Source organism: Mastigoproctus giganteus, chromosome 9 (genome assembly GCF_048544385.1).
Source record: "Mastigoproctus giganteus isolate SK-2022 chromosome 9, ASM4854438v1, whole genome shotgun sequence".
Taxonomy (NCBI): Eukaryota; Metazoa; Arthropoda; class Arachnida; order Uropygi; family Thelyphonidae; genus Mastigoproctus; species Mastigoproctus giganteus.
The window spans coordinates 83431503-83575681 of record NC_143583.1 but is presented as its reverse complement, the minus strand read 5'-3'; the positions used below and the strand labels follow the sequence as shown (position 1 = coordinate 83575681).

Sequence of the window (144179 nt, the reverse complement as noted above, 5' to 3'; positions counted from 1 at the left end):
AATATTCCCAGGTCTTTTTTATTTTCTACCACCCTAAGTGTAGTACCACACAGTTGGTACGTTCCACTGGGGTTACTTCTATGCATATGCAGTACATTGCATTTTTCAATGTTAAACTTCAGTTGCTACTTCTCAGCCCATCTGCCCAAATTTTCTAGATCCTGTAGCATAGCACACTGCCATTACTGTCATTAACATCTCTGCCAACCTTAGTATCATCTGAAAACTTCGACACAAAGCCTGATATTCCTTCATCAATATCATTGATAAATATACAAAACAACAGTAGGCCCAACACCGAACTCTGTGGAACTCCACTAATAACATTAGTCCACAAAGAGTAGCTCATGGTGTATTGTCAATGATATATAGGAATTTTTCTAGCAGGGATAAGGAGGTGATTGTTCCCTTGTATAAGGCAATGGTCAGACCGCACCTAGAGTACTGTATACAGGTCTGGAGGCCTCATTTCAAGAAGAATGTAGAGATGCTGGAACGAGTACGGAGAAGGGCAACAAGATTAGTGAATGGAACAAAGGGGTGCTCTTACGAAGAAAGGCTTAAGTTTTGCAAATTACAGTGTCTGGAGACTAGGCACCAGCGAGGTGATCTGATAGAGGTGTATAAAGCATTGAATGGTTTAAGCATGCTCAATGCTGGTGGGATTCTTCCTCTTGCTCAGAATAATCACCTGAGAGGGCATAAATTCAAATTGAAGAAAGACAGATGTACGATAGACTTGCGGAAATTTGCCTTTAGCCAGCGAGTGGTTGGTTGATGGAACAGACTTCCATCCCTTGTCGTGGAAGTTGATAGCCTAAATAAGTTTAAGGCTCAGCTGGACAGGTATTTTGAACGAACAGAGGGGTGAAGTGGAAGTGTTTTTTTTTTTTTTTTTTTTTTCTGGCTGATGCTGCATAAGCTTGCTTTCTTGCATCAAATGCCTCTACTAATGCTAATGCTAATGCTAATTCCAATGCTAAAGAGCAGCGTCCATTGATTACCACCTTCTGTCTTTTCCCCCTAAACCACCCTTTTATCCATTGTAGTAACTTACCCTTAATACCATTCTGCTCCAATTTGTACAGTAGTCTTCCATGCGCAACAGTGTCAAAAGCTTTCCTGAAATCCCAGCATATGATATCAAAATTATTTTTTGTATTCAGTTCCTTTGTAACCACATCATAGTATCCAATCAAATTTGTCAGAAACACTTTCCCTTAACAAACCCATACTGTGTCTGCAGTCTTGTCTAGATGATCCTGCAATGCATTTTGAACCAGTGACTCTCCAGTGACATTATTTTACCCAAACAGAAGTTAAATTAACTGGTCTGTAATTACTCGTGTCCCCCTTCGATCCCCCTTTGTGAATTGGGGATACATTTGCACAGCTCCAGTATGTGGGGACGACCCCTGAGTCCAAGGATGCTCTCATAATTATGGCTAAGGGTTTGCTTAGTTCCTTTTCCGACTCCTTTAATATAACTGGATAGATCCCATCTACCCCAGGTGCCTTTCTTATGTTTAACTTCAACAATTTCTCCTCCACTTTGCTCTCAGTTATTACAAAATCATTAAGTATCCTGCTACAATTTGATTACCTACTGGCATTTTCCTTCTTTAATAACTCCTCATGTTTGAATGTAGTTGCAAAATATTTATTCAGTGTGTTAGCTATCTGAGTAGGATCATTAATTAATATTAGTATTAGTATTAGTAACGGCCGCATTGTGCAAGAAAGCCTATGGCTTATGCTGCACCTGCCAAAAATAAAAAAAATAAAAAATAAATAAAAAAAAAAAAATTAACAGTCAAACCATCGAATGAAGTGGACCACTTTTGCTGAAACGGTGAGGAGTAATCAAAATCAGCGAAAACAAACTCAGCCCGGGCCCCCAATAAGGAAGCAACCTCTCTTGATGACACCCAACTTGGTTGTGCTTAGACCTGTGGCCACAGATGGCCCCCAGGAAAAGAGAACTAGTGAAGAAATAAAGACAACTGTGATGAAGGAACTAAGGGATGATCTCAAAGCTACTAAGATAAAGTCCATTCGGAAAACGAGGAATGTAGGACTCGTTATTGAAACGGAGGGAAACGAAGACATACAGACGATAATGGATAACCCAAAAATTGCCACCTTGGGTTTGACTGCAGAATTGCCAAAAAAGAGAGGACCTGCTATCATTGTCTTTGACATTGACAAAGACCTAACCCCGGAACAGTTAGCCACAGAGATAATAAACAGAAATCTGAGACCGACCCCCCAGCAACTACAGGAACAGCGAACCCTGGTGCAGCCTAGGTACTCCACCAGATCTAGGGCAGGACCAAACAGAAACTGGGTTCTAGAGCTGGCCCCGACTGTCTGGCAGCAATTAAAGAATCAAGAGAGAATCTACATTGAATGGGGATCCCACCGATTCCGGGAGCATGTGGCAGTCCCGAAATGCTTCCGGTGTTGTAAATACGGCCACACAACTCATACATGTACACAAACAGAATCAACCTGCGGTCACTGCTCTGGCAGGGGACATGAATATAAAACATGTCCAAACAAGGAGCAAGATCCAATCTGTACAAACTGCAAGGCAGGGAAAATGGACCATTCGCATTCTATCAGAGACCCGAACTGTCCAGTTTATCTTAAAGTAAAAGGGTTATACCAGTCACGAACCGACTATGGAGAGACGCCCTAAAGAGTACAATAGATCCAAAATTGCAATAATACAGCATAACGCGCAGAGAGCTAGAGCAGTGGCCCAGCAACTTAGGGTCATAGCGGACGAGGAAGCAGCTGACGTCTTACTACTACAGGAACCATATACCCACTCAAAACGAGTGTGCGGATATCCGGCTGCATACAAAATAGTCCATGACGAGAGTGACACCCCTTGGGCTGCAGTTGTGGTGCGCAATCCCAATTATACTGTGACTAAAGTAACACAGCTTTGTGCACCCTGGGCGGCGTGTGCCCACATCTTAACGCCATTGGGCCAAATCTATGCTGTGGCCCTTTACAGCAGGCCGGGCGAGGACATCGCACCCATCACCAGGTACTTGCAGGCCTTGACCGACATGCTCCCTGATCAAAGGATCATAATTGGGGCAGATGTAAACTGCCGCTCACCAGCCTGGCACAGTCTGACCCCAGATAGGAGAGGTACCAGAAATGGACAGATTTTAGAGGACTTTCTCTCGAACTCCCGGTTCACTATCCTGAACAAACCACACCAGATGCCTACATTTTGTAATACCCTGTGGGAGGCGACTATTGATGTCACATTGTCCACGAGAAACCTTGCAGGTTACATAGATGATTGGATCGTCAGAGACTCGTGGACGACTTCCGACCACAGGGTGATTACCTGCCAAATCAGAAGATCATTAAACAGGCTACTGATACCTAAACAAACACTAAATCGCTTCGCCATCCGCTGGGCGAACTGGGAAAGGTTCAAAGAGGTTTTAATGCCCGCTGCAGCCCTACACCTGGAAACAACAAACCAGAATGGGGATCCAGACGAGAATCAAAAGAGGGTAACGGAAATAATACTTGCGGCGAGTGAAGCATCAATGAAGAGGAGAAATCCCAAACCGGGAGCAGTCCCGTGGTGGACTCACGAGATCCAGCAACTCAGAAGGGAGACCATGAGAAGAAGAAAACTCTTTCAACGGGCAAGACGCACATGGCCTGCTGCTGAGGTCCAGATACTAAAGGAGCACTATAGAGAAGCAAGAAACAGATATACGGATGCGATAAACAAGAGCAAACAAAGAGCCTGGGAAAACTTGGCAGGCATAACAGGAAATAATGAGCCATGGGAGATAGTCTATACGATAATCACAAACAAACTCCCCAGGGGGGAAGTTATTTCTACCACATTGACACCACAGGGGAGCCAAACCACCACATGGCAACAGTCAATCACAAATATTCTGGGCACTATTTTCCCGGAGACTGCCATGCCTACTTCACCTGAACAGCATAGAATATGCCAAGAAAATGACATATACACCACTGACTCCCGTGAACCACCGTTCACGCTAGATGACATCAAATCCGCGGCAAATCACGTAAGAAATAATAAGTGCCCTGGCCTCGATTATCTCGAACCGGAAATTGTCAAAAAAGTAACGGATCTGACCCCCGAACTCCTTCTAAATCTGTTTAACAACTGTTTGCATCAAGGCATCTTCCCAAGAAACTGGAAGACTGCGGGACTGAAGCTGATCCCAAAAACACCCACGAAGCCTCCACAACAGCCAACCACTTACAGACCGATAGCTTTGCTACCAGTGATCAGCAAACTATTTGAGAGAATGCTATATGCCCGAATTGACACACATTACAAGAGTGCTGAACTGCACATGTCTACCCAGTTCGGCTTTAAGCCTGAGTCTTCGACAGTAGAGGCACTTAGACATCTGCTGCACGGTGTGGCCAGTTGCAACAGTAAATACTACCTAATCATCTCCATAGATTTTGCCGGGGCTTTCGACACCATTTGGTGGCCAAGGGTCCTGGCAAGGCTAAGGCGGGCCAACCTTCCCTGCAATTTGTATCTCACTATCAAGTCTTACCTTACCGACAGGAGTATTAGTGTCGTGGCACCCTATGGTAGGGTAAACCGCCGTGTCTGCAGGGGTTGCCCCCAGGGTTCTGTCCTGGGGCCGCTGTTGTGGAACATTGTCTTGGATGAGTTCCTGGCCATGGACCTTGGTGACGTCCAAACCCAAGCTTTTGCCGACGACTTAATCTTGAAAATTGCTGCCGACAATAGAACCCAGTTGGAGGTAAAAGCAAACCATGCCATCAGGATACTACAGGACTGGACCATCTTACACTGCCTAAAAATCTCACCAACTAAGACATCCTCAATCTTACTGAAAGGCTCCCTTGACCTGCACAGGCCACCTCAAATAAAGGTGAACAACACCACAGTGAAACTCCAAAGCCAGCTTAAGTACCTGGGGGTGATATTAGATTGTAATCTTTCCTTCAAGCAGCATCTCACACATTTAAGAACAAAGATAAGGAAGTACTCTGCACTGTTAGCAGTGTGGTTCGTCGTGACTGGGGACTTAAACGTCGCGTGCTCTCCTTATATTATAAAACGACATTCCTACCAGCTATAACATACGCCTCTGCGGTTTGGTATCACAAGGCATCAACCGCCGTAAATAGACGCATAATCGACTCAATCCATAGAACTATCCTGTTAACCATTACCAGAGCCTGTAGCACCACTAGCACTGTTGCCCTACAGGTCTTGGCCGGAGCCCTTCCCCTTGACCTGGACATCATACGTACTGGAATAGCCTATTATATAACCAAAGGAATGCCTTGCACCCACCAAGACTACACAGTGGATAACAATGCAACCCACAAGGCTGAAAAGAACAGGCTGCAGAAATACCTAAAAGAAACCTGGCAATACCGCTGGACAAACACAACAAAAGGGAACATCACCAAAAAGTTCATCCCGGACGTAGACAGAGTATACCCCATTCTTCCAACCTGGCTGCAACCCGGACTTTACACGACCTACCTCCTTACGGGTCATGGGGCTTTCAATGCAAAGCTTACAGCATTGGGAATAGTGGAGGATCCGCGTTGTACTTGCGGGGAACAAGAAAGCTAGGTGCACATTATGTTTGAGTGTGTCCAATACGAAGACCTTAGATGCAGACTAATAACTAGAGTTCACTATTTACCGAGGGATCTCGAGTCACATCTACTAGATACACAAGAAGAATATTTAGCCTTAACTGATTTTGCCCAGGGATTATTTAGCAGGCGCCAAACACTAGCCGCCATATACAGAAGACCTTAACGGAATGAGACAAAACAAAACTGCAAATAGCAGCGAGACGACACAGAGGAACGGACTATACAGACCTTGGACTGACTACAAAATGCACTAGGAAAAGACAAGTGACAATAGATTGTCGAACTACAAGAGTCATGATTACCGCCAATAGAAGCGAAAAAACACCTTTAAATAGTCGTGACATCAGAACAAAGGGACACTGCCCCAAGACCTTGCAGCATAGACCCACTACATAATGACAAAAGGTAGTGTAAGGACTAGCAAACATCACGGAAGGGATAAAACCCCATAATGACAGCCAGTAGACTTGATTATGACCCCAAGATAATGACCAGAAAATAAGCCCCAGACCACATGCAGTCTGGAAGGATGACATCCAGATTTAACCCCCTATTAGTGTCCCACCTAGATGAGACTCAACGGCCAATTTTTTAGGGCCTGCAAACTGATGGAGACGACATACGTGGCACTCTCCCGCCGGAACAGCCTATTGGCGACCCAAATCCGCACTCTCTTGAGCGGATCTTTCTTTCCAAACTCCTGGGGAGGAGAGGCTTGCCTCTCCTTGCCTCCCCGATTTTTTCACTCTGGTGGGGCACGGGCATGCCTCACTACCTGCAGGGGCCATCTACTCTGTCGGCCCCTTATTTCCAATTTCTTCCCCCCAGTCTTCATCCTTCCCCCAAACTTTTGTCTTGCACAGCGTTTAGCCCTACATGTCAAAATCAAAAGAGAACATCAAAATTCTTGCCCGAACCTATTTGGTTTTTAAAACTCACTTTCACCGCAAAGCCCCACGTCGCGCACTATTAATACTAACTTGTAAAGTATCACTAATATCAACCTCGATTTTTTTTTTTTTTTCTTGGTCCTAGCCACTAAAATCCCAGGAAAGTAAGTGGCAAGACCAGCCAGAGTACAAATATTGGTAACACCCGGCCGGCCTCCCTGTGGCAGGTATTGGTAACGTCGGGTCTCACTAGTGGCCCGGCGGCTAACAGGCCGGACGAACAATGGGCACAATAAACTACACAGTACATATCCCACACACTTTTAAATCTCTGGCTTGTCCGATACAGAGAACATACGCGGAGATGGGAGAAATCCCAGGTGCCGTCAGACCCCGAACATACCTAATACCTAATACCTAATGTCAGGGGGCATAAATTGAAGGAAGATAGTTACAAAAATCGAAGATGGTTACTACATGCTTACAAATTGAATAAGGATGGTTACAAGACAGATGTGCGAAAGTTTGCCTTCAGCCAGCGGGTGGTTGATTGTTGGACAAGCTTCCATCTGTTGCTATGGGAGTGAATAGTTCGAAAAAATTCAAGGAAGAACTAGACAAATTTTTGGAGGGGATAGACGGAGGTGGGTAGGTTTTTTTTTTTACTGATGCTTTGCTTTTTGCAAACTTGCTTTAACTTGCTTTTTGCATCATTAGCCACTCCTAATACCAATGAAATAGATTTCAACTGTTCTCCATTATTCTGTCCAAAATTGATCTCACTCGGACCATCAAACAGTCTCTTAGACAAGGCTACTGTAGGTCCAGATGTCTTCCCTTTATTTATTTTCAAGATATGTTGCCCTACATAATTGATCTATTCTTCCTAGCGTATAACAGCATCCCCCAAACCTCGAACATTCCGCCGATGTGAAAACTTTCCTCCACAAGACCCCAGACCTGTACCTAAAGATGCCTGTCTCAAGACTCCGAAGGATTACAGACCCATCTCAATCAGTTGTCACACCTTGAAAGTATATCAGCGTCCACTGCTTTGGTCATCTACCAACACCAATCTTCTTAAGACCTTTGGCCCAAGACAATGCTCATTGAACAGTGATCGTCAAATGGATGTAATTTTTGGAATAATGCATCCGCCTTTGACTGAGCTCTGTGAAAGCTCTACTAAAGATATTGTATGATTATCATTTGATCAGGCTAATAATCATGCAATATCTTTAGGACAAGACATTTCTATTCTACACACTGAACAGACGGGTCCCTCGGGGTAGAGTTCTCTCTGCTTTTCTTTTCGCTGCTGCCACCGCCCCTCTCTATCGTTCCACGCGAATTTCCTTTCATATGCTGAAGACCCTGAGATATTCATAATTTAAATGTTCGATTGATTTGTAAGGATGCCTTTGGCCAATTCGAAGACAGCCTCCTATCTCGAGAACTTTGTTCTCGCTCTTATCCCAAACAACATTGCTCAAATGTTTTTAAGTATGAAAAAGACTGAAGACAGACATTGCTGTCACCCTAAATGGGCATCCCATCCAAAGAGTTCAACAACAAAAGGAACCAGGCATGGTATGGGAGACCAAACGCAGTTTTATCCATCACCTTGCAGATGCAAAACAAGAAACGTTTGTGGCATTGTGGTATGTTAGACAAGAGCTAACTGGGACAAAAAAAAAAAAAAAAAAAAAATATTTATTAGGGTCACCCGGAAAGTTATTTTATTTACCCATGTGTATTGAGCCTGCAAATACTACTGTGCTACCGCACAGACAGCTAACTCTGACAGACTGTTCCAGCCTCTTAACGCACTATTTAGTGAGATGGGTATGCCCAGTCGCCCTATATGAGCCTCTGCTTCCACCATTAACTTCAAGAGATTGCTATCTGTGGAATACTGAATCATAAGGTGGTTGAACCACTTCTTGGGGAATCGTTTACCATCTTTAGACGTATTATTCACGCCACTTTGTATTGGATCCCTTGGAAACTAACTAACTATAATCCAAAGAACCTGTCCAGCCTGTCAAAGTTATTCACTGAAAGGATAGAAATTCCAATCCTCGCTACGACGATTGTCCCCTGCCACCCAACCATCAGCAGACCCCTTCGTCATAGTCGAACTGCTTTTTAACACCAGGAACAGGATAAAGAACTGTAATCGAATGTTCTCTTCCAAAACTATTGGAATATTCCTTACCCGCGACATCGATTTGACCAGGTTTACAAAGAAAAGTCTGAGACAGAGCATCGAGTGTTTGTACTGTTTCCTTTCCGGGCACTGATCATATTGACATTGGGCACAAGAAATATACTTGTAAGTAAACATCTATATTCTTCTTTTTAATTATAATTAATGTTATCATCTGTTTATGCATGTTTAATATTTATATTTACTGTTTTATATTATGACTAACGTACCATAATATGATACGTTTGCACTAACTTGTACGTTGCTTTATATTATGTATTTTTATTTAAACCTGTTGTACAACTGAGTTATTTAAGGAATGTAAAGCTTTTTGTGTCTTCTATTAAAAAAAATAAACACACTGGCAATGTAGACGGTTTCATGGGTGAAGTGATTTAAACGAGCTTATTTAAATAAAATAAACAAACTAATTTAAATGAAATAAACAAACTGCTTTAAATAAAATAAACGAAATGAATTAGACAAAATAAGGATACTGTGCTTTTGGCATTAGCCATCTTGGTGTTCAGCAACGGGCTCCAACTTGCAGGTTTAGAAAAATAAACAACAACAAAGTGAAACATTGTTGAATAATCATCACAATGCGTGACAATATTACGACTCTCAATTGTCTAAATTTAATAACGAGACAGAACAGAATTGCCCATAACAGTTTTAACATTTAGGCTAGGGTTTTAGATATAAGTTAGGACTATGGAAAGCCACTCGCAAGAGGACACTGCAGACCCCCAAGGAAAATGGGGTTCGCTGCCTTCAACAGCCTTGGTCTCAATATATTCTTATCTAAATTATCGAGACCGTTTAAACTGTTCATTTGTCTGCCAGCATTGGTCCCGTTCTTTCAATGCTGCCATGCTATGGAGATCTATGAGCTTCAGTTGTAATGGATATCCACTAACACATAGCATAAGAAAAGCTCTCACATTCGCCAATCGGTGAGTAATTTATAAATTTGTATGTAATTTTTTAGTTACTTTATATTAATTAAATCAATATTCAAATTAATGCTACTTAATAAAAACCATTAGTGGTTTTCATAGATGTATGCAATTCATAATTCAATTTTATTAAACCTTACAGGTCGTAGTAGTAGTAGTAGTGGCATGTGATGCAAGAAAGCAAATGTATGAGCTTATGCAGCATCAGCCAAAAAAAAAAAAAAAAAAAAAAATCACACCATTTCCTCCAAATGCCTGTCCAGTTCCTCCTTAAATTTATTCAATCTATCAACTTCCACAACGACAGATGGAAGTTTGTTCCAGCAATTAACCACCCGCTGGCTAAAGGCAAATTTCCGCACATCTATTCTACATCTGTCCTTTCTTAATTTGAATTTATGCCCCCTTAGGTTCGTAATCTGAACAAGTGGAAGGATCCCATCAGAATTCAGCGTGCTCAACCCATTCAAGGCCTTTTTTCGTCTTCAGACACTACTGCCCATCTTGCCAGACCTACTCATCCTATTTAGCAATTATCTTCTCGATGTGTATCAAGATCGTTATGGCAACCTTATTACTCTTTTATGTCAACCGTAGAAGTGTTGTAAAAAATATCACTGCTTTTCGTCTCTTCCTTCTGCAACAAACCTTTGCCATAGTCGGCCTCACTGAAGCCTGGTTGCATCCATATATACATGACAGTAAAAGTTCAACTCTCTCCTATTCTGCCTATCGTTTAGACCGAGACTCGACCGGTAGTGGTGTTGATATCTTTACCCATCACCTGGTCAAAGTGCTGCGGTTCAGTACACATTCTTCCATTGAAGGTATCTCGTTATCGGTTAACTGTGCAGGAAAACTTCTTCTGCTTATTGACATGATGGGTGCGTAGCTTTGTGCGGTTTCCGCCAGATACGCACCCTCCCGTCTGCTCTAAATAACTGGAAACGGGACTCATCGGACCAGAAGACCCGTCGCAAATCATCCCAGGTTCGATGTTCTTTCGCCCAATTGGGGCTTAGAGTCCAGTGTTGTGGTGTTAGCAATGCGACTCTGGTGGATCGGCGGCTCCCATAACTTATTGTGGCTAATGATCGCCTGATGGTCTTGGTGGAGACGTTTCTGGCACCTCCCTTGTTGAAGTCGGCGATGATTTGTGCACTGTCACTAATGCGAGACAAACGTCGCCGCTCACATTCATCCACCACCTTTCTCCGCCCACGATGAGATGTTATTCCGGAAATGGCGTATTCCCGATACACTCTTGATACTGTCGAAGGGGAACAGTGAATTTCTGTACCACCTCCGCGATAAAGTGACCCATGCATCGGGCACCCACTATCATCCCTTTTTCAAAGTCTTTTAACTTACGACGTTTATCCATCTGACCACAAATTACCGTCTACATGAATGCAGTGTACCTATATACTTGCCAAACGGTGGGTTCATCCACTAACGAGAGGGATGCCAGCGTTGCGTTGCCTGGGAACCAAGCAAGGTAACTCATGAATTCTGTCCTTTTAGTGTATATGCTGTTGACAGAATTTATCCAGATCGATGGCTAGATTGTTGATCTAAATCTACCGTGTTTCCTGGGAACATGTGTTTGAAGTCTTTGAGGTCGTTGAAACTGATTTGAGTGGGAGCTTTGGGTTCGCTTGATTTTTTCCTGCAATTCGAGGAGTTTTTATCAGTTATTGATATCAGGGGCGTCAAGTCGTCCTGTGATTAGTCTGGCCAGTGCAAGAAGGTCAGCTGCTACAATCTGTCGTTTCCATGGGGCGACTTTTTTTTTTCCTTTTTTTTATTATTATTCTTAGCCATATGGTGCAAGGAAGACTGAGGCTTATGCTGCACCAGGTAAAAAAAAAAAAAAAAAAATTCTGAATTACCCTGAGAGAGAGAGAGAAGTAGAAGTAGAAGCTGGTGGATCGCCCACATAACAGAATACATTTTGGTTTTTGTATTCAGTAGGTGAGCCTGGAATGCCAGCCTCTCATCCCATATTAACCCATCCTTGTGTGCTTTAACTTTTTGAACAGGTGATCCATTGATGGTAGCATTTATATCATTGCGTGACTTCTTCCAGGTGAAAGACATTTGAGCTGTCTTTGCTTGATTAATCTGTAATTGGATTGAGGCCAGATATTGTTCAAGTTCATGGATCTTTTTATTTGCCTGCAAGGTAGTGCTTAGAACCTGATTTTGGTAAGAAGATGTGACGTAAAGTTTCAAGTCATCAGCGTATGGTTGGAAGTTAGTTTGGGATGCCAGGAAAAGCTGTAGCGTTGCAGCAAATAGGGTTGATGACAGGACTCCCCCTTGTGGGACACCGCTATTAGTAATGTATGTTGTTCGAAAGGTGCGATGTGAAATGATGAGATATCTATGCTCCAGGATTAATTTAATGATTCTGAGGGTATTTCCTGTGATGTTGAAGTAATACTGGAGAATGATGATTAGAGCTGCTATGCCTATTTTGTCATAGGCCGCTTTTATATCAAAGCAAATAACATCAAGCTGTGTCCTTTCGTTGAGGGCTTTCTGGATTCTGATAAGGGTGTCCATGGAGTTGCTATCAATAGATCTCCCCTTAATCACGGTATGGAGGTTCGGGGGCCTGTGATTGAAACGGTGGTCTGCAATGGAGTGCTGAATTGCTTTTCCAAATATCTTAAGGAGCCCACAGCTGATGACAATAGGCCTTAAATGTTGTGACCACTTGGGGTCTCTGCATTTAGGGACTAGACGAACAAAGTACGTGTTCCAGATCTTTGGGATCTTTCCACTTTATGGGATTTTATGGAAAATATGGACTAGGCGATCTGTAATATATGTACTACAGATTTTATTTAGAAACAGAGGACACCGGTCCGGGCCCACTACAGCTTTCGGTGGTATTTTTTGACGATCTCCATCAGATGGATTCGGGTTATGGTTAGGAGTGATATTTGAGATCTGAGTTAGAATCCCCTTCAATGGCGCAAGGAATTTTTATTGAATTTTTTCATAATGTGGCGAAGTGAGTGTCTCAGGTGAGGATAGCATAGTTTTTTCTCATGGAAACTTGGGTTTTTCGTCTAGCGAACAGCAAATCAACCACAGAACACACGCATTTTCAAACATTATATACTGTCTGATAGTCAAATATAAAATATCATGAAATATTTTATATTTGTGCCTTTTAAAAAGCTTTATATTTGTCCAGCCATTACAAATTTTATTAAAATGGGACCCAGTAGAAATCTGACATTTATTATTTCTTTGTCCGTCGATGAATTTTCGTGAAATTTTATATTTGGGCCTTTTAGAAAGATTTGTCCAACCATTCCAAATTTCGTAAAAATTAGAACAATAGAAATCTGGTAGTTATTTATTTTTTTTTCATACATATTACACAATGCACGGCAGATGAATTTAATTTTTCGGGTGGCCTAAAAATAATAGTTTGCTTTATTTGCTAAAGCGCCTGAAATGTAACGCACTGCGTACCTTAACTGACTGTTAATTATTATGAGATGTATTTCATAAATTTAATTGAAACTGAAATTTTCAAAATAAATCTACTGTTGATAATATAATGAAGTTGTTAACTAATTAAAAAATATTTTTCTCAGCTTTCCATCAGTAATGCAAAAACTTCACTTCACCTTCAACCACCGAGGCAATTACAGGAATGCTCGAATTCAGAAACACTTAAACTTATTTTTTACACTCGTGAGTTCCTCGCAGTTCCGTAGTCTCACTATTGAGAACTTCCGAGTTGTCCATCAAAGCTGTAAACAGTTACCAGATTATTCCCTTCGGAAGTTGTTTGTGTGCCTCTTAATAAAGCAAACGTTTCTGGAGAGTTTAAGTTTACTCAAGTTTAGTCTCAAAGAGCGCAAGGCTTTGCCTTTACTGGATGCAGTTGCATTTCGAAATAGTCGTTCGCTTCAGACACTGTGGCTCGATAACTTCTTTTGCGACAAGGATAAAGTCTACATGTAAGTTATACTCTCAGGTACATTCTTATATTTTGGAAGCCTTGATTTAAGCTAGCAGTGACATAAGATATAATTTAAGATTATTTCTTTATACACATCAGACGAACCAGTACAGGAATAGCCAGATAAAAATTCGCGAAATGTGTACATCACATATAATGCACATCGTTATGTGAGGGTAGACAGAATAGTGAAAACACCTACCACGGAAGGCAAAAGAGCCCATGATTTCTATTAGATTTCCTTCGTCTCTTAAGGAGCAGGTTGCTCAAGGAAGTTTCGGCCTGCAATGTCCCAAACTTTAAATTGATTTTATAATGTAGGCCACTTCTTATCAGAGATAGTGTAACAATAGATAGATTGTGTTCGTTTGCTACTCATTATGAAAAAACATTTCAAGTCATTTTTAACACAGAAAACGTTATACAATCAAGGAAACACAGTGGAATTTCTGTAGAATACCAGGAAATACAATAAGAAAGGTTGTTCGAAAGAACGAAATGGAAAGGATAAATGAAGAGAGTAAAAGTTAGTTCTGTGAGTTTGTAGTTGAACTGTAAATGGATGCTGAATAGTTGATTCATGTGTTCGAACTGGTCTGGAAGAAAAAATTAGAATTGCAGATGATGGTTCAGAAGAATAGCCCATGGAAATTACTATAGAAAAGACATTCTGCAGAAGCTGAACGCTGTATTCTAGAGAATGCATTTCGATTGTACAGCCAATCATTAATTAACCTGGGTGTCTCCTTTTGCATAACGTATTGGAGTTTAAGGAAAGTTCAAGAAGTCGGCGACTATCGTCGGGATCAGGCCACATGTGGAAACAGTATTCCATCGTAGAGAGGATTTGTTACTTGCACAGAATTAGTAGATGTTTAGAAAAAAATTATAAATAAATAAAATAACACCTGGTGTTTTCGGTGCAGAGAAAGCAATATTTGTTTATGGTTAGAGGTTAGAGGTACAGGTTAGAGGTCAGGTTATTCCCAGTAAAGATATGAGATCTTATCTAGAAATCTAAGTGTTGTTAAAGACGAGCAACCGAGCAGCAGACTCGTTTTTCACGAGAAATAAATCCGGACCGAATTGGACCGGAGATGGCTGTAGCAATCCCGTGAGACAGTTGATGACAGGAGCTCTTGTTGCTGCAGTGACTCAACAAGTACAACGCATGCGCCCAAGAAAACTCAATTGAGCAGTGACGCGTTACGTTATACCGTTATATCAGCATAATGACTAATACACGATTGACTGTGCCAAAATCTACAGCCCAGCGTTCGAAGGAATATCGTGAAAGAAAGGGAAGTTGGACAGAAATGTGGATCCAGATGAAATTCAACAAGAGTGTTTCGTTATGCCTGGGAGTTCTCAAACTGCACCACCCAAAAAAAATCTTCCATCAAATAATGATGGAAGATTGTGAACTGAAGAAAAGAAAATTAGAAATTCAAACTATTCCGAATCATAATGAAATTCAACCACAGAGTTCTACTATGCCTGATACTTGCCAACCACAGAGTTCTACTATGCCTGATACTTACCAGGAATCTGAAACTCCACCAGCTCGAATGAAGGAATATCATGCACGAAAAAAAGCGAAATTAGAAATGGCTAATAATGAGATTCCTCATTACATCCCTATAGTGTCTACACGAGCTGACAGTGAGTTTGAAAAACTAGTGAACAAAATCCCATTTGGATTTAGTTGTAATGTTTGTGATCGTTTATGGTTCAATTAGATTTGAAACCATTTCCAACAACTTCATATGAATTACTTCAAAATGAATTTCATTTACAAGAAGTGAGTACTTTCATGACGTGTAATGCAAGTTATACTTCATCAAAAGAGGGACGGATACCAACTATGGCCACGTCAAATGGATTTATATATCCAACCCAACATATCCTACTCATTTGCCTCCACTGGATGTTGTAACTGAGCGTTTGATATCACCACGATTACCCTTTATGCAAATTCGTCGTTTTCGTTATGAACATGGACAATATGGGATCATTATACAAGTAATAAATGAATTACCTACAGAATTAGATGACGATTATGCCATTGATGTACATATAAAACGAAGACTCGTACATAAATCATCATATCTACAAGGATGTGTGCAGAAGAAAATAATTGAAAACATTATTACGGTATTTGATAAATTCATCTTTGTATAAATTGTATGGTATAAAAGTGAGTGACGATTTCTTGTGGACAAATGATGGTGGTAAACAGGAACATTCAGATTAAATTGTGGAACCTGTCAACAATGATGATGAACTATTAATAATTCATTAACAAACATTATTATGGTCTGAAGATAAATATTTATGTATAGCACGGGGTCAGAAATCATCTCCAACAAGTTTCATAATTAATATACATGCAGAACTTTTTTTTCTATCTATATATTTGGAACATGCACGAAAATTTAAAAATGGATTGAAAATTACTCCCTTTATGATGGCATCGAGCGAAATTCCTAAATCTGATCGTCGTGGAGTAACTCCCCAACATTTGCGATACATGGCAATGAAAATTATGCGAATGCGTACCGCAGAAAATTTGAAAATTGCATTTAAATCAGTAGGAATAACAGCTAACATTACTCGTTCTGTATTGGAATCAAAAGAATTTATAAACAAGTCATAGAGTCTAACTTGGCATTTCTAAAATCAATTCCCAATTCAGCATATTATTGGAGTCAACGTAAACGAGATGTGTTTACCACGATTTGTCAATTAGGAAAACCTACAATGTTCTTGATGTTGAGTGCGTGTGAACCAACATGGCCGCATTACTATGTATGTTATACAAATTCAGATATAAACGAGAAATTACAACTAATGAAGTTAGGGATCTAACTTCATTAGTTATGGGATCTTCATTAATAAATGAAGATCTCATAACGTGTGCCATATACTTTAATAAAATTGTTGAGAGTATACTCAAAATTTTAAAATCGAAAACCTATAGTCCTTTTGGGAAATAGTATGTTGTGAATTTCTTTAAACGCATTGAATTTCAACATCGAGGAAGTCCACATGGGCATATTGTGGATGAAAAGTGCACCCACTGCACCATTAGAAGAAAAAGAAAGTGGGATGGAAGAAGCAATTCAAATGATAGATGCATTATGTTCTATAGAGAAAACTTCAGGTTATTCAAATTTACAGCAACATAAACATGCTTTTACCTGTTATAAAAATAATAAGGCAAACCGACGCGAATGTCGATTTGAAGCACCTTTTTGGCCAATGTCGCAAACTCGTATATTGATACCGATGGCCACAGATGATGACAATCGAAGATTAGCTTATTGCAAAATAATCTAAAATATCGTAAAATGCACAACTCATTAGAATTTGAAAATGATCTTAATTTCGAAGAATTCCTTAAATCAAATCAATGCCAATCTGAAGTAGAACATCTAAATATTTTGAGGGCTGGCATCAAACGACCACGTGCATTTCTTAAACGAAAGATAGAAGAGAAATTTATGAATCATTACAATCTTTGGATTTTAGGAGTGTTCAAATGCAGCATAGTGAGAATATTCATGTGCAGCATATGTTGTTCAATTTGTGAATAAAACTGACAGAGGAATAAACAATCTGCAAAGGAAATTTATAGAGCTACAAGAAGAATATCCTGATATGGATATATCAGGATATGTTAGATCCTGATATATCCTGATATGGATATAACTGATCTAACACACGAGCATTAAGTGTAGATGTATTTAATTCTATACAGGGTGTTTCAGTTAAACGTTTCAGAACTTCTAAGAGGGGTAGGGTACATCCTGACAACTCGAAATCATATAGCAATGTGGGGTCGGAAATGCTTTCCTGAAGCGGTGTTGTACACAGAAGCACCATAAAGAAAAGAGACCGTAAGTGAGAAATCGTTTTAATAATACATGAAAAGAAGCAAAAGGTACATGGATTAAAGTAAGTGTTCGAAGTTTCTTCCACTGGCTACAATGCACGCCTCACATCTCCGACGCATGGACATCCGAACATTCTGGAATACTCCAGGCGAATTTCGAATTTCTTCGGCAGCTACTGCGATTCTTGCAACCAGCTCCTCAGCATTGTCAACAGGGGCGTCATAAACTAGCGATTTCATATGACCCCAGAAATAAAAATCAAGACATGATAGGTCGGGTGACCGAGCAGGCCAACGCACGGGACCACCACGTCCGATCCACTGTTGACCAAATGTGACATCCAGGTAGTTACGAACATCTCCGCTCTAATGGGCAGGGGCTCCATCGTGTTGGAACCACATTGTCTGTTGCGTCGATGCAGAAATCTGTTCATCTCTCAAATGTTGTGGCAATACTTGCTGCAGAAAGATCAAGTAGATAGGTCCGGTTAGACGACACGGTAACAGGTAAGGTCCGATGAGGTGATCTCGCAGGCCAACGCACGGGACGTGGTGGTCCCATGCGTTGGCCTGCTCGGTCACCCGACCTATCATGTCTTGATTTTTATTTCTGGGGTCATATGAAATCGCTAGTTTATGACACCCCTGTTGACAATGCTGAGGAGCTGGTTGCAAGAATCGCAGTAGCTGCCGAAGAAATTCGAAATTCGCCTGGAGTATTCCAGAATGTTCGGATGTCCATGCGTCGGAGATGTGAGGCGTGCATTGTAGCCCGTGGAAGAAACTTCGAACACTTACTTTGATCCTTTTCCCTTTTGCTTCTTTTCATGTATTATTAAAACGATTTCTCACTTACGGTCTCTTTTCTTTATGGTGCTTTTGTGTACAACACCGCTTCAGGAAAGCATTTCCGACCCCACATTGCTATATGATTTCGAGTTGTCAGGATGTACCCTACCCCTCTTAGAAGTTCTGAAACGTTTAACTGAAACACCCTGTAGAGATGAGTTCACAAGAGGCAGCTTGGTATTTATTACGATATCCAATGTCCGTGTCTTCAAGAGCGATTGAATACGTGCCAATGGTATGGCCACATGAGTGTCAGAAATTACGTAAATCAAAAGCTGAATTGGATGAATAAGTTTGATAGTGAGTCTTTGGATATATGGAAAGATAATATTTTTGATAATTTTGAAAACGGGGCGAAACATTAATTGATTGCTCCAGAATTATGGCATTCACTACAATTTCATGAATTAGTAGAAGTTGTTCGACAGTCCGATGGTACGTTTTCTAAAATTCTTACAAAAATCGGCAAGGGAGAAGTGTTATTACCAGATGAACTTAAAATGATAGACTCGAGATTTGTTACCAAAGAAGATGCTACTAATTTATGTCCGCAAGGGATTCGACTATTTTAAAGAAATAGTGTTGTAAATGCCACTAAATCAAATGCTTTAGTTGCAGATAAAACCCATGAAATGGTTCCACAAGATTTATACCACGGATATCATTCGGAAGAACAATTATCAAGTATGCAAAATAAAATTCATAAAATGTCAGTGACTAAAACTGCAGGACTTCCATGCATTCTACCATTATTGAAAGGAAAACCGTATATGATTACTACAAATATAGATGTGGTCGATAGATTGGCAAACTGTGCAATCGGGTACGTTAGTATATCTCGAATATGAGGACGACTAAACAGTTAAACGAGTGTGGATGAACTTTCCTGAGTCAAAAATAGGACATAAGCTTCAATCTTGTTATAAACAATATGTGAAAGATAAACATTTACCTAGTCAATCGGTACCTATTGTAAGATGATCAACTACGATTCCATTCAAGAACAATAGGAAATTAATATGTAGATGTACACAATTTCCTTTAGTATGCGCTTGTGCTTTGACTATATATAAATCTCAAGGAGGGACCTTCGACAAAGTTGTATATAATTATGAGAAAGATCATCAACAGCAACTTGTATACGTGGTGTTATCTCGACTGACCTCATTGCAAGGTTTATATATTACAAATCCCCACGACGATTTCACATTTCACCATGACGAAGCTACTAGTAACATAGAACTTCGTGCTGAACTAGATAGCTTGAAAAATAATAAGCTACCATCCCTACAGTTGAACTGCAAGGTTTCATGCAAAGTGGTATATCTATATCGTCAATGAACGTACAAAGTTTACGGGCCCATGTTCGAGATATCGAAATGAGACAATCTTACAGCAATCCAAAATATTGATATTAAGTGAAACATGGTTGATAATGATGAACATATATTTCTGAAACCATTCCAATGTGTGACTCAATTTAAAAGGTCGGATGTTCGTAGTGTGGTGTTGCGATATATCAACGTGAAGATTCAACTATCATCAGTACACCACATATCTTTGCACAACATAATAGCAGCAATGCGACAGCGGTATCAGATGAAATTGGAGACATTTGTGGATCTTTGTGAAAATTCAACAGTGAATATATTTTTATCGTTGCCATATAGATCACTCCACGGATGTCGTTAGATATAATTCACCACGTATTCATTGAAGGTGCAAAATTATTGGAAGAGCCACTGGATCGTATACCTATAGTTCTCGCTGGTGATTTCAATGTAGAATTAAATTCTGAGGCTGGAAAGAAGTTTTGTAAATTTATGAAAGATATCTTCAATGAAGTCAAATACTATAAAAAATACTACACGTAATGGAACGACAATCGATGGAGTATTCACTCGGGAATTAAAATTAGAGTGCAAAATTATATATCTTATTTCAGTTACCACAGACCAATAATTTTAATTTGCTCTTAGTCGATAGTAAAATTATTTCATGATGAATGTTTTGTTTTGAAGGATTCTTCGCATGTGGAATCGGGCCAACCCAGCTCATCTTCCTCCTCTCGAAGAACTGGACGAAGCAACGAAACATGTTATTATAATATATTTTATACGAATTATTTCATTGTGCACTAGTACAATGAAAAATTCCATTCGTTGTATTTCATTGAACTGAAATTATTTTTTCAATAAAAATAATGCAGCAATACTTTATTTATCTATTTTACTGTACCAGTTTCATAATGAGTTCCTGCAAAGACGTTTTTAACGGTTGCCGCTGTAACATTGTCAGTGACACTATCAGTCTCAGAGTAGAGCGGCAGCAACTCATTATGTACCTAGTACATAATTTTTTACTCTCTCTCTCTCTCTTCTCCCACTCCTCCAGAAACCAGGGTTTTTCACCTAGCAAAACAAAAATATTGACTACAAAGGATCTAAACAGCTTTCTGCAGTTTGTATGATGCCCTATAGAAGAAATGAACCCGTTACTAATGTTGATTACTTTTATAAACAACAATTTTTATTTTAATGATGCGCTCCTATTCTTTCGTTGCATATGCTCATTATATTTCTGACCTTGCAGGAACCACAAATTCAAGAATGTGCTGTTGAAGTTCACCAACTTGCAATCCCTGAGCCTAAGTTACAACTGTCTAAGTGATCAAATAGTAATTCTGTTGTGCAAATTTGCTTCATCTCTGGAAATGTTCACGGTGTCATGCGAAGAACATCAGTATAAAGGAAACATCGTTAGTCATCGAGCGTGGCGGCAACTATCGCAGGAAATTCCTCACATAAATGTTGGATTTCAGATCTGTAAGTATGAACTACAAATTATTAGGCAAAGTATACTTAATATTACCCATCGATATCCGACAGCGAGTTCATCCCAGCCGACCTTAACGTTTTCGGCAGAGACCATGATGGAAGGGACACTGTCATTGGGCATAAAAACTTGAACGTCATTAATTATGGAAGCATCTCCATACTGGAGAGCGTATACATAGAGCTAAAATTAAACAAACTTTCTGTTCTTCTCCAGTAAATAACTTTTTATTTGAAGAACTAGATATAAAAATTGAAAAATTAATACTAACTCAAGTAATCTCAGACATACTAATCATTTTCGAAAATTGGTATGCATAAATTTAGACGACAGTCAAACAATCACGTGCTTAGATTTCAGCAAAGATTTTGATACTATTCCACATGAAAGACTGCTATACAGAGTGGAGCGTGTGGTAATAGAAGCAGATTACTGCCCTGAAAAGATATGATTGAGTGGTGAAAGGCAAGGAGTAGGTATTGGTGGATACTGCTTTTTGTAAACTAATGTTATTATTGGAGTCGGTATTTGTTAATGAAATTTATAAAGACGTATCGAGTTTAATGTCAAAGTTTGCAAATGATGCGAAGGTTGTCAGAGTGGTTAATGATGGAAATCAGGGTATTATGCTGCAACCAGGCCTAGAAAAATTAGCCATGTGGACTGAGAAGTGGCAGTTGGGGTTTGATATTGGGGAATGCAGTGTGCTAAATGTGGGAAGCAGTAATCCCAGAATTGCATACCAATTGGGCGGTACTGTGGATGGAGAGAGGGGGGGAATGGGACCTGGGGATTGTTGTGTAGTCAGACATGAAGTTTTCTGGGAAGGATGTAGATCTGTTGGACCGGGCGCAGAGGCAAGCAGAAAATTATTCGGGGACACAGGGGAGTACTTTACCATGGAAGACTTCACTTCTGAAAATTGCAGCGTTTGAAAACTGGAAGCCTGCGAGCGACGAGACCTGATTGAAGTGTTTAAGGCTCTAAAGGGCATAAAACGATTTGCCTTTTTCTACGAAAAAGGCAAATCGTTTTATGACTCTCAGCACACAGGATTACCTAAAGCGCTGGACCTTGAACTGTGGATGGACCACATTGCACGGTTCTCAAACACTGTGGCCCCGATGCACCTAGGCAACTTACCCATCAACAACGTCCCTACTGATATGCTCGCCACCGTTCTCATCACCAGGAAGCAGCTTATAACTGCTATAAATGGATTGCCACCCACTGCAACTGCAGGTCCCGATCTTGTGCCACAATTCATGATTAAATGTCTTAGCTCGTTTATAATCGGTCCTCTACTATCAATTTTTAACCGTGTCTTAACGCAGCAATACTTTCCCCCTCTCTGGAACAAATATACTGTGAGGCCACACCCTAAATGCCAATCTGCAACCCTAATTAAACAGTTCAGACCAATTTCTCATTCTTCCAGTCTCTTGAAGCTCATGGAGAAGACATTACTTTCCACCATCATCAATCAAATCATGCCTCACAAACCCCCACAGATTCACTATGGCATTCCAGGTAGATCCACAGTCACCAATTTAACATCGATAACCAACACTATTCTCAGTGCACTAGAAACTAAAGCAGAGCTTTCTGTCACCTACAATCGATCTGAAAGCTGCTTTCGACTCTATCAGTATCCCCTCACTTGTTCACCTCCTAGAACACTACTTCTACATAAAAGGTGACATATTGTGGTTTATCACAGCCCTGCTCTCTGACAGAACCATTCTTCTTAAAGCGGATCAACACACAATCCGGAGAAAGATCACTGCGGGAGTTCCTCAAGGCGGAGTTCTCTCCGGAGCATTATTCACCGCAGTTATTATTCCGTTTGTGCAACAGAGAGAAGACATACTCTGCTATGCCGATGATATTAAAATATATACTCAGATTAACCCTGGCGAACATCTCTCAAACATCAATAAAAAGATCTGTGAAAAGTTACACGACTTAGGATCCTATCTCCATCAATTTGGCCTCCTCATTAACCCTGCCAAATCAGCCCAAATTGTCTGAAGCGCCAACCCACTGAAATCCAAGCTTCTCTAGACGGCATTCCCTTCCCGGTGGTCAAGATGCATACAGACTTGGGAGTCGTCTTCGACTGTAAACTGAGCTTCAACCCCCACATTGACAAGCTCACAGCAAAATTCTGTCAAATGCGCTGGACCACAAAACAACAACTGCTCCACGTTAGGGATCTGGATGTGACTCGTCGGTACATATACACCTCAGTATACTCCGTCGTACTGTATGTCTCGGAAATTTGGGGGTCCGCGGCCCCTACCAACATCAAGCGCGTGTACTCAGCCGAATACTGGCTCCTTCGTTGGATCACGCAAAACATCGTCGTACACCCCAGCAAAGGACAACTGCGATGGCGACGTCACTTCACTTTGCCCGACTTCCAGATCTTGTATTTGAAAAACGCCTTGTTCTCACTGTCAAGATGACAACCGGAATGGTCTCGGAGCCAAGCATCTGGGAACTGTGTGGCTGGAGGATCCCTCTACCCGAACGGAGGTCAGCTCCCACGCTCACAGCTCACTATAACAGACTATCAATCAGTGACCGCTTTCTCCCCAGGGAGATGCTCCCCACAATCCTTTCAATTGACGGCGACCTCTGTAGGTTTGTGAAGGATCGGAGGTACCGAAGAGAGAGATCCTTAAGAGCGAGATCCTTTCCTGACCTTGGCCAGGAAAAGTACACATTGATAAGGGCAGCATAATAATGCCCAATATATTGTAAATAATGTTCAAAGCACGATGTCTTTATGAATGTGTTGTAAATAAAGTCAAGAATATCTTTATGAAAATAAATATTAATATAACATAATGTAAATCTGAAGATCTTTATTATTTCATTGTAAATATTGTGAAAAGCATAATATCCTATAAATAATCTGACACTGATTCTATTTTATTGTTGGCTCTGGGGATGAGCACGAACTTCGATGTGGGCCCCGTCTCCCCAAGGCTATTATTGTCCACCATCCAATGTAAAACCCCTGGCATTGCTGCTGTGAAGGGTCTATTGTATATACCACGTTTGTATACAATAAAGATTATATATATATAAAGGGATTGGATTGTGTAAATTTAATGCGGATGACCTCTGAACCCTTGCTCCACCAAAAATATATGGGGACTTAAATTTAAGTTGAAAAAGGATGGTTGCGGTATGGAGGTGGTGCGGAAATTTGCTTTCAGCTAGAGAGCAACTGGTTGTAGGAACAGGCTAACATCTGGTGTTGCGGAATTGGGTGGTTCGAATGGATTGGGGAAGAATTGGACAAGTTATTAGTGTTAGTATTAGTGCATGTAAGGCCGAGTTATACAGGGACGGAAACTTTTATGCAACAGCAATAAATAAATAAATATATAAAATAACAATAACGAAAATTCAAATAAAAGAGAATATGCATAGTACTCCCATTCCCACATGGTAATTATCCAATTTTCCTTTAAACTTTGCCAAACTCACTACCTCCTCCTACTTTGGGGGCAACTTTTATTCTAATGTTTGGCAACCCGCTGCTCATAGGTGAATTTCGTGAGATCCAATATTTTGTTATTCCCTGAGAGTTTATATTTGATACCCTGGTTAATGTCACAACCTCAACGGAGAACAGCCCTCCATCATTAATTTTATTAATCCATTTGTGTCTTATAAAGCTCATTTAGAAATTCCTTCTTATGTCTAATTATGAGACTTTGCAGTCCATACCTTCTTAAGCTGTTCTTCTTATGTGTTTACACTCTTTATCAATCTGGTCGCCCTTCTCTGAACTCTCTCTAAAGGTTTCATAGCTTTTTTAGATGCAGTGTACAGACCTCAGTACAGTACAATATTCCAAATGCGGCCTAATATCGCCTTCTAAAGAGGGATAATGACTTCCTTCTCCCTACTGGCAAAGGCCCTATAACTCATGGCAGGACACCATGTGCCTTTATATCTGCCTGTTTATTCTACATGGAAAATTTCATATCAGACTGAATCATAACGCCTAAGTGTTTTTCGTCTTGAATCACTTTTAACCCTCCCCCCCATTCCAGTTTATACGTGACTCCATGATTTCTGTTCTCCAAATGCTAAGCCTTACATTTAGGAGCATTAAACTTCAGTTGCCATTTTACGTGGCAACTGATCCAAATATTTTTGAAGCATCATGGCTGACTCGGATTGTTAACCACCCTTGTCACCCTTAATCATTAAACTTTGGCAGCTTACCTTGGATATCATCGTCTATATCATCTTTAAAAATTAGAAATAAAAGGAAACCCAAAAGCGATCCCTGAGTGATTCCACTTGTTACATTGGTCCACCCTGAAGACGGAAAATTTATAACAACCTTCTGTGCCCTACCTTTCAACGAGCCTTCAATCCAGTATGGGATCTTACCAATAATTCTAACTTTTTCCTTTATATAACGACCTTCCGTAATGAACCGTTTTAAAAGTCTAGATATATAATGCCAAAAATTCTTAAATATTCTTTTAGCTGCATGCACCATGCATATCCAGAAATGGAAATTGCTGAAATAATGAGCACTTCAACCTGCGTGGGTGTAACCTGCCTTTAATTTCGTAAAGAATTACAGATTATTCTCATACATTTCCTGGTACTTCCTGTACCGCTTCTTCAGTGACTGTAGAGACAGCAGAACTGATGAATTTCAGTGACTTCATTTATATTTGATTTAAATTGTTAATTTGATTACCTGTTAATATTTAGCCTTTACTACTTATACAAGTATTACGCATACCCGTATTAGATCCCGAATTAGGCAACAGATAGCTATTAGTAAACATCTGATAAATATTAACCAATAAACCATCTGATAATTATAAACCAATGTATGAATAGCAATTCATACATTGGTTTATATAAATAATCTCGTGTCAGGTATCGTTAATTTGATATAAAACGGGGGAGGGATAGCATTCGCGAATCACTTTTGTACTTCTTGTGAACACGGAAACAAACCGAATAAGGTGGTCTCTTAAAAGAAGTTAATAACGATTTTAAAGTTTAACTTATGTGTGAATTAATTTATTTATTATTGTCGTCGTTTTTAGAATTTCGCGACAATTGTTTTTCCGATTCCCTTGACGTGATATGAGAGTTGAATACATGATTATTTTAATTAATAGTTATTTTAACTTGATTCATTTATGACAATACAGGGTGGGTAAGTTCATATTATAATCATTCGCGATTGAGTGTTGAGAGATTAACAGTCCTACTCAAAGGTATGAGGTTTTCACCTATAATTTAAGATTATGATAAATATTTTAAAAAATTTAAATCAGTTAAAAATTTAGTTAATAAAATTAAGATTTAATACAATTAAATAAAATTAAACTCAAGAAAATTCTTGCATTTCTGTATTGATGCACATTTCAAGCTGTAGTCAGTAGTCAGTAGTCTTCCATGTGCAACAGTATCAAAAGCTTTCCTGAAATCCAAGTATATGATATCAAAATTATTTTTTTGCATCCAATTTTAGTAACCACATTATAGTATCAAATAAAATTTGTCAGACAAGACTTTCCCTTAACAAACCCATGCTGTGTCTGAATTATAATTGAAGTCTTGTGTAGATGATCCTGCAATGCATCTTTAACCAGCGACTCCATTATTTTACCCGGAACAGAAGTTAAACTAACTGGTCTGTAATTACTCGTGTCACCCTTCGATCCACCTTTGTGAATTGGGGACACATTTGCACATCTCCAGTCCGTGGGAACCTCCCCTGAGTCCAAGAATGCTCTCATAATTATGGCTAAGGGTTGGCTTACTTCCTTTACCGCCTCCTTTAATATAACCGGATAGATCCCATTCACCTCAGGTGTCTTTAGAATCACTGAAGAAGTGGCATAGGAAGTACCACAAAACGTCTGAGAATAATTTCTAAAGGCAAATTACACTCCACGCAGGTTAAAGTGCACATTATTTTACCACATTTCTAATGTAAAAAATTGCTACCTGCATCCAGCTGCTTAATGACTACATCACAATTTCCTCCGAAATTTCCTCCCCTCAACGAACCCATGCTGAGATCTTTTGAAGACACCATTCATGATGAGACGGTCCTGAATGTCATCCTAAACCATTACTGGAGACGGATGGACAGATGAAGTGAGTAATGTTTCCTTCTTTTTTTTTTTTTTTTCGGCTGATGCTACACGACTTGCTTCCCTGCGTTATTTACCCGCACTGTTAATACTGTTACTAAGGTACTGGATACTAATACGAAAATATTGGATAATAATGTAATACTAAGATACTGGAGCAAATGGGATTAAAGATAAGATCCCTCATTGAATCTAAGACCGGAAAAAAGATGGCAGACTGAGAGTAATTATAAATGTAACAAGTGGAGTTCCACACGGATTAGTGTTGGGGCCACATCTCAACTGTACGAGTATGTGATATCGAGGTAACAAAAGAACATGTTGTTAGTGTTAATGTGTTTTAGGCATCCTCCACCACGTTGTTTTGCACAAATGGACTGCAGTCAATAGTCAAACGTATAGTGAGAACCCCATTTCGATACTAAAATGTGAGGGTGGTCGTTGCAACTGGGGACAAAATACACATTTACGCTGGTGCTCAAAAGCTAAGGAACAAACGCAAAAAAGTGTGAATTCATTGTTAAATACAAATAAAAATAAACCCAAATATCTTTCACTTTTAAAACAGTACAATTTGTTCCTCATCCAAAAATATGGATCGGGGTTTCAATTCCACTGACACCTGAGAAAGCGACTCGAAGGTGATATGGTTTAATGGTATGGACTGAATTACTATCAATAGCCGTACATTTCTCCACATGTTCCCGGAACGAGATCTCACTACTGTAAGGTATCGAAAACGAAGATAAAGACTCTTCACCCTTATGTTCGTCCTTTTGGAGAACAGTTGATGCTGACTTTCTTTTAATGTCCCTGCAGAGTCTCCTTCCAAGGTACAGTTATATCCCATATACAGTGTGTCCCAAAAATTCATTGCATATCTTGGCGAAATCCGATGAATTTGACACGAATGACTTAATAGCATGATTACAAGTTTATTTGTATACAATATCCAAGTTTGAAACAAAAAAAAATATTATATACAAAGGGTCAAGAATTTAATTATTGCTCTCCACATGTGCCCCATCAGTATCCCTGCAGATTTCAAATCTCTCAGCTGCGTTGCGGAACACATTTGCAAGCATTTCAGGAGTAATTTCCTGTACTGCCTCCCGAATGCGTTGTCTAAGATCAGGTAAATTTTGAACTTCTTGCAATAAACCTTTCATTTTATGAAACCCCAAGAAAAAATCCAAGGGAGTTAAATTCGGAGAATGCGCCGCCCAAGGTATAGGTCCTCCACGCCCGATCCTCCGATTCGGAAAACGCCTGTTGAGGTATTCCTCGATAGTTAGAGCGTAATGACATGGTGCCCCATCCTGCTGAAACACTACGCTTGAAATAACACCATCATAAAGAAGTTGGGGTTCAAGAAACTGCTGAAGCATATCAAGGTACACAGTTCCTGTGACTCTTGCTTCTGTAAAAAAAGTAAGGTCCATAAATTTTTGACTTCGTCTTCCCAAGCCACACATTTACTTTAGGGGAGTCTCTTTGCCAGTCTGTAAATTCAGATGGTTTTTGGGAAGCCCAGATACGACAATTATGGCGATTGATTTTACTACAAGTGTGAAAAGTCGCCTCATCACCGAACAAGATGTGGTCCATTAAGCTGTTATTTTGGATTTGATCGACAAATTCTGCACACTTTGCTGCTCTACGTGGTAAATCGTTTCATACATGTCATGCAACAGTTGCATGTGGTAGGGGTTTTTCATGAGTGTCAAACGCAAAATTCTGTGAACTGATGTTTTAAATATATTCAGTCTTCGAGATCCCTACCTAACTGATAATTTTGGGTTCTCTTCGAACATTTCTCAAATTGATTCAATGCTTTCACTTGCTGTTCTTAGGCGTCCACATCTTTCCTCGGCACGCACAGACCCAGTTCTTTTAAACTTATTCATCAGTGCACGAATCGCATTGTCTGTAGGACCGAGACTACGAAATCTCCTTGAAATTCTTTCCCTAATTTCACAAAACTTTATTCCTTTGATGCTGGATGATACAACGAAAATTCGCTCTTGAACGTTCATCATGAATTATAGATCCGAAAAGAAAACATTAAAAAATTAATAAAAACTATAATAACATCTCTAACGCATTACAAATACTTATGTTTTTTGTAAAAAAGAATAAATTTATGAACCCTGCCTAGCAGATCCGCAAATTAAATCTATCAGAGCATGCCGAGATACTCTAGACAGAAGGAATGCTAATCCCTGCTCTTATTGAAATTTCACTGTGGGTACTGATATACGCTCAAGTATTCAAGTATTTCTGCTTGCACTGCTAGTTAAGAGAGCGAAGAAATACACTGCTCGACAAAATTAATAGAACAAAATGTTCTTCATTAATATTTTTGTTGAGAACTATTATTTGATATAATAGGCATCCTGGCATGAAAATTCCGAGTATACAATAGAAATAGACCTACCACCTTAGGAGCCGCACATTATGCAAATTATTCATGCCTATAAAAACACGGGTTGCGACCACATTACTTCATTCCCGTTTCTTGGCTTGCTCAGTGGGATAGCCACATCTCCAGTACTCAGGATGGCAAGTCATCGTCATTTAGATCAGTGTTTCTCAATCTTTTTACTCTCGTGGCACATTTTACAAAGAAGAAAAATTTCGCGGCACGCCTACGTAGTCATAGAAGAAGAAATTTCTAAATTTCGCGGCACACTTGGAAAATTTTGCGGCACACTAATGTGACGCGGCACACCCTTTGAGAAACACTGATTTAGATGATTCTTTGAAATGACGAGCGGTCTCGCTACTTGAAGCCGGGCAGTCTAGGGTGGTGGTGACACATTGGATTAAAGTGTCATGCAGTGTCGTCTCAGCACTATGGAAGCAGTTTCAAGAGATAGGAACCCTTACATGACGAGCTGGCCAATGTCGCCTGAGGGCTACGTGAACTAGAACAGACCGCTATCTGGCTCTAACAACAAGACGGAACCCTACGATGTCCTGTCATCAACTGTCTCTTGTGGTTGCTACGGCCACACTTGAAAACATTTCCAACTGGTCGTGTTAAGAAAGTTCAATTCAAGTGAACTCTAAGCAAGGAAGCCAGTGGTTTGTATCCCATTAACCGAAAACCACTACACAGCTCGTCGGAACTGTGCCATGATCATGTGACATGGAACTCTGACAAATGAGGCACACTTCTGTTCTCTGATGAGTCCCGTTTTAGCCTACAAACAGATTCTAGACATTATTTAATCTGGAGACAACGAGGAATTCGGTGCCATCTGCACGAGTACCCCACGTTTTCTACGTGTTCTGTTAATTTTCTCGAGCAGTGAAGTACTTGAAGCACTTCGCTTACCATTAGTAATCATTCCTGGTCTAGGCGACCTAATGAGTAAGTTGTTCTACTCTTTGATAGTTACTGAGCAATAGCAAATAGTGCACTGAACTTGTGTGAACGTGTTTAGTACAAAAGTTAAACAATACGAGACCTATGTATAATTTTATTTTTATTTAATTATTAGGAACTTCTCGCAAAAAAAGTCATACGTTCCCGGAAGTAGCAGTAACTGCTGTTGATAAACACAAAATTATAAATCGATTTTTTTTCGTTTGAAAGGTGAAACCCCTTACCCGTAATTTCTTTCATTTTCAGATACTAATTTCAATAATGTCATTTTAACTCGGATGTTGTCCCCATTCATTCCACTGCGTCGCCTTGATTATCGGGTTGTCTTTGTCAAAGCTATGCAAGCAGGTATTACTCAAATCATATTCATGATTTATCTTACAGAACATTTTCATCGTTTGGGTAAGTACATTTCTAACAGTTTTTATTCACCTCAAGGAACACATATTAAAGTAATATCAATGATGCTTAAATTTATAAATCCTAATTTAATTTCCTAATTTAGAGAGACAGAGAGGGATTCGATACTGAATGTATCGAATCAGGCCGCTTTTGTTTCGAATAACAGCAAGTTATTTTAGTGTGTTTTGGTCTAATTGTAACTATTTTCCAGCAAAATATCGTGTAGCTGTAACAAAGTTGAAGAAAGAGGATTTAGTTGCCAAATAACTCTGTACAGCATCTCCCACACATTCTCAATAGGACTGAGATCAAGTTAATGTGGGGGACAGGGAAGATGGTGAAAATGCGTGTCACGTTCTCAGAACTATTCTTGCACGATTCAAGCAAGATGCGCTGTTGTATTGTCATCCATAAGTGGCCATTACCTTCGGGATAAAATGTAACATTGCAGGATGCAGTAGATCTGATACAAAATTCATATACTCTCTGGATGACAGTCGACCTTCCACTGGTATCAACGGACCCAGTCCGTGCCAACAAAACATTCCCCATACCATGATACCACCTCCAGATGTTTGGGTTGTCTTAACAATGCAAGCAGGGTTCATTGCTCCGTGAAGTTCTCGCCACACTCGCTGCCTATCATCAGTGCAAAACAAAGCGTATCGTAATTCGTCTCTCCACATGACTTTCTAAATGTTCGACCTAGAAAGCATCCAAATCTTTGAGTTGGATGCTTTTGAGAAACCAGTCCCAGTCATGCCTTTCGTTTCTTGAATCGTAGCTCCTGCTTAACGTGCACTCACAATAAGAACTTTTTCGAAGTCTAATAGATCACGCGTTTACCACACTTTGGCTTCAGACGATTGCAGTCGAACAGCCTGTGCAGTCTTTTATACTCAACGGGCAACACTTCATCACCCCGCGTGTGTATTATCATGTATATGATTTTTGTAATAGTAGATTCCGTCAATTTGCTTAAACCTAAGGATGTAAATACCTTCTAGTCAACGATTGTAAGGTAGAAGATCTGGAGTTGTTATTTCCGAATGTAAAACTTTGTATTTTGTAATTGTACACATGTGTGAGCGCACACGTCATAAGGGATTTTAATAGGCATAAACTTTAGTGGCTTGCAATTTGCAGCATTAAAATATTGGGTCTCTTCAGTGACATTGCTCGGACTTAGGCTCTTTTAGAAACTATTACAAATGTCCACTTACTCAACCTAAAGTAACTAATATCGCTTTAAATTTGAAAACATCATCCATTATGAGAATTCATTATCCATAAAATACAGGAGGTAGTATTGTGGCCGGTTTTCGGAGTTTGCGGATTCGCCTAATGGGTGATGTCATCCGATTAAAAGCGATATTAATTACTTTAGGTCTAAAAGAGTAAAGTGCCAGATTTTGAAAGGGATATCATCATTTTACAGGGCTCTGCTATTAAAATGTAGCCCAGTTTGCAATACAAAGTTTATTACGAATTCTGTATTGCAAATGGATTGAATTCCTCCAATACATTTGCAATACGAAAAAAATATATTTACTGCATAAATAATAATAAATGACAAATTATTATAAGAACGAGTTTTTTCTTAAGCCAATTACAAAATATTAAGGTGGTACTAATTATGTTGTGTACTGAAGTGATGTGGATTGTTGAGCATAAATAAAGGAAATTATACTCTCAACTCTGGGGAAAAAATTAATGGTTTTTAATTAGTTTCAACCGTTTCTTTAATCTGCACTTGAAACTAGTCTGTTATATAATCTTCTCATTGGTGAGTCTCATTTTACATAAATTAGGTTTATACGAATTTATTAAATAATATTTTCAGAATTTCGTTAATTTTGACTATGTTATAGGAGGTATGGTTTGGTGTAATGAATTTTCATTTCGACATTTTCTTGTAGAGTCTCTGACAATGATACTCGATGGTTATCCACATTTTTCACGAATAATTCTCCATAGATTACTAAAAGTTTCTCGCCATCTAAAGTATCTTGAACTCGGAGGCTATGTGACACTTAAGATCATAGAAGATTTGTGTAAGTTCAGACTAAATAATAGTACAAGTAAGTATCAGTGAAAATCTTTTAAAGTAGTATAATTTTGCTAATTCCTTCCCTTATTTATGGTCATGCAATAAGAAGCAGCAATTCCAATTAGTGCGTGTAATCACCTTTTTTTTTTCATATTTCCATTAAAATATCGGGTGATTGTAATTAAATTGAACCTCTTTAAAAGCCTATAGAATTGAGACAAGTTAAATTGGCCGTCCCCAAATGTTTTTGACTTTCACAGATTAACAACTTTATATTTATATTGTAATAAATAAACGGTGATACGAGGGGCGTTTGAAAAGTTCGTGGCACCAGTATAAAAGAGTATTGGTGTAGTGTTAAAAATTTCTATACTTAATGAATAACACTTCAAATAATAAATCACCATGTTTTATAGTTTCAATAACGTCTTATTTTTAATTACGGGTACTGAGGTCAACAAAGTTTTGTAAATGAGGAAAGATGGACAAAAGCAGTCATCCAATATTTATGAAAAGAGGAACTACTGCTACACGCAATTAATGAGGATATGGCAAAATCTTTGGGAAGGATGCTCCTTCCTATTCCATGGTTAAGAAGTGAGCAGCGGAATTTAAACGAAGAGGGAAAGCCTGGAAGATGATACATGCTTTGGAAGACTTGTAACGTCCATCACTCCAGGAGTTGTTAACGATGTGCACGATCTGTGAAGAGTGATCGACGAGTGACAGTTTGGTACATTGCCAGCATCTTGGGAATCTCATCTGAACATGCGTACCACATAATAACAGAGGTTCTCGCTATGAAAAAGGTGTCAGCACGATGTGTCCAAAAAGGCGTTGACAGCAGATCAAAAATGCACAGGAGTTCTCAAGTCAAGTGAACATTTGCCTCGCTTTCAAGCAGATCCAACAAATTTCTTCGCAAAGTTTGTAACCATGGATAACCAGTGGATCCATCACTTTCAGTCCGAGACAAAGGAGTAATCCAAAAAGTGGAAATACAGCTCTTCTCCCCCACCCCTCTAAAGAAAGCCAGTTCGATTCCTTCTTCTGGCAAGGTGATGGCATTAGTTTTTGGGACCCTGATGAAGTGTTGCTAGTAAAAAAAAAAAAATAATAATCAAATTACTATATTAGGGTTACCCGTAATTAAATACATTAACCCGTATTCATGTCTGTAAATTGCGTGTGTTCTCTGGTCGATTTGCCTGTTTTGCTGGACGAAAAAACCTTGCTGTCTACGCCTGAGACCGACTAACTCAGCCACGGAGTGAAAAAAGCCTACTAAAGTTCCTCGCGTCATCGACGGGATTCGAACCCGGACCTTTTCCACCCGGTGTGGGGAGGACGGTGACGATACCACTGTGCTACCCACGCAGACAGTGTTGCTAGTAAATTACATTCAGACATGTCAGATAGTCACAGGGGTGTATTACGCAGAACTTGTGAGGCGTTTGCGTGAAAACATCAAAGACAAACGCCGAGGAAAACTCAGCAAAGGAGACTTGTTCCACCAGGACAACGCATCTGCTCACAAGTCAGTCATTGCCATGGCTGCACTTAATGAGTGCGATTTTAAAATCTTGGACTATCCCCCATATTCATCAGATGTACCACCATGGAACTTTCATGTATTTTCTAATTTGAAAAAAATAATAATAGCTGTTTGGCATTCATTTTCCTACAGACAGTGATATAAATTGCTGCAATGAATGCATTCCTGGAGGCTCAAGTGAAAACTTTCTTTGCAGCATCTGTGTTAAAAGTGTATGGATTCCAAAGGGGACTATGTTGAAAAGTAACATGTTACCAGACTCCTCAAATAAGCCCTTAATGCCCAGGTCACGAACTTATCAAACCCTTCTCGTACTTAAAAAGATACACCAATTTAAACAAAGTTTGTGCCTTATAAGAACCATCGTAGATTTTATGGTTACTGATCGAGCAATTTCGCACAAGGGATATAGGTGAAAATATTTAATATATTTTTCTCATTAATCTCAGCGATGTGCTGTGTGCACACTAATGCTGCCCGTAAGACAAAAGCATCACTAGGGTGTTAGTGACACTGTATAAAAGAATAATGCAAATTTTACTCCGATGACGCCTCTATTTAAGTGCTACAAAAACAGATGATAGCAAAACGGACATAGAAGATTCAGCATGAGACTTGTGTAACAGAGCTTATTCTGCTATGGAAGCACTAACAATTCCATGGATGACCTTAGCGAATACCTCCGACTGAAAAGACTGAGAAATGAATCCCTGTCACAAAGTGAGTTGAACAGTACAATATGGAAGTTTGAGGAGATGGATAGTTTGTGAATAGTTTTTTTTTAAGAGGTTGTAAAGGAGATTGTTTTGCTATGACCATTCGCTCTCCAACGAACGAGCAGTTGCTATAGCCTACAATTGTTGCTTCGACAGTCAACTCTCCCCACAATTCGTAAGAAGCGTGCAACACTGATACCCATATAAACCTCATGGTTACGACAGCGGACTCTAAATGATCCCGAGGAAGTATAGAAGGAAGTATGTTCATAGTACAAGTAATTGACCTTGAAACATTTCACAGACTTCAGCGGCACACTTCTAACTGAATGGTTATGTCAATAACCAAAATTTCCAGATATGTGGACTAACACATTCAAGTGCCGTAGAAAAAACTCCGCCACACTCCTCACATGTGGTGGCTGTGTGGTGCGGTTTCACTTCTAGATTCATTACATAAGTTTTCTCCTTTGAGGAGGTTCAACGAAACTCTGATAAAGTATATCGTGACTGCTGCACAATATCATTAACTCCTTACAGCGACGCGCTTAAATCAGTTGAGACCCAGAAGTGCTGTGGGATTTTGGGCCACTTATTGCTGCAAAATGTTGAGTATATGGAAGTATATTTCAATTTTTGAGGCTCTCTTTTATTGGGGCTCTAGTGATCTTCTGATTCCTCACCCTTCGTGTTATTCCAAGTCTTCTTGATTGAAAATCCTTGGACTCTAGTTTTCACATAAAATAGATTTGATTAGATCCATTCGAATTTTTGGATGTAAAGTTATTGAAGGACAAAGTGTACTTGGACGATGACAACAATCTTGACAGAGGTAAGAGACAGCATATAAAGGCATGTTGGCCAAGAGCCAAAGGTACTGTTATGAGAAAATATTGATGACGTCGTTCTTCGATTCCAGGCATGTTATTGTCATCGACAGTTATCACAACCAACAGTTTGAACTGACATGGATACTCTTTCGATCTAAATAAACCTGTCGCTTAGTTATTTGTCCTTACACAACTGTCAGGGCCATTTTCTCCTGGCAGTACGTCCGGAAAATTTTTGTTATTTCTTTTTATTGTTCTATGGGCCTTCAACTTGACGCATTTTTTAATTCGATTTTTAATCATTATAGGAACCAGTCTGCGCAGATTGCACAGTGATATCATCACCATCCGCCCTACACTGGGTGGAAAAGGCCCAGGTTAGAATCCCGTCGATGACGCAAGGAACTTTAATAGGCTTTTTTCACTCCTTGGCTTGAGTTAGTCGGTCTTAGGCGTAGATGGCAAAGTCCCTCCCCTCCCAAAAAAAACCTGGGGTTTTTCGCCCAGCAAAACAGACAAATCGACCATAGAACACGCGCAGCATGGCATATGAATTTAAATATTCGGGTGGCCTAATATAATAGTTTGATTTTCATCGATGATTACACTTCGATGACCGCTCAACAAGTATGAAGTTTTCCTAACACTATTAATACAAAAACAGAAAATCATCTGCAGACCTTTCAAGGCTTTTAATAAATTCGAATTTACTTGAAAATCAAGAAGGAAAATTCTGTACCAAGTACATCATATGTCTTGCTGTTAGCATATTTAACGTGTTTACATTTAAGAGTCATTGGCAGGCGTTAAAAACGTTTTAATTTTCAGATATTAATAAAATTCATGGATAATAATATTTTTATTTTATTAATAATAATTACATATCGGTTACTGAATGTATTAGTCTCTGATGGCTAAAGTAGGATTTACATTGAAGAGTTCACGACTAAATACACCATCTATAGTTGTTCCATTACGTGTAGTATTTATCGAAAGATCTGATGACATGTCCAAGTTGAAGGATGTTTTCATAAATGTGCACAACTCTTTTCCAGCCTCAGAGTTTAATTGTTTAATTTTTTTAAATTCCTTAGGAGACGATATGCTATACGTCCACATTATCCCATTTATTACGTGAGAAAATTTCCTTGATCACACGTTCATATTTTCCACTATTCTGCAAAAACTACTGCAATTTTCAGAGGTTTGAAAGTTTTTCCTCTAGTATAGAGCTAAGATGAAGCTCCGTGCAAATTTGGTCCAGTAGAAGATAAATTATTGTTGCCATCATTACAAGTATGATTGCAACAATACAAAGTTACAATAATTCGCTTCTGGTGGAAGTAGAAGATGACGTTACTTCCGTAACGCTTTTCGCATGACGTTTTTTCGTTACAATTTTTTTGGAACAACGCCTGTAAAAACGTTTTTAACGTCAAAACGCGAATCGCGACTGTTTTTTATTCCTTGTTTTTCCACAATATCACGAAGGAAAACTTGCTGTGATCTCTGTCGATCTCACTGTTATATGAATGGTACCTTTACAGGTGGTCTAATACATTTCACCCATTCACACTTGAGTTCGGTTGAGGGTTGGTTTCATGCAGATTTTAAGAAAATATACTAGATTAATGAAAAGATTCTAAGATAGAATATAATAATCCATAAATTTGACCCCTGCGGTGATTTTTATAAGTCCGGCCAGAAACTACGCTCTGAGAAATGCTCAAAAACTTCCGTATTTCTGAGATTCTCTGTATTTAAATTTAAGTGTAAATATTAAGGTTTTGTTCATTTACATTACCGAGATGAATCTTGAGGTAAATCTTGAACTTGGTGTAATGCTCATCTCTGAAGCTCATATACTTTTAATGAGATGGGTAATTTATTTCCACATTTCATGTATGTTTATGGGTTAGTCGGCATAAATATTGGAAAAAAAATATTTAAAACAGGCAAATAAAGATCTTCGTAATTATTTTTATTTTTTTTTTTTTTTTCTATTTTGCAGCATACAAGGAACTTGTAGTGCATAAGCACTTAGTGAGCCTAAAGAAATATCAAAAAATCTTTAATGCATTGCGTGAAATCCAGAAACGCTTCAAAGAAAATAAGGACGTCACATTTAGATTCGATTTGCCTGTCGTGTGAAAACAAATTTTGTTTAAATTCAAATATTAGTATAATTTCGTTGTTTTTTTTTGTGTTCATAACGTAGTCAAATATGTTGAAACCAAATTAATTTTAATAATGAATTAATTTTGGCAATAAATCAATTAATATTAAACATAAAACTGATTATAACGATGCAATAATATACCTTGCGATAATGTACCAGATATAAGTCATAATAAATTAATATTAAATCCTACAAACGTTTAGGCAGTAGTGGGGTAATTTCCTTGCATTTTCCTGAATCCAGTACATTCATGGACAAAGCAATAATTTGCTTAAATATCCATTTTAAAATCAATAATATATATAAAACGGCTAAATCGTATTACAAAAAGATTCAACTTCTCGCTAAGGTTTGAGTATTAAACAATAATTACTTTTTAAGTGCAATCATCGAAGAAGTATTCGTGTGTTACATGTCACGAAGCCCATCCACATACACGCACTGGCCAAAAATATTCGAACCTTTGTATTAAGACACTCACAGACAGAAGAAATGCAAGTAATTACGAATAAATGCAAACAGATGCAAAGGTAACAGTAACGTGGGATGATGACATGTTCTCTCTTTGAGTAAGGCTGCACAGAATGTTCGACTGCAGTAATCTGAAGCCAGGATGGGGAAAACGCGTGATATATCAGACTTCGAAAATGGTCTTATGGTGGGTGCACGTTTAGTAGGAGCCACAATTCAAGGAACGAAAGACGTAACTGTTTTCTCAAAAGCACCCATCTCAAAGGTTTTTAATGACTGGAAAGAAAGAGATTCTTCGACATCTCAAATGCGTAAATGTGGCAGAAAAAGAATACTTCAAGAGCGAAGCCGTCGTACTGTAAAGAGGACTGCGCGGAAAAGTAGGACATCCAATGTGCAGCAAATGGCACCTGAATTCAACCAAGCCCAGAGCTGCCCTATTTCAACCTGTACCATGCGCAAGGAATGGGAGAAATTCTGTGTTGGCAGTAACCTGCCTCTTCGGAAGACACTTATTTCACAGAAATACAGAAAAATCCGCTAGCAGTGTGCCGAGAACGTCGTGATTGGACAGTGGAACAGGAAGAAAGTCACGTGGTCAGGCGAATCGCGATACGCTTTGTTTTACAGCGATAGTAGGCAGAGAGTGTGGCGAGAACCTCACGAAACAATGGACCCTGTTTCCCTGTTAAGACAACCGAAGCATCTAGAGATGGTATCTGTGGGGAATGTTTTGTTGGCACGGATAGGGTCCGTTGATACCGGAGGAAAGTCGAATGTTATCCTGGAAGTACCTGTATGAGATACTGCACCCTGCGAAGTTACACTTTTATCCCGAAGGCGATGGGCACTTTATAGATGACAGCAACAGCGCATCGTGCTTGAAAGAATCAAAGTGGACGTCGAAAACAACGTTATGCGCGCATAAATCAGTGACGATACAGTGATATATGAGGTTTCTAAGATGTGGTTAATTGTTCAAGTTTTGTGTAGATTGCACAATTAACGAGATCTTATCGATCATATTTTAGGGAAAAAAATCAAATTTCTGTTGGCCCGACTTTATTGAAATTTGAGATGGCTTGATAAATATTTTTAAAAGACTGAAACATAAAATTTCATGAAAATCCGTCTACTCTGAGTTCAGTTGTTACATGCGGACGGATAGAAGGATGGACGGACATAGTGAAGAACGGACGGACATAGCAAATTGCTCCAATTTTGCACAGATTGCACAATTAGCGACCGAAAAAATCTTATCCATCTGTTGGCTCTCTCAAATCAACTGCTTGTTGATTTGAGACAACTGCTTGTTCTCTAACTGCTTGTTCCATGTACAGCTACAGTATCAAAGTATTATGGCTGCGTGGTAAATATCGAGCTAAATGAGCATATTGTAAGTAAGAACAACTTAATGGAGTTGATATTTGTATATCATTTACTTATTAATCTAACTACTAAGCGTTTTGGGGCTCTGTCTTTAGCTAAAATACATTTGCATTAAATACACAGTTGATAGCATTTTAGATCGTTTTTGATATTTTATAAATCATTCGTATACGCACAGTTGCATAAAATACTTATATTTATTTGTCTTTTAAAAATATAAAGTTTGGTCCTCGAATAAGAAGAGAATTATTACTGGTTCAACTGAGTTTCAATTACATTGCTTTGGCCTGAAATCAATTTTGGATTTCTTTTTATTAGTTGAATTATGCACGCATTATTTCAAATGGATAACTTCTAAGTAGTTAAAATATTCATCAAGTTTGAGAGGAACTTTTCAGGATTAGACAATTTAAATGCTGAGAGAAGACAATATCTCAGGCTGGAAACACTTAAAGTATGCACACAATATGCTCAATTTCTTTAATCAGATTAAACAGATCAGTTGACTACAAAATCGAATTCTGATTACGACTGGTGTTTCATCAGTGCTGTGTATTTAGTTTTAACAGCGTAGGCAGAGTTAATTATTCAGTATTTTTAGGAGAGTCTGGGCAAAATTGGCTCTTTGAAGCATTTAATTGATTCGGTTATTGATCTGTGCTGTTGTTATTATTAGATCTTGTTTTATTGTGATTGATATGGGAATGCACTAAGGGACGATACATAAATCTACCAATATTTATCTTTTATTTGTTTAAATGTAGTGTTTCAGTGTAGGTGGATGCGTCTTTCGAAACTTTCATAAATTAGTTTAGGTTAAACGTGCCTCGTTAGAGTCAAACCCATATATCAACTGTCAATGGCGCATGAGCCTGAATGACTCAGGATGCTTTCTAAATAGAGCAGTTATTCTATTGCGTTATGTATGCCAGCCAGCTGAACGCGTGTCATGTGCTAATATTGCAGAGAAAAATACCCTCTACCCTACGGAAGTACATCTGCTTGAACAATAAAATGGACTCAAATGATCAGTTAGTGAAGCAAAAACATGTTTGCCGATGTTTGGATCACTTCCCAAAATGGTCGATAAAATAAAACTTTACTCAAACATTTGGATATAAATTCTGTCTAATAAATATAAAAAATTGATAACAAATATTGACAATTTATGTGCAACTAGTTCTGTGTAGAAGTTCTCAGAAAGTGTGACTTGAATATAAACATACACAATACTACCAACATGCGAAACATTCCACCAACTCGATTTCGGAACTTGTGTGTAACTGAAGTACGCAAATATTTTGACCCATAAAGGTGTTCAGCCTGGAATTCTCTTCAACTGTGTATGTCGAAAATGAAACGAAAATTCCGAAGTTGAGAATTAATAACGTGCAGATGAGGTGGAAGTAGAGAGGCGATCGTGTAAAATACTACAGGCCTGACTGTGGCCACTCGCATCTTCAAATTCAGATTCGCTTAGATCTGATTGCATATACAGAAAGAGGTACAGAGTTTCTTGCCATGAGTTTTCGGAAAAGCTGCAGCTCACAGGCATTTTGATAACTAAAACAAATGCATACCGTTGATTGACAGGGTGTAAGGCACACAGAACTTGGATTGTAGATCAATGGAAATCGGTCTCGTGGAGTGACAAGTGGGAAGACATACTCATCCAGTCTGATGGTCGTGTTAGATATGAGGAATACTTTAAGGACACTTACTACCGCAGAAAGTTGTCCCATCTTTGAAATTGGGAGGCGGCGTCGTCGGCTACTGTTTCTCGTGATATGTACATTGCTCAAAGCGCATGGAACCACAAATGCTACTTCCTACACTGACCCTTATACTTTCCAACGCAACAGCGCTCCATGTCAAATCGAGGAATTGCGAACGGTAGTATGAAGAGAATAACATCGGTAGGTTAAAGTAGACAGCGCAAAGCTGTGACCTCAACCTAACTGAATACCTTTGAATGAACTTGAATGGAGAATTAGGGTAAGGCCAAGGCGAACCGCTTGCCTACGGATGCTTTAATGTGGGAACGGAGCACAGTCCCACCAGATTTCTATGAAATTAATAGAAAGTCTTCCATAACGCATTGAATTTCTTTGAATAAATACGTTTTATTCATAACTATAACTGTCCCATGTGTGCTCAGTTTAGGAAAAGTCCGGTTGGCCTGCCTCCCTAAAATCCACTCATGCACACCTTCTCGATGGTAAGCCCTGTTATGTCACTTAGGTGGCAACGAACGAGTAGAGTGGTTCTCTTCAAGACGCCTGGTCAGCGTGAAGAGGAAAAGACCAAACCCTCCAGCATATGAGACCACAACAATACAAATGGCCCTCAGTCCCCAGCAGCTTTCACTCTCCCTCTTACGGCAGCGAGAGGATCAGAGTGGAAGCAGAGGGTGCTAAGAATCTCTGGGTACGACCAGGCTGCCATGCACGGAAATTGAACCTGGCATGTTATAACGTACGATCACTCATCGGTGAAGACAGGATATTAGAGTTGGAAAAGGAATTAGAAAATGTTAATTGGATTATCATCGGTTTGGCTGAAACAAGAAGAAATGAATCACTTATAAGTTTATCAAGTGGAAATCTGCTGTACACCAATGGAAACAGTGAAAGGAGTGAAGGTGGAGTTGGGTTTCTGGTCCATAAAGATTTTAAAAACAACATTTTGGAATTCAAAAGTACATCACCAAGAGTGTCAAGACTAATACTCAAGATTTCTAAGAGGTACAAGCTAAAGATTATAATGATTTATACACCAACATCGAGCCATGATGATGAAGAGGTTGAAGAAATGTACACCGAAATTGAGAGTCTTCTAGATGAGCAGAAAACCCACTACACTGTTATTATGGAGGACTTCAATGCTAAGGTTGGAAAAAGGCAAAACAGCGCAGAAAGAGGAACTATAGGAAATTTTGGAATTGGTGAAAGAAATGAAAGAGGTGAAAGACTTGTGGAATTTGTAGAATCTCAAGGACTGTCAGTAATGAACACTTTTTTCAAGAAAAGGGTGAACAGAAAGTGGACATGGAAGAGTCCAAATGGATTAACAACCAATGAAATCGACTTCATCCTCACTAACAGAAGATATATTGTGAATGATGTTACCGTCCTGAATAAGGTAAATGTTGGAAGTGATCACAGAATGGTAAGATGTACATTTGATATAGATGTAGGAAAGGAAAGGAAAAACCTGACTCGAGTAAATAATACAAAGGTCTTTGAGATAACAGAGGAGGAGAAAAAGCAGTATGTACTGGAACTTAAGAACAAGTTTGAGCTTCTGCAGCCTGCTCAGGACCAAGATATTGACGAGGAATATTACAACTTTCTGAAAGTGATAAAACCCAAGAAACCTATAGGGAAACAGAAATCCAAAGAAGAAAAAATTAGTCAAGAAACACTTGTCATGATGAACCGAAGACGACAAATGAAGAGCAAGAAAAACACTGACAGGGAGAAAATTGAGTATACTGAGTTATGCAAAGCCATTAGAAAGAGACTGAGAGAGGACATAAGAAGATTTAACACAAGAAAAGTAGAACAAGCATTAAGGGAAAACAAAGGATTTAAATCAGCAGCCATGAGCAGTAATACAGAGAGACAAATGATACTGAAACTGAAGAATAGCGATGGTGTACTTATAAACAGCAGGGAAGGCATAATTCAAATAGCAGAAGACTACTATAGAGAATTATACAAGGAGCGAGGGAACGATACCAGCAGTGGGGATGATGGATTGCAAAGTAGCAACACATACGACATACCCGATATTCTTCCTGATGAGGTAGAACATGCATTGAAGAAATGAAGAATCAGAAAGCCCCGGGGGAAGATGAAGTTACTGTAGAGTTGTTAAAATTGGGAGGAAGAGACAAAACACAAAAACTGGCAAGGCTCTTCACAAAGTGCATTAGAAAAGGTGTGACGCCTAAGCAGTGGAATAATGCAATCATAGTTTTGCTGCATAAGAATGGAGATAAATCAGAAATTGGAAATTATAGACCAATTAGCTTGTTATCCCACATCTACAAGTTGTTCACAAGGGTCATTACTAACAGACTAGAAAGAATACTTGATGAGAATCAACCGAAAGAGCAAGCTGGCTTTAGGACAGGATTCTCAACTATGGACACCTTCACGTAATATCACAGTTAATGGAGAAAGCAAATGAATATAAAACACCATTATGCCTGGCATTTGTGGATTATGAAAAGGCATTTGACTCCATACAGCCTAAGGCAATGTTTCGGGCACTGGAAAGACAAGGCATAGATACCCCATATATTATGATTTTGAAGAAAATATATGAGAGTGCTACCTCCTTTATTAGACTAGACAAAGACAGTAGCAAATTTAAAATCGAGAAAGGAGTTCGACAAGGAGACACAATATCTCCGAAGCTATTTACTGCTGCCCTTGAAGCTTTCAGAAGATTAGACTGGTCGCAGAAAGGAGTCAATGTGAACGGAGAGTACCTAAACCATTTACGATTTGCAGATGACATTGTGGTCATAAGCCACGATCCCAAAGAATTAGAGGAAAATCTTAATCAGTTATGCACAGTTAGTAAGGATTTTGGACTAAAGATGAATATGGCTAAAACAAAAGTAATGATGAACAAGTATGCCGCAAAAAGGGAAATAATGATTGAAGGAGCAGTAATTGAAAAGGTGGAGTCATATACTTATCTGGGACAAGTTATTAGCTGTAATAATGATAAATGGCTGGAAGTCAAGAGAAGAATAACTTTTGGATGGACAGCATTCAGGAAATATAGTCACACACTGAAGAGCAATATCCCAGTTTGTCTGAAACGTAAAATAATGAATCAATGTATACTTCCCACCATGACTTATGGAAGTGAAACTTGGGCACTCACCAAAAGAATGGAAGAGAAGCTGAGAACTACACAGCCAAGAATAGAACGAATTATATTTGGGAATCAGACTATTCGATAAGAAGAGAAACACATGGATTAGGCAGCAAACTCAAGTAAAGGACATTCTTATCAAAACTGAAGAACTAAAATGGTCTTGGGCAGGACACATAGCTCGAAGACATGATGACAGATGGACTAAGAAAATAACAGAATGGTACCCAAAAGGAGCTAGAAGAAAACCTGGAAGACAAAGGCGGAGATGGATAGATGAAATTCATGAGTTTTTGGGTAGTAAATGGATGGCCAGTGCTCAAAACAGAAGGAACTGGAAAGTTGCTGGAGAGGCCTTCATCCTGCAGTAGATTGAAAATGGCTGATGATGATGATGATGTGTGCTCAGTGGCATTGCATCGAATTGGATAAGTGTATTGTATATTATTTATTGTATAATAAGGAACATGATTGGCAAAATGCCACTCATCCAAACGACTGTATTTCGTCTAACATTTAATTTGTCCGGGCGGGTTCTATCATTGAAATCTTTGTGCCGGCCTTTCTCTTTCTGCTTCTGGCTATGCTAACGCATGGTAGCTTAGCTGTTAAGCTAGGAATTTAAAATATTAATTTATGCAATCCTGTACTTAATTCTTCTTTATCCACCTTTTCTTTTATTTCCAGTGCACATTTTTAAATTTCTCCATATTCTTCCACATCCCAGTCTTTTTCTTTTGAAAGTCGAGTACCACTTAATGATGTCACAATACATTGTATTGCTTAATTTTGATAGCATTCGTAAGAATCATCATTTTGTGTAGGTGAAGTATCTGACTTAATCCATGTTCACCCACATACAATTGTTTTAGTGTTTCTAATTTCGCCCTCAAAATTGTTGTTTTCTGTGATCTTTTCACTAATATACACTTTAATGTACTTGCTGGCCGTTTTCTACGCTTATTCGTAGAGTTTGGTTAGATCCTGATGGAATTCCTACGTTGGTATTATCACGACATATAACAAAGCGGCCTACTCTGTCTTCTTGCATTGATAAAAACAATTCTGGCACATCCATCAATATTCATGTCGTTATAGTGGAAATTTGCAACTCATATAGCAAACTGGATGATAGAATATTAATATCGTGGAGAAAACCCATCTCTAACACCCATCTGTTTCGTTGGCTTAATCGATTAGTTTAGCCGATAACTCATCCAAGTTTCTTGTTGTATCTCTGTCAAATGCCAAGGGATGATATGTTGATAAAAAGCATGGCGTTCAATCAGCTGGAAGTGTTTAATATGGAAAGTTTTAAGGCCACACACTTCACTTTGCCTTCTTGAACATAGATCATCTAGACCAGCGGTCGCCAACCTTTCGGACCTCACGGACCACTAAACTCAAAGTTTTGAATCCTGCGGACCACTACCATGATTTTTTCCATAAAAGTAACATTCTAAATATGAAATGGTACTTACACTTGTTTTTGTACTCCAAGTTATTTGCAAAAAATTGGATATCATTAATGTTAATATAATGGCCTTATAATGATAAAAAAAAAGTATAATAAATAAACGCGGATATATTCATTATGAAAAATGCAAAAAAAACATTTTAAATTTCATTTTATTAAAAAAGAATTAACAGAAACAATTAATATTAACAATTATCAAATATCAGTGCATCTTGATATAGAGATGTATAGAGGATTAATGACATTACTGCAACACGGATAGCCGTTTGTATTTCTAGCCGACACAGGTACTTGGTTTTAATTGCCGTAACTGATGAAAATGTCTTTTCACACATATGTAGTTGCGAATGAAATTAAAATTTTGACGGCCTTTTCACTCAGCACTCGGTACTCACTTTTTACGGAAAGCCAAAAATGAGATCTTGTTAGGGACGAGTGGAATTTACCTTTGAGACTGTCGTCGGATGATAGATCGATTAGGCTTTCTTTTTATTTTATGTTCAAATTACTATCCTCGATTTCGCCGAAAATGAATCTATTATCCACGTATTTCCTTGTCTGACAAATTTGATTGGTTATTATGATGTGGTTACAAAGGAACTGGATGCAAAAAAAATAATTTTGATATCATATATTTGGATTTCAGGAAAGCTTTTGACATTGTTGCGCATGAACGACTATTGTACAAATTGGAGCAGAATGGTATTAAGGATAAGTTACTACAATCGATAAAACGATGGTTAAGTGGGAGAAGACAGAGGGTGGTAATCAATGGGTGCTGCTCTTCTTGGACTAATGTTATTAGTGGAGTCCCACAGGGATCGGTGTTAGGTCCACTGTTGTTTTCTATATTTATCAATGATATTCATGAAGGTATATCAGGCTTAATGTCGAAGTTTGTAGATGATACAAAGGTTGGCAGGGTTGTTAATGACAGTAATGGCAGTATGCTACTGCAACAGGATCTAGATAATCTGGGCAGATGAGCTAAGAAGTGGCAACTGAAGTTTAACCTTGACAAATGAAAAGTACTGCATATGGGTAACAGTATCCCAAGAGAAATGTAGCAACCGTGTGGTACTACACTTAAGGTGGTAGAAAATGAAAAAGACTTGGGAGTAATTGTGCAGTCAGATATGAAGTTTTCTGAGCAATGCAGACAGGCTGCCAGGGCAGGTCATGGGGTTTTGTCAATGATATATAGGAATTTTGCTAGCAGGGAGAAGGAGGTGATTGTCCTTCTGTATAAGGCAATAGTCAGGCCACGCCTTGAGTACTGCGTACAGGTCTGGAGGCCTGATTTTAGGAAGGATGTAGATTTACTTGAGCGTGTACAGAGAAGGGCAACAAGATTGGTGAGGGAAATGAAGGGATCCTCTTACCAAGAGAGGCTTAAGTTCTGCAAATTGCAGTGGCTGGAGACTAGGCACTTGCGCGGTGATCTGATTGAGGTGTATAAGGCCTTGAATGGGTTCAGCACGCTGAATTCTGATGGGATCCTTCCACTTGTTCCGATTACGAACCTAAGGGGCATAAATTCAAATTAAGAAAGGATAGATGTAGAATAGATGTGTGGAAATTTGCCTTTAGCCGGAGGGTGGTTAATTGATGGAACAAACTTCCATCTCTCGTTGTAGAAGTTGACATGTTGAATAAATTTAAGGAAGAACTGGACAGGCATTTGGAGGGAATGGTGTAATTTTTTTTTTGGCTGATGCTGCATAAGCTCATACACTTAGCATTAGCATTAGCATTAGTAGAGGCATTTGATGCAAGAAAGCAAGCTTATGCAGCATCAGCCAAGGAAAAAAAAAATAATAAAGTAAAATAAATAAATAAAAAATAACCACTTCCACTTCACCCCTCTGTTCGTTCAAAATACCTGTCCAGCTGAGCCTTAAACTTATTTAGGCTATCAACTTCCACGACAAGGGATGGAAGTCTGTTCCACCTACCAATCACCCGCTGGCTAAAGGCAAATTTCCGCACATCTATCCTACATCTGTCTTTCTTCAATTTGAATTTATGCCCTCTCAGGTGATTATTCTGAGCAAGAGGAAGAATCCCATCAGCATTGAGCATGCTCAAACCATTCAAGGCTTTGTACACCTCTATCAGATCACCTCGCTGGTGCCTAGTCTCCAGACACTGTAATTCGCAAAACTTAAGCCTTTCTTCGTAAGAGCACCACTTTGTTCCATTCACTAATCTTGTTGCCCTTCCTGTACTCGTTCCAGCAGCTCTCCATCCTTCTTGAAATGAGGCCTCCAGGCCTGTATGCAGTACTCTAGGTGTGGCCTGACCATTGCCTTATACAAGGGAATAATCACCTCGTTATCCCTGCTAGAAAAATTCCTATATATCATTGACAATACACCATGAGCTAGCTACTCTTGCAGCCCGTCTGCACTGCTCAGAGAACTTCATATCTGCCTGCAAAACCACCCCCAGGTCCATTTCATTTCCTACCACTGTCAGTGTAGTACCACAGAGTTGATACGTTGCTCTGGGGGTGCTGTTTCCCATATGTAGTATTTTACATTTGTCAATGCTAAACTTCATTTGCCACCTCTCAGCCCATCTGCTCAACCTTTCCAGATCCTGTTGCAGCAGCATGGTGTCAGTAGTGTCCTTGACAACCCTGCCAAACTTCGTATTGCCTGCAAACTTGGACATTAAGCTTGATATACCATCATCAATATCATTTATAAATACAGAAAACAATAATGGACCCAATACTGAACCCTGAGGGACTCCGCTAATAACATTAGTCCATGATGAGAAGTGTCCATTAATTACCACTCTCTGTCTTCTCCCCCTTTATCCATAGCAGCAATTTGCCTCCAATGCCACACTGCTCCAATTTGTGCAGCAGTCTTCCATGTGCAACAGTATCAAAAGCCTTTCTAAGATCCAAGTATATAATATCAAAGTTATTCCCTGCATCCAGTTCTTTTGTGATTGCATCATAGTATCCAATCAAATTGGTCAGGCAAGACTTCCCCTTAACAAAACCATGCTGTGTCCGAGCTATAACTGAAGTCTTGTCTAGATGATCCTGCAGTGCTTCTTTAACCAGTGCCTCCATTAATTTTCCAGGAACAGAAGTTAAACTCCCAGGTCTATAATTACTTGTGTCAGCCTTCGATCCTCCCTTGTAAATTGGGGTCACATTTGCACATCTCTAGTCTGTGGGTACCTCCACTGAGTCCAAGAAAGCTCTCATGATTATGGCTAACGGTTTGCTTACTTCCTTTGCTGCCTCCTTTAATATAACTGGATAGATCCCATCCACCCCAGGTGCCTTTCTTGTGTTTATCTTCAACAATTTCTCCTCCACTTTACTCTCAGTTATTACAAGATTCTTTAGCTTACTGCTAGAGTTGAATACACCTCTGGAATTCCCCTCGCTGAATAACTCCTCATTTGTGAATTTCGATGCAAAATATTCATTCAGTTTGGTAACGAATGGGCCTGGAGTACTGGGGTCCATAACTATAACTATATGTGTATTTCATTCAGTTTGTTAGCTACCTGAGCAGGGTCATCAACAGTTGACCCATCGATATCAAGTGGACCAATCTGATTCCTCCCCTTCCTTCTAGAGTTTACATAAGTAAAGAACTCTTTGCTGTTTTTCTTCGCATCCCTTGCCAAGGATCTCTCGTAATCTGCCTTCGCCTGCCTAACCTCCTTTGTAACTTGGTTACAGATCAACTTGTATCTATCATAGGCTTCTGTGTCACGTGTTAATTTGTATGTATCCCATGCATTTTTCTTCTCTGCCATATGCCTCATTAGTTCATCTGACATCCATTTAGGCCTAAACCTTGAACAATATTTCTTAGTTGGTATGTAAAGCCTAGTAGCTTCCAAGATAAGTTCTTTGAATGCTTCCCATTTTGAATTTGCTGTTGGCAACATCATCAGTTGGTCCCATTGTATAGAATTTAAATACTGTCTCAGTCCATCATAGTCGCCTTTACGGAAGCAATAACCCTTCCCTTTACCCCTAATGGTAGTTACCTCTTTGAGTAAATCCCACTTCAGCACACTGTGATCACTGCCACCTAGTGGTTCATTTATCTGCAGATTCTTAATGCATGAAGAATCACTACTGATAATCAAATCAAGAGTATTACTCCCTCTAGTTGTCTCCTGAACATGCTGATGTAGAAAACAATCATCCAATAAATCCACAAAAGCCTTGCTACTGTGTGAGTAACCAGCCCCCAAATTCCAGTCAATATCTGGGAAATTAAAATCCCCCATTATAAGACTCTGGTTTACTGGCCCACTCTATTTCTCTGTACAGTTTCTTATTATACTCATCAGAGTCATTAGGCCTATAGCACACTCCTACTCTCAATTTTGATCTCCCAATGCTTATGTCACACCAAACTGACTCGACACTGCACTGTCCAGCAATGTGGACTGCCTTCACTTCCTTGGATTTTATGTGTTTCTTAACTAATAGCATAACCCCTCCTCCCTTCCTATCCTCTCTATCCTTTCTGTAGACATCGTACTCCCCAAATTCCAGTTCTGCATTCCTTATATCTGTGTGACAGCACATCTCTGAAATCCCAACAAATCTGCCTTTGATGTTTTGAGCAATACCTCAAATTCATCAAATTTATTTACTAAACTCCTAGCATTGGTGTACATGCAAGTATACATGCACCTGCTCTTCCTCTTAGCCACCTTAACACAACCCTTGTGTTCACTTGTACCCCCATGATTCCCAGCAGTCTCTGAAATATCCCGTATCTTATTTTCCCGGCTTCTGCTCATTCCAATAGAAACAGTGCAAGAATCACTCTCTCCTCTGCCAGTGGCTACTCTTAATCTATTAGTCCTTGTATCCCCCCAATCTAGCAGTTTTCCGACCCACCTAACACTGCCTCGATAGCATCAGCAAACATTCTTGCACCCTTTCTATTTAAGTGTATCCCATCCCTGTAGAAGCAGTCTCTCCTGTTAACTGTCTCCTGTCTCTTGCTTTCTTGCATCACATGCCACTACTACTACAACCCCGGTGGCCTGTAGAATGGTGTGATTTTGGCCATAAACACTTGTATGAGGCCGCTACAAGTTTTCACTGGTAAGAAGTTTTCACTATCTATCGATATTGCTTTTCTTTTTCTCTCTGAATCTGTAGTATCCTCACCAGCACGCTTCCTTTTCACACTTTTCTGTACTCATTTTAGGTTAAAAAAAACACACACAATTACACTATAAAAAGAACACAAATGAGAAGGCACGCTTGATACACAAAAAGCTGCCCACTTGTAGCAACTGAATAAACAAAGCAGTAAACTATTATCACCTCTCGCTAGCTCACATTTTACTAAAATACATTTCTGGATGTCATTATCATAAAACAATAAAAATAATTTCCAGCTGCGTTCCTGCTAGTGGAATCTGCTATAAACGAGTAGTAAACTCGATGTAATTGAATTTGCGATAATACCGATAACGGGAATTGTGGTTGTTTATGTTATTATGGTGAAATGTGTTTCCCCTTCACTGAAATATTCAATCATGTGAAAAGCAAATACATTTTCAGAAACTTCTCTTCTGTTAAAAATACATTCATTTTTAACTGTATTAATACATCCTTAGAGAGCACAAGTGCCCCATATTTTTTTTTAACTGCGCTGTATGTGTCATACGATATTTACTTCACCGGAGAAGGCAGAATTACTTTTGTTTTCACATGGGAGCAGAGCCACACCCACGAAATTCCAAACCACCATCCGACCTGCCGTAGCAGCTGAATGTTATTTATTCGTTTGGAATGGACAAGCGTTGGAGCGTATTGTTGACAAAAACAGGGAAAATCGCGGCGCTAGTCGTAAAAACAGGGGAGTTACATTTGGGAGAACACTACTAGTATTGTATTGGAATCAGGCATCAGCAGATTGTTTATTATTTCATAGATTCCTTGTATCGGAGTGGACGATTTTTATGTCCGTTTTGGCCTTTGTGCAGTTCAGAAAAAGCAACCTCATACAAACATGAAATTCTTTGAACTACCTTCATAAATCGGACTTTTGGTTGAGTCAGGACGCTGTAAAGCAACAGTTCCCCATATGTTTTGCTGCTAGATGAAACTAACTAGAGGGGTGCAGTAGGGGAGGCAGTCGGTCAGCAGATAGGGTGTGGAGTGACGAGGAGTGACTTGGAAGGGTAGTTGGCAGTGTGGGAGTTAGAATTTTAGTAAGTTAGAGAGCCGTCGCGAGGATAATCTTTTGTAGAATGTGAAGAAAATATTCTTAAGAAGAGAAAACGAAAAGTCGGGAGAAGAAGAAGGAGAAAACCCATTAATCAGATATAGGAAGGAATCGAGATGAACTACTGTCCTGTAACTACAGTTCCAGAGGCGATGCTGAATTATTCGGGTAGGGTAGGTTAACCCTTGTTGTTTAATTACAAACGGTACTAAATTGCACTAAGTCGAACATACTTCTTCCTCCCCCTTGCTTATATTTTTATTTGCTTAAAGACATCTATCCTCACAGACACTTACACTTTGATGAGAGTTTTGTTGTTATATTTAGCATTTCATATTTAATAGATATTGTAACTTACCCCCATGAATGCCTGAATATTAATCATAACCTACAAACTTACTTGTTCCACAAATGTGGTGTAATATTCGTCAGCTACGCGATGTACGAACAATAGTTGGCTGTGCGAATATACATGAAGAACACCAACAATTTAGCAAACATATACCATTAATATATTAATCCGTTGGTTACCTAAATAGGTAAAGGTATAAAGCTCAAGGTTATTTTACTAAAGATTTATACACTGTTTTGTCTAACTGTATTTGTAACAATTTAGTATGTTTAATAAACCATGTTATGTTTGTTAATTTTTGCCTACTGATTACTCTCTGATGACATGATTTCTTGAATGGATTACTGATAAAGAACTATGTTAAGGCGGCGCTTTTGGTTCCAATCAAATAGAAAGGAGCTAAAGGTGAAAATCACAACGTGATCCTAGATGTTGCAGATTTGCTCAACGTCCATCTGAGTAAGTTTTCAGAACACAGGATTTGTCCTAATTACTGCTAGACAATCACATGAAAGCCAGGTTTCTCCAGAGGTAAATATTAGTGTAACTCTTGCAAAGAACATTTAATCCCTAACTGATGCATCACACCATAACTGAGGGGTTTTGGAACACTAGCAAGCATATACTATAATGGAGAAAACGCCTCCGCAACACTGTTGCCAATCATGACCAGGATTGAAGTATGTCCTTGCAGCATGAAAAACCCGTTTTATATGAATTCCCCTAAATGAGTCTGATGGTTGTAGACTGAGGAACATACTTATAATAGAAAGGATTGTGACAGCACTGATTTTTGGGTGAACAGAGATTAATCATAGGCATTTTTTAGCAGTACAAATAACACAGATGTCTCCAGGAACACTCATATTGAACAACAGGCAGCAACTTTTAATGTTTTAAACTAGAAAATTTATCAAAATTTAAGAATAAAACGAGTTGCTGAATGTTGTAATACGTTTTGTTTTAGAATTGCTGATTATTAATGATATATTTCTGTTTCAGCTCAACGGAAAGCTAGGTTTTACACCATTTTGGGGGACATTAATTTTACACAGACACTAATTAAGCCAAAATGGAGGGACAGACCCCCAAACCTCGGGTATAAAAAATTCTGTTCCACTTTTTGGAACCCAGGAGAGACAACCCTCTCCCGAAATGGGCAGACCTTATTTGGCAAATATTGCCAGTTATTTGGGTTTAGTGCCAGTATTCTCTGGCAAAGTAGACGAAGGTCCGTCTGTTCAATATTTTTTTGAAATACTAGAAAGTGTAGGACAGTTAGCACTTTAGGGCAATAGTGAGTTAATAGCTGCTTGTAAATCTAAAGTTCGCTCTTTTGCTGCGGAATTCCTCGCAAATTCTTTAGAATTATGTAAGGAAAGAGATTATAGCGTGTTCAAAAATGCATTCTTGGCTCAGTTCGAAAAAACGGAACCTAGTGTGACATGTCTACATAACTTTTCACATGCTGAACAATTGCCCAATGCCGTAGTAAATTTTGCTACCAGGGTTAAAAATCTGGCCCGTTTAGCATTTAAAATGCAAAGTGAGTTGCCAGAGGCATTATCAATATTAGATCAGGCAATGCTGGCTCAATTTCTCAGGGGCGTTTCAAATAAGATCAGGAGACTGGTTTTTTTTACAAAATCCCCTGTCCTTCTCACATGCAATTACGGTAGTGAAACGTGAGGAAACTAACGAACTTATTACAGAAACAAAACACAGGCCAATTAATGCCATGTATAGTCAGATTAACAGTGATGGAGAAATATGGGACCAACAAGAAAACTATTTTAAAGAAATCATTAAGCCATTGCAAGACCAGATAAAAGACCTACAGCAATCGCTACATACACTAGCTGTAAATAATATTACACATAATAATTTAAAAACGCAAGCCGCAGATAATAGCGGGTATAATCCAAGCCAAAATTTTAATACTGAAACTTATGCATTCCCCCCTTTCTGCGATCGCGTAGCGTTCCCCTAAGGCACTCTCAGTTGGGAAGGGCATTGCTAGGAGACGCCACGAATGGGGTTAACGACTGCGAGTACCGACGCTATGGAGAAACGAGTTTGGACCGGAAGTGTGGGTTACCGAATCACGTAGACGCTAGGGAGCAGGGGCAGAATCGTTTTGCTGGCTGCGGCCGTTCAAGCAATTATCGGCCGGTGCCGAATTTTTCTCCTTCTCGGCATGATTGGTGCATGAAACGCGAATACACTGCAGTGCCAAAAAATGGGACAGCCTATGGTAACGGAAAGGGCAGTAATTTTTATGGAAATAGAAATACATTAACAGGTAAAACTCATTATAACAATCGAAATAGGGATAATATGAATTCCTTTACAAGGGAAAGAAGGGGAACACCCAGAAATGAATGTACCTTTGATCAAACTCAGCACAGATCTATTTTGGGTAGATCAGCAAATCATGTAGGTTATAGGCAAAATGGGGAGAGGTATTTCTGACAAAGAAGGAATACTGTATGAAATGGGAGGAACTTCCAACTCAGTAAAACCGCTTCCCCTCGCCAGAATTTTCATAGATTCGATAAATCTTATGCCTATCAGAGAAATGTGCAACATGGGGTTTATATATTAAATAATGACGCCAAACTGCCACTAATTAATGGGTATATTCAAGGCATCCCAGCCAAGTTTCTGGTAGACACGTGAGCAAGTGTATCGCTTTTAAGCACAGACTTATTTAATAAAATTAAGCATGATAGATCATTGAATCCCAGATGCCCCGATTTGACTGTAACTGGTGTCTCAGGTTATGTAGTTCCAATACATATGGAAATCGCAGTAAATTTTAAGTTAGATCAGGGGACTTTTCGGGAAAAGATTTTGGTGGCTTCAGGAAATTTTAGAGGACAATATGATGTAATCTTAGGATTAAATATTTTAAGGTGATTTTCGTTTACATTAGACTTGGGTAAGGGAATTATACACTCTGCCCCATTGAACATTTGCTTAAGGGAAGAGGGTAGCGAGGAGAAAGGCGTAAGAGACCAGTATTTGAATTTAAAACTGTCGGTAGCTAAATTAACGTGTAAACATTTAATCCCTGCCTCATCAGAAAAAGTAGTTATGGCTGTCTGTAACCATCTTTCTGCTTCTGCTGAACAGTTAGTGTTGACAACCTAACTCTAACTTAAGCCGTGATGACCTGGCAGTCAAATGCTCAATAGACAGATTAGATCCAGATGGCAGAGTGTCTGTTCTTGTTGCCAATCTGATGAACGAACCCCTCCACCTTCCCAAAGGGATGAATATTGCTAGTCTTGAGTGTGTTAGGGATAATACAGTTGTTTTTACAGGTGAGGAAGCTAATGAGAAAACTACAGCGCCTGTAACTTTGCAAGATTTTCAGTTAGATCACCTAACAGGCTGTCAAAAACAAAAGCTCTCAGACCTGTTGTATGAGTATAGAGATATCTTCGCTAAGTCACCAGCTCAGCTAGGAAATTCGAAGGTGTTAAAGCATAGGATTAGACTGACTGATAATATACCAGTGAAGCAGACAGCTTATAGAGTTCCATATTTGTTAAAAGACGAAGTTCGAAGGGCAGGTAAATGAACTATTGGAATCCAACATCATACAACCAAGCCATTCCCCATACGCAGCGGCAATAGTTCTAGTCAAAAAGCCCATTTCTAGTTATCAGATGTGTGTGGATTTTATTCTAAAATTCTTTCTGATAATTATTCTCTCCCTAATGTTAGTGAAGTACTTCAACATCTCGCACAAGCACGTTATTTTACTTTACTTGATTTGCAAAGTGGATTCCATCAAATTGAGTTGCACCCAGCTGATCGTCACAAAACTGCCTTCACTACTGGAGAATCCGTTTTTGAATTTTCTCGAATGCCACATGGATTAAAAAATGGATTTTCGTCATTCTTGAAAGCCTTATCATTAGTGCTTCATGGACTCGGGGAAGAATCGATTTTCGCTTACCTTAAAAATATAATTATTGCATCGCCCAACCTTGATTTACATCTCCTGAGGTTGCGAAAGGTTTTCCAGCGTCTGAGAGAATACAATCTAAAGCTAAAGCCTAAGAAATGTGAGTTCCTGAAAGAACAATTAAAATATCTTGGGCATTTAGTCAGTTCTGAAGGTATTTGCCCAGATCCAGAAAACGTGGCTGCCGTTCAAGAGGCTCAATAAGAGAATAGTTTCTAAGTATTTTTATTTTGGATGGGAATCTGGTTATTTTTCCATGCATGACATGTTTTGTTTTGCAAATAAATTGAGTGATTCATTTCTGAAATGGAATGTAAGGAAATTGAGAAAGTGACATTTGAGGTTGTGAGTAAGAACAGGAAGACTGAATGAAATGGGTAAATGAGAAGTGTAAGTGACCTACGATATCGCTCTCCTGTGATTTAAAATAATAGGAGAAGACGTAAATGAAACAAATCATTCGACTGAAAGGGAAGAGTGAGGAGAGAAAGAGTGAATAAATGGAATTATTCTCCTTGCTTGTGTTTTTTTTCTTTCCTCCCACCTGCAGTTACATCGTTATTTGTCAGGAATGTGTTAAATTTTGTGATCAAACTGAGAGCCTTCCTCCTCACACGGATGCTGTGGCTGTGGAGAGCTATGGCATACAAAGATGTGGGCCAAGATGTTGTCCATGCAGAAACTTTGAAGACCTTGGTGCTCAGTCAGCCCAAGAAACCCCTGCAGATCATTACCCATCCCCTTCAACAATAGGTTTGTTGTTATCCTGTTGTTTAGAGATGAAGAAGATGCGCCCTCAGCAGAGGAGATTGCCATAATTGGATGTGACAATCAGTATATGGTTTCAGTTCAAGAGCAAGGAGCTCTCACTTCTTGACCCTCTGGGTCATGGATCAACCTGATTGCTATGCCATGCTAGTCAATTCTCACCGAAGGGGTTGAAAAGGCACAATTCCTACAGGAGATCCTTCCATTTAGAACAGTAATAGACATAAGCGATTTCTCCTGCCCTGATAAGGAACTATTACCATTACCAAGAGACAACCCTTTCTTGTGTCTTTGGAAATGCTTGGCAGAGCACTGTGCAGCGCACTCAACCAACGCCGTCGTTCAGTAGCTTGAGTTTAAAGGACTCATATATATATATATATATATAATGAATAAGGCAAATAAATTAACAATTATTATAGCAAGATAAACCGTTATTATAGCAAATTATACAATAAAAAACTAAAAACTGAAAGGTGGAGAAGAACTGATTAATGCCATCAATGAATTCTAGATAGAACATTACATCAGTCTTATTATGTTTGAGCAGTTATTAAACGTGCAGTATATTTTAGGCAAGTATATATAAGCTGGTGGCAACTAAGCGCTATAATAGTTATAACTAGTCCATGGTTCTAGCTTGGTAGGGATACACATAAATAATGGAAATAACAAATATTGAAAGTACAAAATAATTAATAAAGCATAAAAGTAGAAAATAATAACTAGATACGTATGTAATGCCAATTATAGGAAGAAGGTGACACAATGAAAGAGACTTTATCAAGGGCTAACCCCTTCAATGTGTCCTCCTACAATTAGTGAGCTATCAGTTTCTGATTTAACCACCTCAAATTCATCTAACTACCACAAAATTCGTCTAATTTTAACTTAGTTACTACTATTAAAGCCTTCCTTCTTTTTGATATATTTTATTACCATTCGGCATGGATTAACAGGCAGATGATATCAGAAACTGATAGCTCGCTAATTGTAGGAGGACACATTGAAGGGATAAGCCCTTGATAAAGTCTCTTTCATTGTGTCACCTTCTTCCTATAATTGGCATGACATACGTGTCTAGTTATTATTTTCTACTTTTATGCTTTATTAATTATTTTGTACTTTCAATATTTGTTATTTCCATTATTTATGTGTATCCTTACCAAGCTAGAACCATGGACTAGTTATAACTATTATAGCGATTAGTTGCCACCAGCTTATATATATTTGCCTTATATACAAATTTGTATATATATAAATATATATATATTAGACATATATAACCATTGAATGTCAGACATTATTAATGTATAATTTCTGAACAGGTGCAGAAGTGACTGACAGAAGTGCAACATCTGTCAGAAGTATTTATGCACTGATTATAATACTGCATAAATAATTATATAATCTCATGGATAATTACTTATCAATTAATCTAATATGTTACTCTTTATTTCTTTTATATTTTTGTGGATGTAGCCATTGTAATTGTTTGTTCCTTAAGCATTTTTTTGTTGTACTAAACCCTGATTATCTATTGTTAAGGATGGCTAACCTACATTCAATTTAGCCTAAATATATAACTACACAAAGGTTGAAATAACATTATATATACAATGTACCGTCTTTGGTTGTTAATTGTCATAGATGTGAATTCTGTTTTGTGTTAGATATACATCATATTTTATAAACAATATTAGAAACAATGACAGATATTAATACTTTTGTATTTCTATTTGTTTCATGTCACGTTACTGCATCGAATGGCGATGGATGTCACACATCACCTACATCCTCCATGTTCCAGAAGAGATGAACTCTTACCGATTCTTTGAATAATGACAGACAGTTTCTTCAATACGACAGAACTTTGATGGTCCAGAATCAACGATAATGAACAAATAGAACATTCTACAGCACAATTAATAAACAGAAATGTGTAAAACCAAAAGAAACTGTCATAATACTCTAAGAACATTTACCACTTTTGAATGGGACAATACAACTTATAAACTGTGTTAATGTTTTTTTTCCTGCAAAGGTTGCTGTTGTTGTTGTTTCTCCAACCAGGTAAGGTTGTCGTGTGCAAAAGGGTAAAATGATGAATAGTAATTATCCTCAGACAACAATATTTATGTATTTTACACTATATGCAGAACACATTGTTGTATTTGACACTTTTTGTTTGATCTAGGTTAAGTTGATTATGTAAAAGGAGAGATGTCTGATTTTTTTTCTCCCCCCTAAAGACCCCCATGCTCAATCTTTGAGTTTATGTAATGCTTTAAATTTTTGGCACCTGAAATTTTCTTTTCACTTGCGCAAAATCTACTGGTGGCAGGGAGGGATGTTCAAAATACATTCATTTTTAACCGTATTAATACATCCTTAGAGAGCACAAGTGCCCCATATTTTTTTTTAACTGCGCTGTATCTGTCATACGATATTTACTTCACCGGAGAAGGCAGAATTACTTTTGTTTTCACATGGGAGCAGAGCCACACCCACGAAATTCCAAACCACCATCCGACCTGCCGTAGCAGCTGAATGTTATTTATTCGTTTGGAATGGACAAGCGTTGGAGCGTATTGTTGACAAAAACAGGGAAAATCGCGGCGCTAGTCATAAAAACAGGGGAGTTACATTTGGGAGAACACTACTAGTATTGTATTGGAATCAGGCATCAGCAGATTGTTTATTATTTCATAGATTCCTTGTATCGGAGTGGACGATTTTTATGTCCGTTTTGGCCTTTGTGCAGTTCAGAAAAAGCAACCTCATACAAACATGAAATTCTTTGAACTACCTTCATAAATCGGACTTTTGGTTGAGTCAGGACGCTGTAAAGCAACAGTTCCCCAGATGTTTTGCTGCTAGATGAAACTAACTAGAGGGGTGCAGTAGGGGAGGCAGTCGGTCAGCAGATAGGGTGTGGAAGGGTAGTTGACAGAGTCGGAGTCGAGACTTGGAGAAGGGGAGTTGGTTGGTGAACGAGGAGTGACTTGGAAGGGTAGTTGGCAGTGTGGGAGTTAGAATTTGAGTAAGTTAGAGAGCCGTCGCGAGGATAATCTTTTGTAGAATGTGAAGAAAATATTCTTAAGAAGAGAAAACTAAAAGTCGGGAGAAGAAGAAGGAGAAAACCCGTTAATCAGATATAGGAAGGAATCGAGATGAACTACTGTCCTGTAACTACAGTTCCAGAGGTGATGCTGAATTATTCGGGTAGGGTAGGTTAACCCTTGTTGTTTAATTACAAACGGTACTAAATTGCACTAAGTCGAACATACTTCTTCCTCCCCCTTTTTTATATTTTTATTTGCTTAAAGACATCTATCCTCACGGACACTCACACTTTGATGAGAGTTTTGTTATTATATTTAACATTTCATATTTAATAGATATTGTAACTTACCCCCATGAATGCCTGAATATTAATCATAACCTACAAACTTACTTGTTCCACAAATGTGGTGTAATATTCGTCAGCTACGCAATGTACGAACAATAGTTGGCTGTGCGAATATACATGAAGAACACCAACAATTTTGCAAACATATACCATTAATATATTAATCCGTTGGTTACCTAAATAGGTAACGGTATAAAGCTCAAGGTTATTTTACTAAAGATTTATACACTGTTTTGTCTAACTGTATTTGTAACAATTTAGTATGTTTAATAAACCATGTTATGTTTGTTAATTTTTGCCTACTGATTACTCTCTGATAACATGATTTCTTGAATGGATTACTGATAAAGACTATGTTAAGGCGGCACTTTTGGTTCCAATCAAATAGAAAGGAGCTAAAGGTGAAAATCGCAACGTGATCCTAGATGTTGCAGATTTGCTCAACGTCCATCTGAGTAAGTTTTCAGAACACAGGATTTGTCCTAATTACTGCTAGACAATCACATGAAAGCCAGGTTTCTCCAGAGGTAAATATTAGTGTAACTCTTGCAAAGAACATTTAATCCTTAACTGACGCATCACACCATAACTGAGGGGGTTTTGGAACACTAGCAAGCATATACTATAACGGAGAAAAAGCCTGCGCAACACTTCATTCAGTTTGGGTGATTCTAAAATTCGACTGCCATTTCTTGTCAACACGAAGGCGAATCGTACATAAGCGAATTCAGTTCGTGTTATATTCGACATCATTCCTCTATTTATAAATCATGTATGATCGAATTCGTGTAGTGTAAACACGTGTTACCCAAAAACTGGACTGGCCATACTATTTACTGTATTTTAATTTTTTTTCTCAGGGTAAGTATTTTTTGTGCTACCATGTGCCACTTATTTGTTAGCATAAGCTTATAGCTTCGATTCTTTATACTATTTCAATTTTTTAGCATTGCTTATAAATATCACTCAACTTACCTCCTAATCCATATGGTAAATTAAAATATAATGAAGAAATTAAAATGGGAAATTAAAAAATATAAAAATATATAAAAAAAAGTGCACTCTTTTCCGCTTGGATGGTCATACATAAAAATTAACGATTATGAAATTAAGAATGAGAAGAACAAAGAGTCTTAACGCTGGAGTTTCGCAGTTCCGTCAGCAGTTGGTTCATATAATCGGGAAAGAAATTTTGAGTATTATAAAAGTTCAACTCTAGCTCCCGTGGTGCATGGTTAGCACGCGTGCGCCCAAAATTTTACATGTTATCCTACGAGGTTCAGTGGGAAAATCATTCAATGGCTAAAGCACAGAATAGATCTTCTCTGTGGGCTAAAGCTTCTTGTATTAATAATAGTTTATAACTGTAATTCAGTTTTGCTAATATTATTGCACAATCTGTTTTAGTGTTGTTATTATGTGAATGCGAATGTTGACTGAGTTCTTGACTGAATAATTAGCATGAAAGCTGGTTTGGTGATATTAGCTCTGTTATTTGCAGTTTAGTGGATTCAGATTTGGCACTAATACTGCAATGTCATATGCATTAGGATACCTACAGACGCCCTGGCTTTCCTGCACAGGCCAAGTTTGTGCAGTCAAAACAGAGAGTGTGTGTGTGTATGTAGCGCAGGCCGCCTGAATGGCCGTCTGGCCCGGTCTGTGTAAATTTGGACAGACGACAGATATTGCCATGCACAGACCTGCAGGTCTGTGCATGTAGATGTGATTTTCCCAAATGTGGCACACACACAAAGAACCTTGTGAAGGTGCACTCAAAGCCATAAACAAATTCACTACTTGATAAAATTGTTCTATAATTATTAGCTTCACAAGTTTATTATTATTATTAAGTTTATTAATAAACTTAATAATAATAATAATAATAAACTTCACAAGTTATTATTATTATTATTATTATTATTATTATTGTTGCCCTTCTCTGTACACGCTCAACCAAATCTATATCCTTCCTAAAATGAGGCCTCCAGCCCTGTACGCAGTACTAAAGGCGTGGCCTGACCATTGCCTTATACAGAGGGACAATCACCTCCTTTTGCCTGCTAGCAAAATTCCTGTATATCTTTGACAAAACCCCATGGCCTGCCCTGGCAGCCTGTCTGCATTGCTCAGAAAACTTTATATCTGACTGCACAATTACTCCCAGGTCTTTTTCATTTTCTACCACCTTAAGTGTAGCACCACACAGGCGGTACGTTTCTCTGGGGTTATTTCTACCCATATGCAGTACTTTGCATTTGTCAATGTTAAACTTCAATTGCCACTTCTCAGCCCATCTGCCCAAATTATCTAGATCCTGTTGCAGTAGCACACTGCCATTACTGTCATCAACAACTCTGCCAACCTTTGTATCATCTGCAAATTTTGACACTAAGCCTGATATACCTTCATCAATATCATTAATAAATATACAAAACAACAGTGGACCCAATACTGAACCCTGTGGGACTCCACTAATAACATTAGTTCACGAAGAGCAACACCCTTTGATTACCACCCTCTGTCTTCTCCCACTCAACCATCCTTTTGTCCATTGTAGCAACTTACCCTTAATACCATTCTGCTCCAATTTGTGCAGTAGTTTTCCAAGTGCAACAGTGTCAAAAGCTTTCCTGAAATCCAAGCATATGATATCAAAATTATTTTTTGCATCCATTTCCTTTGTAACCACATCATAATACCCAATAAAATTTGTCAGAGAAGACTTTCCCTTAACAAACCCATGCTGTGTCTGAATTATTGCTGCAGTCTTGTCTAGATGATCCTGCAATGCATCTTTAACCAGTGACTCCATTATTTTACCCGGAACAGAAGTTAAACTAACTGGTCTCTAATTACTCGTGTCACTCTTCGAAACCCCCTTTGTGAATTGGGGATACATTTGCACATCTCCAGTTCGTGGGGACCTCCCCTGAATCCAAGGATGCTACCATAATTATGGCTAACGGTTTGTTTAGTTGCTTTGCCGCCTCCTTTAATATAACTGGATAGATCCCATCTACTCCAGGTGCCTTTCTTATGTTTAACTTCAACAATTCTCCACTTTGTTCTCGGTTATTACAAAATCATTATAATAGACATGTCATTATAAATTTTGTAACAAATGAAGTGAATATTATTCATGGATCATAATGCATGAGTTTCTACACGTTTTAGGTGGCAGCCCAAGGGGTTTGGAGAACGACACCTCCTGAAAACCTGCCCAGGAAACAAATTGCTCACAATTTTTTGAACTATATAGTGAGAATGTTGATTTTTGATTTTAATTTTTTTTTTTTTACAGAATTGTAACAATGAATGAATGCTCAGTATATCACTTTGACCAAGAAACAAAACAGATGAGCAAACAATGGAAACATTAATTTCCATTACCACCACCCAAAATAAATAAATAAAATATCTAAGGCTCAGTTGTTTGCCAATAGGGTCATGTAATCAACCTTCTGGGATTCTAAAGATATTATCTTTACAGATTACCTCCCAAAACAAAGAGAAAAGCATCACTTGGGAACACTGCAGAAACCTCCTGGAGAGTTAAGAGAAGCTATCAAGTTGAAGAAACGTGGAAATGTATCAAAAGGCGTCTAGCGGACCTTGCAATAGAAAGTGGCTTTGAAAATCTGCATCCCCCACCAGCATTGATTTCTCATCTTCACACGTCTTCCTCTTTCCTAAAATGAAGAGACCATTATGGGCCACGGATTTCAAGCTGATGAGGATATCATTAATGACGTTGAAGCCTGGTTTTCTGGTCAAATTGAGGAGGTCTAATCAAGATGAGGAAAATGTATAGCCCTAGAAGGCAGCTGCATAGAGAAGGATGAAATTGCCAGCCAACTTTTTCAAATTTCTAACTAAAATCTATCCAGGTGATGGTAAATTCTCATTTACTGCCCCGCGTATGTGTATGGTATCAATAAAATATCACTTTTGTTGACGTTTTTGCACCCTGCCTCGCTATTTACTAATTGAAAATGGTATGTATAGGAAATATGCCTCAGTGAGTTGGCACATCAATAGGGGTAAACCCTGTCCAAAATTTCTTGGTGCGCCATAGGATATGCACAAGAAGCTTTATTTGTTGAAGATTTTGTACATTATTCTATTTACTACTACACTACTCAATAAATGATGTAATTCGTGCAGCTTGCTATTAAGCAGGACAAAATTTGGTATGTTGATGTACCATAGAATAACAATAAAATGAGTTGACAGCAAGAAACTTCAGATAGGTATGAGACATTTATAAGGGTTGTATAAGAATTACTCAGTCCGGCATATTATCCCCTCCAATGGCTAAACAGGCCTAAGAACAGTGAACCATGCTAGATATAAGGGCATATATGAAAATCTGTAGCAAGAAATCCCATTCTTCCACCAGTGTAGACTTTAACTCACTAAGTGACCGAGGAGTTGGCTGTCGGCGTGCAATGCGACGCCCAAGGGCATCCCACAGATGTTCCATCCAATTTAAGCCTGTGGATCATGCTAACCACTATAGTCATTGGATATTTTTAGTTTCGAGATATTCCTCCACCACTTCAGCTTTATGTGCGGTGCCATTTTCATGCATGAAAAGAATATATAGGCCAACTATACCCTAAAAAGTGGCACATAGGGTTCGAGGATCTGTTCTTGGTACCTCTGACCAGTTACGACACCCCTATCAAAAATATGCTGCCGTTGATCATTATTCTGCCACACACGAAGACGCCGCCTCCACCGTAAGTGTCCCTTTCTCTGATGTTGGAGAGATTGTATGGCAATCTTCGTTATCTCCAGAAGAAATAACATTTAGAAGCTCTCTGTAGGCTAAAAAGGGTCTCATCAAAGAATAGAATTGTACTCCATTTGTCAGGGCTACAAGTACCATGTTCTTGGCACCAATTTCGACGAGTTCTGCGGTTGTTTCGGGGTCAATGGGATACAAATCACTAACTTTCTTGCGTAGAGTCCGCTTGAATTGAACTTCTTTAACACAGTCCTGTTGGAAACATTTTCTCCTGTGCAGCAACTCAAGAGACAGAACACCGTAGGGTTCCATCTTATTATTATTATTATTGCTCTTATATTATTTCTCCCTAATTGGGGGTTCCACCTCGTCACGGGGTATTGCTACCAAGTACCAGGTGGTTGTGGTTATGTCTGGTGTTACTGTTGGTCGAGGAACTCTCTGATTATCCTACAGGAGTTAAGGATTGCGACTTTCTGGAGTTCCTGGTAGGTGTTCTCTGGATGACCTATTGCTACTAGGCTGCTATGTAGGGTCTTTGGCATCATACCTGTGGTTGACACGATGATCGGAATGGCCGTTACTTGTTGCATATGCCACATCTCTTTGATCTCCTGTCTTAGGTTCGTGTACTTCCTGATTTTTTCCCCATGGGATTTCTGCAGGTTGCCAGTGTTGGGTACCGCTATATCAATCAGATAGGTAGCCTTTTCCTTCTTGTCCACAAGGATTATGCCCAGTCAGTTGTGCGGGATTTTCCTATCCGTTATTATGGCGCGGTCCCAATATAGCTTGTGGGTTGGGGTCTTTAGTATTGCCTGGAGTTACTTGTAATACGGTACACTTTCTTTGATCAACTGGTATTTCCTTGCTAGTTTCTGATGTATTATTCTGGCTACCTGGTCGTGTCTATGAGGGTACTCAGTCTGAATGATCACCTTGCATCCCGTGGTGATGTGGATCGTTTCTGAGGATCGTTTCTGAGGCCAGGTGACATCGTCGACATGTGTCATCGAACACTTCGGCTCCTTGGCGATGTATTTTCCAAAATTCCTGGTGTTGATTACCTAGTCTTGGATGGCGAGCATGAATCCTTCAGTCTCGGGGAAGAGGGTCCCGCTCGTAAGCCATGCACTGGAAGCAATTTTATCTGTGTGATCATTGTAGTGTCTTCTCTGCCCATCTTTCTAGCCTCGTTTGTGCCTCCTGGTTGGGGGCTGTTTGTGACTCCTTGCTTCGGTTGAGTGGGGTATACCGCTTGTCTATCTTCCTTATGGCCTGCTGGATTTCAGGTAAACTATTGCTGTCTTCTGTTGCTCAATGAGGTCTATCAGGCCTTTCCGGGCAATTGTCAGTCTCTCCACAGCAGATTTCGGGTGGTGTTGGCGATTCTTGGTCATCATTGTCCTTGTCTTTCTCATGATATCCTCTAACTCGGTGTTAGTCCAATCCATGACCCCGAAGGAGTATGTTAGAAATAGGACTGCATAGGTGTTTATGGCTTTAACTGTATTCGTTCCGTTCAGCTTTGTTTTCAACAGGCTTCTAAGTCTCTGATGGTATCTTTCGGTCAGGCAGGCCTTAATTTCCTTGTGCTGTAACTGATGAGCCTGCACCATCTTGAGTACTAGAGATGTCGCTGTCCCACTGAGCAAGCCAAAAAAACGGTAATGAAATGATGTGGTCGCAACCCGTGTTTTTACAGGCATGAATCATTTGTGCAATGTGTGGCTTTCTAAGGTGGCAGATCGATTTCTATTCGACATACGGAATTTGCATGCGAGGATCCCTATCATATCAAATATTTGTCTTCGGCGACGCTGTTTAACAACTACCTGTTTAACACAATCAAGTTACAAATAGTCTACAATCTACATCATTATACTGTATGTATGTTGTTCAACTAATGTTTTTTTTTTTTTTTTTTATCTTTTTCAGAACTATGTAAAAATTTACTTTGCAATCAACGAAAGCCGAAAACACAAAGGATAAACGCATTTATTATTATTATTATTAAAACTCGGGCTGATGTGGGTGGAATTACAGAAGCCTGCAAATCTTCAGTCATGTCGACTTCCATAAAACAACATACACTTAAAGAAGCTCATAAAGCTTGAATAGATGTTTCTGTTTTCCGAGATTAGTTTATATATTTTTATTTAATTAATCTTAATTATTTAATTTAATTGTAAGGTAAGATTAAATCAAGTTTAATAAACTGAATAATAATAATAATTATTATTATGTTTTTTTTTTTTTTTCATTTTGTCTTCTGCAGCGCTAGCAACCATGAAAGTTACTTGAATATGTTGTTAGTTTATGTTACTAAGTGCACCTTCTGTCATCCGAGGAGATTGCCGATCTGGTCTTGGATCTTGGCATTGATTTCCTTACCTTTTCATTCTCTTCTTATTTCGCCTTTCGACCTGGGGTTCTTTTTTGTGCTGGACGTAAGTATTAATTTCCGTCGTACCGATTAAAGTTAGATCGATATTTATAATTATATAATAATGATAATTATTCATTTCACTCACCGTATGCTATTTTGGAATGAGATTTAGGAGCTGATTTTTTTATTTTTTGTTGTTAACGAAATTTAAACATGGATTTTCATAGTGAACAGAAATACAGTTTAGAAGAACAGGGCCGCCTCGTGCAGGTGTTCAGGGTGTTCCCCGCACACGGGCTGCTCATCAAGGGGGCGGCATTTGGGTTCGATTAGTTGAATATTAAAATTTTCCCACATAAAAAAAAAAAAAAAACAATGAAAATACGCACGAAAAACGCTAATAGTGTGTGCTCCTACTGAATACTCGGATAATTATCCAAATAATCACGATACAATTATTGTAAGTTCTAAATTTTGTTATTCGTGCGGTGGCAGCGTAGGGAATCCCCGATTACATAGTTAGTAGACGGCATATATTTAGGTCTGTGTTTAGGTATAGCATGAGTGGGGAACTGAAGGAATCTCCGAATTATAAGATTACAAGTAAGTACTTAACGTATTTGAAACTCGAAATCGTGTAGTATAGTCTAAAGTGACCAGATTTTGACGTGAATACGTCTTTAAATTCGGTCTGGTATAGGGGGTCTCTACAACTCTAGCGACCAAAAAAATGGCAAGATTTGTCGCGCTTATATCTTGTAAACTATAAATGATAATCTAATGATTTAAATTTTGTTGGATAGAGGGTTTATGTCCATATCTAAAATTGTGGGTACTGGGGGTATGCAGCGGTGAGGGGTAGCGCTTGCGCGTGAACACTGAAAATGGCGACGCCGCGCGGGGTTTGCGCAGTGTAACTTTGGATTGCGAAGAGATCGTACGTTGAAATTGGTGTCGATTTGTAGAGAATAACAGCTACAATATTATTTAGCAATAATAACCGATAAAATAAAATTTGTGAAGTTATAAGCCGATAAGTGTGCTGAGTTGAAAAAAATTTTCATAATGTCGAAAAAATTGCAAAGGAAATATGAACAGAAATGTAAGAAACATATATCATTAGAAAGAAAAATTCAAAAGTTCAACGTGAATTCAACTTTCTAAGTACATTTCTACATCGCCCACGGCTCACATCTGGTGAGTATGGGCTTGGCACACCCAGGGTCCTGAGCTGGATATCATCATTCTTCTTTTTCTTGGTGATTCCCTTTTGACTCTCTCTCTCTCTCTCTCTTTTGGGGTAATTCGGTAATTTTTTTTTTTTTTTTTTGGCTGGTGCTGCATAAGCCTCAGGCTTCCTTGCACCATATAGCTAATAATAATAATAATAATAATAATAATAATAATAATAATAATAACACTTGTACAGCTTTAACCTTTGTAAGAAACATCGATGTAAATACTATGCCATATGTATCTTACTTCTCCCATTCGTGTGGCCTTTGATAAATTAAATTATACTTCACTTATAACCACCAAGACTTTATTCATTTACATCTTACCCTTCCTCTGATAACACAAAGACGAATTCACGCCTTAAACAATTGCGGTTGTGTCCCCGTACAATTTTTTTTTATATTGCAATGCGGGACATCGTGGGGGGAAGGGAATTTTACTATTTACATACAAAACATAAATTTAATACACATATTTCTTCGAACTAAGCATATAAAATATATATAGCCTATGCTCTAGGTGGTAGATGACTTTCATCAACCGGTGAAATACCACCACTTTGCTTATTGGAGGCTTGAAGTGGTGAAACCCATGTTTAGTCTCTAGAGCAAAGTTTCCAGCATCCCCCTCCCCCCCCCATACTTCTCCTTTAACCCATGCACGGTACTAAGTACTATAGGTTTTGATACCTTTCGTGTTTGGGGTTTTCATAAAAAAAAAAAAAAAAAAATATTATTTTTATTTTTTTCACAGAAAGGCACAAATTCTGTAACAGTACCCCTCGTGTTACGCTACGTGACGAACAAAAGGTGCGTGACGGACATGAACTGAGAAAAAAATTTGTAATTAGAAGTTAATAAAAAACAAAAAAAAAAAACTTATTACAGGGGTCATGTTTTTAATCAAATCGAATTTAATCAAATATATAGAATGAAATAATTCATATAATTTCCGAAGGTATAAAACAAAATACTATATAATATAAGATATTAGATTATATAGTATTATGGGTAAAGTATGGTGTAAATACACCATACTTTACCCATAAATTTAACTACATAAGTAGTGTAACGGCATCGTTTGATTATATCTCTTATTATTATTAGCCATGTGGTGCAAGGAAGCCTGAGGCTTATGCTGCACCAGGCAAAAAATTATGAATTACCATGAGAGAGAGAGAGAGAGAGAGAGAGAAGTAGAAGGGAATCACCAAGAAAGTGAAGAATGATGATATCCAAGCTCAGGACCCTGGGTGTGCCACGCCCATACTCGCCAGATGTGGCTATCTTCACAACGAGATACCAGGTATTGCACTACTTCGAATAGACAACGCTTCTCTAATAGAGGAGACCACTTGCTGTTATTTATTTTCAGTGGGCACCACCACCACCCAGATGTCACCGATTCGGAGCTTATTGGCTCACTCATCGGTGGGCGGGCAGACATCAAACGATGTCTGTACGTTACTTATGTAGTTAAACTTATGGGTAAACTATGGTGTATTTACACCAATATTATATAGTTAATTTCAACCAGTCTGCGCGAGTAGCACAGTGGTATCTTCACCGTCCTCCCCACACCGGGTAGAAAAGGCCCGGGTATCGAATCCCGTCGATGACGCGAGGAACTTTAATGGGATTTTTTCATTCCGTGACTGAGTAAGTCGGTCTCAGGCGTAGATAGCAAGATTTTTACCCCAGAAACTGGGGTTTTTCGTCCAGCAAAACAGCCAAATCGACCTAGAACACACGCAATTAACAGACCTAAGATACATAGCACGGCAGATAAATTTCATTATTCGTGTGGCCTAAAAATAATATACTGTATAGTTAATTTCAACCCATAACATATTATGCCTTGCGCATTTACTCTTCTAAAAAACAAAATATTGCATTTTAGAAATGGTTAAAAATGCAAAATATTATTCTTTAATTCTTAATAGGACTTCGGTTATAAGCCTAACAGAACAATCAACTCTTCTTATCAGGTTTATGTATCTTAATAAAAATAAAAACATTGCAGAAATTCAAGAACATTTTTTGGGATTTTGCTCTCTCGACGATACCACTGGCCAGGGATGATATACATTTATTTCAAATCATTTAAATTCATTAAATCTCTAATGCATTAAGGGCTTATGCCTCAAGCTGCGAAAGAGTATGTATATCTTAGTGCACTTGCATTATTGATACGCAGCCAATTATAGATTAGCAAATTTGCAATAGCGGCATCGTTTAAGTTACATTTAAGTTACATCTCATATTGTGAATACCTTCACGACGAGTTGCCACGCATTGCACTATTTCAAATAAGTAACGCTTGACCCGAAGGAGAAGACTGTTGTTACTTATTCTCAGTGGATACCACCACCCAGACGGCACCGTTTCAGGGCGATTTGGCCCTTCTTCCGTGGGTGGGTGGGTACCAAGTGATGTAACGATGACAAAACAGTCTTCTCCTTCAGGTGAAGCGTTACTTACTCGAAGTAGTGCAATGCATAGCAGTGAATACCTCGTCGTGAAGGTATTCACAATATGAGATGTAACTTAAACGATGCCGCTATTGCAAATTTGCTAATCTATAATTGGCTGTGTATCAATTATGCAAGTGCACTAAGATATACATAGTCTTAACCAGTGGGGGATTTAGCACTTGAGAGGCCCCAGGCGCAATTCAATTTTGAGGCCCTCCCCTCTAAATATTATCGGTACCACTACAGTGTGCATTCTACGCGCATGTTTTTACTATGCATGCGCTGTAGATTTGGTGTTGCGGTTTTAATCATTTTGGTTGCGCAATTCTTTCATACATATTTTAACTAATGTTTAAATGAAAAAAGAGGCACAACTAAGCATTAATGATAATATGTATTCTACTTCAGATTCACTTAGTTCGCATAGATATTTCAAATAATATGTAGGGATATTCGCATAAGAGTTTACTAACTCATATTAAATTATAGTTTTATTCAGTAACGGTAATAATGATGAGTATAAAAATTAAAAATGAAACAATTTTATTATTTTTTTTTGAGACCTGAGATTTGAGGCCCCCTCTGTTTAAGAGGCCTCAGGCGCGCGCCTCGTGCGCCTGTGCGGAAATCCGCCACTGGTCTTAACTCTTTCGCAGCTTGAGGAATAAACCTTTAGTGCAGTAGAGTCCTAACTTATATCATACACCATCAGGCATCTCTCATATTGTGGAGATATACTTCACAACTGTTTTGTCATCATTACATCACTCGGGTACCTACCCACACACCGAAGAAGGGCCAAATAGCCCTGAAACGACACCAGGGGGAGCCTGATGATGTCCGGAGTTTCTAAGAATAGGTAACAACAGCCTTCTCCACTGGGGAAGCGTTGCCTATTCGAGGAGTTTATGAGTGGTGTGAGTTGAAGGAGTTACTGTCCCCTTCATTCTTATACACCGTTTCTTTTCCTCTTCCACTCCTACTATTACTTTCCCTCTACCTTTTTGCTTTACTAAGTCTAATAGGGACAACTGGATAGTCGAGTTATTATCCCACACAAATATAAAATAGCCCTGAAACGGTGCCGTCTGGGGGACCTGATGGCCACTTAGTTTCCTCAAATAGGTAACAACAATCTTCTCTACTGGGGAAGCGTTGCCTATTCGAGGAATATATGAGCTTAGAGTATGAGTTGAAGGAGCTGAGTTTCCTCGAATAGGTAACAACAGTCTTCTCTACTGGGGAAGCATTGCCTATTCGAGGAATATATGAGCTTTGAGTGGAGTCGAAGGAGCAACTGTCCCTTTCTTCCTTTTATGGCATTTCCTTCCTCTACCTCTCCTACTATCACCTTCCTACATCTTTATCTCTTTTCTAAGTCTAATAGGGATAGTATGAGGATAACCGAGAACTTTATCCCATACCATATTTCAAAATGGCACCAGGAGGAGCCTGATGATGTCTGGAGTTTCCAAGAATAGGTAACAACAGCCTTCTCCACTGGGGAAGCGTTGCCTATTCGAGGAGTTTATGAGTTTTTGAGTGGTGTGAGTTGAAGGAGTTACTGTCCCTTTCATTCTTCTACATCCTTTCTTTTCCTCTTCCACTCCTACTATTACTTTCCCTTTGCTTTTCTAAGTCTAATAGGGACAAGTGGATAGTCGAGTTATTATCCCACACATATACAAAATAGCCCTGAAACGGCACCAGGGGGAGCCTGAAGATGTCAGGAGTTTCCAAGAGTAGGTAACAATAGCCTTCTCCACTGGGGAAGCGTTGTTGTATATTCGAGGAGTTTTTGAGTGGTGTGAGTTGAAAGAGTTACTGTCCCTTTCATTCTTCTACACCGTTTCTTTTCCTGTTCCACTCCTACTATTACTTTCCCTCTACCTTTTTGCTGTTTTAAGTCTAATAGGGCCAAGTGGATAGTCGAGTTATTATCCCACGCATATACAAAATAGCCCTGAAACGGTGCCCTCTGGGTGGTGGTATCCACTGAGAATAAGTAACAACAGTCTTCTCCTTCGGGTCAAGAGTTACTTATTCGAAATAGTGCAATGCATGCAACTCGTCTTGAAGGTATTCACAATATGAGATGTAACTTAAAATGATGCCGCTATTGCAAATTTGCTAATCTATAATTGGCTGTGTATCAATGATGTAAGTGCATTAAGATATACATATTCATTAAATCTTAACATTTCGGATTTATGCTGTCAAGGATACGATAACAGCGCAAATATGCGAGGTAGACATAACGAGCTCCAAAAAAAAAAAAAAAAAAAAATATTGAAGCAAATTCTAGAGCCTTTGAACACCAGTGTATATTAAAACATTGCAAAAGATTTGCACATGAAATGAAGTGACGAGAAAAATTCGAATGAAAATTTATTTACGACATAACTCTTCTTGAGGAAATCAAATCCTTACAGTGTTAAAAAAGAAAAGAAATGTCTCCTCAGGATTTATTAAATTTTATACACGAGAACAATTTACAGGATGCGTTTCCGAATATTTCAGTAGTCCTATGAATTTTTCTGACACTGCCAGTGTCAGTTGGTTCAGGGTAAAGAAGTTTCTGGAAGCTTAAAATTATAAAAAAATATTTACGATCAAATATGGCACAGGAACATTTAACAGATTTATCTATAATATCTATAGAAAATGATATTATGGATAGTTTGGACATTTGGTGCATTAATCAAGAATTTTGTAGCAGAGCAGCAAAAGCCCGAAGAGTACAAATTATGTAGTTATTTTAATTATGTGTGTGTGATTAAATTCCGTGATTATATAATATAAATTTACATACTACTAAATAGTGCAATATACTGTTATTTGATTATAGTTATTGCATATTATATAAGATTAGAATATTAGACTAATAGTTACTTATATATGTAATCTTTTTGTGCTGCCGAAAAATATTTTGTTACCTACTTATATACAGGGTTGTTAAAAATTAAAGTATCCCTATGAGGGCTCTGGAGCAAGTTCTAAGGCTCGTACTGAAGAGAAATTTGGACAAAAGGTACAATAAAGAATGCGCTCGCCATTTATTGGGGAAAAAAATTAGTTACAAAATTTGTCACTGTATGGCAGTAACTATCTTAGTTACGATTATGCAAATAACTTACGTTATTTGCATAATTAACGTAAGTTATTTAAGTTATTGCCACAGCAACAGGCTCGGTGCTTGACCAAATGCTTGTGTTCAGAGCTGCGTTAGAGACCATAATGCGAGATAACAGCAGCAGAATTTCCTCTGAAATAAGAGAAAAGATAGTCCTGCAGTGGACAAAGCTAGAAACTATTCTACTTCAAACTAATGTAGAACACCAAAAAGCAATCGCAGCACTACAAACATACAAGACTGATGGAGGTATACAAATGCTACAGCGCACCCCATCATACGCCGACGCTGCGCTGAGGAACACACTTCCTGAGGACAGAAACAAGACCAATGACCAAGCTCAGAAAAAAAAAAATATTGCTGCAGACCCCAAATCTAGTAATCCTGAGACCAACAGAAGAAGGGAAAAATACAAGCGACCAAATCATATAAAAGGTTAAACAAAATATGAAGAGTGACTTTGAAAACACAAGAATCAAGTCAATAAGGAAAACTAGAAACCCGGGAGTGGTGATAGAAACGGCAAGCAAAGAGAAAGCTGAGCAGATCTTGACAAATACCAAAATAACGACACTTGGATTAAAGGCGGAAATCCCGCGAAGAAAGGGCCCCTCAATAGTCGTGTTCGGTGTCGACTCTGACATAACACCAGAACAACTAGCCCAGAAAATCTTTAGAAAGAATCTCAAACAGGTCCTCCCACACAAGGAAGCAAAAAATATAGTTATGCCTAAATACAAAACAAAGGCAAGAAACGGAATAGATAGCAACTGGACGATAGAGTTAGCCCCGGTTGCTTGGAAAGTCATCAAGGATCAATCTCAAATCTATGTCGAGTGGAGTAGTCTGCGCTTCAGAGAGCATGTGGTGATACCAAAATGTTTTCGCCGCTGCAAGCATGGCCACACAACGCATACATGCACACAGAAGGAATCTACTTGTGGCCACTGCTCAGGAAAAGGGCACGAATTTAAAAACTGCCCGAATAAAGCTAGCGAACCAAACTGCGCCAACTGCAAAGGCTTAAAATTAGATCATGCACACTCAATGAGAGATCCAAACTGCCCTACATACATCCACACAAAGAGTTTATACCAGGCCAGGATCGATTATGGGGACACTCTCTAAACGATCATACAACACCGGGATCCTAAAGATACAGCAACTAAACGCGCAGCGAGCCCGAGCAGTGGTAGAGCAGATCAGAAAGAAAGCAGACGAGGAAAACACTGATATTGTAATAGTGCAGGAGCCATACACACATCAGAAGCAGGTGAGGGGATACCCTATATCGTACAAAATCGTGCACTGTACAGAAGATACGCCTTGGGCGGCAATTATAGTAAGGAATCCAGACATAACTGTCACTAAAATCCTAAAGCTCAACACACTCTGGGCAGCCTGTGCCCAGCTGATCACATCTGTTGGAACCATTTATATAATCGCTCTATATTGTAAACCCGCCGTAGAAATTGACTTTGCTACAGCATATCTAGAAAACGTCCAGTCAATCCTAGCTGGAAACAAGATAATTATAGGTGCGGACGTAAATTGCCGGTCCCCACAGTGGCATAGCTATACCCCTGATCAACGAGCAACAGCAAATGGACAGAAGTTAGAAGACTCTATCAAATTCCATCTTTACTGTTATGAATCAACCTCACTGCCTTCCCACATTCTCAAACACACCTTGGGAATCGACCATAGATGTTACCCTGGTGACAAGGAATATTGAAAATTACATCTTCAACTGACAGTGCAAAGTGATTGGACGACTTCAGACCACAGGACAATCACATACTCCATAAACAGAAGTTTGGAAAGGATCCCTATTATAAGGCAGATGCAGAACAGATTCAACATCCAGAAAGCTGACTGGGACAAATTCAAAAGGACACTAAGAAGCCAAGAACAGGCCTACATGGAAGCCCACAGAAATATATAATCGGAGATGGAAAACCCGGAAATCCTCCAAGGAGTCATGACCAAAATGATCACCACAGCGGCGGAAGCAAGCATGAAAAGGAGAACGCCGATCTCAAGGCCAATGCCTTGGTGGATCCCTGAGCTGCAAAGGCTAAGGAAACATATGGACATGTGTTTATGTAAGGGGCGGCTCCTAGAACGTCAGTTCAACTCCGTCTCGTATCTCTGTATGACGTCGATTTGTGTGTATTATGTTTATGTGTGTGTTCTGTTGTAATGGCCGACTGGGCTAGCCGGGTGGGTAAAGTGCTTGCCTGGCAACCCAAAGGTCGCGGGTTCGATTCCCGCCTCGGGCTTGGATCAAAGTACTGCAAAAAAACTTGGGAGGTGCATTATGGCCACAGAAGCCTATGCGCCAACGACTACCAAAAAAAAAAAAAAAAAAAAATCTGTTGTTATGTTCTGACCGCTTGGCTACCCAGAAGCATCAGTCACCTGGACAGATGATTCTGGGTACTCGTCCACACCACGGGAAGGTGGGCCAGTTCCAGTAGATGGGACACCTATGGTCTCAGAGTATGAGACAACAAATAAAAAAAAACCCCGAAAGGGAGAGAAAGAAAAGAATAAAAATAATTAACTAAGATAACAAAAAAATAATAATAAAAAAAAAGTAAATAAATAGAAAAAAATAAAAAATAAAAATAAATATATATACTAAGTATATACAAATATATTGGTTTTAGCATATATATACGCAAACATTACATATCAAAAAGTGAACGGGGGGGGGGGGGAGAGAGAGAGATCAAGAAAAGGGTAGATCCAGTTGTGCAACCAGTAAGAACGGCAGCATCAAAACATTTCGGTGCCTCCAGCCAGATGGATTTGATCAACCTCGTAACACTGGAATCATACTTTTTCTTAGTTCAAATACTTCTTTAGCAAATACCTGGAACATCTGAAGCTTACTACAGTCTCTTAAAAATATAGCTTCTGCTCCTGGAGCTATACTCTCAAGAATTTCACGTATCGCTGTCCTGGCATTGTCATATATTCGACAATCATATAGTATGTGCCGCCAGCCTTCCCTGGCCCCGCAAAAACAAACGTCCGTGTTACTTAGTCCTAATGCATATAATTTCTCATTCATTGACCTGTGCCCTGTTAACAAAAATGACGACTGTAAACTAGGTGTAAACCAATTGCAAACCTTTTTATCATTCAGAAAAGTCACGTTCGGGATAAACAAGTTGGTCACTCTTCTAGTAGTTATGGTATCCCATCTTGTCTGCCATAAATTGATTATTATTATTATTATTATTAATAGCCATATGGTGCAAGGAAGCCTGAGGCTTATGCTGCACCAGCCAAAAAAAATTCCCGAGTTACCCCGAGAGAGAGAGAGAGAGAGAGAGAGAGAGAGAAAGGAATCATCAAGAAAGAGAAGAATGATGATATCCAGCTCAGGACCCTGGGTGTGTCAAGCCCATACTCACCAGATGTGAGCCCTTGGAGAAAATTTCATTCATACATCTTTTCTTTTCGCCTCTGCAGCCAGAGCGAATATTTATCTCTATACCAAAAAGTTCTGTAGGGATTTCCCTCTTAATACGGTAGCAAAAACCACGATACAACAAATGTAGATCCAAGGGTAGCGCTCCGGCCAACACTTGCAGCGCGGCAGTGGACACCGTTCTGCACACTCTTAGATTACCAAGAAGCATGATGCGTTGTATGGAATTTAGTTTAGTCCGAAACGTAGCTATTTGAACTCTATGGAACCAGTCTCCTGCAGCGTACGTAGTTATAGGAAGGAATACTGCCTTGTAATACAGAAACAGTATTTTATGTGATAGGCCCCAGTCAGATTTTGAAATTCTAATGATACCACCAGAAAAATCCTGATTTTATTGCTTAAATATAATAAGTGCTGGTGAAATGATAACTTACTGTCCACAATAATTCCCAGGTATTTGGTATCGAGGACCATAGGTAACTGTACACCATTCAACTCAATCTGAGGAGGTCGATTTATATCTAAAGCTGTTTTAAATAACATCATTTTAGTTTTGTAAGGACTAATTGCAAGCTTAAAGCTTTGAGCTCAAGAACTTAAGTCTGTCAGCACACTACTAGCTCTTTGTTCTAAGAGTGAGCGAGATCGTCCTGCAATTATAATTGTCAGATCGTCTGCAAATGCCAGCACCTTACAATTAGGGAATGTGCGAACCAACCAATTCTGTAAAACTAGGTTCCAAATAAGGGGTCCCAAGACGGAGCCTTGAGGACATCCTCTCACAACCTATTTTCGTAGCTCAAAGTGCTTGGACTTCACTAGCACATATCTATTTGAAAAGTAACTCTTGAAAAGCATGTATAATTCCTTGGAACAATCAGCGTTTCTTAACTGAGCCATCGGTGCCTCCCACCAAACAGTATCAAATGCCCCTTCGAAATCTACGTACTTTGCTAATTCATATTTGGATGTAGAATTCTCAATATGCGTTCGAAATGCCACTAGACAATCTTCACAGGATTTCCCAGGAGTGAACCCATATTGCTGAGGCGATATCATATCCTACTGCACTAGCAGGTCGGTTACCCGTAATGCCATTAACCTTTCAAGGATTTTACCAAGGTTTGCCAAAAGAGCGATAGGCCGATATGATTTAGGTTCAGATAGTGGCTTCCCAGGTTTTCTAACTAACTTCAATAATGCAATCTTCCACTGCGTTGGAACCGCCCTTCTGTTAGACATTCGTTAAACATTAATAAAAGGATATTAGGTAACGACTTATAGAACCTCGTTATAAATATATTCTCGACTAAATCAATTCCAGGACATTTTGTGAGATTAAGCTTCTTTAAAACTCTTGTAAGTTCTTCCATCGTAAACTCCGCAGTATTTTCTCTAGCTACATAGAGCCGATTATCTCTACGTATGCCAGTTTGATACTCAGTATCTTCCTGAGGATCGTCAGAAAGGCTAAGGAAAATGGTACAGGGAAAACGAAGAGAATTTCAAAGGGCAAGAAGAATCTGGCCACAGGAAGAAGTCACGGAAATGAGAAACAGGTACTGCCAGCTTAGAAATCACTACACGGAGCAAATCAAAAAGAGCAAAAGAGAAAGCTGGCAGAGATTCGTCCAAACAACAGGAAACACCGATCCCTGGGGAGTGGTGTTTATAATCATAACTAACAAGCTCCCCAGAGGAGAAGTTATGGTGGCAACAAAAACGCCACAAGGCTCATTGACCACAACATGGAGAAACCCAGTTGCAAATATTCTTGCAGCAATATTCGTGGAACCGCCAACAGAACTGACACTGGAGCATATGCCACGCAAATGAAAGTTACATAAACACCCGCAAAGAACCGCCGTTTAATCTTGAGGAGCTCCAAGAAGTGTCGGGCAGAACAAAAAATAAAAATGCCCAGGTTTAGATCTAATTGAACCAGAGATGATTAAAAAGACTGCTGAATGCATCCCACAACTCTTACTACGACTGTACAATAGCTGCCTGGAGCAAGGTCTCTTTCCAACACAATGGAAAAAAGCCATCTTAAAATTGATACCGAAAAGCCCTACAAAACTGCCAGAGCTGCCTACTTCCTACAGACCAATTGCCTTGCTATCGACTGTGAGCAAAATCCTGGAAAGACTACTGCACAAGAGAATTGAACAGCACTATATGGAAGCAAACCTTAGCAACTCAAAACAATATGGGTTCAAATCTGGAACCTCTACTATTGATGCGATCCGAGATCTCCTTAACAGAGCTGCACAATGTACCAGCAAGTACTTCCTGGTGATCGCGGTGGACTTCGCTGGGGTGTTCAACACCCTTTGGTGGCCGAGCGTCCTGGCGAGGCTTCGTGCTGCAGCCCTTCCAAAAAATCTATTTGACTGTAAAGTCCTATCTCACTGACAGGGAAGTGCAGATCCTTGCGCCCTATTCCAGCCTATCGCGTGTAGTTTGCAGGGGCTGCCCCCAGGGTTCTGTTCTGGGGTCACTCCTGTGGAACTTTGTCCTCGATAACTTTCTCTGCAAGGACCTGGGGGAGGTTGAGGCATAGGCCTTTGCCGATGATTTACATTATCAAACGAGATAAAATACTTAGGAATTACCATTGACAGCAATCTCTCATTTAAACCGCACTTAAACTACCTCAGGAAGAAGATACGCATATACGCAGCACTTATAGCAAAAATCACAGCAGCTGATTCAAGAGCCAATCTTGAAAAACAAGCAAATGGAGCGCTGCAAATCCTACAGGATTGGGATAAACTAAATAATCTAAAACTAGCACCGGAAAAGACCAACTCGGTCCTCTTGAAAGGAAAACTAAACTTAAACAGGCCACCACATTACCCCGGGGGCTCACATCTTACCCCGGGGGCTCACATGTGGTGAGTATGGGCTTGGCACACCCAGGGTCCTGAGCTGGATATCATCATTCTTCTCTTTCTTGGTGATTCGCTTCTACTTCTCTCTCTCTCTCAGGGTAACTTGGGATTTTTTATTTTTTTTGGCTGGTGCAGCATAAGCCTCAGGCTTCCTTGTACCATATAGCTAATAATAATAATAATAATAATAATAAATCAAAGTAGAAGGAATAACAGTAAAATTATCAAACGAGATAAAATACTTAGGAATTACCATTGACAGCAATCTCTCATTTAAACCGCACTTAAAATACCTCAGGAAGAAGATACGCATATACGCAGCACTTATAGCAAAAATCACGCATAAGGACTGGGGGCTAAATAAAAAGATCCTCTCCCTATATTACAAAACCCTCTTCATCCCGGTAATTATGTACGGATCGCCAGTATGGATGACGAAAACCAGCACAGTAACAGGAAAATTCTTGAAATAATTCAGAGGAACATACTGCTTACAGTCACTAGAGTGAGTAGCACAGTTAGTACGGCGGCGCTCCAGGTCATTGCAGGTGCACTACCCCTTGACCTGGAAGTTTCTCGCACGGTACTAGTGTAGTGTATTATCACAAAAAAGCGATCCCAATTACAACCTGTGGCATAACCCTTGACGTGACTAGTGGCTGGAAGATGGAACAAAAAGGATAGATGAATTCCTAACAGAAACCTGGCAAAGAATTGAAAGTGTCTGCAATTCGGCCCAGACACGATAGGAGGGAGTATATGATGAGAGCCTTGTCGATCAATTCGGCCCTGGAAAGATTGTGCAAGGCTCAAGGGGTAGAATTTTTTTTCAGCCTGGACTATACTTGTTAACAGGAGAGACTGCTTCTACAGGGATGAGATACATTTAAATAGAAAGGGTGCAAGAATATTTGCTGATGTTATCGAGGCAGTGTTAGGTGGGTCGGAAAACTGCTAGTTTGGGGGGAGACAAAGACTAATAGATTAACAGTAGCCACTGGCAGAGGTGAAAGAGATTCTTGCACTGCTTCTATTGGAATGAACAGAAGCCTGAAAAACAAGATGCAGGATATTTCAGAGACTGCTGGGAGTCATTGGGGTACAAGTAAACACATCGGTTATGTTAGGATAGCTAAGAATAGAAACAGGTGCATGTATACTTGCGTGTACACCAATGCTAGGAGTTTAGTAAATAAATTTGATGGATTTGAGGTATTGCTCAAAACATCAAAGGCAGATATTATTGGGATATCAGAGACGTGGTGTCACACAGATATAAGGAATGCAGAACTGGAATTTGGGGAGTACAACGTCTACAGAAAGGATAGACAGGAGAGGAAGGGAGGAGGGGTTATGCTATTAGTTAAGAAACCCATAAAATCCTAGGAAGTGAAGCCAGTCGACATAGCTGGACAGTGCAGTGTCGAGTCAGTTTGGTGTGACATAAGCATTGGGAGATCAAAATTGAGAGTAGAAGTCTACTATAGACCTAATGACTCTGATTAGTATAATAAGAAAGTGTACAGGGAAATAGAGTGGGCCAGTAAATCAGAGGGTCTAATAATGGGGGATTTTTATTTCCCAGATATTGACTGGAATTTGGGGGCTGGTCACTCACACACTAGCAAGGCTTTTGTGGATTTATTGGATGATTGTTTTCAACACCAGCACGTTCAGGAGGCAACTAGAGGGAGTAATACTCTTGATTTGATTATAAGTAGTGATTCTTCATGCATTACGAATCTGCAGGTAAATGAACCACTGGGTGGCAGTGATTACAGTGTGCTGAAGTGGGATTTACTCAAAGAGGTAACTACCATTAGGGGTAAAGGGAAGGGTTATTGCTTTCGTAAAGGCGACTACGATGGACTGAGACAGTATTTAAATTCTATATAGTAGGACCAACTGATGATATTACCAACAGAAAATTCAAAATGGGAAGCATTCAAAGAACTTATCTTGGAAGCTACTAGGCTTTACATACCAACTAAGAAATATTGTTCAAGGTTTAGGCCTAAATGGATGTCAGATGAACTAATGAGACATATGGCAGAGAAGAAAAATGCATGGGATACATACAAATTAACACGTGACACAGAAGCCTATGATAGATACAAGTTGATCTGTAACCAAGTTACAAAGGAGGTTAGGCAGGCGAAGGCAAATTACGAGAAATCTTTGGCAAGGGATGCAAAGAAAAAGAGCAAAGAGTTCTTTATTTATGTAAACTCTAGAAAGAAGGGGATGAATCAAATTGGTCCACTTGATATCGATGGGTCAACTGTTGATGATCCTGCTCAGGTAGCGAACAAACTAGATGAATATTTTGCATCGACATTCACACATGAGGGGTTATTCAGCGAGGGGAATGCCAGAGGTGTATTCAACTCAGTTAGCTAGAGAATCTCGTAATAACTGAGAGTAAAGTGGAAGAGAAATTGTTGAAGATATACATAGGAAAGTCACCTGGGGTGGATGGAATCTATCCATTTATATTAAAGCAGTCAGCAAAGGAAGTAAGCAAACCCTTAGCCATAATTATGAGAGCTTCCCTGGACTCAGGGAAGGTACCCATGGACTGGAGATGTGCAAATGTGACCCCAATTCACAAAGGAGGATCAAAGGCTGACACAAGTAATTATAGACCTGTGAGTTTAACTTCTGTTCCAGGAAAATTAATGGAGGCACTGGTTAAAGAAGCACTGCAGGATCATCTAGACAAGACTTCAGTTATAGCTCGGACACAGCATGGTTTTGTTAAGGGGAAGTCTTGCTTGACCAATTTGATTGGATACTATGATGCAGTCACAAAAGAATTGGATGCAGGGAATAACTTTGGTATTATATACTTGGATCTTAGAAAGGCTTTTGATACTGTTGCACATGGAAGACTGCTGCACAAATTGGAGCAGTGTGGCATTGGAGGCAAATTGCTGCTATGGATAAAGGGGTGGTTGAGGGGGAGAAGACAGAGAGCGGTAATCAATGGACACTGCTCATCGTGGACTAATGTTATCAGTGGAGTCCCTCAGGGTTCAGTGTTGGGTCCATTATTGTTTTCTGTATTTATAAATGATATTGATGATGGTATATCAAGCTTAATGTCCAAGTTTGCAGATGATTCGAAGGTTGGCAGGGTTGTCAAGGACACTACTGACACTATGCTGCTGCAACAGGATCTGGAAAGGTTGAGCAGATGGGCTGAGAGGTGGCAAATGAAGTTTAACATTGACAAATGTAAAGTACTACATATGGGAAACAGCAACCCCAGAGCAATGTATCAACTCTGTGGTACTACACTGACAGTGGTAGAGAATGAAAGGGACCTGGGGGTGGTTGTGCAGGCAGATATGAAGTTCTCTGAGCAGTGCAGACGGGCTGCAAGAGTAGCTAGCTCATGGTGTATTGTCAATGATATATAGAAATTTTTCTAGCAGGGGTAAGGAGGTGATTATTCCCTTGTATAAGGCAATGGTCAGGCCACACCTAGACTGTATACAGGTCTGGAGGCCTCATTTTAAGGATGTAGAGCTGCTGGAAGAGTATAGAGAAGGGCAACAAGATTAGTGAATGGAACAAAGGGGTGCTCTTATAAAGAAAGGCTTAAGTTTTGCAAATTACAATGTCTGGAGACTAGGCACCAGCGAGGTGATCTGATAGAGGTGTATAAAGCCTTGAATGGTTTGAGCATGCTCAATGCTGATGGGATTCTTCCTCTTGCTCAGAAGAATCACCTGAGAGGGCATAAATTCAAATTGAGGAAAGACAGATGTAGGATAGACATGTGGAAATTTGCCTTTAGCCAGCGAGTGGTTGGTTGGTGGAACAGACTTCCATTCCTTGTCGTGGAAGTTGATAGCCTAAATAAGTTTAAGGCTCAGCTGGACAGGTATTTCGAACAAACAGAGGGGTGAAGTTTAAGTGGTTTTTTTTTTTTTTTTTTTTTTGGCTGATGCTGCATAAGCTTGCTTTCTTGCATCAAATCCCTTTACTAATGCTAATGCTAATGCTGAAAAGGTGGAATGAAACCATCAAAGGAGCAATAACCCATAAATTTCTTCCACTAGTGTCAAAAATGCACCCGAAAGCCCCACCGTGGTTTTTCCCGGACCTTAACACTACGTATCTACTAACGGGTCATGGTCCGTTTAAGGAAAAACTAAACATGCTAGGCATAACAGAAGATGGAAATTGTACTTGCGGAGAACCCGAATCATGTACTCATGTCATGCATGAATGGAAAATTATGACGACATAAGAGCGAGCCTCATTACAAACATCCAGTACAATCCTGACTCCTGAATGCACAAGAAGAGTTTGTAGCTTTTACCAACTTTGCAACTCAACTATTTACAAGAAGGAAAACAATTATTGCAATACAACTTGTCCAGTAGGAAGACAACAACACTCAATAGTAAAGCCTAAACTTAGAAGGAATGGATGAACCGGAACAACGGAGAAACTCAAACAAACCAGAATCAAAGAAGAAAATTCAACAATACAGATTAATGCACCATTAGTGCCTAAAAGACTAATCAAAGTTGCTCACAGGAAAAGGAGAAAACAACTATCTTGAGGAAAACTACCCTAGACAACACAAATTCTCGTCACACTGACAAAATTCCTGAAAGAGACCAACAATGAAGCATCCCAGAGCGCCATCTGGCTCTCAGATCCTGCACCTGCAGGAACCTCTTTAAACCCCATTTCCTCGGAAGGGGAGAACCCTCTTCTCCCCTTGCCACCCTTCTTTCCCTCTGGTGGGGCATGGGCATGCTCCACTGAGAAACGGGGGGCCATCTTCTCTATCAACCCCTTTGCTTCCTATTTACACCCCCAGTCTTCTGCCTCCCCACCCAAAACTGTCATCTTACATAGCGATCAGCCCAACATAAAAATTTAACACACACCAAAATTTATGCCTGACCTTTTAGGCCTTACAGACTTTCAGTGTAAACCCCAAACGATGTTTAAAAGAACTTTAACTAACTAAACTACGCTCGCGACTTCTCCAATGTATTTTATTTTATATATATATATACCATATTTCCCCATGTATAAGACGCACCTTAATTTTGGGGCCTGAAATTTGAAAAAAAATGTATTACATAAAGTTATTGAACTCAAGTTTTATTCATCATAAAATTCATACAACCCCTCATAACTTGAATTCAGCACTGTACGAAAATCTTTTCTGAGCCATTTCTGGGCAGAACATAGCAAAATGTAACCTAATATACTGGTAACAAGTGCAAAACAATAAGCGCAAAGACAACAAGCGCGAAAAAGCGGGAAATGCAAGTAAAAAAAATCTACAACCACTGTATAAGATGCACCCAGTTTTTTGACCCCAAATTTTTCGAAAAAAGGTGCGTCTTATACATGGGGAAATACGGTATATATTTTTTTTTAGGTCCTAGCCACTGAAATCTCAGGAAAGTAAGTGGCAGGACCCGCCAGAGTAAAATAGCCTCATTGGGTACACCCGGCCAGCCTCCCCGTGGCAGAGTGTGGAAACATCAGGCCCCACTAGGGGCCTGGCGGCTAATAGGCCGGATGAACAAAGGGCACAACATGCCACATAGCTCATGAACCATATATATTTTTTAAAAAAAAAATCTCAGGCTTGCCTGAAACATAGAAAATATGCAGAGATGGGGGAAACCCCAGGAGCCATTAGACCTCCAACACACCTTACTACTCAGCTCTACTGTACTGTATAAAAGCAAAGCTGTCTCATAAATCATACAATAGATGTTTGCCTGCAATACAGCAGCAATGCCAACAACGTTGCAGGAAAATGCACTATTAGTGAAGCTGTACTATCAGAACAGTAACAATGCAGCTGCGGCTATCAGAGAATTCCCGCGTCAGAAGGTGTGGACCTATGACTGTTTGTGCTGTCTGCAAAATGATTGCGAAATTTTAAGCGACAGGACATCTTGGTGTTCAACCAGGTAGAGGTCAAAAACGAGTGGACTCCTCTCGTGTTGAAGATGTGGCTATGGCTGTCGTGGATTCATCAAGTCAATCTTCATGTGGTAGTGCAAGTGTGCCAGCTGTTTCTCGTGAAGTGGACATGCCATATTCCACTGTAAGGCTAGTAATGCATCAGGTGTTGCAGTACTATCCTTACAAGGTGCACATGCTACAGCAGCTAAAGCATGGTGATGCAGATATTCGTTTCACATACACACTTCAGTTTCTGGTGTGAATGACAGTGGATATCACTTGGCCATGGAACATCCTTTGGAGTGATGAAGCCCACTTCTGCTTAAATGGACAAGTGAATATGCACAACTGTTTCATTTCGGCAACAGAAAACCCTCGAGTTATACAAGAGGTCCTGTTGCATTCTTCAAAAGTGACAGTGTGGTATGGCTTTACGGCCACATCCTTGATAGGGCTATATTTTTTTGAACAGGTAACGCCGACTGGACCCTGCACCTGTTCTGTCACTGGACAGCGATATTATGAAATGTTGGCAAATTTTGCAATACCAGAGCTGAAACAACGTGGGTGCTTTCAGGATACCATATTCATGCAAAATGGTACACCATCCCATCACTGGACCTCACCCCATGCGACTTCTGGTTGTGGGGTTTTTTGAAGAACCAGGTGTATTGGGAAGGATGTCAAACTCTGGCAGATCTGAAGGACAGCATTAGATGTCATGTGCTGGCTATTGCAGTTGACATGCTATGTTCTGCTATAGAAAATGCTGTTCTTCAAATGGAAACTGTTGTTGACCAAAATGGAGGACACATTGAACAATTGTAGTGCTGTTCAAGTGATTTGTATTGCCACAGTACCATATAGTGACACATTTTGTAACTAATTTTTTTTCCAATAAATGGCGAGCGCATTCTTTATTGTACCTGTTGTCCAAATTTCTCTTCAGTATGAGCCTTAGAACTCGCTGCAGAGTCCTCTACATAGGAATACTTTAATTTTAACAACCCTGTATGTGTATATATATATATATATATATATATATATATATATATATATATATATATATATACTGTATATATATTTTATTATTTTTTTTTTTTGTGCTATATTGAACAATAAGTTGAACTGAATGCACTTTGAATACTATAATAATATGTAGTTTTTGGTAACTTATATATATATATTTTTTTATTTTTTTATTTTTTTTAGTGATACTTATTATTAACAAGTTGAACTGATTATTATCATACTATGTAATCTTTTTTTATGCGAAAAATTTATTTTGTGACCTATTTATATTTTTTCTGTTATGATATGTTTAACAATACTTTGAACTGGTTGTACTGTGATTAGAATAACAGATATATAATAAAATTTTAAATTAATTTTGTAACCCCTTTCTAGTAGAGGGCAGTTTTTTGAAAGTTTGTGCACAGGCAGCTGACACCCACGGCGGTCCTGTAGAAGAATAACACAGTTAAGATATTTCGATTTGGGTGGGCAATTTTAAAACGAATTCTCAATAGAGTTCAGCCAATGTGAACACTTCAAACTGTTCACATTGGCGGCTGAACTCCAGTATAGGGTACACCGATGGAAGACAGCGGTGATTGACAGGTGAAGGCACCTCTCACTCAGTGCTGTGATCAGGGCTGGATTTAAACTTGTTGGAGCCCTTAGCTATAACATGTATGGGGCCCTTCTCTCTTATAGTTCACCTATGACAGTATTAATTTTTTTTTTTTTAAGATGGAGTGAGGCCCATTGTAATGTGCGTAAGTCAGTCCCATTGTAAAATTGTAAGTCAGTCAACATTGCTGGACAGTGCGACACTGCACTGTCCAGCAATGTTGACTGACTGCATGTCTTTAGATTTAATGTGTTTCTTAATAGCATAACCCCTCCTCCCTTCCTATCCTGTCTATCCTTTCTGTACACATTGTACTCTCCAGATTCCAGTTCTGCATTCCTTATATCTGTGTGACACCACATCTCTGATATCCCAACAATATTTGCCTTTGATGTTTTGACCAACACCTCAAATTCATCAAATTTATTTACCAAACTCCTAGCATTGGTGTATATGCAAGTATACATGCACCTGTTCCTATTCTTAGCTACCCTAACACATCCCATGTGTTTCCTTGTACCGCAATGACTCCCAGCAGTCTCTGAAATCCCCTGCATCTTGTTTTCCAGGCTGCTGCTCATTCCAATAGAAGCAGTGCAAGAATCACTTTCACCTCTGCCAGCGACAGAGGTGAAAGTGATTCTTGTATCTCCCCCAAGCTAGCAGTTTTCCGACCCACCTAACTCTGCCTCAATAGTATCAGCAAATATTCTTGCACCCTTTTTATTTAAGTGTATCCCATCCCTGTAGAAGCAGTCTCTTCTGTTAACAAGCACAGACCAGGCTTAGAAAAATTCTACCCCTTGAGCCTTGCACAATCTCTCCAGGGCCGAATTGATCGACAAAGCTCTCATTTAAGCCTCCATCTTATGGGTTGCCAACTGTTTTTTGAAATTGGGTATCCAGTTTTCTCTCTGACTGCTTACTGCACATGATGGTAGATGGCTTTCTGTCTTCTAACTTCTCTGTTGATGCTGCAGTTCCCCAAGGTTCAGTTCTTTCTCCCACTCTTTTCCTCTTGTTTATTAATGACCTTTTATTGACCAGAAATCCTATCCTTAGTTTTGCTGATGATAGTGCATTGAATTCCATCTTCCACTTTGAGAAACCTTGTCCTGCAGAAACAGTTTCACTTTCTAAATATGCATACCAATTCCTTAAATGCTGAACTGTAGTTAATTTTCCAGTGGGGCAAAGATTACTTAATTGATTTTAATCCTTCTAAAAGTCAGTTCTGTTTTTTTATCTCACAAACAGGATTCTTCTGCTCCTATGCTTATTTTCAATGATGGTCTGATTTCTAGGCAAGATCATATATCTCTATTGGGGATTACCCTGACTCTAATCTCTCATGGCATAAGCATATTACAAATATTGCTTCCTCTTCATCTAAAAAACTGGGTTTTCTCTTTCACTTTCAGTGCTACTTTTCTTTTAAATTGCTGTTCATACTGTACAAATTGCATATCCACACTACCATGGAATATTGTTCCCAAATCTCGGGCGGTGCCCCCAAAACCTCCCTCAGGCTTCTAGATTCCATTCAGAAGAGGACAGAGAGGCTAATTTATGACTCATATCTAACTAAATCTCTCCACTCTCTCTCATAGACATTCTGTTTCTGCTGCATGTGTTTTGTATAGACACTTTCGTGGGCTCTCTTTTTCTGAATTAGCTTCTATAATTGCTGCTCTCTTTGTTGTCCAAAGAAGTCCAAACATGTGCCACAACCAGTCAACATCCTTTTACTGTTCAACTTTAAACTTACAGAACCAATTTTTCGTCTTCCACATTTATTCATTCAACTTCTGTTTTCTGGAAAAATCTTCCTTCATACATATTTCCTGAAAATTGTAATCTGCAGAAGTTCAAGTCTGATGTCAACAAGTATCTTCTTTCATCTTCTCAGCTTTCAGCCTATGCATGGTACTAACTACTATAAGTTCTAATACCTCTCATGTTTGGGGTTTTCAAAAAAAAAAAAAATCTCTAAGTTAGAGCACCGTTTCCCAAACTGTGTTCCATGAGATGTGAACAAGTGTTCCACGAAAAATTGTAATTAATAATTTAAAAAAAATAAAATAAATTTTGCATATTTGCATACTGTCTGTTTTTATTATGCGCATATTAGTTTATTTTACACCAAATAAAATATACTGTATTTTTATTTTAACAAAACTGGAAATATAGTAACTTAGGGAAATAGGAGGCTGTGCTTACATTCATTTAGAAATATTGGGTGGCAAAACGGAACTGTAAAGTTGTTATTCACTTTTAACAGCAGTGACCTGTGTTTAGAATACTACACAGTAAGATTTCCCTTTAGTTCAATTCTGTTTTTGTTATGCTTTCTATAATGAGGTCTCGATATGCTGCAGTCTGTTATATATACTTGTAGCCATATGAACTGTGTTGTTGTTATCATAATTACAGGCCGCCATAGCCAAGTGGTCAGGCTCGTGGGTGCATAAGTACACGTGCCTCGAGTGACCAGTGTTCAAGCCCGTGACTGCTGAATACGGTGCTGTTTCTTGTATTCTCTCTACCTTGTGAACTCCTCTGTTAAGAACTGTATCAGGAACCAAAACAGGGACAATGGTCTTTAAGGATCAGTTTTCGAGTAGAAGACCCCCGGTTGTTAGAATGAATGGGTTGAGCATAAAATCGGCAAGGCAGTTAAAATATCTAGGCATTATGTTTGACGAATCTTTGACTTTCAACTCACATGTTACTTATCTATGAGAAAAGGTGAGGAAATTTATTGGGATGATTACTCGAATCACTAGAGTTGGCTGGGGAATAAAAGGTAAGGCACTGAACTTGCTATATGAATGTGTATTTATCCCCATGGTAACGTATGGTGCACCAATTTGGTTTGAACGTGTCAGTGGAAAAGTATTTACTAGAAAGCTCAGTTCCATTCAAAGAGTAATGCTCCTTAGGATGTGCATGGCATGCAGAACTGTGTCGACCCCAGCTTTGCAGATTGTGACTGGAAAATTGCCTATTGATCTGCATTTATTGTATTGTGCATTGGCTTACTTCATCTGCCATGGCATTCCCTGTTCTTTTCTGAATATACAGGTGGACATTTTGGCAGATCCCAGGAAGGAAAGGACAAGAATCTGGGATGCTTTGGTAAAAGTCTGGCAAGAGCGTTGGAGTGTTTCTGATAAAGGACAGATTACACAAAATTTTTTCCCAGATTTAAGAAATGCAGCCTTGATAAAATTCAAATGGTTTGCCCTAAACTTACAAGCTATGTTCTTATTAACTGGTCATGGTTCAATTAATGCAAAGTTGCATGATTTAGGAATTAATGAAAGATCTAGTTGCCATTGTGGCAAAAGAATGAAATTGGGAACATATTATGTACAACTGTGAGGAGTACTGCTATCTACAAATTGAATTAGTATCTCGGATTAGTAATCTCAATCTTATGGCAGAAGGCTGCGAGACAATTTTAGTTGATAAACAGGAGAACTTCTTGGCTTTCCAAGCCTTTGCAACTGCAATATTTCTTAGGCGGAAGACTCTTCTGCATCTGGAAGCCTTGGATTTGTAATGTGGTATGGCGTATGCCGAATTACTTAGAATTCTGTGAAATCATGGAGGCTTGAGTCTGCTATATTCACTGCAACTCCAGCTCCTTGTGCTCAATTACCTAAAGTTCTGTGAAATCGTGGAGGCTTGAGTCTACTATATCCACTGCAACTCCAGCTCCTTGTGCTGGCATTTCTGTTCTCGGCAGCTCCTTGTACTGGCATTTCTGTTCTGGGCAGCTCCTTGTGCTGGCATTTCTGCTCTCGGCAGCTCCTTGTGCTGGAATCTCTGCTCTCGGCAGCTCCTGGCACTAGTATTTCTCTTCTCGGCAGCTCCTAGCACTGCTGGCTTTCCAACAGACTGTGAACAGATGCAGATCTTTCCAAGGAAGTTTGGACTTTGTCTGAAATTTAATTATATGTATATTTTATTTTTTATGTAATCTGATTATTTTTCAATTTATTCATATCAATCTTTTTTGATCATGGCAGGTTTTTCCCTCCCTGTACTTAGGCAAACAGGAGAGGGAGTATATAAGAGTACTGCTAAATTATGTATAACTGACAGTGGGATTGCCAATGGTTGGCTGGGACCGCTTTATGTAATAAATATCAATCAATCTACTTTGTGAACTCCTCTGACCATGTGGTCGTCCTGGAGTATAAACAGAAAATTTATTTATTTATAATTATATGCAGCAGCTTAATAAATTTTTTACTTTTTTTTTTTTAACTGTGTAGACAGTGCAAGCAGTAATTTCTGAATAAGAATGTCCAAGCTTAAGCAACAGGAGCAAATTGATCTCCGCCGTGGCTATCCTAACCTATTAGGCAATCCCGATGATTTTAAAGGGCAGGTGTTAATTTCTACTGCCAAAGAATCTTATCAAACTCCTCCACCTAAAGAAAAAACACCCAGAGGTAATTATAATTTCTTAATTATTGTATAAAAAAAATTATTATGAATGTGATGTCAACATTATAGTTAATGGTTCTGTTTAAAAATTGATTATTGTCACAGTTTGTCTTTATCATTTAAAATTATTATTAATTCTTTTATATACGTGACTGTATCATTACAAGGATTCTTTTCAGTGTTGAAACTACTTTATTGACAGGTCCATCATTGCATTGGGGGGGGGGGCAGATGAATGCTTTGTTATTGTCATCAAAGAGTGTAGGCACCCTTTCATAGATCTCATGGGAGGGGTCCAGAATTTGTAGTTTTGCAACTGATTTTATTGCATTACATTTGGACTTGTTAATGTGATTAAAAGGAATGCAAATTAATATGATTAATCATATTTAATCTTTGTTTAATGCATGACCTTTGTCCCTTCTTCTTATGTCCTGCAATAACCTTTATACTTTCTTTGAATGTGATGATTACAATTATATTACAGCTCACAGAATTTAGTTTTTTGAAAAGGTTGCTAACTGCAGCCTTTTCAAAAACTAAATTCTCTGTGGCTGTTTTTTATTTAGGTGTGTTTTTTTAGAGTTATAGAAATTTTTTTCTTGAAACTTAATTGTTGAAAAGTATTGGGAGTTATAGTTGAGTAAATAGGTCTGAGTTTTCATAAATTCACTAAATTCACACTTTGTTTATCAGGGAATTAGTCAAGATTTTATTGGTTCAGTAGTTATGGGTAAGTAAAAACCAGACAAAATGGACTTCACAAAATAATCCAAAAATTTGAAGAAACACACAAGATCTTTGAATATAGTGCAGCTTGAAGTCAACGTTCATCTGTTACTGCTAGGATGGTATCATGCTGGCTTGATATCCCATGGCCAACTGTCCATAAAGTTCTTTGCCCATCATTCATTGGTATGTGTGCAAGATTCGTGTTTTTTTTTTTTTTTTTTTTTTTATGAAAACCCCAAACACGAAAGGTATCAAAACCTATAGTACTTAGTACCGTGCATGGGTTGAAGGAGAAGTATGGGGGGAGAGGGATGCCGGAAACTTTGCTCTAGGGACTAAACATGGGTTTCGCCACTTCAAGCCTCCAATAAGCAAAGTGGTGGTATTTCACCGGTTGATGAAAGTCATCTACCACCTCAAATGTGGTGCAACAGTTTACACAAACTAATCCATATCGATGTAATGACTTTGCTCTGTGGTTTCTGGCAGGGAGGTAGGTCAGTGGCATGAAGTAGCGCTGTGTTCCTATATTCCGCCAGTAAGCAAAATAAAATTTGCCACCCTAAATGTTCAATACTGATAAGCGTTAACCAATCAGAAAACAATATCAAAAAAAATTTAGCCGCCCTCTTGAACTGCCGCCCATAAGCAACGCTTACCTAGCCTACCTCCTTGCAGCAGCCCTGGTGGCATGAAATGTCTTGTGAACTGATGAGGCTCATTTCCAGTTAAGTGGCTGTGCGAATATCCATAATTGTCAATTGTGGGGATCATCGCCTCCAGGTGTTGCTAACCAAGTGCCTCTCCATCGTACACATGTTACTGTTTGATGTGGATTTACAGCAAATTTCGTAATTGTACCAGTTTTCTTCAAGAAGGTTTCTTCGAGCTCATGTTCCAGAGACCTGCCCTGACAGATGAGTATTACTGTGATCTTCTGTGCCATTGTGTAAAAACATCCATTTTTATGCAAGATAGGCTACTCTACACTAGGGATGCACTGATTAATCATTAGATAATCGGCCGTATCGGCTCTTTTGCCGATTAACCAGTTCTCATTAAATATAATTTTTACTTATATTTCTGCCATTTCATCTCCTCCAAGAGAATCATCAGTTAGTTTTGTCAATGGATTGGATTATAGCAATAGTTTTACTTTCTTCACTGTTACCTTCATTTTTAGTGACTGGCTGCTGATTTGACTATTTATTGATACAACAAGCACAAAAAATGAAATAGTAATCTTGATAAACACAGCTTCTTTAATACAAAAACACAAATTAAATAATTTTGATACACAAATGCCTAGCTTTTGAACTATTGTGCTACAATTAAGAAAAACATCTTGGAACATTTAAAAAAGTAAATAACTTAAAACAGTTTTAATGAATACTAGGGGGCTTCGCCCACTCCCATGTACGATTTTCTAGGTAAAACGTAGAGGTATAAGGAGTAAGTCAAATCTTTTCTATGTAAAAGACACACCTGTCGATATGCACTGATCGATTTCTAATCAGTGACCTATGTAATAATTTACCTATGCATTTGTAGTGCTCGGCATTGTCAAGGCCAAATAAATATCACTATTAATTATTTACCTGTGTTTACATATGTCACTTCGGAAAAGGCCTTTTGCTTCGGGTTCCATAATGCATGAGGAATATTGTTGCATCCCAAAGAGCAGGACTAAAATATTTAACTGAAATATTCACAAACTATACAGATATTTAAAGTATTTACAAAATACTAAACTGTTTACAAATACTGTATACAATATCCATTAATATAAAAAAAACGTTACAATGGAACATCAAATGTTTGACAGGGAAGCACGTGCACGAGATTGGTGAACGTTATGGAGGCAGTTGTTAGTAATTAATTGCATTATAGTGACGTAATTGCCTTGCCCTCTTCTCCCATTGACTCGAATAAATATCACTAGGAGGAAAACTTCTTTAATGTATAGAGAGATAATCAAATTCCATTACTCTTAAATTATAATGTAGGAACATAAGAGTTTCTCTATTTTCAGAGCATAACCTATTTCTTGCAGGCTCATATATATTTTCACCTGTACCGAATATTCTTTCACTTTCGATTGAAGAAGGTGGCGCACTTAAATATTTTAAAGCTAATTTACTCAAAAGTGGAAAGGTTTCTTGTAAATTTTTCCACAACAAGAAAGGGTCATCAGTTTTTGGTAGTAATGGTAAATTCAAATAATGATGCATTTCTCTTGAGCAAATACGATTAATGCTTGTTCTTTTCCTTTTAGATTCCTTTTCTTTTGATATTGCTGGTTCTTCTCCATCTTGGCAGAAGTAGCAGCTAATTCTTGAAACAATTTTGAAAAAGTCAGTGCATTGTCACCTGAGGATCCTTGATCTTCTCCAGAACTGGATGAACATGAAATATTTTCTTTAAATTCTGCTCCATTTTGCCCACAGCTTCTAATACCCATTCCTTTATTTTGGCTTTCATATCACTTTTCTGAAATCTCATCTTGAATTTAGGATCTATGAAAGAAGATAGACACAAAGATTTGTTTTCCAAATAAGTAGTAGTAGTAGTAGTAGCAGTGGCATGTGATGCAAGAAAGCATGTGTATGAGCTTATGCAGCATCAGCCAAAAAAAAAAAAAAAAAAATCACACCATTCCCTCCAAATGCCTGTCCAGATCCTCCTTAAATTTATTCAACCTATCAACTTCCACAACAGATGGAAGTTTGTTCCAGCAATTAACCACCTGCTGGCTAAAGGCAAATTTCCGCACATCTATTCTATATCTGTCTTTTCTTAATTTGAATTTATGCCCCCTTAGGTTCGTAATCTGAACAGGTGGAAGGAACCCATCAGAATTCAGCATGCCAACCCATTCAAGGCCTTATACATCTCAATCAGATCACCGTGCAGGTGCCTAGTCTCCAGCCACCGCAATTTGCAGAACTTAACCCTCTCTTGGTAAGAGGATCCCTTCATTCCCCTCACCAATCTTGTTGCCCTTCTCTGTACATGCCCAAGTAAATCTACATCCTTCCTAAAATGAGGCCTGCAGACCTGTATGCAGTACTCAAGGCGTGCAGACCTGTACGCAGTACTCAAGGCGTGGCCTGACCATTGCCTTATACAGAGGGATAATCACCTCCTTTTCCCTGCTAGCAAAATTCCTATATATCATTGACAAAAACCCATGACATGCCCTGGCAGCCTGTCTACGTTGCTCAGAAAACTTCATATCTGCCTGCACAATTACTCCCAGGTCCTTTTCATTTTCTACCACCTTAAGTGTAGTACCACACAGTTGGTATGTTTCTCTGGGGTTACTTCTACCTATATGAACTACTTTGCATTTGTCAAGGTTAAACTTCAGTTGCCACTTCTTAGCCCATCTGCCCAAATTATCTAGATCCTGTTGCAGTAGCACATTGCCATTACTGTCATTAACAACCCTGCCAACCTTTGTATCATCTGCAAACTTTGACATTAAGCCTGATATACCTTCATCAATATCATTGATAAATATATAAAACAACAGTGGACCCAACACCAAACCCTGTGGGACTCCACTAATAACATTAGTCCACGAAGAGCAGCACCCATTGATTACCACCCTCTGTCTTCTCCCACTTAACCATCCTTTTATCCATTTTAGCAACTTACCCTTAATACCATTCTGCTCCAATTTGTACAATAGTCTTCCATGCGCAACAGTGTCAAAAGCTTTCCTGAAATCCAAATATATGATATCAAAAATTATTTTTTGCATCCAGTTCCTTTGTAACCACATCATAATATCCTCTCAAATTTGTCAGACAAGACTTTCCCTTAACAAACCCATGCTGTGTCTGAATTATTTCTGCAGTCTTGTCTAGATGATCCTGCAATGCATCTTTAACCAGTGACTCCATTATTTTACCCGGAACAGAAGTTAAACTAACTGGTCTGTAATTACTCGTGTCACCCTTCGATCCCCCTTTGTGAATTGGGGATACATTTGCACATCTCCAGTCCGTAGGAACCTCCCCTGAGTCCAAGGATGCTCTCATAATTATGGCTAAGGGTTTGCTTAGTTGCTTTGTCGCCTCCTTTAATATAACTGGATAGATCCCATCCACCCCAGGTGCTTTTCTTATGTTTAACTTCAACAATTTCTCATCCACTTTTCTCTCAGTTATTACAAAATCATTAAGTATCCTGCTACAATTTGATAACCTTCTGCCATTTTCAAACCTTAATAATTCCTCATGTGTGAATGTAGGTGCAAAATACTCATTCAGTTTGTTTGCTATCTGAGCAGGATCATCAACAGTCGAACCATTGATGTCAAGTGGACCAATCAGATTCATCCCCTTCCTTTTAGAGTTTATATAAGTAAAGAAATCCTTGCTGTTTTTCTTAGCATCTTTTGCCAAGCATTTCTCGTAATCTGCCTTTGCCTGCCCAACCCCCTTTGTGACTTGATTACAGACTAGTTTATATCTGCCATAGGCTTCTGAGTCGCTTGATAATTTATATGCATCCCATGCATTTTTCTTCCCTGTTAAGAGTCTCATTAGTTCATTAGATAACCATTTAGGCCTAAATCTTGAACAATATTTCTTAATAGGTAAGAAACGTTTAGTAGCATCCACGATTAATTCTTTGAATACTTCCCACTTAGAATTTACTGTTGGTAACATCGTCAGTTGATCCCACTGTACAGAATTTAAAAACTTTCTGAGACTACTGTACTCACCTTTACGGAAGCAAAAACCCTTTCCTTTACGCCGATGGTAATTAAATCTTTAAATAAATCCCACATCAGTACACTGTGATCACTGCCACCTATTGGTTCCTTTATCTGCAAATTCTTAATACACGAATGATCACTGCTGATAACCAGATCAAAGTATTACTCTCTCTGGTTGCCTCTCGAACATGCTGCTGCAGAAAACAATCATCCAATAAATCCACAAAAGTCTGACAAGTGTGTGAGTGACCAACCCACAAGTTCCAGTCCATATCTGGGAAGTTAAAATCCCCCATTATAAGACATTCTGATTTACTGGACCATTCTATTTCTCTGTACAATTGTTCATTGTACTCATTCGAGTCATTAGGCCTATAACACACTCCTACTCTTATTTTTTCTTTCGCAGTGGTTATGTCACACCAAACTGACTCAACAGTGCACTGTTCATCTATATCAACTGGGTTCACTTCTTTTGATTTTATGTTTTTCTTAATTAACAGCATAACACCTCCTACCTTTCTATCCTGTCTATCCTTTCTGTACACATTTTACTCCACAAATTCCAGTTCTGCATTCCTTATATCTGTGTGGCTCCATGTCTCTGCTATCCCAACAATATCCGCCTTTGATGTCTTGACCAACACTTCAAATTCATCAAATTTATTTACTATACTTCTAGCATTGGTATACATGCAAGCATACATGCTCCTATTCCTATTCCTAGTTACCCTAACACATCCCATATACCCACCTATTTCAGGATGACTGCCATCCGTCCCTGAAACCCCCAACACCCCTCGCTCCAGGTCGCTACTTATTCTAATAGAAGTTGTGCAAGAATCACCTTCACCTCTGCCTATGGCTATTGTTAAACTATTAGTCCTTGTATCCCCCCAAGCTATCAGTTTTCTGACCCACCTAACACTGCCTCGATAGCATCAGCAAATATTCTTGCACCCTTTCTATTTAAGTGTATCCCATCCCTGTAGAAGCAGTCTCTTCTGTTAACAAGTACAGACCAGGCTGAAAAAAGTAGAAAAGGTAGAAGCTGAAGTAGAAAATCTTTTTGCCAATTGAAGATCTAAGTTCTTCAATTGTGGTGCAAATTCCACTGAAGTTATTACTTTGTATAGCCTTTGATAAAAAAAAAAATTAATAGTTTGAATTGTTGGGATGATCATTGAAATGGTACACTGGTGTGCAAAACTTAAGGACCAGTCAGGTTTTCACATGTAGCTTCTTATAGGAATGGCCTGGATATGGAAAAAGCATACCAGAGGAACCTCGTGAGGTACAATGATGAAGGAAACAACACTGACATGATGAAGACACAGAAATGATGAAGGAAACAACACCGACACAACAACGGAAACAAAATGGTACAGAGGGACTTTATTCAAAAATGGCAACATAGCTCTGGCTGCCATGATACAGATACATCACTGCCAAAGATGGAACAAAGGGAAGAGGTGGTCCCCAGTAGGAGATATGGCCACCCCTAATGTCAATGCAGGCTGTCCGTTTGCACCGCCTGTCCATACTTAGAACAATGTTGTTGATTAGTTCTTGCAGTAACATCGTCCATTCCTCTGTCAGTGCGCTCTTCAGCTGGTGAACATTTTCTGGTGGGTGTGGACAGGCCGCTAGGCGACTCCCCAGAGTGTCCCATATGTGTTTGATGGGATTAAGATCAGGGGAAACGGGCAGGCCAATCCATACGAACAATGTCCTCACTTTCCAAAAGCATAACAACAGCTGCAGTGTGATGGGGTGTGGCGTTATCATCCCTAAACACAAACTCGGGGCCGATGGCACCTTGGAACAGACGCACATGTGGAAGGATTGCACCGGTTACAGTACTGCCTTCCAGTATCTGGAGTTGTGTATGTTCATCCAAGATAACGCCTCTCCAGACGAGAACACCTCAACCGCCATATCAATCCCTTTCAGTGATGTTTGCTGGATGATACCGTGTACCAACCTCTCGCCAGATTAGCTGACATCTAGAATCGCCGCTGAGACTGAATCTAATCTCATCCGTAAGGAGTACCTTACCCCACTGCACTGCTGTCCAGTCCTTATGTTCAATGCACCACTGTAAACGGTGTCTCCGATGGGCAGATGTTAAAGGGACACAGCGTACTGGCCGTCAGGCAAACAGTCCACCTTTGTGGAGTCGCCTGGCCACAGTAAACTGCGATATCCTGCATCCTGTGCAGCTGGTTTGCAATGGATCCTGCTGTCTGGTATCGGTCCCTCTTGGCCTGTAGGAGTATATAGCTGCCATCATTGCGCGTTTATTTTTGTGGACAACCACCACTGGTCCTTTGAACAGCTGTACCTGTCGTTCTGAAGGCCGACCACGCACGTCAGATAATGCTCAGGGCGATACCGAACTCTGAAGCCACACTCCTCACACTTTGACCTTCCTCGAGCTTCCCAATTATTCGACCCTGGGTAAAGTCATCCAGATGTTATCTACTGGCCATTTTGTCTGTAGCACTGTATGAAACCAATCGAACATCTGTAACAATCGTGCTCACCATTCAGTAATTTGCATATAACTGCTGAACTGATGCTTTTATGTGCATGTTCATCAGCTTTCTACTGAACGGCCACAGTTATGTAAATTGCCACAGGCTGTTTTGTTTGATTTTGTGGTTGTAACCTTTAGAAATAGTGTTGGTTCTTAAGTTTTGCACACCAGTGTAGATTCTCTCTTACTTGATTCCTTGGTAATTTGTTGAAACGGCTTTAAAAGTTAAAACTGTTTTCTCAACAAGACTCCACTGGTATGAATTAATGTAGAGATGTTGTTATCCATAACATACGTCACAAGAGCTTTTCGTTGCTCTAGATTTCTTTCTAGCATGTTTGATTACTTTGAATTCCATTGCATAGACACATCTTGAATTAATGTGGTTTTCTAAATCTAGTTCTATAATTCTGTCAACTTATTAACTGCTGAAGCAGAATGGTTAAAGTGTTTTACAATATTTATGCTAGTTCTAACGATTACTTAACAAGTACAGGTCACTGTTGAAAAAAAGCCGTGAATTAGGGTTGAATTTGAAACTGTCTGCAATTCTGCCCAGACACGATAGGAGGGAGTATATGATGAGAGCCCTGTCGATCAATTCGGCCCTGGAAAGATTGTGCAAGGGCTAGAATTTTTTTCAGCCTGGTCTGTACTTGTTAACAGGAGAGACTGCTTCTACAGGGATGGGATACACTTAAATAGAAAGGGTGCAAGAATATTTGCTGATGCTATCGAGGCAGTGTTAGGTGGGTCGGAAAACTGATAGCTTGGGGGGATACAAGGACTAATAAATTAACAGTAGCCACTGGCAGAGGTGAAAGTGATTCTTGCACTGCTTCTATTGGAATGAGCCGCAGCTTGGAAAATAAGATACAGGATATTTCAGAGACTGCTGGGAATCATTGGGGTACAAGTAAACACATGGGTTGTGTTAGGGTAGCTAAGAAAAAGAACAGGTGCATGTATACTTGCATGTACACCAATGCTAGGAGTTTAGTAAATATATTTGATGAATTTGAGGTATTGCTCAAAACATCAAAGGCAGATATTGTGGGGATTTCAGAGACGTGGTGTCACACAGATATAAGGAATGCAGAACTGGAATTTGGGGAGTACAATGTTTACAGAAGGGATAGACAGGATAGGAAGGGAGGAGGGGTTATGCTATTAGTTAAGAAATACATAAAATCCAAGGAAGTGAAGCCAGTCCAGTCGACATTGCTGGACAGTGCAGTGTCGAGTCAGTTTGGTGTGACATAAGCATTGGAAGATCAAAATTGAGAGTAGGAGTGTGCTATAGGCCTAATGACTCTGATGAGTATAACAAGAAATTGTACAGGGAAATAGAGTGGGGCAGTAAATCAGAGAGTCTTATAATGGGGAATTTTAATTTCCCTGATATTGACTGGAATTTGGGGGCTGGTCACTCACACACTAGCAAGGCTTTTGTGGATTTATTGGATGATTGTTTTCTACATCAGCATGTTCGGGAGGCAACTAGAGAGAGTAATACTCTTGATTTGATTATCAGTAGTGATTCTTCATGCATTAAGAATCTGCAGGTAAATGAACCACTAGGTGGCAGTGATCACAGTGTGCTGAAGTGGAATTTACTCAAAGAGGTAACTACCATTAGGGGTAAAGGGAAGGGTTATTGCTTTCGTAAAGGCGACTACGATAGACTGAGACAGTATTTAAAATCTATACAGTGGGACCAACTGATGATGTTACCAACAGCAAATTCAAAATGGGAAGCATTCAAAGAACTTATCTTGTAAGCTGCTAGGCTTTACATACCAACTAAGAAATATTGTTCACGGTTTAGGCCTAAGTGGATGTCAGATGAACTAATAAGACATATGGCAGAGAAGAAAAATGCATGGGATACATACAGATTAACACGTGACATAGAAGCCTATGAAAGATACAAGTTGATCTGTAACCAAGTTACAAAGGAGGTTAGGCAGGCGAAGGCAGATTACGAGAAATCTTTGGCAAGGGATGTAAAGAAAAACAGCAAAGAGTTCTTTTTATGTAAACTCTAGAAAGAAGGGGATGAATCAGATTGGTCCACTTGATATCAATGGGTCAACTGTTGATGATCCTGCTCAGGTAGCTGACAAACTAAATGAATATTTTGCATCGACATTCACACATGAGGAGTTATTCAGCAAGGGGAATGCCAGAGGTGTATTCAACTCTGGCAGTAAGCTAGAGAATCTTGTAATAACTGAGAGTAAAGTGGAGGAGAAATTGTTGAAGATAAATACAAGAAAGGCACCTGGGGTGGATGGGATCTATCCAGTTATATTAAAGGAGGCAGCAAAGGAAGTAAGCAAACCCTTAGCCATAATTATGAGAGCTTCCTTGGACTCAGGGGAAGTACCCATGGACTGGAGATGTGCAAATGTGACCCCAATTCACAAAGGAGGATCAAAAGGCGACACAAGTAATTATAGACCTGTTAGTTTAACTTCTGTTCCCGGAAAATTAATGGAGGCACTGGTTAAAGAAGCACTGCAGGATCATCTAGACAAGACTTCAGTTATAGCTCAGACACAGCATGGTTTTGTTAAGGGGAAGTCTTGCTTGACCAATTTGATTGGATACTATAATGCAGTCGCAAAAGAACTGGATGCAGGGAATAACTTTGATATTATATATTTGGATCTTAGAAAGGCTTTTGATACTGTTGCACATGGAAGACTGCTACACAAATTGGAGCAGTGTGGCATTGGAGGCAAATTGCTGCTATGGATAAAGGGGTGGTTGAGGGGGAGAAGACAGAGAGTGGTAATCAATGGACACTGCTCATTGTGGACTAATGTTATTAGTGGAGTCCCTCAGGGTTCAATATTGGGTCCATTATTGTTTTCTGTATTTATAAATGATATTGATGATGGTATATCAAGCTTAATGTTCAAGTTTGCAGACGATACGAAGGTTGGCAGGGTTGTCAAGGACACTACTGACACTATGCTACTGCAACAGGATCTGGAAAGGTTGAGCAGATGGGCTGAGAGGTGGGAAATGAAGTTTAACATTGACAAATGTAAAGTACTACATATGGGAAACAGCAACCCCAGAGCAACGTATCAACTCTGTGGTACTACACTGACAGTGGTAGAGAATGAAAGGGACCTGGGGGTGGTTGTGCAGGCAGATATGTTTTCTGAGCAGTGCAGACGGTCTGCAAGAGTAGCTCATGGTGTATTGTCGATGATATATAGGAAGTTTTCTAGAAGGGATAAGGAGGTGATTATTCCCTTGTATAAGGCAATGGTCAGGCCACACCTAGAGTACTGTATACAGGTCTGGTGGCCTCATTTCAAGAAGGATGTAGGGATGCTGGAACGAGTACAGAGAAGGGCAACAAGATTGGTGAATGGAACAAAGGGGTGCTCTTACGAAGAAAGGCTTAAGTTTTGCAAATTACAGTGTCTGGAGACTAGGCACCAGCGAGGTGATCTGATTGAGGTGTATAACGCCTTGAATGGTTTGAGCATGCTCAATGCTGATGGGATTCTTCCTCTTGCTCAGAAAAATCACCTGAGAGGGCATAAATTCAAATTGAGGAAAAACAGATGTAGGATAGACGTGAGGAAATTTGCCTTTAGCCAGCGGGTGGTTGGTTGGTGGAACAGACTTCCATCCCTTGTCGTGGAAGTTGATAGCCTAAATAAGTCTAAGGCTCAGCTGGACAGGTATTTCGAACGACCAGAGGGGTGAAGTGGAAGTGGTTATTTTTTATTTATTTATTTTTATTTTATTTTATTTATTTTATTATTTTTTTTTGGCTGATGCTGCATAAGCTTGCTTTCTTGCATCAAATGCCTCTACTAATGCTAATGCTAATGCTCTTCCAACCAGTGTATGTTCAAAGTAAATATTTCCACATTGGCATGACATTAAGGAATTAAAAAAAAAAAAACATATAGGTATGTTTCAAGTCTTGCAGAAAGGCCTGGTTTTGAATTTCATCTTGACACGCTAAACTTTTATAAACTTTTTTCACAACATGGCTGAGTTAGTCAGTCTTGGATGAGAGTTGCATGAGTTTCTTAGCAGAAACTTGTTTTTTTGTTTTCGTTTATAAAACAGCAAACTGACCAAAGGATACACATTATTACAGACATACTATACTAATGCTTCATAGCCTTAATTGCCTTGCCACTTAATACATGCTACCATCTTCTGATTGTTACATTATTTTATCACATTTTTTTAAAGATGGCACTCATTCTTCTTGTCAGCAACATTAAGAAAATGAGCAAGAAACCAGTGGCACCTTGGTTTTCTGCATCACCTCTGCATCACTTTAATTCTTTGTTGGAATACTGTTTGATAAACAAAAATAATCTGTTAGTTTGAAGAATAGGAACAGCCATGTTGTTGTTGTTGTTAGATTTGTTGGTGCATCATCAACTTAGTGCTATAACGCACTAGAGCCATGTAACCACAGCCCATATTAACATGGAGGACACTGCATCCTGGTATCAACTGTCAAGGGCTGCAAAATGTTAGTTTTACCCATGCCTTTTTCATGTAATATGTAGCAGCATGCATTTGCTGATTGCATGCAAGCATTTCAATTGCTTGACATGGTCTTACCTGCACAAAAAGATGTGTAGTAAAATTTCTGTAAGTAAACTTAACCATCAGGTCTGTTACCACAGAGGCACCCAAAAATTCAGAGGCCTCAATAATTGATTTGGTATGGTTGTTAAAGAATATAGGGCAGGCATCATTTCAGCATCTGAGCATCTCATGGAAAGGAACCAAAATTTGTGATTTTCCCTCTGCAGTTTTGCTTGTTTTCTTTATTTTAAAAAAGCTTTTATATGGGCATGGCCACCATCTCTGTTACTTAAAAATGGCATACAAATTGTGCATTCGCCTTCGCCATCAAGTTGATCCCTTTTTTTTTTGTTAAATGACCATTTCTTTGAATATTGTTCTTTATAAACACATTTATGCATAGGCATTTTACTGAATGGAGAGAAAATAAAATATCTGGTGTTCTATTGTATTAATAATTATAACAGGCTTGTTTGCTTGATTGTTTATTTTAGGGTGTAAAAAGAGTACAATATGGTACATTTTAATGACGTTCTCACACTTTGACAATGTTAGATGTAAAATATATAAGCATATTATGATAATCATTTATTAAACTATTTAACTAACTATTTATTATGATAATATGAATTGCTATGCTAAATTAACAAAATTACATATTATCAATTTTAACAACATATATTTAGTCCAGAAAAATGGTTTTACATGAAAATTGGGTTGAATCAGCATCTCCCAACGTTTTTTTTGGGGGGGGGGGGATGCCAGGACATTATGCTCAAAATTGTGTTGTCTGGTCAATCATTAATAGTAGAAATATCACATCATCAATAGCAGAAATATCACAGAGGTAGAATGAGTTGTTGCAAGGTACTTATATTATTTCAACAGTTTATGTGAACAGTTTATGTGGCAGTGTATAACAGCCACATTTGAACTTCACAGAAATCACCTTTATCAGATTTAATCATAAAATAGGGACAATATTGGTGTGTAGAAACAGTTACATAGACAAAAAAAAAATGTGAATAGGAATTGCTGATCCGTGAAGAATGTGAACTAAGCAAGATATTCTTGGAAAATGTTGCATTGGATCTTGAGATGTTCATTGAAGTGTTCCTAAGTGCGTTTATGGTTTGTAGGGAGTTGTACGACACAGCATAGATTTTCATGGCAGAGCTGCTGCTCAAAGATCTGCATCACACTAATGAACACCAGATATCATTTGCAGTAGTGCCTAGCCCATTGTTTTTGGATGATGGGACAGTGAAATCAGATCCTACAGATTGGTGAATTACATTACATAGTTTTCAGATCAGATGGTGAAGTGTGGGTGTGGAGTATGCCTGGACAGTGTCATGTACTGCAATGTATTATGTCCACCAAGAAGCTCAGAGGAGTCATGGTGTGGGACAGCTTCTCATGGTTTGAATTCTGACTGTTGGTTGTAGTGATGAAAACCATCAATACTGAGTCACATAATGCTGAGATATTTGACAGTTTCATAGTGCACTGTGGTAATTCTGTGGAAAGGGTCCACCATGTTCCAGCATGATAATGCTCCATATAATACAGAAAGCAGCGTAAAAGCCTGCTCAGGAAAATGAAGTCTAATAACTCACCTTGTTGTTGTTATTATTATTATTATTATTATTATTATTATTATTATTATTATTATAATTATTAACTACAGGATGCAAGGAAGCTTGAAGCTTATGCTGCACCAGCCAAAAAAAAAAAATCCCGAGTTAACCTGAGAGAGAGAGTTGTTTTGTTTGTTTGTTATTTGGTTTTTAGGAGCATTAGCAACTAAGGCCATATTACTCCGGGGATATGCGGTGGTCATTCCCTAACCTTTCCACATCCTCCGTATTTGGTGGTCACGGACTCGAACCCTGGTCTAATCAAGAAGTGTGTGCTACACACTGCTGCTCCTGCTCACCTGGCTACGGAGGAGCCTGAGAGAGAGAGAAGTAGAAGGGAATCACCTAGAAAGAGAAGACTGATGATATCCAGCTCAGGACCTGGGCAGGATATCATCAGTCTTCTCTTTCTAGGTGATTCCCTTCTCTCTCTCTCTCTCTCTCTCTCTCTCTCTCTCAGGATAACTTGAGAATTTATTTTATTTTATTTTTTTTTGGCTGGTGCAGCATAAGCTTCAAGCTTCCTTGCATCCCGTAGCTAATAATAATAATAATAATAAAAGCAAGGTGAGCTATTAGACTTCATTTTCCTGAGCAGGCTTTTACACTGCTTGCTGTATTATATGGAGCATTATCATGCTGGAACATGGTGGACCCTTTCCACAGAATTACCACAGTGCACTATGAAACTGTCAAATATTTCAGCATTATGTGACTCAGTACTGATGTTTTTCATCACTACAACCAACAGTCAGAGTTCACACCATCCCAGCGCTCAGACCTGAATCCGATTAAACATCTTTATGAAGAACTGGAATGCTGGATTAGGGTATGGCCACCGTGATCTGCATCTACAGCAGAACTGGTTATTGCACTGAAGGAAGAATAGGTACAAATTTATTTTAGCTCTCTTCTAAAGGAACTGGTTTAATGTGTTGTACGATGGATTGTTTCTGTCACTGGGGCTAAAGTTCAGTTTACACTTTATTAATTTTTCATTAAAGTCATGCTTTTCCAAATGCATGAGTATACAGGGTGTCTCAAAAATACACGGCATAACTTCAGGAATGAGTTCCTCATATGTAGACAATAAAAATATTTTATATCAACATAGTTCCGGAAATGCTTGGTTCCCGAGTTATTAACCAGAATGTCTTATCTCCCGCAGGTGATTTTCTTCATCATAAGGTACTGACAGAATCTGATGGTTTCCCATTCCGACCATGTACTCAAATCAGGAGCAAGCGGATATGCACTTTATATACGGTTTGGCGGACAGCAATGCCATGGAGGCTTGTCGTTTGTACCACGAAAGGTTCCCAGAATGAAGATGTCCAGACAGGAAAACGTTTGAAGGTATCCATCGCTGCCTTTGTGAACATGGGACCTTTACACCTCGTGCTGCCGACAGAGGATGATCAAGATCTACGACTCCTGAAGTAGAGGAGGAGATTTTGGATGTTGTGCATGCTACTCCTGGAATCCGCACGCACAGAATAGAAATGCAACTGGCTGTTCAACGTTCGACTATTTGGAGAGTGTTGCAAGAACACCAACTGATGTGGAAACTCTATGCAATTGAATTGTGACAGGTTGTGAGACAATACGAAACATGCCAGGAATTTGGCATCATCTTCCCGAGTCCATGAGACGTCAATGTGAGGCCTGTATTCAGGCAGAAGGTGGACATTTTGAACAATTACTATAAGGTGATGTGAACAGTTAAGTGTCATAGACAGACCTTCAAAACTTGGAAACCAAGCATTTCCGGAACTATGTTGACATAAAATATTTTTATTGTCTGCATATGAGGAACTCATTCCTGAAGTTATGCTGTGTATTTTTGAGACACCCTGTATAATATGCATAATATTGTACTGTATATATATGTATGTTGTTTATTGTATGTATATGTATGTATATTGTATATATTGTATATATTGTTTTACAAAAAAGTCTTTGTTTTTAAAAACATTTTTGTATATTTTTTATATACTGTTATTTTTGTATGTCATATTCTTTACTTTTAACAGTTGCTAATATTAATACATGTATATATTATAATTACTCTAGGAAAGCGTGAAATGCTTATGCAGAAATTCCTTCAACAAGAACTGAGGTAAACAAATTTTTCTGTAATAAAATAAGCTTAGGTTAGGTAAAATATAGTCCTGTTAAAAAAATTTTATTCTTGCTTGTTTTCAGATATTTCATTTATAATTTTGCATGATTTTCTATTTAGTAATTATTTTATAAACTTTAACATATGTCTACTGAAAACTGCTCATCTCTGAGCAGTGCAGATAGTCTGCCAGGACAGCTCATGGGGTTTTGTCAGAGATCATTACCAGATGTCAACTGGGTAATGCACATCTTCTAATGTTTGGTTTTCAGTGGGATTCCTGACTCTGCTTGAATAGTGTAAGCTGCAACAGCCCAAAAAAGAAAGAAAAAACAAAGTGCACCTCAATAACTTTTTGCCTTTCCTGTAGTTTCCCTGTTAATAAGTTTATTCTGAATTCCCAACGTGCTAAACAGCACAGCCTCCATCAGTCTCAAAAAAAAAAAAATAACAATAATAAAATAAAATAAATAATAAATAAAAAATTGCAGCCTAATAACTTTTTTTTTTCTGTATTAGTCAATAAATTTCTTGCAACTTCCTTCACAAATCCATATTGCTAGAAATGAACCTATCTTCATTAACTTTCCTTTTCTGTGGTTTCTGTGTAAATGAGTTTCTTCTTGCTCTCAGCCCTCAACCATTCCATGTTACTAAAACATCCCAGATTTTATCACAGAAATTGAAAAAAGAAGATCTCCTATTTGGATATTGAGGTAACCCTCATATTTATTATTTTATTTTCACATTCAGCAAATTTTCTTGCACTGAACTGTCATACAACAAATTATCTTGCACCAAACTGCCATACAATGAATTATAGTGTCTTGCAACGAATTGATGGGGACCTATTTCTAATATGTTTTTAATTTGTATGATCTTTTTAATTTTATGATTTAATAAAGAAGCAGGTTATTTCATCACAGGTTATTGAAAAATTTAAATAGTTTTATAAAACAACACTACTCTGCATTATGTTTTATTGTGGACTATCTGGGGATGTTGTTATCCTTCCAGTGACAATGACAGCACTTGGACTGAGCTCTTTTTAGAAATGATTACATTGGATTATGTAGTTAACCCAAAGTAACCAGTATCATTTTTAACTGGATGGCATTACCCATTAGGCAAAAACTATTTTAGCTTTTTAATTTCATATTGCCATTATATGGCCTAACTGCCATATAATGGCTTTTTTTTTTTATCAGTCCTTTTATTAATCTTGATGATTAGCAGTTACTGTAAATGCTTGTTAAAAAGAATTAATTACAATTTATGTATAAAACTATTTATTAGTCTTGCTGTATTTGTTGTTATTTATTCCTCTGACTTTATTTTGCAAGAACATTAGGTAGAAATTGTGAGACTTTGTTCACTTGTCATAATGTTTTTGCAAATGTGTAAAGTGCCTATTGTCTTCACCATGTCTGTCTATGTGGAAAGTGGAAATGTCCACTGCATGTAAAAACTTGACTTCCAGGGGATGGATTGTCTTCAAATTTTGCATTTAGATTTGTTAGAAAGATTTGACGAGCTGTCTTAAATTTCATTAAAACCAACAGAAATTTTAATTTTTTATTATATAAAATTAATTTTTTTTTTTTAAAATACAGTGGGATCTCAATTATTTGAGGTGAATGGTACTGAGAAGACTGGCTTGGATAATAAAAATCTTGGACAATAGAAACCACACCTTCAGTTTGTAGGGGTTTCTGATTCCTTTATTATTGTACAGGAACTGAATTAAAAATATGCAAGTAATTTTAAAAAGGTTTTAGCATTAGCATTAGTAGAGGCATATGATGCAAGAAAGCAAGCTTATGCAGCATCAGCCAAAAAAAAAACACGCTCCCATTTCACCCCTCCATTCGTTCCAAGTACCTGTCCAGCTCAGCCTTAAATTTATTTAGGCAATCAACTTCAACAACAAAGGATGGAAGTCTGTTCCACCAACCAACCACCCACTGACTAAAGGCAAACTTCCACACATCTATCCTACATCTGTCTTTCCTGAATTTGAATTTATGCCCTCTCAAATGATTATTCTGAGCAAGAGGAAGAATTCCATCAGCATTGAGCATGCTCAAGCCTTTTATTAAACAACATACAGTACAGCAGTACCCATAAAATGTATAATGTATAGTAGGCATTAAATTAATAAAGTTGTAGTTGTACTCTTTTTTTTTTTTTTTTATAGCATTCCATAAAACTGTTTAAGAACATTATATATAAATGTGCTGGTTTTTTCCCCCATTTGTTAGGCACCTCAATAAAAGTTTCTTGTACTCTTGAGATAGTCATTCCATATTACAATTTTGAGCATGTGGGTAATTAATCATGGCACCAAATGTCAGGACCATCAACTGAGAACTGGCATATAATGTTTGCACACGTTGGATCAACTTTTGACACACACACACATATACATTTTTTTTTTTTTTTTTTGCAAAATACTAGTGTGCTTTTCTTAATATTTATCAATTTGAACTCTCATTCAGGGTGACATGACATGATTCATCAGCCCACATACTATTGATATTGACTGACACTTCTAACAGAGACCTTGGTTAATAGAACTTGGATAATCCAAGAACTTCTCTTTATATAAATAGAAGTATGCTTCAGATGTCTCTGCATTGATATTAATAGTGGTAAAGTGATGAAAGGAAGCAAACTTATACAGCATCAGCCATAAAAATAAAATTACCTGCTTCATCTGCCCACCCTTTCTAATAATTTGTTCAATCCTTGTTTGAATTTATTCAAACTTCCCACTTCCACAACACCAGAAGTTGGTAGTTTGTATATCCCTGGGATTGTTTTAGGATCAATTTTGCTTTGATAGTTCCCCCCCTCCCCGATATGTAAAAATGTATATGCAATTTTGGATACTCAGGCATTGCTCAAGAAGGAAAGCTGAATCAACACCAAATTTTAATTGGGGAAATTTAAATCAAATTCCATAATTCCCCGACCTCCTCTCTCTCTCTCTCCCTCATTTTACCTGAAATTTCCAGGAAGCAAGCAACTGTTATGAACAGTGCTAACTACTCTGTCATGAACTAGAGTATTATTATGTGAACACATGCTGCAGAATACAGGCATACCTTGCTTTAGAGCTCTTTGCTAATACAGCACTTTTCAATTATATTCATGTTTATTATTTTCAGCGCTTGCCTTGCTCTTAAGGGGGTTTTCGGCGGTGACGCGTGTATCAGCTGACTCCGAGCCGAATCGAACAAGTTGACTGGTGCCATTTTGTTACCCGTGTTCAGTCTGTTTACAGCATTTGTGCACTTCGTGTCTCAGTGTTGTATTCTGGAAATTTGCAAAAATTTTCAAAACTTTTTACTTGTGTTATTGTTATTATTGTAATTATTAATTAGAAGAGTCACAAGCATCGTACTTTAAATCAAAAGCTAGAAAAGATTAAGCTTAGTGAGAAAGGCATGTTGAACACTGAGATAGGTTTAGCACAGTAGTGAACTAGGTTAGCTAGGTTTAGCACAGTAGTGAACTCAAAGAAATTAAAAGTGCTACTCCAGTGAACATGAAAGTGATAAGAAATCCAGAAAGCCTTATTGCCGATATGGAGAAAGTTTTAGTGGTCTGGATAGAAGATCAAACCAACCACAAGTTCCTTTAAGCCAAGGCCTAATCCAGAGCAAGGCCCTAACTCTCTTCAATTCTCTAAAGGCTGAGAGAGGCGAGGCAGCTGCAGAAGAGAGGTGTGAAGGTAGAAGAGGTTGGTTCATGTGGTTTAAGGAAAGAAACCATCTCCACAACATAAAAGTGCAAGGTGAAGCAGCTGGTGCTGATGTGTAAGCTGCAGAAAGCTATCCAGATGAGCCAGCTAAGGTAATTGATGAGGGTGGCTACACTAAGCAGCAGATTTTCAACATTGACAAAATGGCCCTATATTGGAAGAAGATGCCATCTAGGACTTTCATAGCTAGAGAGGAAAAGTCAATGCCTGACTTCAAAGCTGCAAAGGATAGGCTGACTCTCTTGTTAGGGGCTAATTCAGCTGGTCACTGCAAGTTGAAGCCAGTGCTCATCTACCATTCCGAAAATCCTAGGGCCCTCAAGACTTATGCTAAAGCTAGCTTGCCTGTGTATTATAAATTGAATAACAAAGCCTGGATGACAGCAGATCTGTTTACTATGTGGTTTACTGAATATTTTAAGCCCATTGTTGAGACCTATTGCGTAGTAAAAAAAATTCCTTTCAAGGTATTACTGATTAGTGACAATGCACCTGGTCACCCAAGAGCTCTGATGAAGATATATGAGGAGATTAATATTGTTTTCCTGCCTGCTAACACAACATCTATTCTGCAGCCCATGGATCAAGGAGTAATTGTTGCTTTCAAGTCCTATTATTTTCTGAATATTTTAAGCCCACTTTGTCATTTGTTAAGGCTATAGCTGTCTTAGATAGTGATGCCTCCGATGAGCCTAGGCAAAATAAATTGAAAGCCTTCTGGAAAGGATTTACCATTCTAGATGCAATTAAGAAAATTTGTAATTCATGGGAAGAGGTCAAAATATCAACATTAAAAGGAGTTTGGAAGAAGTTGATTCCCACCCACATGGGTGACTTTGAAGAGTTCGAAACTTCAGTGGAGGAACTGACTGCAAAGGTTGGTGGAAATGGCAAGAGAACTGGAAGTGGAGCCTGAAGATGTGGCTGAATTGCTGGCATGTCATGATCAGCCCTTAACGGATGAGGACTTGCTTATGATAGATGAACAAAGAAGGTTACTTCTTGGGATGGAATCCACTCCTGACGAAGATCCAGTGAGCATTGCTGAAATGACAGTGAAGGATTTAGAACGCTATGTTGGCTTACTTGATACAGTAGTGGTAGGCTTTCAGAGGATTAACGCAAGTTTTGAAAGAAGTTCTACAGTGGGTAAAATACTACCAAACGGTATAGCATGCTACAGAGAAATCCTTCGCGAAAGGAAGCGTCAGTCAATGAGGCAAACTTATTTGTTGTCTTATTTTAAGAAAGTGCCACAGCCACCCCAACCTTCAACAGCAAGTAGCCCTACCATTCAACAACATCAAGGCAAGATTCGTTGAAGACTCAGATGATGAAGCTCACTATATCCTTCAGCCTTCCTTCCATAATTACTTCTAAAATGTTCATTTGTCAGTCACCATAAGCAAAGGACGAAAATATTTTAAGGTTAACAATACAGTACTGTAGCATTTTTTTAAATTTATTATTTTTACTTTTGCATTGTTTTTTTAGGCCTAGCGCTATTGTTCACTTAATAAATGATAGTGTAAATATGTTTTTAGGCTTTTATATGCATTGTGCATTGGAAAGTAAAAAAAGGCTGTGATTCACTTTATGGCAGTGGTCTGGAACCTAACTTGCTGTATTAACAAGGTATGCCTGTATATATATGGGTGTGTGTATGTATATATATATAAAAAGGAAGGAAGGAATGGTGGAAGCCAGCTGTTATATTTTATTGGCAAGTAGTGTTATTCTTTGGATATTATAAGAGTTCTCAACTCTTAATGCTTTACATTTTTATAGTGAAAAGGTTGCTGATCTAGTATTCCGTCCACCAACACCAACAAACTATGTTTCTATTAACAAAGAAGCCTATTCAGTGGAGGGTTTTGATGCACCAGACCCCGTGCCAAGACTTGTAAGATTTTAAATATATTTACTTTTGTTTAACAACAGTAATTTTTTTTACTACCAAATGAATACATATTTCATTTAATTGTTATTTTTAGTTATGATTGGTTTTTTATCATTTTCGTTTTCTTTTCTTGTATAAACACTTAAAAATGCCTAAATTGTAAGTTTGTATTATGAATCTTAAAATTACCGAACTGACCAGTTCCATGTTCACTTCTCTGATTTTTAACTGTTAGCAGGTGAGTAAGGTTGTTTCAAACTGGAGATTTTGATGCTCTTCAGCCATCTGGTCCCTGTTTATATTGAAAATAGGGAAAATCTATTATTTATCAAAAAATTAGGAAAAATGTAAGATAAAGTATGAAATTCCAGGAAGTGAAATTTCACTAAATCACTAAATCTAGTGATTTAGTGAATCTAATGATTTAATGATAAGATCACTAAATCTAATGATTAATAAGTTAGTCTTTTGTGTGTATCAGAAAAAATCTTTTGTAAGGCAGGTTCATATAACTTTTTATTGAAATAGTGAGACTTGTCCATAGTTTTTAACTGTTACAAATTGTTTTTATGATGCGAGAAAGAATGTTTCTTGTTTTTTTTTTTTTTTTATGTAAAACCCAAACACGAGAGGTATTAGAACCTATCGTATTTAGTACCGTGCTTGAGTTGAAGGTTCAGAAGACGTAAGAAGATATTTGTTGACATAGGACTTGAACTTCTGTAGACTGTAATTTTCAGGAAATACGTATGAAGGAAGGTTGTAGGTTGTTCCAGAAAACGGCAGTTGAATGAATAAACGAGGAAGATGAAAAGTTGGTTCTGTGAGTTTCAAGTTGGACAGTAAATGGATGTTGGCTGGTGGCTGCACTTGTTCGGACTGTTTTGAAAGAGAGAGTGGGAATTATAGAAGCCAATTCAGAAGAACAGTGCCCATTGAAGTATCTGTAAAAGAGGCATGCAGGAGAAACAGTACGTCTATGAGACAGCGAGTGGAGAGACTCTGTTAGAGATGGATCATTAATTAACCTAACTGCCCTCTTCTGAATGGAATCAAGAAGCCTGTGAGAGGTTTTGGGGCACCATCCCAGATGTAGGAACAATATTCCATGGTAGGGCAGATTTGTGATTTATACAGAGTGAGCAGTTGTTTGGAAGAAAAGTAACGCCGAGAGCGAAAGAGAAAACCAAGTTTTTTAGATGTAGAGGAAGCAATATTTGTAATGTGCTTCTGCCAAGAGAGATTAGAAATCAGGGTAATTCCCAAAAGAGATATATCATTTTGCCTAGAAATCGGAGTGTCACCAAAGATAAGCATAGGAGCAGAAGAATCCTTTTTTGCGAGATATAAGACAAGACTGAGTTTTAGAAGGGTTGAAATCAACTAAGTTGTCTTTGCCCCACTGGAGAATTACCTGAAGATTGGCATTTAAGGAATTGATAGCAGATTTTCAAGAAGTTGAAGCTGATTGAGCAGGGCAAGGTTCCTCAAAATAGAAAGTGGAATGCAATGTGCTATCATCGGCAAAACTGTGGATGGGATTTCCAGTCAATGGAATAAGGTTATTAATATACAAGAGGAAACGAGTGGGAGAAAGAACTGAACCTTGGGAGACACCGGCATTAGTGGAGAAGTTAGAAGACAGAGAGCCATCTACCATCACCCTCAGTGAGCGATCAGAGAGAAAATTGGATAACCAATTACAAAAAACAGTTGGCAAACTATAAGATGGAAGCTTGTTTAGAAGACCTTTATGCCAAACACAATCGAAAGCCTTTGAGATGTCAAGAGCAACTACTTGTGTTTCACCAAACCTTTCCATTGAATTAGTCCATAAATGAGTAACATAAGCTAGAATATCGCCAGTGGATCGACACTGACGGAATCCATACTGGCGATCATTGATCAGATGGAAGGTTTCTAGGTAGTTTAAGAGTTGGTGGTTAATTGATTTCTCCATTACTTTAGAAAGAGTAGAAGTAATTGCAATGGGACAATAATTGGATGGGAGAGATTTGTCACCCTTTTTAGGAACTGGCTGGATATGAGCAAATTTCCAACAGAAGGAAAAACACCTTTGGAATAAGAAAGTGAAAAAAGGCGTCAAAGAATAGGAATAAGTTCAGGAGCACAGGTTTTGAGAACAAGTGGAGAAATACCATTGGGACCTGGAGCTTTCTTAGCATCAAGATTCTTAGCGTCAAAATCCTTCTGACATCCATTTGACGGAAGACCACAGGAGGCATTGGGAATGGTGGGAGGTGTTTTATGTTTTACCAAGATTATTAATACATCAGTTGGAAAAAAAATGGGATGCCAGCAGTTCAGCTTTATCCTTCGCTGAAGTTACAACAGAACCATCTGGTTTGGACAGAGGTGGGAGCAGAGATGGTCAAAAGTTGCGGCCAATAGCTTTGGCAAGAGACCAGAATGCTCGGCTACCATTAGGGCAAGAAGCAAGTTTTCTACTCTTAGCCTGTTCAAACTCTAGTTTAGACTGATTAATAACTGCTTTACAATTGTTGCAAGCTTTGGTATAGGCAGAAAATGAAACTGAAGAATTAGAAACAAGCCAATTATGATATGCAATGTTCTTCTCTTGAACAGCCTTAGCACATTTATTGGAAAACCAAGGTTTAGATAAAGGACGAGATTTTAAAGTAGAGTGTGGGATAAAGGATTCCATTCCTGCAAGAATAATTTCACTGATACGATCTGAGCAAATGCTGACATCAGAAGTTTTGAAACAGTAATCCGACCAAGGAAAAGAAGAAAAGAAATCTCGCAGGTCATCCCATTTCGCATTCTTGTAATGCCAAACAACACGAGGTTGGGAATAGCCATGAGATAAAGGCTCCATTGGAGACGAGACAATCACCAAGTTGTGATCTGAAGTGCCTAAAGGACCTTCACTTCGATCGTGGACTTAGAATGGTTGTTTGTGAGAAAAAGATCAAATGTGTTGGCTATATGATTAGGATTGCCCGGTATTCTTGTAGGTAAACGAACAATCTGTGCAAGGTCATTAGTAATTGCAAAAGCCTCATCATCTCAACCAGCTTGGTCGGTGTGACTAGAAAACGGAAGCCAGCTGGAGTTGTGAGCATTAAAATCACCAAGTAAAATTACCTCACTGTTAGGAGAGTTGGACTGGATCAAGTCAAGTTGCAAAGAGAGGAAGTCAAAGAGCTCCAAGTGATTAGTGGAGTTGGGAGAACGGTAGAGACAACAGATGGATTTGACACAATGAGGTAGAGAGATTTTAAGCCAGAGAAGATCGAAGAGAGGAGATTCCAAATTGTGAAGTCTCTGACAGGGAATATCAGAACAGATATATGCACAAGTGCCACCTTTGAGGCAAAAGGAATCATACAGCAAATAATTTGGGCATCTGAGATGAGCAGTAGTTGAATCAACCGATAACTGAGATTCTGTCAGAAAAAGTACATGGTGTTTGGCAGACTGCAAGTGGAAATGGACATCGCTGAGATTAGAATTTAGACCACGTATATTTGTGAAATGAATTAGGAAATGTTTGGGAGGTTTAGATCTTTTCACAGATAAGCTTGCTCTATTAGTTTGACAATTCATGGTGTATTCAATAGTAAGAAAAAGTGCCCCCCGCATACACACTACTCGGACTCCCTCCAGTCACTATCTGGCAGAGTACAGGTAGCAAGATTATACACTAGCTGATCCGGAAGCCTCCTAGAGAGTTACCAATAGGTTCGGTCTGGTGTACTAACTAGCGGCCAGCCTGCAAACACCGTTTTAGAGCTGTACCCTCGAAATGTAAGGAATATTGGATCTCGCCACGATGTTCATCATAACTTCAAAAGTCATCAATCATACTGCATGATGGAAGAGATAGGGAAGGGTTGACCGGAACTTAGCTCTAGAGACTAAACATGGGTTCCACCACTTCAAGCCTCCAATATTCACACCAGTATTCTTCATGTACTGCACAAGCTAGTTAATTCTACTTGTGCATACATATTTCTCATTAGTTCTTAGATATCTCCTGTGAGAAAATTAGTAGCTGTCAGTCAGGCACAGGTTATGAATAGTAACAAATTATGTTCTGCACAAGTGAAAGAATTAACAAACATTGCTACTTTTTGGTTTGCCATGCAATGTGGAAAACCTTTTGGTTTTGAACTTCTTTCATATGTAAGAACTTATCATGCTTCAAATGTAGTAGACTTGCTGCTTCACTTGCTTTGCTTGGTATTTATCATAGTTACTAGCCTAAATGGTTGTCAGATGGACTAATGAGACATGTGGCAGAGAAGAAAAATGCATGGGATACATACAAATTAATGGGTGACATGGAAGCCTATGATAGATATAAGTTGGTCTGTAACCAAGTCACAAAGGAGATTAGGCAGGCAAAGGCAGACTACGAAAAATCCTTGGCAAAGGATGCAAAGAAAAACAGAAAGGAGTTCTTTACATACTTGAACTCGAGAAGGAAAGGGATGAATCAGATTGGTCCACTGGATATATTGATGGTTCAACAGTTGAGGATCCTGCTCAGGTGGCTAACAATCTAAACGAGTATTTTGCATCTACATTCACGCATGAGGAGTTATTCAGGAAGGAGAATGATGTAGGTAAAGTAAACATTGGCAGTGAGCTGGATGATTTTGTAATAACTGAGAGGAAAGTGGAGGAGAGATTGTTGAGGATAAACATAAAAAAGGCACCTGGGGTGGATGGGATCTATCCAGTTATATTAAAGGAGGCAGCAAAGGAAGTATGCAAACCCCTAGCCATAATTATGAGAGCTTCTTTGGACTCAGGGGAGGTACCCATAGACTGGAGATGTGCAAATGTAACCCCAATTCACAAAGGAGGATCAAAGGCTGACACAAGTAATTATAGACCTGTTAGTTTAACTTCTGTTCCAGGTAAATTAATGGAGGCACTGGTTAAAGAAGCACTGCAGCATCATCTAGACAAGAATTCAGTTATAGCTCAGACACAGCATGGTTTTGTTAAGGGCAGGTCTTGCCTGACCAATTTGATTGGATACTATGATGTAGTCACAAAAGAACTGGATGCAGGGAATAACTTTATTATATTATATATTTGGATCTTAGAAAGGCTTTTGATACTGTTGCACATGGAAGACTGCTGCACAAATTGGAGCAGTGTGGCATTGGAGGCAAATTGCTGCTATGGATAAGGGGATGGTTGAGTGGCAGAAGACAGAGAGTGGTAATCAATGGACACTGCTCAACGTGGACTAATGTTATTAGTGGAGTTCCTCAAGGTTCAGTGTTGGGTCCATTGTTGTTTTCGGTGTTTATGAATGATATTGATGATGGGAAATCAAGTTTAATGTCTAAGTTTGCAGATGATACAAAGGTTGGCAGGGTCGTTAAGGACACTACTGACGCTATGCTGCTGCAACAGGATCTGGAAAGGTTGAACAGATGGACTGAGAGGTGGCAAATGAAGTTTAACATTGACAAATGTAAAGTACTACATATGGGTAACAGTAACCCCAGAGCAATGTATCAACTCTGCGGTACTACACTGACAGTGGTGGAGAATGAAAAGGACCTGGGGGTAATTGTGCAGGCAGATATGAAGTTCTCTGAGCAGTGCAGACGAGCTGCAAGAGTAGCTCATGGTGTCTTGTCAATGATATACAGGAATTTTTCTAGCAGGGATAAGGAGGTGATTATTCCCTTGTATAAGGCAATGGTTAGGCCACATCTTGAGTACTGTATACAGGTCTAGAGGCCTCATTTCAAGAAGGATGTAGAGCTGCTGGAACGGGTACAGAGAAGGGCAACAAGATTAGTAAATGGAACAAAGGGTTGCTCTTACGAAGAAAGGCTTAAGTTTTGCAAATTACAGAGTCTGGAGACTAGGCACCGGCGAGGTGATCTGATAGAGGTGTATAAGGCTTTGAATGGTTTGAGCATGCTCAATGCCAATGGGATTCTTCATCTTTCTCAGAATAATCACCTCAGAGGGCATAAATTCAAATTGAGGAAGGACGGATGTCGGATAGATGTGCGGAAATTTGCCTTTGGCCAGCGGGTGGTTGGTTGGTGGAACCGACTTCCATCACTTGTTGTTGAAGTTGATAGCCTAAACAAATTTAAAGCTCAACTGGACAGGTATTTCGAACGAACGGAGGGGTGAAATGGGAGAGGGTTTTTTTTTTTTTTTTTTTGGCTGATGCTGAATAAGCTTGCTTTCTTGCATCATATGCCTCTACTAATGCTAATGCTACTTATTTTTAACAGCATGAAAAGACAGATTTTCATTTCTTTAGTAGAGAAGATGAAAAGAAAGAAATTGACTTATCTGAAGGTAATTTCTCCAAAGAGCTTGGCATCAAGTTGTCTAATAAATTTAAAGCATGCTCTTCTAAATTGTTAAGATGATAATATTACATAGACATTATAATACATAATTTATGGTTTGCATAAATAATAACTTTTCATAATAATATTCATAAAAAACACTACTTTTGCAACCACCTTTGTGTTTCATGCATGGGGATTCAAAAATGTGCATTACCCAAAGAATTGTATTTTTAAAATTATATTGGTAGAGCATTTTTGTTGGGCATGTATGTGAGCTGAGATCAAAATTTTAAGGAAAATTAACTGTTGACAGTAACATTATAAAATAATGAAAATCTATCAAATAGAAAACTTATCCTTCTTATGGTGCTCACAGTGAAAAAAAAGTGCATACCACTCATAATGGATAGTTTTTTGAGAAGTTTATCGTCATTGTATGTTTTTGGATGTGTGGTTGATTTGGTAAGAAAACTTCAAGAAAAATTCTGTTGACAGCTTCTGTTGATATAAACTTTCAAAGACATATTAAATTTAAAAAAATTAATAAAAAAATTAAAAAAAACTTGGTCTTCATTGGTCCATGAGCTAAGGTATCTTTAAAAGTCCAAAATGTTTCTCTTGAATATCAGTTCCATCAGCTTATATGGAGATGTATTCTCCCAGATGAGAAACAGCACGAGCAGTTGTTGAGGTGTGGCAGCAACATTTCACAGGGAATGACCAAACCTCTGGACAACAGAATAGCACTTCTTTCCTTAATGTTGATTTGAAGTGATAAAAACTGTTTGACCTCCAGAGCAAAGTTGTGTTCTCTCTTCGTCTCTTCTACCATGCAGTACGACAATGTTTTTTGAGGTTATGGCAGGCATCCTGCTACAACTCAACATTTGATTCCTTATATTTCAAGAATAACAGCTTTAAAGCAGTTCTTTCAAGTTGGCCACTAGATAGTCCACCAGAGAGAATATACTGGTGACACTAGTGTAGGAAGCCTTTTTGCTGCTAACCACGCCAACTGTCTAGATGGAGGGTGGAGCAAGAGCAGCAATGTGTGGACTTGCTCCAGCTGGACTTAACACACTATGGCCTTAGATGTCTCTATGCCATTAGCATCCAAACATCCATTCTGTTCCAGTTGTCTGTAGTTGTTTTGATGGTGCTACTCTTCTGGTACTGTTATTAGCTGTTGCTGCCTAAAAGAAAGCAGAGTAAACCATCATAACCCTGAGGGGTTACAATGGTTTTCTCTACTCTTTCTGGTATTAGAAATGCCATGACAGTTCCCTGATAATGGTGATATTCTGCTTCTAAAGAGATCTTATACTCTTTCTTGAAATAGGGTTATTCATGCTGGGTGGGGGAGTGGAAATTGTCACCCTTCTTGGCTTCTATTGGCTGTATTGCTACAGTTTTTTTGGTTGTGGATGTCTTTGCTGAAATATTTTTTTGTTGTTGGGTTAAACAGCTACAGAGCTCTGAAACACAGTGAATATATCTTTTTATTATTTATTAAATTTTTTTTTTTTTTTTGATTTGGTAGTTGTTGGCGCATCGGCTTCTGTGGCCATATTGCACCTCCCAAGGTTTTTGCAGTACTTTGATCCAAGCCCGAGGCGGGAATCGAACCCGCGACCTTTGGGTTGCCGGGCAGGTACTTTACCCACTCGGCTAGACCGGTCGGCTATTTATTAAATGTGCTAAATTATAATATTCTAATGCAATGCAGTGTTGTTATTTTCAAAATTGTCAATCCCTGCATCTTTCCATTTTAAATAACCAAGTAATTATCCAGGTTGTTAAAGATGATTACCTACCATGATATGGATATATCTGCCACTACCAAAACTGCCATTTTAGTTTGGAAGTTAGGCATCCTTGCACCATATGGCTAATAATAATAATAATAATTTGAATAAACAGTGCCTAATAAAGATTAACTGAAAAGCACACATTTTTAATAATGCTGGGCAGAACCATTCCAGAACTCTGTGTCCATATTAAACTGGCTACTAAAGTGAGAGTGAAGGAAAGGGAATTTATAAAATTGATGGAACTAAAAAAAAAAAAGTATACCAAAGAATAAAAAATGTTAACATTCTAACAAATATTCATCCTTTAACCCTAGATTATTATGCTTTGAAAAATTTGCAGTAATTCTTCACTATCCTTCACTTTAGAGTTGGAAATTCTGTGCACTGTTTGTGCATCAGTTTCAGTCTGTGACTGAACCTGTGATTGTTCCGGCTGATTTGCTGCTACAAAAACCTGTTATTCAGAGTTTTTTGCTGCTTACTCAGTTTTCTCATCTCTGTAAAGGCCATCATTATTAGTGTTATTCAGAAATAATTAAAAAATGGTTTTTTATACTGTAGTTAATGTTTACAGTCTTTAAATTTTAATTGCAAATTTTATGAGCCATAGTATTATAGGGTTAATAACCTGGATAGTTGCTTTGTTTCTTTTGGATATAAGTCTATTTCAAATATTAAGGCATTTGCTCAAGGTTATAGTCATGTGAAGTTTACCAAGATACGAACAAAGCTTTGGATAGTTTGTACTATACCCTTATTGAGATTATGAGATGTCTGCCTATAGGAGTTTTTATTCCTTAATAGGTATATTTTTTGGTCTTAGTGAGCTTTAGCCTACTTTGTTATAAATAAAAATCATTGAAATGAAAATACATTATATTGAATTTACAGTCAAGCAGAAAAATTTCTAGCTTTAATATTTGTTGGAAAATGCCTTTTTTTCAACAATTTTTTTTATATTAAAGTAGTTTAAAATATTTGTGAATTCATGTTTTCGTTTTGATGTATTTAAGTGAATTTGACTTTTCTAGTGTAAAAATTATTAAATCAAGATGCAGGTCCTATTAAGTGCATTGATCTCACGTGAAAGCACTTACCTTGATAAATAAAATAAAAAGTGCTGCACTGGGGAAATGACTTACCATTTTAATTGTTGTTTGTTATTTGGTTTTTAGGAGCATTAGCAACTAAGGCCATATTGCTCGGGGATATGCGGTGGTCATTCCCTGACCTTTCCATATCCTCCGTATTTGGTGGTGACCCATTTTAATTAAATGGCAATGTATTTCTCCACTGGAACCGTGTTTTTTTATTTAAAGTGCATAGTGCAATACTGAGGCAACTCATGGTGAAGTTCCTTCACAATATGAGATTGGTGTACTTAGGAGCAAACTTAGTTTGCTCGATACTGCATACAAATTGAGCCTATATCATTCATACCTGTACAATATTGATTTATAGCATGAGGCCTTGGCCCTAAACCTTAGGCATTGTGAAGCATATTATATAAAAATTCTTGCCGCAACTGATGGATCAAAAATGATCCTAAAATAAAATGAGTATTTAATAAATAAGAATGCAAAATTAAGGGGGCTTAAGGTATAGACATTAAATTAAAAATGACACAATTAGATGACAAAATTGGAACTGATAAAATAAATTCATTAAAAGTGAAAACAAGTAATGGAAGTAGTAGTTTTCAAGGTGAGGTACTCCTTTATTAACTAATCACTGAAATGAGTATGGCATCACATATGAGGTATTTGACCTATGACAGTCACTTAACTTATATACAGGATACTAATACTGTCACTTTGTAATACATTTTATCCCTATTTAGTAAAGACATCTCAAATTTTTAATAGGGAAACACTGACAAAAAATTACCTTGGTTCAAGCTACTCCAGCTTGAACAGAATGGTTTACAAATAAATAAAAAATGTGGGTATATAGATGATTAGTTTAACCTGTTGTTAACCTCGGTGGCCAGCAACAGGTTAAACTAGGAGTAAATCAACATGTGATAATGGTACAATAGCAATAAGTTGGGATAAACCATGTTCAGGGGAATAGGGAAGGGGGATGGAAAATAAAGTGAATCTCAGTCAGGGTCTGAGAGAGCACAAATAATATGCATGCATAGTTGTTTTGTATCCCCAGACCCTGATTGATTTTTGATCCCTTTCTCTCTTTTTTTCCCTTTCCTTTTTGAACATCATTGCTGTCATGTTACCAAATGACAATCTGCTTCTAGTTTCGGTACCTTTTATAATGCCATAATTATTTTGGTGTTGAGGATGATCACCTGTTTTGAAAGCTCTTCTATACTTGTTTTGCCACTTTTAATAAATTTATTTATTCATGTTAAAACAAGAACCTTTATATTTCAATCCAACCATTAAAAGCATGTTTCAAATTTCCCATTAGAAATTTTAAAATAAAATAGCTTTTTACAGTTTTGTAAGAATGCTTTTGTTTAGTTATACTCAAGTATGGCCTGCATTTTTAAAGGATCGGCATCTTTACATTTAAATAATTTTGAATTTTCTTAGTTTGGTAATTTTTTTCATGTATATTAGATTAGTAGTAAATATATTGTGATATTTTTCATTCACTTTTTATTTCTTTCATTTTATAATCTCTCTGTGAATAGCATCATCCATTGGATCGAGACCAAGCCATTACTTATTGGACAGATCACAAAGGAGTTGTCCACGTAAGTTTAAAAATAATTAAATATAAGTGGTAAACTTAACATATTAAGTAAGATAGAACAAAATAGATAACCAGTGTTGAGAATTACAGGTTATGGATTTAATAATGGAAACATTTGGGTACCAGAACTCTGTGGTATACTGTTTATGCAGAGCAGCAGGACACCACACATAAATGACCGACTTGTGCCACATGCAGATTGCTTTCAAACAGTTGTCTCATTATGGATATAAAGAAGGACCATGAGTCCAGTATTATGAGCAAGCATGACTTCATAAGTAGACCTCACTGATTTCATATGGGGTTTGATTGTTGAGCATAGCTGGCAAGAGCATGTGTGACAAAGGCAGTGGAACTTGCGAACCTGTCACAGAACTGTCTCAAAGGTAAAGTTGTTGTCAGCATGAGTGAAAGACAGGACGACATCATCATAAAAATGTTATAGTGGCTGACAATACACATTTTTCACCAGTGATGTCTGATTATTAGTAAAGATTGCAAAGTACAACAGATATGCAGTGGGGACCAAGTATGTGAAGAATTCAACTGGGCAGTGTTGTCATTCTAAAATTTTATATATCTATAGACTTAACCCCAGAAAAAGCTGTTGAAAATCTGATGATTGTTTATAAAACATATAGACAAAATTAAATATAAAACAAATAATATGAATCATGGTGTCTGACAGACCTCATTCCTCTTTTTAAATCTCTACACCAATGAAAATAATCTGAAAAGACATAAATCTGCAGAAACAGCAATAGTGGTTGTTGTCTCCATGAAAACAGTCAGAAGGGAGGACAGAAGAGAGAGAGAATGAAGCTGGATACCATGGCTAGGTTGCTATGCACAAACTACTCATGATATTTGCTAATGCCTATATGTGTGTACATTGGTGCCTGTGGGTATAAGCCATGGACTGCTGAGCAGTAGCAGAAAATGATTTGGTCTGACAAATTGTCCTTCATCCTTGTTGTGACAAAAAGTATGTGCACATGTAGCAACAGTTAAAAGAAATTCCAGTGTCTATATCCAACAGTGAAGAGTTCTGGCAGTTCCATAATGATGTGGTGCGTGTTTACCTGCGAGAGCCGGGGTCCCTTCATCCCAATATTAAGCCATCTTGCTATATGACAATTTTGAGTGATCACATGCACCACATGTTGCAGCATTTCTGTTTCACTGAGACAGACATCTTCCAGGATGAGAATGGAAGACATCATCCTAGATAACATGGGTCTTCACACGGCCCACATTTTCAAGCAGTGGGTTGAAGATTACAAGGATAAAGTTATATTCTCTGCTACTACCTTCCCGATCACCTGATATCAATCCCATAGAACAAATGTGGAAGTTTTAAGAGATGACAATGACAGAAGTATCCAACTAATGTTCTAATCATACTCTGCAACACAGATGTAGAGGTGTTATGATATTGGAAATCTGGCAGATTATACAGATCTATTTCCTGTTGTTAGGATCCATTAATCTTGTTATGATGTTCTTCTGATACCATCAGAACCATGGTGCCATATCCAAATATTTTCCTAAACTCATTATTGCCAACATCGTCCAACCATTTGGACATCATGATTCTCATCAACAGCGGCTTGGCATATTAACCATCCAGTTTCTCACAACCCAATTATTCAATCCTTTTCAAAGTCTATCAGCTGTGCATAATGTTGCCTTAGCATTAGCATTAGTTGAGGCACATGATGCAAGAAAACAAGCTTATGCAGCATCAGAAAAAAAAAAAATTTCCAGCTTAGCCTTAAATTTATTTAAGCTATCCACTTCCACAACAAGAGGTGGAAATCTGTTCCAGCAATCAACTGCCCGCTGGCTAAAGGAAAATTTCTGCACATTGATTCTACAACTGTCTTTCTTCAATTTGAATCTATGCTCCCTCAGGTTCTTAATCCGAGCAAGGGGAAGAATCCCATCATCATTGAGCTTGTTCAACCCATTCAAGTCCTTATACACCTCAATTAGATCACCTTCATGTGCCTAGTCTCCAGATGCTACAATTTGCAGACTTAATTCTTTCTTGGTAAGAGCACCCCCTTTGTTCCCCCTCACTAATTTTGTTGCCCTTCTTTTACTTGTTCTAGCAACTCTACTTCCTTCCTAAAATGAGGCCTCCAGACCTATACACAGTACTCAACGTGTGGCCTGACCATTGCCTTGTACAATGGGATAATCACCACCCTGTCCCTGCTAGCAAAATTCCTATATATCATGACTCCATGACCTGCTCTGGCAGCCTGTCTGCACTGCTCAGCAAACTTCATATCTGACTACACAATTACCACCAGGTCTTTTTCACTCTCCAACTTCCCTGATTGTAGTACCACAGAGTTGGTATGTTTCTCTTAGGTAACTGCTACCCATATGCAGTACTTTACATTTGTCAATATTAAACTTCATTTCCCACTTCTCAACCCATTTGCCCAACTTATCTAGATCCAGTTGCAGTAGCATACTGTCATTAACAATCCTGCCAACCTTTGTATCATCTGCAAACTTGGACATTAAGCCTGATATACCTTCATCAGTATCATTGATGAATACACAAAACAATAATGGGCCGAGCAGCGAACTCTGGGGAACTCCACTAAAAACATTAGTCCACAAAGAGCAGTGTCCATTGATTACCACTCTCTGTCATCTTCCACTCAACCATCCCTTTATCCATTGTAGCAACTTGCCCTTAATGCCATACTGCTCCAATTTGTATAGCAGTCATCCATGTGCAACAGTATCAAAATCTTTTCTGAAATCCAAGTATATAATATCAAAATAATTTTTTGCATCCAGTTCCTTTGTGACAACATCATAGTATCCAATCAAATTTGTCAGACAAGACCTCTCTTTAACAAACCCATGCTGTGTCTCAACTATTACTGCGGTCTTGTCTAGATGATCCTGCAATGTTTCTTTAACCAGTGATCCATTATTTTCCCTGGAACACGAGTTAAACTAACGGGTCTATAATTACTTGCAGGGGCGGGCAGGTGCATTATGGCCTTGCGCCTTAAAGCTGGGGCGGGCCGTCCTGAGAGTGCAAGAGGTGCATTGCATCCGGGCGCCAACGTTTACAGGGTGCCTGTAAACCTGAAGCTCACATACACATATGAAGAAAATTTTAAAGTGGGCTGCCAAATTGCAATTGTCATCCGGGCACCACATTCCCTAGGAACTCCCCTGGTTACTTGTGTCACATTTTGATCCCCCTTTGTGAATTGGGGATACATTTGCACACCTTAAATCCATGGGGACCTCCTCTGAGTCCAAGAAAGTTCAGTGTGTTTTGTGTTTTTATGAAACAAAATCGCCAGTTATAGTTACTGTAACTGGTGATTTTATTTCATGAAACCACAAAACACACTGAGCTTTCTCCTTCATCGACGCCATTTTGATACTGGCGATTGCAGCGATGTATCCATTGTAGTGATTGCAGCGCTACCTAGATCATCCACAGATTGTGCAACTGTACAGTGCAAAAAAATTCTAAGCAAAAACTCTTGACACAAGGTGCAAGTTTCTATTTATCATAGTTTTCAAGTTATAATTTTTTTTAAAGAGGGAAAGACTTTATGCACACCTTCAAATTCTTCTGACATCCTTTTGACAGAAGACCACAGGAGGCATTGAATAGAGTGTACTTGGAATGGTAGGAGGTAGTTTACCACGAGTGTCATATGTTAGAAGAAAAGTAGAATGCTAGAAAGTCGGCTTTATCTTTAGCTGAGATGGCAATAGAACCATCAGGTTTTGACAGAGGTGGGAGTAGAGATGGGCAAAAGCTGTAGTAGATAGCTTTGGCAAGAGACCAGAATGCTCAACTACCCTTTGGACAAGAAGCATGTTTTCTACTCTTAGTGTGTTCAAAATCTAGTTTGGACTGATTATTACATGCTTTATAATTGTTGCGAGTTGTGGTGTAGGCAGAAAATGAACCTGGAGATTCGGATGCAAGCCAGTTGCGATCTGCTACATTCTTATCTTGAACAGCCTTAGCCCAAATATTGGAAAACCAAGGTTTAAATAAAGGATGAGATGTTCGGGTGGAGTGTGGAATAAAAGATTTCACTGACGCAATAATTTTTTACACAATCTGAGCAAACATTGACATCAGAAGATTTAAAAAGTAATCCAACCAAGGAAAAGAAGTGCCATAGATCATCCCATTTTGCATTCTTATAATGCCAAACATGAGGTTGAGAATAGCCACAAGAGAAAGGTTTCATTGGAGAAGAGACCATTACCAAGTTGGGATCTGAGGCACGTAGAGGACCATTCTCCTTGACTGTTGTACTTGGAAGGGTTGTTTGTGAGAAATAGATAGTGTTGGCTGTGCAGTTAGGATTGTCTGGTATTCTGGTAAGTAAATGAATAGTCTGTTCAAAGTCATAAGAATTGCAATAGCCTCAGCATCTCAACCACACAGCTGGGTTTGTGTGACTAGAAAACTGAATCCAGTGGCAGTTGTAAATATTAAAATTAACCAAGGAAAATTATCTCATTATTAGGAAAGTTGGACTGGAGAAGTTTCAAAGAAAGAAAGTCAAAGAGTTCTAAGTGATTAGTGGAATTGCAACAGATGAATTTGACCAAATGGGGTAGAAGAGATTCCAGATTACTAAGTCTCTAACAGGGGAAATCATATCGGACATATGCACAACTACCACCTTTGAAGCAAACGAAATGAGGCTGGGCTGACTGATTGGATATGTATATCATTGAGATTGCAACTGATACCATCTATATTTGTGAAATGTACGAGGAAGTGTTTGGGAGGTTTAGATCTTTTTTGCAGATAAGTTTGTTCTATTAGCATTAGCATTAGTAGAGGCATACGATGCAAGAAAGCAAGCTTATGCAGCATCAGCCAAAAAAAAAAAAAAAACACGCTCCCATTTCACCCCTCCGTTCGTTCCAAATACCTGTCCAGCTGAGCCTTAAATTTATTTAGGCTATCAACTTCCACAACAAGGGATGGAAGTCTGTTCCACCAACCAACTACCCGTTGGCTAAAGGCAAATTTCTGCACATCTATCCTACATCTGTCTTTCCTCAATCTGAATTTATGCCCTCTCAGGTGATTATTCTGAACAAGAGGAAGAATCCCATCGGCATTGAGCATGCTCAAACCATTCAAAGCTTTATATACCTCTATCAGATCACCTCGCCGGTGCCTAGTCTCCAGACACTGTAATTTGCAAAACTTAAGCCTTTCTTTGTAAGAGCAACCCTTTGTTCCATTCACTAACCTTGTTGCCCTTCTCTGTACTCATTCCAGCAGCTCTACATCCTTCTTGAAATGAGGCCTCCAGACCTGTATACAGTACTCAAGGTGTGGCCTGACCATTGCCTTATACAAGGGAATAATCACCTCCTTATCCCTGCTAGAAAAATTCCTATATATCATTGACAAAACCCCATGACCTGTCCTGGAAGCTTCTCTGCATTGCTCAGAAAACTTCATATCTGACTGCACAATTACTCCCAGGTCTTTTTCATTTTCTACCACCCTAAGTGTAGTACCACACAGTTGGTACATTTCTCTGTGGTTACTTCTACCCATATGTAGTACTTTACATTTGTCAATTTTAAACTTCATTTGCCACCTCTCACCCCATCTGCTCAACCTTTCCAGATCCTGTTGCAGCAGCATAGCATCAGTAGTGTCCTTAACAACCCTGCCAACCTTTGTATCATCTGCAAACTTGGACATTAAGCTTGATATACCATCATCAATATCATTTATAAATACAGAAAACAATAATGGACCCAACACTGAACCCTGAGGGACTCCACTAATAACATTAGTCCACAATGAGCAATGTCCATTGATTACCACTCTCTGTCTTCTCCCCCTCAACCATCCCTTTATCCATGGCAGCAGTTTGCCTCCAATGCCACACTGCTCCAATTTGTGCATCAGTCTTCCATATGCAACAGTATCAAAAACCTTTCTAAGATCCAAATATATAATATCAAAGTTATTCCCTGCATCCAGTTCTTTTGCGACTGCATTATAGTATCCAATCAAATTGGTCAGGCAAGACTTTCCCTTAACAAAACCATGCTGTGTCCGAGCTATAACTGAAGTCTTGTCTAGATGATCCTGCAGTGCTTCTTTAACCAGTGCCTCCATTAATTTTCCTGGAACAGAAGTTAAACTCACAGGTCTATAATTACTTGTATCAGCCTTTGATCCTATTAGTTTGACTATTGATTATTTATTCAGCAGTAAAGGAAAGTTGCGGAGAGGGGACATGTATGAAGTAATGAAATTTCTGGATTTGTTTACACACAGCAAGAATGTACTCATCTCTTTGACATAACATGGCCTTGATAATGCTCTCTGCATACACACTACTTGGATTTCCTCCAGTCGTTATGCAGCAGATTAGAGGCAGCAAGATTATATGCTAGCTGATCCGGATGCCTGTAGAACGTTATCAATAGATTTGGTACAGTGGGCTATCTAGCACAGCCAGCCTGCAAACACAGTTTTAGAGCTGTACCCTTGAAATGCAAAGAGGATTGGCTCTCGCCAGGATCCTCATTCCATTTTGGTTCTCTTCCATTCTCTTCCATATTCTCAAAAGACATCCGTCATACTGCATGATGGAGAGATGGGAGGGTTCTGGAGACTAAACATGGTTTGACTACTTCAGTCCTCCAATATACCAAGAGTTACTAGCAGTCCCACAATTGTGAAGGTGCTAGCAGAGGATATGGTTATTGCAGAATGACTGGACTGTACTGAAATTTGGGACACTCAGCTCAAGTGTCACCTGAATATTAGTTCCATCAGCATTTTAGACTCCCAGATAGCATACCCTAGCTTGTTATACCTGAGAAAATGTCTGTGACAATCATCAAGTTCATTGGATCTAGTGAGAATATGTAACTTATCAATCATAAATTTTCATTTCCCAAAGCAGTGTGTTTGCTGATATCAGTCAATCATGTATAGGTTGGACTGCTTGTTCTTAATGAAATTCCTGATGTACATTGTGTTTCATTGGTTGTTTCTAATGATGATCAATGTGTACTGTCACTCAAACTGTACATTATGTACATGTTAAACTTCCCATTTATTTCAAATATTGTAGTCCATGCTTTGACAATGTTGTGTGCTAATTTCTGAATTTTGGGCTTCTTTTACCCAAATTTCCTTAACCAAATATGATATAATCAAAGTTTTAGATTGGGATAATTCATTAAAGTATTACACAGGGCTATTAGATAAGGTTACTATCTAACCTTATCTAATAAGGTTACTTGTGTCACCTTTTGATCCCCCTTTGTGAATTGGGGATACATTTGCACATCTTAAATCCATGGGAACCCTCTCTGAGTCCAAGAAAGCTCAGTGTGTTTTGTGTTTTCATGAAACAAAATCGCCAGTTACAGTTACAGTAACTGGTGATTTTATTTCAATTTGTCAGTTCAAAGAAGATAATGCTCTTGCTTGGTGTATGGGAAGAGAACCAAAATGGACTGTGGTCGACAGCATTTGACCTTGCTGTGATACATTATGTTTCCAAGCAAGCAATTTCTTCTTATAACTGCAAATTAGAAATAAAAATTTCATCTTATCCCCAAGCAATACTTTGTTGCAGCATTTAATAATTTTTTTTTAGTCACAGAACATTTATCTTACAATATATTCATGGAACACTTATATCCTTTTGTGGCTATTTGGTTTTGAAATAAGAAATACATAAATAAAAAAAAGCAGTGAGTTAGAGTTGAATTTGAAAGTGTCTGCAATTCTGCCCAGACACGATAGGAGGGAGTATATGATGAGAGCCTTGTCGATCAATTTGGCCCTGGAAAGATTGTGCAAGGCTCAAGGGGTAGAATTTTTCTCAGCCTGGTCTGTGCTTGTTAACAGGAGAGACTGCTTCTACAGGGATGGGATACACTTAAATAGAAAGGGTGCAAGAATATTTGCTGATGCTATCGAGGCAGAATTAGGTGAGTCAGAAAACTGCTAGCTTGGGGTGATACACGGACTAATAGATTAACAGTAGCCGCTGGCAGAGGTAAAAGTTATCCTTGCACTACATCTATTGAAATGCAATTGAACAGCAGCCTGGAAAGCAAGGCAATGGGGATTTCCAGGACTGCTGGGAGTCATAGTAGAACAAGTAAATACATGGGATGTGTTAGAGTAACTAAGAGTAGAAACAGGTGCATGTATACTTGCATGTACACCAATGCTAGGAGTATAGTTAATAAATTCGATGAGCTTGAAGTGCTAGTCAAGATATCAAAGGCAGATATTGTTGGGATGGGATATCAGAGACATGGTGTCACCAGACATAAGCAGTGCAGAACTGGAATTTGGGGAGTACAATTTGTACAGAAAGGATAGACAGGACAGAAAGAAAGGAGGGTTTATGCTGTTAGTTAAGAAACATAAAATCTAAGGAAGTGCATCCAATTGATGTTGGTGGACAATGCAATGTTGAGTCTGTTTGGTGTGACATAAGCACTGGGAAAGGAAAAATGAGAGTAGGTGTGTGTTGTACGCCAAATTAATCTGAAGAGTATAATGAGCAATTGTGCAGAGAAATAGAGTGGATCAGTAAATCAGAGTGTCTTATAATGGGGGATTTTAATTTCCCAGAGATTGACTGGAATTTGTGGGTTGGACACTCACACACTACCAAGGCTTTTGTGGATTTATTGGATGATTGTTTTCTACAGCACCATGTTCGGGAGGCAACTAGAGAGAGTAATACTCTTGTTCTGATTATCAGTAATGATTCTTCATGCATCAAGAATCTGCAGAGTAACTGAGAGTAAAGTGGAGGAGAAATTGTTGAAGATAAACATAAGAAAGGCACCTGGGGTGGTTGGGATCTATCCAGTTATATTAAAGGAGGCAGCAAAGGAAGTAAGCAAACCCTTAGCCATAATTATGAGAGCTTCCCTGGACTCAGGGAAGGTACCCATGAACTGGAGATGTGCAAATGTGACCTCAATCCACAAAGGAGGATCAAAGGGAGACACAGGTAATTACAGACCTGTTAGTTTAACTTCTGTTTCAGGGAAATTAATGGAGGCACCGGAGGCACAGGATCATCTAGACTCGACTTCAGTTATAACTCGGACACAGCATGGTTTTGTTAAGGGAAAGTCTTGCCTGACCAATTTGGTTGGATACTATAATGCAGTCACAAAAGAACTGGATGCAAAGAATAACTTTGATATCATATATTTGGATCTTAGAAAGGCCTTTGATACTGTTGCACGTGGAAGACTGCTGCTCAAATTGGAGCAGTGTGGCATTGGAGGCAAATTGCTGCTATGGATAAAGGGATGGTTGAGTGGGAGAAGGCAGAGAGTGGTAATCAATGGACACTGCTCTTCGTGGACTAATGTTATTAGTGGAGTGCCTCAGGTTTCAGTGTTGGGTCCATTGTTGTTTTCTGTATTTATAAATGATATTGATGATGGTATATTATGCTTAATGTCCAAGTTTGCAGACGATACGAATGTTGGCAGGGTTGTTAATGATACTAATGACAGTACACTGCTGCAACAGGATCTAGAGCCGACCGGGCTAGCCAGGTGGGTAAAGTGCCTGCCTGGCAACCCAAAGGTCGTGGGTTCGAATCCAGCCTTGGGCTTGGATTCAAAGGGAGGATCCGGCTTTGGGAGGTGCATTATGGCCACAAAAGCTGATGCGCCAACAACTAACAAAAAAAAAAATAGGATCTAGAAAAGTTGAGCAGATGGGCTGAGAGATGGCAAATGAAGTTTAACATTGACAAATGAAAAGTACTACATATAGGAAGCAGGAATCCCAGAGTAATGTATCAATTCTGTGGTACCATATTGACAGTGGTAGAGAATGAAAAGGACCTGGGGGTAATTGTGCAGGCCGATATGAAGTTTTCTGAGCAGTGTAGACAGCCTGTAAGAGTAGGTCATGGTATGTTGTCAATGATATGCATGAATTTTTCTAGCAGGGATAAGGATGTGATTATCCCCTTGTATAAGGCAATGGTCAGGCCACACCTTGAGTACTGTATACAGGTCTGGAGGCCCCAAAGAAGGATATAGAGCTGTTGGAACGAGTTCAGAGAAGGGCAACAAGATTAGTGAACAGAACAAAGGGTTGCTCTTACAAAGAAAGGCTTAAGTTTTGCAAATTACAGTGTCTGGAGAGTAGGCACCTGCGAGGTGATCTGATTGAGGTGTATAAAGCCTTGAACGGTTTGAGCATGTTCAATGCTGATGGGATTGTTCCTCTTGCTGGGAATAATTGCCTGAGAAGGCATAAATTGAAATTGAGGAAAGACGGTTGTAGGATAGATGTGTAGAAGTTTGACTTTAGCCAGTGGGTGGTTGATGGCTGGAACAAACTTCCATCTGTTGTTGTAGAAGTTGATAGCTTAAATAGATTCAAGGCAGAACTTGACAAACATTTGGAGTGAGGTTATGGATGAAATAAGGGTTTTTTTTTTTTTTTTTATGGCTGATGCTATATAAGCTTGCCATCTTGCATCATATGCCCTTGCTAATGCTAAATATACACTTGTGTTCGAACAAAGTTCATCATCGCTTAAAGTTGTTACTGTCGTCCGAATAATGTAGGTATATGGCAATATTTCTTACAGATTGCATAACATAAGATTGACATGTGTAGGTGATGACATAATATTGCATCACCTATTACTTTCAGCTATATAAGCATGCTCTGCAAGAGTTGCAGTCATTCCTTTCTTGTGTCAGGATGGCGAGTTATGTGCAGTTGATGCCACAAAGAAAGAGCGCTATTGTTGCTTTATGCAAGGAAGGATGTTCTTCCCATAATATTGCTTATAGAGTGTCTTGTAATCAGTCGACAGTGAGCAGATTTCTTTCCAAACTCAAAATACTGGTTCTGCTGATAGGAAAAAAGGAACCGGATGCAAACGAGCCTCTACACCAAAACAGGACCACGTTTTGAAGTGCTTATGCCTTAAAAACCGTAAAGCTTCTTCGTCTGGGCTAAAAAGAGAATGGGAAGAACATACAGGAGTGGTAGCAAGTGCTGTAACAGTAAGAAGACGCCTCTTCAAAAATGGACTTGTAGCCCATTGTCCTAAGAAGCAGCCCCTCCTCAATACAAAAAAAAAAAAAAAATGGAAAAAGGCCTGATTAATTTGGTGTAAGGAGCATGTCAAATGGACCCCCGAGCAGTGAAGTCAGTTATTTTCTGAGATGAGAAGAAATTCAACCTGCATGGCTCTGATGGGAAACAAACGATTCGCAGTAGATATGGTGAAGAATACAATCCAGACGGTACAGTGTCTACAGCAAAATTCCCTACCTGCCAAATGATATGGGGAGTAAGTCACCTGCAGTTTATAAAAGGTTCCGTAAATGCCAATGGATACCTGGCAATATTGGAAGGCAAATTGCTGCCAACCATTAGAGACCATTTCAACCTGCCAAGTAACTACATCTTTCAGGATGACTCTGCTCCTTGTCATCTGGCGAAAATTCCTGTATATCATTGACAAGACACCATGAGTTACTCTTGCAGACCGTCTGCACTGCTCAGAAAACTTCATATCTGCCTGCACAATTACCCATAGGTCCTTTTCATTCTCTACCACTGTCAGTGTGGTACCACAGAGTTGATATGTTACTCTAGGATTACTGCTTCCCATATGTAGTACTTTACATTTGTTAATGTTAAACTTCATTTGCCCTCTCTCAGACCATCTTCTCAACTTTTCTAGATCCTGTTGCAGCAGTGTACTGTCATTAGTGTCATTAACAACTCTGCCAACCATCGTATCGTCTGCAAACACCTGATATACCATCATCAATATCATTTATAAATACAGAAGACAACAATGGATCCAACACTGAACCCTGTGGGACTCCACTGATAACATTAGTCCATGAAGAGCAGTGACCATTGATTACCACTCTCTGTCTTCTCCCACTCAACCATCCCTTTATCCATAGCAGCAATTTGCCTCCAATGCCACACTGCTCCAATTTGTGCAGCAGTCTTCCATGTGCAACAGTATCAAAGGCTTTTCTAAGATCCAAATATATGATTTCAAAGTTATTTTTTGCATCCAGTTCCTTTGTGACTACATCATAGTATTCAATCAAATTAGTCAAACAAGACTTCCCCTTAAGAAACCCATACTGTGTCTGAGCTATAACTGAAGACTTGTCTAGATGATCCTGCAATGCTTCTTTAAACAGTGCCTCCATTAATTTCCCTGGAACAGAAGTTAAACTAACAGGTCTGTAATTACCTGTGTCTCCCTTTGATCCTCCTTTGTGAATGGGGTCACATTTTCACATCTCCAGTCCATGGGTACCTCCCCTGAGTCCAGGGAAGCTCTCATAATTATGGCTAAGGGTTTGCTTACTTCCTTTGCTGCCTCCTTTAATATAACTGGATAGATTCCATCCACCTCAGGTGCCTTTCTTGTGTTTATCTTCAACAGTTTCTCCTTCACTTTACTCTCAGTTATTACAAGATTATCTAGCTTACTGCCAGAGTTGAATACACCTCTGGCATTCCCCTCCCTGAATAACTCCTCATGTGTGAATGTCAATGCAAAATATTCATTTAGTTTGTTAGCCATCTGAGCAGGATCATCAAGAGTTGAACCATAAATATCCAGTGGACCAATCTGATTCATCCCTTTATTTCTAGTGTTTACATAGGTAAAGAACTCTTTGCTGTTTTACTTTGCATCCTTTGCCAAAAATTTCTCGTAATCTGCCTTCGCCTGCCGAACCTCCTTTAAAACTTGGTTACAGAGGTTACAGGCTACCAGCTTATATCTATCGTAGGCTTCTGTGTCACATGTTAATTTATATGTATCCCATGCATTTTTCTTCTCTGTCACATGTCTAATTAGTTCATCTAACATCCATTTAGGCCTAAATCTTGAGCAATATTTCTTTGTTGGCATGAAAAGCCTAGTAGCTTCCAAGATTAATTCTTTGAATGCTTCCCATTTTGAATCTACTGTTGGTAACATCATCAGGTGGTTCCACTGTATAGAATTTAAATACTGTATCAGACTCACCGTAGTCACTTTTACGAATGCAAAAACCCTTCCCTTTATCCTTGATGGTAGTTACCTCTTTGAGTAAATCCCACTTCAACCCACTGTGATCACTGCCACCTAGTTGGTTCCTTTATCTGCAGATTCTTGATGCATGAAGAATCATTTCTGATAATCAGATCAAGAGTATTACTCCCTCTAGTTGCCTCCCGAACATGGTGCTGTAGAAAACAATCATCCAATAAATCCACAAAAGCCTCGGTAGTGTGTGTGTCCAACCCACAAATTCCAGTCAATATCCGTGAAATTAAAATCTCCCATTATAAGACACTCTAATTTACTGGCCCACTCTATTTCTCTGCACAATTGCTCATTATACTCATCAGATTTGTTAGGCCTATAACACACACCTACTCTCATTTTTCCTTTCCCAGTGCTTATGTCACACCAAACAGACTCAACATTGCATTGTCCACCAACATCAACTGGATGCACTTCCTTAGATTTTATGTGCTTCTTAACTAACAGCATAACCCATCCTCCCTTCCTGTCCTGTCTATCCTTTCTGTACACGTTGTACTCCCCAAATTCCAATTCTGCACTGCTTATGTCTGTGTGACACCATGTCTCTGACATCCCAACAATATCTGCCTTTGATGTCTTGACTAGCACTTCAAGCTCATCGAATTTATTAACTATACTCCTAGCATTGGTGTACATGCAAGTATACATGCATCTGTTTCTACTCTTAGTTACCCTAACACAGCCCATGTATTTACTTTCTCTGCTATGACTCCCAGTAGTCCTGGATATTCCATTTCAATAGAGGTAGTGCACAAATCACTTTTACCTCTGCCAGCGACTACTTTTAATCTGTTAGTCTGTGTATCTCCCCCAAGCTAGCAGTTTTCCGACCCACCTAATTCTGTCTCTATAGCGTCAGCAAATATTCTTGCACCCTTTCTATTTAAGTGTCTCTCCTCCCTGTAGAAGCAGGCTAATGTTCACATCTCCAGCTGGTTTTCGTTTTCTACTCACACCGACCCTGCTGGTCGAGATGCTAAGGCTTTTGCAATTTCTAATGACCTTGCACAGATTTTTCATTTATCTACAAGAATACCAGACAATCCTAATCATACAGCCAACATGCTTGATCTTTTTCTCACAAACAACCCTTCTAAGTACACGGTCGAAGTGAGTGGTCCTTTAGGCACCTCATATCACAACTTGGTGATTGTCTCTTCTCGAATGGAGCATTTATCTCATGGCTATTCCCAATCTCGTATTGCTTGGCATTATAAAAATGCAAAATGGGATGACCTGCAAGATTTCTTTACTTTTTTTCCTTGGTCGGACTACTGTTTCAAAACTTCTAATGTCAACCTTTGCTCAGATCATGTCAATGAAATTATTCTTCTAGGAATGAAATCCTTTATTCCACACTCCACTTTAAATTCTTGTCCTTTATCTAAACCTTGGTTTTCCAATAAATGTGCTAAGACTGTTCAAGAGAAGAATGTTGCATATCGTAAATGTCTTATTTCCAATTCTTTAATTGGAATTCTTTTCAAGTCATTAATCAGTCCACACTAGATTGTGAACAGGCTAAGAGTAGAAAACTTGCTTCTTTCCCTAATGGTAGCTGAGCATTCTTGTCTCTTGCCAAAACTCTTGGCCGCAACTTTTGTCCATCTCTGCTCCCACCTCTGTAAAAACCAAATGATTCTGTTGATTATTCTTCAGCCAAGGATAAAGCTGACCTGCTATCATCCCATTTTTCTTCCAACTGATGTATTAATGATCTTGGTAAAACACCCAACACGCTCCATTCAGTGTCTCCTGTGGGCAGAAGTACGTCAGAAGGATTTTGATGAATCTTGATGCTAAGAAAGCTCCAGGTCCTGATTGTATTTCTCCACTTGTTCTCAAAACCTGTGCTCCTGAACCTATTCCTGTTCTTTGCTGCCATTTTTCACTTTCTTATTCCAAATGTGTTTTTCCTTCTGTATGGAAATTTGCTCATATACAGCCAGTTCCTAAAATGGGGAACAGTCCCTCCCATCCAATTATCATTCCATTACAATTACTCTTTCTAAAGTAATGGAGAAATCAATTAACCGCCAACTCTTAAACTACCTAGAAACCTTCTCTCTAATTGGTCGCTGAGGGTAATGGCTCTCTGTCTTCTAATTTCTCCACTAATGCTGGTGTCTCCCAAGGTTCAGTTCTATCAGTATATTAATGACCTTCTATTTACTGGAAATCCTATCCATAGTTTTGCAGATGATAGCACATTACTTTCCATTTTGAAAAACCTTCCCTGCTCAATCAACTTCAACTTCTTGAATATCCGCTACCAATTCCTTAAATGCCGATCTCCAGGTAATTCTCCAGTTGGGCAAAGACAACTTAGTTGATTTCAATCCTTCTAAAACTCAGTCTTGTCTTATATCTCGCAAAAAGGATCCTTCTGCTCCTATGCTGACCTTTGGTGACATTCCAATTTCTAGGCAAAATGATATATCTCTTTTGGGAATTACACTGACTTCTAAAATCTCTTGGCACAAGCACATTACAAATATTGCTTCCTCTGCATCTAAAAAACTTGGTTTTCTCTTTCGCTCTCAGCGTTACTTTTCTTCCAAACAGCTGTTCACTCTGGCAATCGCAAATCTGCCCTACAATGGAATATTGTTCCCACATCTGGGGCGGTGCCCCCAAAACCTCTCTCAGGCTTCTAGATTCCATTCAGAAGAGGGCAGTTAGGTTAATTAATGACTCCTCTCTAACAGAGTCTCTCCACTCTCTGTCTCATAGACGTACTGTTTCTGCTGCATGCCTTTTCTACAGATATTTCCATGGGCACTGTTCTTCTGAATTGGCTTCTATAATTCCCACTCTCTCTTTCAAAACAGTCCAAACAAGTGCCGCCACCAGCCAACATCCATTTACTGTCCAGCTTGAAACTCACAGAACCAACTTTTCATCTTCCTTGTTTATTCATTCAACTTCCGTTTTCTGGAACAACCTTCCTTCATACGTATTTCCTGAAAATTACAGTCTGCAGAAGTTCGAATCTAATGTCAACAAATATCTTCTTTCGTCTTCTCAACCTCCAACCCAAGCACAGTACTAAGTAATATAGGTTTTAATACCTCTCATGCTTGGGGTTTTCAAAAAAAAAAAAAAAAATCTCCTGAACATCTGAGATTTCTAAATTATTTTTATTAATGTAATTAATTAGCAATATCACCATATAGAGTTATTCATTTGTATGCCTTACTCATTTTGTGTTTTATTTAATTATAAATTTTCATGTTGTTCCCAATAATTCCTACCTTCTTTATTTTTTTCAATTAACCATGTCGCTAATTTAAAATGACCTTAGAAAACAAATAACCTCCTTCTTTACAGTTCTGAAGATTTTTATCTGAAAATTTCAATGAAAAGTAAGAGTTATTAAACTTGAACTGAAATAAAAAAAAAAAAGAAAAAGTACTTTTCTTACTGCAACCACAGTATTCATACTGTGGAATACCCAATATAATTCATTTGAATATTTACAGGTTATGCCCAGTGTACAGCCTTCCTTCTCTTTACCAAATTCCCAATTAAAACGAGAATCATATTCAGGATGAATTAAATATCTCTAAAAGGTAGTCATTCAAAATAACTGTTAAGAATTAGATCCAGTTTGTTTATTCTCAACTGCCATCAGCTTATCTTTTAATTACATATGTGTTACAATATAGCAGTAAATATTTTTTGAAACAATGTGTGATGTCAACTGAAATGACTAATACATTACATTGTAATTTCAGGGTGTATCTTCTAGAGTTAAATGTATCCCCACTTTTACAAAATTTTCAGCTTTTACAAAACCTCGAGATGAACATATGCAAGACTTCAGCTGCATGAATTTGTAGTACTTCAGTTTGATATAAAAATCTGTACATATTCAAAACTGTTTATAAATAATTAAGAAATAAAACTGCATAGAGTATAATATTTTCTCCATAGTGATTATTTTATATTTGTTCCTTCAATAATAACAATTTTGCTAATCATGTTGCCAAATGTAAATATTAAACTACTTACTAGTCTACCAGTAAGTAGTTTAGCTAGCTTGGTTGCTGGCAGGCTATGACCAAAGTATCCAGTGCATCAACAATCTCCAAATGACAATAACAACATAGTCCATGTAGAGAAATTTGCTACATTCTATAGTACATGAAGGTTGCTTGTCTTTTCTTGGTTTTTGATTGGCAACTATATGTAGTGTGGATTTTTTATTACTATTGAAATGGCTAAATGACAAGGAAGCAGGCTTTTTCTGCA

At 38.8% G+C, this 144179-nt stretch overlaps 1 protein-coding gene across 1 annotated transcript; it reads left to right on the top strand.

The window, feature by feature from the left end:
- The first annotated feature begins 68646 nt into the window (after positions 1-68646).
- LOC150080504 (uncharacterized) lies at positions 68647-143497 on the top strand. The gene is made up of 6 exons (XM_090381940.1): positions 68647-68756; positions 93745-93924; positions 110214-110259; positions 115817-115931; positions 126719-126781; positions 143408-143497. The coding sequence occupies exons 2-6, from the start codon at positions 93774-93776 to the stop codon at positions 143477-143479; spliced, it is 447 nt and encodes a 148-aa protein (XP_090238066.1). The 5' UTR covers positions 68647-68756; positions 93745-93773; the 3' UTR covers positions 143480-143497.
- The last annotated feature ends 682 nt before the right edge of the window (positions 143498-144179 follow it).

What these genes read in the sequence shown, in the direction of transcription:
- LOC150080504 (XM_090381940.1), top strand. Translation starts at nt 93,774, where the DNA reads ATGTCCAAGCTTAAGCAACAGGAGCAAATTGATCTCCGCCGTGGCTAT. An exon ending in TTCCTTCAACAAGAACTGAG is followed by an intron (nt 110,260 to 115,816) that starts GTAAACAAATTT and finishes ACATTTTTATAG; the next exon opens with TGAAAAGGTTGCTGATCTAG. An exon ending in CAGACCCCGTGCCAAGACTT is followed by an intron (nt 115,932 to 126,718) that starts GTAAGATTTTAA and finishes CTCTGTGAATAG; the next exon opens with CATCATCCATTGGATCGAGA.